Genomic DNA, 119,633 nt, shown 5'->3' on the forward strand with positions numbered 1-119,633 from the left:
AAAGTTAACATTGATTGATTCAAACAAACAAAGAAACAATTAAAAGTAGCAATAACAATAGTTTTGGTAACAATATTTGCTTTGTATTATGTTTTTATGGTTTATTTTATTGTGTGTTGTCCAGAATCAATTTGGAATCAGGCAACATCTACAATAAATTAAATAAGCAAACTTATAGCACCTTCTCTTACAGCACTTTATCCCTTTTCCAACCCCCTAAGGAACCAAAACAGCACTTTACGCTCATAGCATCTCTCCAAAATCAAGTCAGCCCTGAAATATAAAATGATTGCATCTATGTTTACAGATGCTCAGTTTTATTGTTCATATTTTAAATGTGTGATGTTCCTTTTTACAAAAAAAAGTACTTTTTTGCCAAATAAACTTTCCTAGAATCGAGACAAGAGAATTTCATACAATGGATGATGGTACCTGCAATGAGTCTGAAATGCAAAACCTGTCTGCTTAGATTTTCCCTTTTGCTGCTCTAGCACATCAAAACAGCTGAAGCTTTTGTATTGGATGGAACGTGAGGGGAAGATAAAGACAGACTTTAATTATGTAAAATAGTTTTCCCGATTCTCTCCCTCTCAACATGACTTCAGAAACAGGCTCTTAATTAAGACAGCTATACCAGTGGGCCTCCTCATCTCAGAGGATAAGAAGAAAGTGATTCAGATTCTTAGAACATGTCATGTGCAAATGATGGGATTTAGAAAGAAGCAGCCTGAAGAAAGTGGTCAGTTCTGCTTAGGCTGAATGAGATGGCTGCTTGAGGTGAAATATTGGGGATGAGAGGTCCTTGGTGCTCTCTGACCTTGGTTGTTTTCTTGCAGACATTTCATTTATCCCTCCGTGGAGCATAGTTTGGTAATGAAACGTCTGCAAGAAGCCAACCAAGCTCAGAGAGCACCAGGAGTGGGCTGTTCCAGGTTTGCCCGGGTTCGGTGATCCTCTAGAGAAGATTCTGTGCAGTTCAGTGAACCCCCAAATCCCACTCCTGGCTGGCCCCGCCTGCCCTACCCCAACTCTCCTGCCCCGCCGCTCCCAGGAGTCTCCATGCGGCCCATTTTGGATGCCAGGTAAGTGCAGGGCCCATGCAGAGGCTCAGGGAGGGCGAAAAACAGGCTTCCTGAAGGCTCTGGAAGACCAGAAATGAGCCTATTTCTGGCTTCCGGAGGGCCTCCGGAGCCCGGGGAAGGCCATTTTCACCATCCCAGAGGCTCGAGGAAAGCTTCTGGAGCCCGGGGAGAGTGAAAACACCCCCCCCCCCTATGGTGCAGGAGGCTGACTAGGCCACGCCCACCATGGCCACACCCACCCAGCAACTGGGCAGAGAACCAGTTACTAAAATTTTTGAAGCCTCTGGAATGCACCAAGGAGCCTTCATTTCAACCCTGAGTTACAAATATTCTCCTTTATTAATATTGAGGATGCCATCATAGTAAGCAAATTGCAACTTCTATAAATTGTTGCATTTTTACAACATGGAATATCTGTGTCAGGGACCCATAGTAACTTGGCTGATTTTGAGTGATAGCCTCCTTGACTTGAAGGGCATTGCCAGCGCTTCTCCGCTCAAAAATCAAGTTCCTTTGATTCAAAAAAGATTGAATAATGGGCTGAAGGGATTACAGTAAAAATAAGGAGGGAAGAAGGATAGTGAATGTATTTGTGATTATTGTAAAGAAAGGGGAAACTTCTTTAACTTCTTTAACTTCTTTCCTAAACTGTATTCTTTTCTGTAGTTTTTTTTTTCATTTTTTAAAATATATTTTAGTTATGATTTTTTTAAAAAAATATAACAATAATTAAAAAAAGAAAAAGAAATCACATCTCTTAGATTGGTCTGTAGTGAAAAATATCAAAGAAACAGCCTCTAGCCTTTGGAGGCCTCCAAGTCAAGAAAAGAGCAGGAGAGATAGTATTAAATTCCAGCATAAACTTTGTCCTAGCTTCCTTTTTTTTAGATACCAAGGACAAAAGTAGTTGAAAACTTGATTATAAAATCTGTAGTCTCTAGGAGCGCTTCATAGGAAAACCTGCTTTCCTTGCATGCTTTCCTATCTGGACTACAAAGGATTATTCCAACAAGGAAAACAAAAGATTATTCCAAAGCTGCATTCAGTCATTGTAAAATTGCCAATTTCCAAAAACTCCTAAGAGACACATTATTCAAATAAATCCTGTGAGTTGTGAGAGGCTTATCAAATTGTTTTTAGAACAGGTAAGACAATAGATACTCAAAAATCTTCACCTCCTCTCAGTCTCTGGAATTCAAAGGCATAAAGCAATACTGACATACGATTTGACAGAACTGCAGCATAGTCTCCTTTTAAAAGAAAAATCTAACATATTATTTGTTTCAAACCAATGTTTCTTTGGACTGGGCACCCTCTCAACTCCAGTATGAATAACAGGAATGAACATAAGATTAATTAAGCCCTATGATTCTAAAAGTCTTATTTATGACGACTGTTTCTTATAGTCCCAGGCAAATTAAAAATCACAGTTTACAATAAAGGATGCAGATTTATGCATTAAGAATACACTGCTAAGACATTTTCCTATAATCATTTTGCTTTGATTAAAATTATACTGTTTCTCCTTTGTGCAGTGCATCAGACTGCTGACAGCAACTTATGTTTTATAGGAATACAGATGAAATACGAACTAAGAGGAAGTTGAAAAATTAATCATTGCAGAATAGCTAAATGTCATTTAAAGGACATTTTCTCAATAATTCAGTTGAATGCTCTCTTCCTCAAATTTGCATTTTACACCTACATTAACACCTGCGTTGTTTAAAGCTACTCTACAAATAATGAGTTGAAAGAACAAATACTGTACATAACAACAAGCAAATACAAATCACAGATAAAGAATAGGGAAAGAGGCAATACTAAAAATTTAGGAGTATATGTAATGTCTATGGGGATTCTCAGTCATCCAGGTCATGGTTGTCCCAAAAGTGCTTTTTCAAGAGGCAACTGGACTTTCTGGGTTTGGGTTTGGGTTTTTTGGGAAAATGTTTTGCTTCTCATCCAAGAAGCTTCTGAGGCTTCTTGGATGAGAAGCGAAATATCTTCAAAAAAAACAGGAAGTCCAGTCGCCTCCCGAAAAAGCACCTTTGGGAATATATGTGATCTTAAGAAGAAACATAAACATTTTAAATATTGGGAATTCTATTCCGAATGACATTTGTATCAACAAAAATAACTCTTAGAAAAAATATTGTTAAGATAGCTAATAAATGCTGATGACATTTGAATAATGTTTTCTTCACTTCAGGGCATTTCAAAATCAATATTATATTAATTTTTCAATGAGAGCAATTTCCCACTGATTTAAAAATCAGTAATCCAGTAAAAGATATATTTTATTTTCCAATGTTTTTCAATACCCAAACTGTCCACTGAACAAGAACGGAGTCAAATTCTTATACTGCATCTATTTTTCATGGACTAAGGACAATAAATCAATAACATGATTTATTGGGAAAAATGGTCAGTGGGGGTTATGGTTTCTTCCAAAAATAAATATATTGTTATTAAACTAGGAAAGATAGTTGGGATAAGAGTAGTAAACTGTTGTGGCCCACCAGCGGCCTGCGTGGATTGTAGCTGATTTCGACGACGAGGAGGTTGGTGTGGTGCTGTGCCAGCAGCCTGTGCACCTGGCGCTCGAGTTGGACAGTGAGGAGGCTAGAAAAGATGTGGTGCCAGAGGCAGGGATTCAGCCAGGGTCTTCAGAACCTCCAGAAGCTCCTTTAAGTGAAGAGGATGAAGAAGAGGAGCCTCTTCTCAATGCACGGGTACGCAGAGCTGCCAAAAGGCAGGAGTGGTTCCTCAGGAGGAGGTCTCCTCAAGAGTAAGGCTTGGGGCTAATTGGCCACTCCCTTAGCCTATTTAAGAAAGAACACCTCTTGCAACAAGCTTTAGAGAACAACTTTAGTTCACTCTCTTTCGTGTCTGCAAAACTGCTTCTGGGCTTTCTGCCAACTCTAGTAAGACTGTGATTTACCTTATCTTAGAATTCTGGTAGGCTGTTAAGACAATTCATTAACAGCCTTTGAAATAATAAAGACTAAGTTATTTTGAGTAAATAAGCTTTGTAAAGAGTTTGTGTGTGCTGTGTTCTTTGGGGTCTGTAGTTGGGGCAGAACATAAACTAAGTAGTTGGAAAAAATGAAATATTGAAATGTTTTGCCATGTACACACACACAGGCATGCATTTTCCTAGAACATGGTTTTAAAAATTTAATACACTATTTTGGAAGCTTATTTGAAGAGATTTCCTTATTCTTTCGTCACTTGGGGAGCTTCAACCATTGGAGAATTTTTTTAAAAAAAATATAGATTTAGGTTTATACCTAATCTTCATTGTCGGTTAAAGTAGTAATTTTAGTTTTTTTGAAAATGTGCTCTTATGAGTTATTTTGAGATTGATATTGTTTATACCATTTCTAAATTGAACGGGTCTGGGATTCCAACTACTTTGAAAAATGCAGAATTCCCCTTCCTTTTATTTAGTACTAGGGAGGTGTGGAATGCAATACAGATAGTTCTTGACTTACAACAGTTCATTTAGTGACCATTCAAAATTACAACAGCACTGAATAAAGTGACTTATGACCATTTTTCACAGTTACAACCTTTGTAGCATTCCCATGATCATGTGATCAAAATTCAGACGCTTGGCAACTGGTTTATACTTATGACCACTGCTGTGTTCCAAGGTCATGGGATCACCTTTTGCAACCTTTTGACAAGCAAAGTCAATGGGGAAGCCCAATTCACTTAATAACTGGTTTACTAACTTATCAACTGCAGTGATTCACTTAACAACTGTGGCAAGAAGTGTCGTAAAATGGGGCCAAACTCAGGGCTAATCCTGTAAGGAAGGCAGGAAGGAAAAGTTCTAGTGTTGTTTCTAGCCTAATCTTTATTGCCCTGCTTACAGAAATTGCCTTTCTGGTTAACCCTTTTTACATTGTAACAGCTAAAGCAAAGCGCTCATCAATGTGAGTGACAACTCTTTATAGGCTTAATTTATTTTTCTAATTTGAGGAATTATATCACATATAACATTGGTCCAAAGTCCAAATTGGCAATACCTTCAGATAAAACATATTTTCAGATATAGGTAGGGACTGACAGTCCTCCAGAATACCTTCCAGTTCTAGAAGATTTGATACATTATTTACAAAATTATTAGCTAATTATTTTAAAATATTTTGTTTGAATATGCTAAATGAGATGTTCAGGTGTATAAGAAGCATATATAAAACAAAGAACTAGACAACAATACATGAATGTCACACATAATTCTGTACCTTATAGTGTTTTTATGATTAATTAGAATTAAAAGAGCTATGTATAGTCTTGGAAATTGGAAAGAAAGAACAACCAAGAAACAAATAAAGAATGAGTTAAATTTAGAAAGAGTGCAGAGAAGAGCAAAAAACCCAGTGGTGAAATCTAAAATTTGTTACTACTGGTTCTGTGGGCGTGGCTTAATTGGGGGGTAATGTGACTGGGTGGGCGTGGCCAATTTTTTTTTTACTTTTAAAACCATTTTTTACATGCAAAACCATGTTAAAAAAATGCTTTCAAAAGGCTCTGACGATCCCAACTGAGTTGCCTGATTGTCAGAGGGTTTTTAAAAAACCCTCTGCCAATCAGGCAACTCAGCTGGGATCGTCAGAGCTTGGATGGTCAGAGCCATTTAAAAGAAAAAAACTTTTTTTCTTTTAAATGGCTCTGACGATCCAAGCTGAGTTGCCTGATCAGCAGGCAACTCAGCTGAGATCGTCAGAGTTTGGATTGTCAGAGCATGGCTCGTCAGAGGCATTTAAAAGAAAAAAAGCCTCTGATGATCTCCCGGCTCAGCTGGGCATGGGGGATAGGGGCAGGGGTTTTTGCTACCGGTTTTCTGAACTGCCCGCCGCCATCGCTACCTACTTGCCCGAGCCGGTCCGAACCGGGAGCATTTCACCCCTGGATCAACCTATTTTCCAAAGCAACTGAGGCCATGTCAAATCATAAAAAAGAGATCCAACTTAGAACTACAGACAGATTTCCTGACAATGAAAACAGTCAGTAGAACAGCTTCCTTTCAGAAATTGTGGGTGCTCTGACACTGGAGGTTTCCAAGAAGGAACTGGACAGCCATATGTCCAGAAAGGTATGTTTTCTGCTTTAGCAGGCAGTTGGACTAGAAGACCTTCAAGGTCCCATCCATCTCTATGATCCTGTGGTCTATAGGCAACATTATCCACAATCTGAAAGGTCGCCCTCAATTGACATGCACAATATTTAGTTCATACATGCACTACAACTCTCTTTTCTTTCTGTGCTATTATTGATTGAACATTTTTTTTAATTCTTTGAAACTATGGATCAACTGTTCCAAAGATGCTTTTTCAAGAGGCAACTGGACTTTCTGTTTTTTCTTTAAAGACATTTCGCTTCTCATCCAAGAACCTTCTTCAGCTCTGAAGAAGTTTCTTGGGTGAGCTGAAGAAGCTTCTTGGATGAGAAGTGAAATATCTTCGAAGAAAAACCAGAAAGTCCAGTTGTATCTTGAAAAAGCACCTTTGGGACAACCCTGACCTGGATGACTGAGAATTTCTATAGACATTTATGGATCAACTGATTAACCACTAGTTGGCAGCAAAAAATTGCAGTGTTTATGCCTCTTAGCTACCATCTAGTGATCATTCAGATTGTGCAGCTATTAAATAAGTGATGCTGATGAGCTGGATTTTGAGAAAGAATCAAGCCATGGAAATAAATATGGAAGCTGCAAACTTACTTTCAGAACATAATATAAGAAAAGGAAATGGTGTGCTGACACTCCTGGGAGCCATGGTCATCAGGAAAAGAATTTGTCCAGACAGGCTACTAAAGTACAAGAGATGTGCCATTTTGAATACAGTTTCGATTATAAGTATTAACACTAGTCAATTTAGGGCTTCACACTCTGTGACAGATTTTACCAACCCATTTACAAAAGAAAATAAAGTGTGAAAATCAGGATTCCTGATCTCCTTTGGAGGAAAAAGAAGACTGAGAGGTAGAGAACAGCTCAAAGAATGGTTGAAAGGTAGGGTTCCTCATAAAGACCAGAGGAATCAATCTGAACCATCAGACTGAGGATAAAGAATTTGTTATTTCAGGCTGCACATCAATAAACCCTACATTCCCCACACAGCACTTTCAAAGCTATGTACCAAAACCTACCTTTACATCTCAGCTGTAGGTGGGTGATGAGATACATGCAGTGGCATACACATATTTCCTTTGGAAATAGTTAGCAGACCATCCTCATATCCAGGCAAAGGCAAATACAGATGTGCCTACAGAGTCAGAACTTGGATTTTATCTAATCCAGCCCTCTGCAGAGTATATAAAGCAGATTATATAATGCAGGGTATATAATGCAGACTTCAAATGCATCACTTCTGACATATTATTATGGAGTTAATGTTTAATAAACATCTAGTAACCGAAGAGAGTCCACTACCTCCCAAGATAGTTTGTCTCATTGTCAAAAAAAATCCCACGTTTAGAAAACATTGAAGTTGACATAAAATCTACTATGCATCAGTTTCCATTAATGATTTTATCCCTTTCTCCTGGAGCAAATTTATATGCCCGTCCATATTCTGCTTATATGTGTGAGAGAGCGTGATGGATTTCCAGGTGGGAGGATGTGCTTTCCAGAGAAGTAAGAGGCAACTCAGCCCAGATATTATGTGTGAAAGACAGACCTTCTCTAATAGTTTACAGAGTATATTGCAGATGCAGAAAGTAGAGTCTTCAGTTTGGCAAGATATCATCTATCATCATCATCTTCTTTTAACCACGCCATAATCAGTTGCAGGGTTGGAGTCAGGGCAACTGAATGAAGCTAGCAGAGTGTTTTAATGGCCGGATGCCCTTCTTGTCGCCAATCCGGAGTTTTGTTCAGCAGATATATGCTCATTGTGCCCAGAGAGAGAAATATCTGTTCCAACCTAGGATTGAACTCACAGCCTCCTGATTGTGAGGTGAGAGCTTCACCCCTAGGCCACTGCAACATTCCGCAAGATATCGTCTTTAGGTATGAAAAAAATAAAGAACTCAGCTTGGAAGAATCACCATGTGTCATTCTTGGTTTTGGGTCTGACACACACACACAGATTCCTCCTATTCTCATTGTTAATCTCTCTCTCTCTCTTTTTAAATGCAGTTCCTCTTTTGAAATGTTTATTCTACATTAAGTGTGAATGCCAGGCATTTGTGGGAAGCAAATGGAGGAGAAGGAATTCAGTTGTTGTGGGAAGAGGCAGCCAAGTCCATTACTGATTTGGTATATATTTTCCTGGGAATTTCTCTTCTCACTTTCAAGATTAATGTTTTTAAAACACTGATTAGTATTCAATATCCTTTCTGAAATATGTAGGATTTTCATTTCTTGGGTTTCTCAGCTCCATGGGGCTTGCCAACATTGGAGTATAAAGCTTAAGGAACAAATATCAATTTTTCCTTCCATGTGCCTCATGATACAAGGATTACAGATACTTCTCTCTGGACATCAACCATGCAGAAAAAAGAAAGTTATTGTGAGTTGATTTATTGGTCTCTTAACAACATTCCATACTACCTTCCTCTATCATTATGTTCTTACCTTCTATCATTTTTCAGCAGAGGATCTTGTTCCAAAGACTTGACCTGGAACAGTTCTTTGACCAGCTGTCTGAAGGGTTGTTGTTGTTGTTGTTTTTAATTTGATGAAACTTCACTGTCACCTTCAGGAAAACTCCACAAGAATAATCTGTCATTACCCCTTTTTTGTTTTTTTGTTTTGTTTTTGTTTTTTTGCTTATTTAGATTCTGTCCTAAAGCTGTAGGCTCAATTGAAATGCTAAATAGCATTGAAATGCTAAATAGATTACCTTCTATAATCCAGTATTCCCAATTTTAAACATACACTAGAAATGGCAGAGGGTGATGCAACAGGCATGAAATGCTCCCGGTTCGGACTGGATCGCCTGATCCGGTAGCAATGGCGGCAGGTAGTTCGGAGAACCAGTAGCAAACATCCCTGCCCCCCTCCCCATGCCCAGCTGAGCCACACAATCATCAGAAGCTCTTTTTTTATTTTTAAAAGCATTTTTTCTACAACCTCTTCCACTGAAAAAATGCTTTTAAAAGTAAAAAAAAAAAAGCCTTTGATGATTGCATGGCTCAGCTGGGATCGTCAGAGCCTTTTAAAAGAAAAAAAAGCCTCTGATGATCAGGCACTCAGCTGGGATCGTCAGAGGCTTTTAAAAGCATTTTTTTACAACCTCTTTGCCCGAAGAGGTTGTAGAAAAAATGGTTTTAAAAGTAAAAAAAAAAAAAATTGGCCACACCCACCCTGTCACATTACTCCCCCCACCAAGCCACGCCCACAGAACCGGTAGTAACAAATTTTACATTTCACCACTGTGATGCAAAGAGTATTCCAACATATCAGGAACTACCTAAATTGAAAAACTCTAGAAGAGACAAGCAACAAGCATTTAGTATCTGCAGTACTTAATGCTGATATTTGTGAGTTTAAATTATTCTTCTAATTATATTTTCCCTGTCACTATTGTTCTTTGGTTTTTAAGAATTAATATTCTGAGTGCAAGAACATGTTTGCATAATAATATTATTAATTATTCAATTCTAGATGAAGCAAGAACTCCAGAACCAGGACCTGAGCCTTCTAAAACTGAACAACCAATGGAATCAAAGGAACCAACTCAGAAGGAGGAGGCACAGCCAGACAAGGGGAAGGAAGGGACCGCAGTGTGAGTAGCAAAAATGCTGGCACTTCATTCATATTAAATTTCCTTACCTAAGCAGAGAATAAGAATGACCAAGGACAAAAAAGTAGTCAGAATGGAAGCCTCTTCCAACCTCCTGCTGACTTGACTATGGCTGATCAACCATGGCAGTCAATGGTGAGACTGCTCCACCAAGACTATAGAGGACTAGAATGGGATTGGTGTACTGAACCTCTGTGCAGCAGGTTAGCAACTCTGGAAAGATCACAACTTTACCAAATTTCAATCTTACAGGAGTTATGGGTCCCAGTTTTTGGATGCATTCTATAAGTTAGCCCATTTGAGGTACTTTGGTTCAAAAATTGTTGCCCTGTGATGCATTGTTTCACCCAGTTAAAGGTTACAGACATAAGAGTTTTAGTAGTATATAGATAGCATATACCAGAAGTGAAATCTAGCAGGTTCTGACAGGTTCTGGAGAACCAGTAGCAGAAATTTTGAGCAGTTCGGAGAACCAGCAAATACCACCTCTGGCTGGCCCCAGAGGTGGTAGCAATGGGGATTTTGCAATATCTTCCCCCCCCCCAGGAGTGGGGAGGCAATGGGGATTTTGCAGTATCCTTGCCCTGGAGTGGGGAGGAAATGGGGATTTTGCAGTATCCTTTCCCTGCCACGCCCACCAAGCCACACCATGCCCACCAAGCCACGCCCACAGAACCGGTAGTAAAAAAATTTGGATTTCACCACTGGAATATACTATCTATATATACTAACTGGTGCTTTTGTGTGTGTGTGTGTGTGTGTGTGTGTGTCTGTGTGTGTCTGTGTGTATTTAAGTATACATAAACATATATGTACAGGTACCCGTCAACTTACAACTTTTCATTTAGTGACCATTCAAAGTTACAACGGCACTGAAAAAAGTGACTCAAGACTGTTTTTAGCAGTTATGATCTTTGCAGTCACGTGATCAAAATTTGGATGCTTGGCAACTGACTCATAGTTATGATGGCTGCAGTGTCCCAGGGTCATGTGATCCCCTTTTGCGAACTTCTGACAAGCAAAGTCAATGGGGAACCCAGACTTACTTAACTGTGTTACTAACTTAACTACTACTGTGGTTCTCTTAAGAACTGTGGCAAACACCCTGTTATTAAGATCAGCTGTCTGCAATTACTGCAGGTTCGAATCTCGCCAGGCTCAAGGTTGACTCAGCCTTCCATCCTTTCTAAGGTAGGTAAATTGAGGACCCAGTTGTGGGGGCAATAAACTGACTTTGTATAAATATACAAAAGGATGAAGGCTATTGCTTAGCTCATTGTAAGCTGCCCTGAGTCTCTGGAGAAGGGCGGCATATAAATCAAATTAAAAAAGAGAGAGAGAGAGATCGTAAAATGGGGCAAAACTCACCCAACAAATGTCTCACTTAACAACAGAAATTTTGGGCTCCATTATGGTCATAAATCGAGAAGTATATGTATATGTATGTGTATACTAGCTGGTGCTACTAGGGGTATGGTAACTAGTACTTAAATATACAGTATTCCAGTTCTCAACCTCTGCGATGCATCACAAAGTCCAAAAAAAACACTGCCTTTTTTCATCATTATCATCATAGGATGGGGGGGAAATCAATTTGTTATCTTGTCAAATGACTCACTCAACTTGTGATAGACAGTGTGAGCACCTCAGAATAGCCTTGCACTCCATTAGTGAGAGAAAAAATGACCCCCTTTTGGCTTCCATCTCAGTACTTTCTTGTTTTAAATACAAAAAAAACACACTGTGTTAGGCATTGGCAAATAGCAGCGGACATAGCTGCAATTTGCCTGGTCACATCTGTCAGGTCTCAAAGTGGTTTGGCATACGTGAATGCCCTGTGTACTGAAAAAAATGTTGATTGAGCAAATGAAAGTCTTTTAAAGTCAATTTCCTAATAATTTAAATTAAGATTCACTTTGAGTCAGGCTTGTCTAGCAACCTATTTTTTCCCCTTCTATCCTCTAATAACAGTACAATCATATCCCTATTAATAGCTTTTCAGGATAGCTATATTTTGTCTCTGGTTTTGAGAGATGCATAGATGAATTTTCTTCAAAGTAAGAAGAGCAAATTTAGCAGATCATTTTGTCAGATCATGTTGTCAGTTCATATTAACAAGAATCTAATATCAGGAAATTAATCCAAAAAGGCACCTCTACTAGCACAAAAATAATTCTGACATGCATCAAGAGATTGTACAATGATAATAATATATGATAAGACAGCCATTGGAAAGAGAAATTGTGCAATACATTTTAACAGGAAGTGAATTACACTGAGAAAAATAATGTATATGATGTAATTTTAATGAAAAGTAAACTCTATTATACTTGTTTCCTTATTTTCTAATTTAATTTAGAAACAAATTAATAATGCATTCACTTACAGTCACTCTTCATAGCTATGAAAGAGTGGGAGAAACAAAACAGTCATGCAAACATTGATAGGTTACAATATTAACCTATAAAATTCAGATAAAATATTCTAATTCAACTGTTACTGGTTCAGGCTTATGCATATTGTGGATCTCCAAGCACTGTGTTTACAAATTGTAAATATAAGAGGGAAAAGCTTAAAGAATATTCACATTTCTACCCCGAGATTTCCTTTTAATTCATTCAGAAAGGTTGTGGCCTTTCGAAAGGCTTTTTATATAAAGCAATAAGTAAGAAATAAATGTAAACAACCATGAAAGAATGTATAGTATGCAAAAAATAGAGCATTTTTCACCCAGTACTAAAAAAAAAAATTCTCAGTACTAAAAAAAAGTTACTGAATGAAAACTTAGTAATATAAAATCCTAATAAAAATATTTCTACATGAAGAAAATAAGTACACTATGTTGCATACAACATACAGCAATGTGACAACCATCAAGATGTATAGCTTCAAAATGATTATACAGAACATACATGAACACCATACTATACATCATGGGTGTCAAACCCGTGACATTACATTGCCGTCACGTGATGTTTTGCGATGTTTACAGAGCTGGGGTGGGCATGGCCTGTGCATGACAGATCAAGCCCACGGGCTGCCAGTTTGATACCCCTGCTATATATGAACACCAATTAGCTGTCTGAAGACAAGATAAAACTTAATCTCACAACACATGGACAGGCATACCACAATTTCAGCTGGGAAACTATTCGTATCATAGACAAAAACAAAGCCAAAAATGCTAGAGAATTCCTGGAAGTTTGGCATTCAGACAAATCAGCCATCAATAGACACATGGAGATAAACCACATCCATACAGCATTCAAAAGAGGCAATAAAAAAATTTAGAAAGGAAACAAAAATATTGTAGCATATCAACAGTCCATATTCAGATAAGCAGGGATCAGCACCAAACTATCAGGCAGAAAACAATACTTTAATCAAGAAATCACCTGTCAGAATATTGCCTGCATATGATGTACCAGAGACTAGAAGAGATTAAGTCTTTACAGACATCACATGTGACTATATCAGCCAATGAACTCTTTCATTGGACTCTTACCCAGAAACCACTTGGACATCTTCCCTGTTTTTTCTCTCTCATCTCATCTATCTTTCAGCAAGACAACATGTGAACTTATCTCTCCTTTCAACATCTGAGTCATACAGTTAGGGTAAAAGGTGCAACAGGACACCTTGTTTATTATTGTATGCATGTATATATTTTGTAAATAATAAAACAACTTTTTGAACCTGAAGCTGTATTGACCAAATAACTTCCTCATAGAACCAAATGAGCACAACCATCAATATATATCTGACAAATGGTAGCAGAGGATGGTTCTGTTCTTTCGGTGTTCGGGTGAAGAGGAGAAAAAAAAATTGGGTCCTTTCATAAAGAGGTTTGTACTTGCTGCGTAGCTTCAGTAGTCTTTTGGATAATGATTGGTGCTGTTTTGTTAAGGATACGGTTAATGCATCAATCTCTTGTAAAAATAATTCATTCAGTTCAAGGATTCCATGTTAGGAAAAATTGTTCTATGATTTAAAAATTTACAAAAAAATTCATAGACCTGATCTGACATCACCAAGGAGAAAACTACACACCTACCAAAACTGGCAGGAGAAACATTTAGGCAACAAACCCACACTCATTCACACTGATTATGTTACCTGTTTAGCTAATGAAATTTATGCAAGCAAACAACCAAGAACTCCATAGCGAGATTACACATTAGTTCATAGAAATAAAATGATCAGTTATTCCTGCTCCAGGTAGGAAAGTGGATAAGTAATCATTATGTTTATGCATTCTCTGGTACTGGAAATGTTTCTAACTACCAGTTTTGGAGGAAAGTCTCATGTAGCTGTGTATGATGAAAAAGCAACCATGAGCAGCCACTCGCTGGAAGCAACCTGGAGTACAATAGAGGGTAGGTGATGGTACTTGCAGGAAATTGATGATAAGCTGCATTCAGTCTGCTACTAACTTCTTTATTTATTAATTTGCAATTCCCCCTCTCTTTGCTGATTAAGCAGAGCGCCTGCAGAAATAATATAACACATAAAACATACCACTAAAATCATTATTCAGGAAAATAATTCTGTTTCATAAATGAGCTCTTGTGATACTAACATTAAACTACTGATGTGGAATAATGGTTTGAATCATTTGTCTTCATTATTTTCTACTGTATTTATTTTTGTAAGTGTAGATGATTACTTGTTCATTTGGTCCCTTGCAGACATAGATCACCTTGAGCTCCTGAAGGGAAAGGGAATATTAATCTAATCACATAATAGTTTAAGGAACATTAAGGAAATGCCTTCTCTGTAATAAATTATACTTATCTTGCAACTGGAGGCATTAGTTTTGGGGCAGACTACCAAACAAAATATTGAAATCTGTAAAAAGAAAATATCGGTATCTGTTTCCAAATTCATAAACCTAAAACACAGGAGAAGAAACTCAAGACATTGTTGAGATCATTTAAAACTCCACCTACTACCTCAGCCAGGAACAGGTTGAAAGGTTCATACTGGCTAGCTTTATGTCCTGACCTATTTAGTCACAGGATTAAATTGTTAGAAGAATTTTCTTGGTCCATTTCCTGAGCTGGGTTACAAATAAACACAAGAGGCAGCTGTTAGAAGTAGAGTAGTTTATTCAGCCAACCACACACAATCGTTGAAGGTAGCCTACACCGTTAGAGACGGTGGGTCAGTGGCTAGGATGCTGAGCTTGTCAATAGAAAGGTTGGCAGTTCAGAGATTTGAATCCCTAGTGCCGCGTAATGGAGTGAGCTCCCGTTACTTGTCCCAGCTTCTGCCAGCCTAGCAGCATGTTAAAAATGCAAGTAGAAAAATAGGGACCACCTTTGATGGAGAGGTAACAGTGTTCCGTGTGCCTCTGATGTTTAGTCATGCCAGCCACATGACCACGGAGAGGTCTTTGGACAGCGCTGGCTCTTCGGCTTTGAAACGGAGATGAGCACCGCCCCCTAGAGTCAGGAATGACTAGCACATATATGCGAGGGGAACCTTTACCTTTACCTTTACCTTACTACAGATATATATTATGACAAGTGGGCTATGATGTTTAGATATGCAGATTGAGGTTCCTGCCCTAGGCTTTGACTGTGAGGTGTATGTTTAGATGTATTAGAATTGTTGCCCTGAGGATGTGTTAAACCCAGGAAGGAAGAACCTTCCTAGGTGTGGATTATTATGAGAGAGTCTGGCATCTTCCCTTTTATTCTAAGTGTTAGGACTGTATATTTATTCAAGGGACAGAAGTTACTAAAAGAGGAGGCGCAAATCGAAAGCCTTTAAATACCAGTGTTCTTTTCTATGTTCTTTTCTATTTAAATCCTTACAGTATATCATAAAAAGTTATGAAATAAGCACAAAAACTTTACATGTCACCTTACTCCCCTTTTCACTTACTATTAATTCATACAAGCACTGCTATCCGTCCCAAATTATGTATACAATATGCCTTTTTTCAGGATTTTTAAAAAAGAAAAATGTCCTTAGGGAATTAAACTCCTTAAAGATGAATATTCCTTAAAGCTTCAGAGTTATTTTCTGTATAACTGAGCCAAATGAAAATCACTTTTTCAAGCTAATCCGAACTTCAAAAGTTCACATATAGCAGGGTATAGTTGATACCTCCCAAATGTAAAAATGGGAAATTGGAACAGAATCTGTCTGTGAAAATCTTTGGCTTATCTGGCCCAATTTAGCATTATTCATTTGAGTTATTCTGGGCTCACTTATAGTATACTGGCTGGATGGTTGGTTGGTTGCTTGGTTGAAAAACCTGAAGCCATCATTTTAAATCAGTTACAAAAACTTGTTAATTTGCTACAAAACTTGCACTGATAATTTTTGAGTATCTATCATACACAGCTACCATTTTATATTGGAATTAGCAGTCAAAATTCTATGCATTTCAACTTAGAAATAACTTATAAACCCACAAAAAGTCTATGTTTATAATAACAGGAATAACTACATTGCATTTCTTTTTCATTATAATTTTTATATACAGAGAGAGAGACCACACTTGGAATACTGCATCCAGGTTTGGTCACACAATGTAAACAAAATGTTGGAATTCTTGAAAGAGTGTAGAGAAGAGCAACAAAGATGATTAAGGGACTGGAGGCTAAAACATATAAAGATTGGTTGCTAGAATTGGGTATCACTAGCTTAATGAAAAGAAGGACTAGAGGTGACATGATAGCAGTGTTCCAATATCTAAAAATGAGGTTGCCCCAAAGAAGAGGAGTCAACCCATTCTCCAAAACACCTGAAGGTAGGAGAAGAAGCAAGGGATGGAAACTAATCAAGGAGAGAAGCAATCTAGAACTAAGGAGAAATTTCCTGACAGTTAGAACAATTAATCAGTGGAACGACTTGCCTCCAGAAGTTGTGGATGCTCCATCACTGAATTTTTTTAAGAAGAGCTTGGACAACAATTTGTCTGAAATAGTATAGGGTTTCCTGTCTGAGCACGGGGTTGGACTAGAAGATCTCCAAGGTCCCTTCCAACTCTTATTCTGTTATAAGCTGCCTCGATCACCAAAGTAAGTTTAGGTAATACTCAATGAACTAATGAATACATTTTAAAAGAAAAAGAAAACCAATCAACCAGTAATAAAAGAAAAACTGCATTAAACTCCACATTGGGAAAAACAGCATAAATCAAATAAGGATTAAAATTCAGGGTCATAAATCACCCTGCAGACACCATTAACAGCAGATAAATAATTATGTTTTACTACACTTATTTCCACAATTAGGCCTTAATATAGACTCGCACATGTGTTTGGCTGTGTTTTGCATATGTGTTTAGCACCTTTTTAAAATGCTTTATCTTCCAAAATTCCCCAGACTGTGGGCCATGACTATTAGCACATGGGGAGAGGCAGCTCAGGAGCAATCCTGTCTCAGGCCACTCCCACTTCCAAAGGTCTCAGTCAAATTGCCCATCAGAGCCTGCTCCATGCCAAACAGTGCAAAAAGAGTGTTAAAGTTAAAAGTCTTTATTGCCATGTCATAAAATTCTTGAGAGTAATCAGAGATAGCTAGCCAGAGTTTTAAGGCATGCCTTGATATTTGAGGCAATAGTCTTCTGATAGCAGGAGAAAGGCTTAGACATTATCTGGAACAGCCCTATATTTTGGCAACAGGAAATTATATGAGCTGATCTGATTGTCAAGCAAGAGATTGGGTGTAGGTCCAAAAGTCAGAATGACAGGAACAGATGTTCAGAGTTCAAGAGTTGTGCGAGGGCTTGATGGCTCTTCTTACAGCTTAAGGGCTGGAGTAACTAAATTAGGGCCATTGATTTCTTTTCCTCTCAAGGATCCTCTCAAAGATAATGCTTTGATCAAGAGCTGATGATGTGCTCTTGAACTAGGCAACCAGACAATTTATAGAAAGGATAGGAACAACAGCCTGTCAGAACATGATAAAACAGACTGACAATTCACTTAACAGATGACTTAATGACTTAACTCATGACATCATCAAAATTTCAAGAGATGGCCCACTGTTCAAATACAATGATGGCTCAGTAGCTCCACAATTTTGCAGAGTTATTTGCAAAAATGAGTCCATCAAACGCATATTCATACATACAATAAATTCAATTGCCAAAACCAACATCAGCCATAACAAACTTTGCTCATGTCCAGACTTATCCATATTGCAAAGAATCCACTCCCGTGAACTCCGATTAGAATTTAAAAGACGTCAAGAACAAGGACATACTGACTTATACATCGACTACCATGCCAACTGTATCAAAAGAAAGTCCCACAACCCACATCCTAACACCCAATCCTCCTCCATCCAACTCCCAATCATCCAAAACTAGGCACGCACACCCCAAATTTCCTCTATAACAACTACTACCGACCTTAAATGCAAGCTACTTAATGCAAGAAGCCTTGTAAATAAAATACCTGAATTCCTCCTCTTACTAAATACGGCTATATTTGACATTATATTTGTCTGTGAAACTTGGCTGAATACATCCCTCCCTGACTCTATTACCAGAGTTAGAGACTATCATGTTTACAGGTCAGATCGTGAAATCCGTAGAGGAGGTGGTATTGTTATCTTCTACAAAAAGTCCCTACATCTAAAAAATATTCAAGTTACATGTGAACTTGCTCTTCCTGAGACCATCGTCTGCGACCTGTCCTTAAATACCACACTTCAATTCTTACTTTGTTACAGAGCCCCAGATTACGACATTAAACATGCGAACAAGTTAACTTCACTACTAACCAGCCTCCTGCCCACACCCAATAAGCTTTCTTGGTGACCTTAATTTACCACTTATTAATTGGACCCTAAATGAATGTACAACTGAACCTATACATGCAACCCTGTACAATACTGTAACTAATCTGGGACTTGATCAACTAGTAACTAACAACACTAGACTCAACAACTGCCTTGATCTCATCTTCTGCAACAGTTTAAACTCAATTTATGGAGTACAAATAAAAGAACCCTTTTCTAACAGCAACCACAGCATAATTGACTTTTGTCTCAACTTATGCCCTCACAAAAATCATCATAATGATGGGATTCCCAGTTATAACTTTAAAAAAGCCAACTATGATCTCATAAACAATGAACTCTCATCTCTTAATTGGCAAATTCTATAATCACTGGCTGTAATACTGCTGACGACCATTACAAAATTTTCTTGCGCGAAGTCAAAAGAATCATTAAACTTTATGTACCACTAATATCCCCCAAAACCAGAAAAAATAAACTACCAATAACAATAAGAAAACTACAATCCAGAAAAAAATCTCTTTGGCGAAAAAACAAAACTAACTATGCAGCTAACTTCAAAAACCACTACAAAAATTTATGCCAACAAATAAAGACTGAATGTACCAATTATCACATCAAGCAAGAAGAAAACCTTCTATGCACAAAATCCACCCATGCCTTCTATAATTTTGCAAACATCAAACTTAAAGACTTGAGATCCATCCCACCCCTAAAAGGACCAAACAATGAAGATTGTATTGACGAAACCATTAAAGCCAATCTCTTTAACACGTTCTTCAGCTCAGTCTTTGCAAACAGCAACAACACATACCCAATATTTCCGAGTCGTAATACAGACAATTACAATGATTACAGTGATCTTATACATATTGATTTTACAGAAGACAATGTTGAAAAGGCACTACGCAATCTAAAACCATCTCTATCTATTGGACCTGATGAACTATGTGCATACTTCTTAAAAAAGCTTTCCATTGCAATTGCAGAACCTCTAAGTATAATTTTTGAAAAATCTTTCAGTACCAGCACCTTGCCCTACCAATGGTCCCAAGCCAGGGTCATCCCTATCTTCAAAAAGGGAGACCCTAGCCTAGTTGAAAATTACAGACCAATCTCTTTATGTTGCATCATCTGCAAAGTCATGGAATCAATCATTAACCAATCTATTACCCTATACCTAAAGACAAACAACCTACTTTCTAACAAACAATTCGGTTTCAGAAAAAAATTATCTTGTAATCTACAACTACTACATTGCAAAAACATATGGACTACACCTCTCAATCAGGGCAAAGCAATAGACGCAGTTTACATAGACTTCTGTAAAGCTTTTGATTCAGTGGTACATGACAAATTATTTCTAAAACTAAAATCCTATGGCATTTCTGGACTCCTACATAAATGGATAGCTACCTTCCTGTCAAACAGACAACAACTGGTCAAAATAGGAAGCGCTCTATCAAATCCTGTACATGTTAATAGCGGTGTTCTCCAAGGCAGTGTCTTAGGTCCAACACTCTTCATACTTTACATAAATGACCTTTGTGATCATATTAAAAGCAACTGTGTTCTCTTCGCTGATGATGTTAAAGTATTCAACACCACCAACAATGCAACTACCCTTCAAAAAGACTTTAACTATGTGTCAGATTGGTCTAACAAGTGGCAACTTCAAATATCAACCAACAAATACTCTCTTTCATATTGGCAAAAAAAATCAAAACATAAATTACAAATTAGATGGACATGACCTTGTAGATGACCCTCACTCTGTCAAGGACCTTGGAGTACTCATTTCTAATGATCTAAGTGCCCGAGCCCACTGTAACAACATTGCCAAAAAGGCATTAAGAGTTGTTAACCTAATCTTGCGTAGCTTCTTCTCTGGTAATGTTGTACTACTAACTAGAGCATACAAAACATTTGCTAGACCAATCTTGAATACAGCTCATCTGTCTGGAACCCCCACTGCATATCAGACATAAATACAATCAAGAGAGTCCAAAGATATTTTACGAGAAGAGTGCTCCATTCCTCTAACCACAATAAAATACCTTATGCCACCAGACTTCAAATTTTGGGCTTAGACAACTTAGAACTACGCCGACTTCAGTATGACCTAAGCATAGTACATAAAATTATCTGCCACAATGTACTTCCTGTCAGTGACTATTTCAGCTTCAACCACAACAATACATGAGCAAATAATAGATACAAACTCAAGGTAAACTGCTCCAAACTCGATTGCAGAAAATATGACTTCAGTAATAGAGTGGTCAATGCCTGGAATGCATTACCTGACTCTGTAGTTTCTTCCCCAAACCCCCAAAACTTTAACCGTAAACTGTCTACTGTTGACCTCACCCCATTCCTAAGAGGTCTGTAAGGGGCGTGCATAAGTGCACCAGCGTGCCTACTGTCCCTGTCCTAATATTCCTTTTTACTTACTCTTTTCATGTATTCAAATTATGTTTATACTTTTACCTGTTATTTTATATATGCTTGACAAATAAACTTATGATTATGACTTATTATTATGATTAAAGCTAACAGATATGAAGCATCTTGGATAATCTTAAAGCAATCACTTTTAACTTATTGAGGCATGAACTTTGTGGATTGCAACTCCTTTTGTGAAATGCATGTAGCAAATAATACATATGCATTTTGTGAGTGGGATAAAAAAAATATTTTCTACTTACAAGAAATAAGTTCAAAAAGGTAAACAAGATGTGCAAAAGCAGATTACTATGCAAATCACATATTAATGTGAAAATCAATTAGAGGAATAAAAGATTGAATCAGCAGGGATGTAACCTACTATGGATTAATCAGCATAGAAAAATAAATAAATAAAGGTAAAGACAAATAACTTTCAAAGGAACAATTATTTTTTAAAATGAGATGGCTATTTCCAGTATTTACCGAGTCCAAGTTTCAGGGTCAGAACAGATAAGATGGCAATCTAAAATTTGCATTGATATGTTTTCCCCTATGGATTATACAGTGGGGTTAGGCACAGGCCGCAGTGAAGGATCATAAATTGTATAGGCCTGCATTAGACGATGCCTTTTGTTATGAAGCTTTAATGTGATGGATAGTTTGCATTAGCCTGCCCATAATTTAGTCTCACTCAAGAATAACTATGACATTGTTTAGGCACATAATCAGAGCTATTAAATGAGCAATTAATTATGCTATTAATCACTGTGCCTTCATTAATTATAACAAAGAGGAATCCCTAAGAGAATCACCTAATAAACTGAACATTGCATCCATCTAAATTCAGTTTATCTGTTGGAGCATGAAACAAGTTTTAAGTGGCTGTATTAAAATTGTGATGGTACAAAAGAAAAATGGGAAAAATGAGCACATGGTTCTAGTCAAGCATAATATGGCAAAGATTTGCTAGCACCCCTTTTATTGTGCAAATTTTATTTTTCAAAACTCAATTGTTTTTGTGAATCTATGTTAAAGAATTATTACCCTTTTCTTTTCTGCATTTAATATTTGGGGAGGGAGTTGAGGGCAACAGATAACAGGTTGGTGATTAAAATAGGAAAAACTCTGTTATGTGGATAAGGCAAATTTTAAGGAAGATTTTATAATTACATTGCATTAATCTTATTTTAGATTTATTTTAAATTACATGCTTCCTTCCACAAAATGGCAAGAAGCTAAGCTGGTGACTTCTCTAGATCATGGTTGAAGGGAACTTTCAGGTACTGTATAGAGAAATGTAACTTTGAAATAAAACAAAAAAAGTACCATGAGAATCTTCCATTAGAGCAGGGGTGTCAAACTGATGGCCCGCGAGCCGGATGTGTCACATTCAGGCCATGCCCACCCAGCCCTGCGAATGGGAAAAACATCGGGAAACATCACCAGCAATGTGATGTGGTGAATTTGACACCCATGTAAGGATGCTGTCCTAAAGACTGAAATCAAATAGGATTGAAAACTGCTGGAATCAAATGTATCTGGATAGGCCTCTTCCTCAGAAAAGATGGAGGAGGAATGGAGCAGGATGAAGAAAATACTTGTCTAGACAGAGACCCTTTTTCAGTAATAACTCTGAAAATAAATTTACTCAAGCCAGTTACTAATAAAATAGTATCTCCAATTAAAATGGGGGCATTTAGATACATAGGATGAAGAATTCAATCCCTTTTCATGCTATTTTTTATGGACTTCTCAAGAAGGAATGAAGAGAGAGTAATGTCAACCCTTCCCCATAAATTTTATTTAACCTTTTCTTTTATTATTTTGTCCTGAAAGTTTTTAAGGAATATTATACAAAAGGAATTGAAAATTCAGCACTTATGGGTATTTTAGCATATGTGCTCCATACAGTGTCCATGGAAATCAAAATTCAATAATTTAAATAATAATTTCAGGGAACATTGAATTGTTGTAGGATGATCACATGTCATGTGTTGTGATGGCCTCATTTGAAATTTTGTGAGATTTGGGGCAAGTATGACAACTTGCAATATTTTATGTTCTACTGGAATTTTGGTCATATTTGTCTTTAATTTTTCTCTTATTTTATTTTTGAACACTCCAAGATTTACTGATTAGTAATGGATGTTAGAACAGATGTTGGAAACCAAAAGATGGTGGAAACCAACTTACTAGAAAAACTGATCAGGGAGCAACAAATTCACCATTTTTTTATAAGAAAGATTTTAATTAACATTGTGTTCTGCCCGAGCTCCGGATTTCCAAGGATTGTAACACACACCAACGGTCCATATCAAAGTTATAACATACCAAGAATAAGCAAAGTCTGGCAAAGGTAGGCAACCAGCCCAGAAAGCAAGATACGATAAGACACTCACTCTCCAAAATGCTCTGTATTAATTACACGTTGTTTCCAGCAAGAAATTATTAACTGCGCATGACTTAAATAGGCTAAGGGAGTGGCCAATTATCCTCAAACCTTACTCTCGAGGAGACCTCCTCCTCCTGAGTAGCCACTCCTGCCTTTTGGCAACCCTGCGTGCTCGAGCATTGAGGAGAGGCTCCTCCACTTCGCTCTCTCCACTTGAAGGAGCCTCTGGAGGTTCTGAAGGCCCTGGCTGAGTCTCTGCCTCTGGCACCACATCTTCTTCAGCCTCCTTGCTGTCCGAAGCGAGCGCCAGCTGCGCAGGCTGCTGGCGCGACCCCACACCAGCCTCCTCGTCGTCGGGATCAGCCACGATCCATGCAGGCCGCTGGCGGGCCACAACACATTGTAGGAAATTTCTCTGAATGGAATTCATCCAAATATTAATGAAAATGCATGATTCTTGGAAATGGCATTATTAGATTACAGAATCTTATTAAATGCTTTTTGATGCTACCAACAGCTGATTATAAAAAGAAATGTCTCAGAAGTTCTACAAGTGTTTATATCTATTCTTATCTATATAAAAAAAAACAGGTAAAGGTTTCCCCTGTCCACTCATATCTGATGTGTGAGTGGTGCTCATCTTCATTTCTTAGCTGAGATGGTGCTCATCTCCATTTCTTAGCTGAGGGAGCCAGCATTTTCTGTAGTCATGCAGTTAGCATGACTATACGCTAAGGCACATAGAATGCTGTTATGTTCCCACTGAAGTGGTATCTATCTACTCACATTTGCATGCTTTTGAACTGCTAGGTGGACAGGAGTTGGGGCAAGTAATGGGAGCTCGCCCTGTCATGTGGCACTCGGGTCCCAAATTTGGGTTCCAGCTGACAAGCTCAGAGTCTTTAAATATTGAGCATTGCATCCCCTAATCTTATTGAGCGCCAAAGAATTGAGGCCTTTGAACTATGGTGCTGGAGAAGACTCCTGTGACTCCCTTGGACTGCAAAGCAATCAAACCAGTCAGTCCTAGAGGAGATCAACCGTGACTGCTCTTTAGAAGGCCAGATCCTGAAGATGAAACTCAAATATTTTGGCCACCTAATGAGAAGGAAGGACTCACTGGAGAAGAGCCTAATGCTGGGAAAGATTGAGGGCAAAAGAAGAAGGGGACGACAGAGAATGAGGTGGCTGGATGGAGTCCCTGAAGCAGTAGGCGTCAGCTGGACTCCAGAGGATGTTATAGGACAGGAAGACTGGAGGAACATTGTCCATGGGGTCGCAATAGGTTGGACACGACTTTGCAGCTAACAACAACAACATCCCCTAATCTGTATAAAAAGGAGAATACGAATAAATAGTTTATACTTTCCTCTCACAAGCATGCTGAATATTATTCACCTTGGTTGTTATGGGCAACCTCCTTCTTTAGAGAAGAACCTGGGGAAGTAGAAATCATAAACAAACCTCTTTACCAGCAACATGTGGAAAAAGTAAGCAAACAATAGGACCATGATTTTATAGAAATAGTTTTAACAGACATGAGGGTTTTGTGTCATCTATTATGATGAGATGTTTTTTTCTATTTTTCTTTTAAATGTCCAAAGATAGAGCAACATTTTTGCTTATTCCTTTTTGTGTTTAGGTTTGTAGGCCTTCAAGATTGTTTTAAAGCTCTAAGTATTTGGTAACTTATACCAGTTAGAGGCAATCTCTCATGTTCATGAACCATTTTTGTTTTAAGCGAATATGTTAGAAATATTTAAATTAAATGCAGACTCTCTTTTGCAGCTGCTTTTAGCAGTACTTCACTTACGTCCCAGCAGATTTCTTTTCATGTGAGGAGTGAATGAAGGTCAGGAGGCTGTACAGTTTTACTGCAGGCTCAGCACAATTTAATGTATTTTAGGCAACTGAAATTCATGTCATAAATCAAAAATCAGTTATTCAGGAAAAGAATTCATTTCTATTGAAGGGCTGTGCCTTACCTCATCTGAAGTGAATTATCAAGTATCAGGGCAGTATTAAAATTGAATAATGAAGCAGCACCCCTTGGCTGTTTTGAAGGGCTAGCTAATCTAGTTATGTTAGTGGGTGAAGAAATGAGTGTTCATTTCCAGAATATTTGACAAAACTCTATATAAGCCTTTCACACTGATCTCGCCAAGTGCTCACCTGGACATGTTTTGCAAGAGGATATCTTGCACTAACCAATTTAATAGGATGCAGAGTTTTCAGGGCAGTTAATAAACTGAATTCTGAGAGGGTCAGGATGCTTCCACAGATACAAGTTACTTCTGCAAAGGTTTTCAAAAAGGCACTGCACTTCCAGCAATTGGGACATGATCCTTTTTTCCTGGGTTGAGCTTCCTGAAGCCACCCATTACTCTCTTACACTTAGTTAGGGGGTTTCTGACTAGCATAACTACAGGAGCACCAGAGCAGTTCATAAGACCCTGTTCAGCAATCTAACACTGCAGAATTACCAGCCGAGATTGTTCTCCAGACATCTTCAATCAGATGAGATTGAATTAGAAAGGGAGGCTGGTTAGAGAGGAGTCTTCTTTCAGGTCTCCCAGGTAAACCAGACATGACTAGATGAATTAAAACTACTTTATTGTAAGGCTACATTAACAGAATATTGCAAGAGTGAAAGTATAAACTTCCTACCGTTACTTTTAATTGCTTGATTCATTGAGGCAGGTCCTCCCTAAGTTTATTTCTCTGACCATTAAACCACTGGGAACTTCTGTCTCTTTTGTCTGTTTGCTAAGTAGCATCTCTTCCCCTCATTGAAGCATTCCATTTACAACTTCAGACAGTACTGAAAAAGGTCTTTATAGGGATGTCTTTCTGTAAAGCAATCTCACACACACCGAATACCCAAGCTTCCTAATCTGTTCATTACATTAATTTGTGGTGACAAAAACTCACCTTAAGAAATAAGTCAATGCAACTAGATAGGTCCAAACTAGTTTCTCTAGTAAGTTAGCAAAAATACAGTGATCACTGGACTCCTACCCAGGACTAGACAAGAGCCACAAGACCAGGGGTGAAATCTAACATGTTCTGGAGAACCGGTAGCAGAAAATTTGAGCAGTTTGGAGAACCGTCAAATACCACCTCTGGCTGGCCCCCGAGTGGGTTGGGAATGAGGATTTTGTAGTATCCTTCCCCTGGAGTCAGGTGGGAATGGAGAGTTTGCAGCATCCTTCCCCTGCCACGCCCACCAAGCTACACCACGCCCACAGAACCAGTAGTAAAAAAAACTGGATTTCACCACTGCACAAGACTAATTAGCACAGATCTTATACATGTTCACAGAGAATTAAAGGGAATATAGAGTAAATGGATAATTAGTTTACAATTTAGGTAAGGATTGCTGATGGTATTGCTGAAGGAAGCAGATTATCCTCTTGTCTAGTTCCAGAATAGCTTATAACAGCAGTCTTTAAATTGTTTGGTGTCAGGAGCCCTTTACATTTTTAAAAAAATGATTGAGGATCCAAAAAAGGCTTTGGTTTATTTGGCTTGTATCTACTGATATTTACTGTATTAGAAATTAAAACTGAAATTGAAACATTTAAAAATAGTTGACTTCACAGATTTCCCGACAGTCCCCAGACCACATTTTGAGAACCAGTGGCTTATACTATATAGACATTAGCTCACCAGAGACACAGAAGCCATGCAAATTGTCTCCATTTCATTATGGTAATAGCAATATTGACATTATGAACTACCAGTAGGTAGTATAACCAAGGCAAAGCTAATGAATTTATTATCTGCATCCTTTTAGCTGATCAGAATTGTGAGAGTATCAGGTCTGCAGGTGAAAGTCCTTGTGGTCAGTCAGTCAGGATGTTATGCCAAAGAGAGAATAAATGAATTAGAGTGTATATTGAGATTTGCAATTCTTCAATTTCACTGCAGTTGACCTCATTTTATCTGTGGGGTGGTGGTGGAGCAGTGACTTATATGTTTACTCAAGTTAGTTCTTTCTAACTATTTGCTGCTATACTTAGCAAGGCAGGTCAAAGCACCTTTCTAAAAACCAGCATTTCTAATGTCACTTTAAATTTCAGTACAGTTCTACCTACTCCAGCAATGCGCACATTAATATATTTTTATCCCTCCTGTCCTTTAGGAGCTCAAGATGATGCATATAACATTCATCTTTTAATTTCATGCTCACAGCAACCTTATCAAGTATGTAAGAGTGAGATGTGGTGACTGGACTTCTTTTTTTTTTTTCTTTTTTTTTTTTGTGAATGAGAATAATAATGATCAGAGTACTGGAAGCTAAGTTTTATGAAAACTTGGTTTTATCGAAGTTTTATGGAAACTAATCAAGGAGAGATCCAACCTAGAACTAAGGACACATTTTCTAATAGTAAGAACAATCAACTAGTGGAACATCTTGTCTTCAGAAGTTGTGGGTGGTCCATCACTGAAGGGGTTTAAGAAGACAACCGTCTGTTATAAAAGGTATAAGGTCTTCTATGTGAGCAGGGAGTTGGGCTAGAAGACCTACCAGGTCCTTTCCAACTCTGTTATTCTATTCTGTTCTGTTCTGAATTAAATTTGAGAGAAGTAGAGCTTTCTCCGTGGGGGCTCCCACCCTTTGGAATCAACTCCCCCTGAGGCTCCGGTTGACCCCTGACCTTTGCACCTTCTGCCGCGAATTAAAAACATGGCTGTTCAAATTGCCCAGCCTGGACTGATGGGGTTTGGATTATTTTAATATGTTTAATATGTGTTTAATATGTATTTTAACATGTTTTATCTGGTTTGGTTTTAATTGTTGTGAGCCGCCCTGAGTCCTATGGAGATAGGGCGGCATACAAATCAAATAAATCATCATCATCATCATCATCATCTTTGGCTTTGGATAAGGATAACATAGTAGCATTTTTCATCAACTGGCATTAACATTTCTATGAACAAGACACATAAAAGATGACACTGCATTTATGTGTTATAAAAACATTGTAATAATAAAAATAATTTGATGTTGGAATCAGTAATTAAAAGATATGACCTTTTCCGGACATAGTTGTAACTGTTTTAGTTGTATTTTAATAGCTTTGTTTCCATGAAATGTGTGGAGCCAGATTTTAGGGCAGCATAAAAGATTCAAACTGTACTTCTGAAGATGAATTGAATAAAAAATAGAGGTACAATTCACTTTGTATTTCTTTTAAAAAAATCATCCAAATGTGCAAACATATAATTGCAGTCTTAATTTTCCAGTTTATGATTCATAAACTGGCAGTGAGAAACAATTAATGAGTTATGTTCCTAGCATACCAGCAGAAAGAAAAGACAAATGTAATAGTGATACCCTGGTACTTTTGAATGCAGTTGATGACAAATGTGCTTTCTTTGAATCAGTGGCCAATTATTTTTTTCATACAATGTTTAAATTGGCCTGTTTAGGCTTATTGGATGCAAAAGAAAAGCTGAAAGGTTGCACATTGAATAATGAGAAAGAATTTTGGCTGCTGCCGGTAACTATGTAAGAATGAGGAATGGTCCACATAATTTATGGTATAGAAAAATAGGTTCTTCAGCATAGCCAAAGGTACAAATCTATTGGCAGTGATGAGGCTATGCTGTCTCACTTGAGCATATGTTTCCTATAGAGAGTAGGCAAGATCTCTAACATTTTACTTATGTAATGTCTGCTCTTTTAATAATCAAATTATTTCATTCTCAAGATAAGGGACCTTCTGCGTTATTGCTAGATACTTTTAAGCTTATCTAAATACATGGATGTACTCATATTTTTTCAAAGATCTTAATCATTGTCCTACCCCATAAACAGCCCAGAAAATAAACCACCGGAAATCATTATCAATGAATATGCACAAATACAACTGCAAGACATGGTCCAAAAAATGCGACAAAGAACAGCTACTTATAAAGAAAAGGTGACTAATCCAATAATGTCTTCACCAGAAATCAGTCCAACCGCATGTAAGTTGTGGAAGCTGTACCTTTTTTACTTACCTTGTGTTACGAGTGGCTTGAAGGTAATGAATTGGGACTGTGAATCATGTTCTCCAGCTGGGTTAATTTTAGGGTATTACCATCCTGGTCAGATATGTACAATACTAACCCAGGAAGTTACCCTTTATCTACTAAGTCATTTTTATACTTTATCCAATGCTTGACAAGAGCCTTAATTATTCATCCTCAAAGAAATATCAGTACAGAAATATAGTGAGAGTATAGTGAACTGCCTGTGGGTCACAAGTATTTAGCTCTGTAAAATAGTATTCTTCTCAAGTTTCAGTATGCCCATGATCCCAACCTGAAACACAGAATTTATTTCCAAGAACACCCACAACATGGAAGTACATAGGGTGGAAGGATATTTTTGGGAGAAGATGCTTCCTTTATCATGAAGCTACCTGACACAATTGCAGGTAGTTTTTAATTTAATGACAACCTTGAACAGTGACCGTTCAATTATGACAGTGATAAAAAAGTAACTTTTGACACCAATCCTCACATTTATAACCATTGCAGGTCTGTAAAGCAAAGAAAAACTGAAGTAAGACCATAAGCTCAGTTGTAGTTTCACTTAGCATCTGCTTCATTTAACAACTGGGTTGTCAGTTCCAATTGTGGTCACTAAATATGGACCACCTGAACTTTAAAATTCAAATTCCACCTGGGATGCCTTTTCTAACCTTTATTTCTCTATTAGTTTACAAATATATTTCTGTTCATAATGGGATTAATCCTGCCCAGATCACTTTTCTAAAGCAATAATAAATGTTTTTGGGGAAGTTGTAAAAAGTGTACCACAAGGATAAAGGATCTAGAATAAAATTCTGTAGTTGCAGTGAATTTTGGTGCATTTGAGAAAGTGGTATTAACTTTTTGACTCTCTAAAATTTATTTAGCACCCCAAAAGAAGCCCCCGCCCCCTGCTGCCAAAGAAGAAAAGAAAGAGGAAAAGAAAGAAGAAAGCAAACCTGAAGAGAAGCCAAGTTCTACAGTCAAGAAACGATCCATGAAAGAATATATGAACAAACTGAAACTGCCAGAAACCATAGATGCATTCACAGGTATAAGTCCAATTCTCCAGAGCAAGGAAGTGCTGGAGATAGTGAAATTCTCAGTGATTATCTTTGGACATGTAAAGACCTTTGCAGACATCAGGAGCTATTGCACTATAGATAAGTCAGCATGTTTTCCCTTTTGTTAACCTAGACTGACTATTAACTCTGCCCCAAAATATGGAATCTATTAATTGTTTGAAGATAGTGACTGAAGTTGAGCCTTCTAAAAATAACTTTGGTATACAGGTTAACTAATAAACAATCTATGCATCATTTTCAGACTGCAATTAAACATAGCAGCAAGTTATGATACTTTCCTTAGGCACTTCATTTATTTTTTCTGGAGAAATGCATTCCCAAATCCCAATGACAGTAACTTAAGCAAGCATATTATTTTTCTTTTCCAGATCGTCGCTATATAATGTGGTTATTCTTAGTTACTGTTGCTTATAACTGGAACTGCTGGTTCATCCCACTGCGATTAGTATTCCCAGTTCAAACATCCAGCAACATAATATACTGGATTGCTACAGACATCTTAAGTGACATCTGCTACATCTGTGATCTCCTGTTATTTCAGCCTCGAGTACAATTTGTGAAAGGGGGAGATATAATAGTAAGTAAAAAAGAAAGAGAGAACTGAGAACCCTGAAGCCTATTGGGCTGAGTTGATGTTTCTTACCAGAAAACATTAGATTCAAAAGCCCACTCAGAGATGAAGTTCAATGTTATTTGGGGGGTTAGAACAGAGTACCTTTTGTGCTACAAGCAGAACCCAGAAGACCCAATTGGGTGGCATCTATTACTATTGGTACCATCTTTGCATTGTTGTGCCACAGTCATTGCATTTCAATTTGCAGGTCTTTCTATTTTGTGATTTTCTCCAGTTCATTCCCTTCAGTTCTGCTGTCTCTGGGTACCACTACATCCACTATCCAGACATTTTTGTCTTTCTTACTGACCAGTGCTATGTTTGTAGTGTCTGTTATATGGCAGGTGCTTATCTGTTTGAATTCCAAAGTCCAAGAGTGCTGGTATTTCTTGCAGATAGGCAAATTCTGACTTGTTAGTGAACCTGAGAATCTACTTTTCTAATATAAAGGGGAGGTTTTATATCAGTGGTGGTTTGCTCCCGGTTTGGACCGGTTTGCAAGAAGCAGTAGTAAAACCGGTGGGAGGCCCCGCCCACTGCCCTGGATGTCGTCATCGGTGATCTGCGCATGCACAGAAGCAAGGCACGCACATGATCCCATTGGGAACTGGTAGTAAAGGTAAGTAGAACCCATCCCTGGTTTATATGTGTTCAATAGGATCTAAATGGGCAAAAAAATTCCTCAAAGCCACAATGCAGAAGAAGATTCCTGCCTGTTAGCTCAAGAACTATCTTCATACATAACGCAGGCTGCCAGTGTTGTTATTGAGTACACCCAATCCAAACTCAAGAATGGTTTTCCATTTGTAAAAAAAAATCATAATAACAATATTAATAGTAACACTACATTATTAGTTGTGGTAACCGTTTTAGTTCAATAGTGTCAGATCCAAGCCTAAAGATGACACAGTAAAATCGAATCAGATTCAATCCTTTATTTGCTTAAACCTAATGGACAGAATCTTGCTAAACCTTCTAACCTGCTAGATACTAAATCTATACTCCTCTACCCTAATAGATATGTTCTGAGGGATTCTAAGATGAGGCTACCCTGAACTTTTTCCCCCTGCTTCAGTGGTGGGTTGCTACCAGTTCGCCCCAGATCGGGGAAACCGGTAGTGGCGGCGGCAAGCTACACCCACCCACTCAGATGCTTCTGCACATGCGCAGACGTGTTGCGCGTGACCACAAACGCACACGAGCAAACCGGTAGCAAACTAAATTGAAACCCACTACTGCCCTGCTTCCTCATCTAGCTTGGACTGCACAGTCTCTTAATTTGGTCTTCTCTCTGATGAAATGTACTGCCTCCTCACTGGGAGAGCTCTGTGCTGTCCAGACTCTGCTCCACTGTTTCACCAAGTACATGTTCCATCATGAACAGGAAGCATAGTTTGTTAATAACCTGGCTTGCGACTTTCTGTTGAATAGCAGCTTTTTTTTTTTAACAATGTTGTAATTATTACATTGTCATAATTGTTATTATGTAAATCAGAGTTTCTCAACCCCAGGAACTTTAACAAGTAAAGTTGTTAAGTTGTAAATTCTTAAAACTGGCTTGGGGAATTCTGGAATTTGAAGTCAACACCTCCAAATGTTGCTGAGGTTGAGAAATGCTAATGTAAATCACTTAGTCTGCCTTTCTTAGTAGTATCCTAACTTGGCTGGTAACTCCTGCTTACTTTCTTTTCTGATTTCTCTTTGCTAGAAAAGGTTTCAGCTCTTCCTCTTAGCTGCTGGCTAGAATCACATCTTCCTACAGCTCTTACATGCTAGGAACTAGGACTGCAGTGTAAAACCTTCAATTTGGCCACTGAGTCCTTTAAACCTCATCAGCTCAAGAACAATCCTGTTCATTTTCAGTCAAAAAGACAGTTCCAATCATGCAATCAATTCTTTTAAAATGCACATGGAAGGCTACAGTTATAAGCAGGCTGTTGCCAAGTGAGAGAAGGCTAGATTTATTTTTAGAGTTCTGTTAAACTTCTCTGATAAGAAGATAGCATCATTTCCCCATTGGAGAACAACTTAAAAATAAACAACTAATCATTCTTAATAGATGTAATGCTGACAGTTCTAATGCTAATGAGAGCACATCCATCCGGTTTCTAAATGAAATAATTTGTGTAGTAGTGTTACTTCTAATGGCTCATCCCTGCTATAATTGCTACCAATAGATTTCAGCAAAGATTGATTACAATAATCATTACATTTTTCCTTAAAAAAACATAACAAAGCCCAAAATAAAAAAGTGTGGATTTAAAATGAGGCTGAAAATTTCTCATCCAAAATCATAGATTTTATTCTCCCTAAAAAAATTATTTACCTACCCTTCTATTCTTCTTCTAGTCTGTTTTCCAAATATTGTTTTGAAAAAAGGCCCTCTTCTAACAGTATTTCAGCAGTGTGATCTTTTTTTCCTCTCTGTTCAGTATACTAGTTATCTACTGTAAGTATCATTAAGAAGATGTAGTCCATGTATTCTTAAGAACATCTCCAGTTTAATGCCCTGTATCTCCAGGGCTGAGAAAGACAGGCTTAAAACATTGAAAGACACCTAGCAACAGTATAGGCAATATTGAATTAGTTGTTTCCTACTTAGGTACCTGTGGAAGGAGGTTCTGATGTTTCCAAAGTCTAAGAACAAGTAATGCATCAAGGGAAAGCCTTAATAATAGTTGAAATCACACTATATTCCTAGGTATTTTAAATAATATGCTGATTTCTAAATGTTGTTATTTGAAGGAATCTATGCTGTAAATATAAAGGCTTAGTCTCAATATTTTCTCAGGATTACTGACAACTTAAGATGGCAGTTTGATAATTTCCAAGGTTTCCTTCAAATCTATAACCAGGTTTAGGAGTTCTAGACATGGTCAGTGCTGAGAGAAAAATTGAGACCGCATAAAGCAACCAAATGAACTCCCTGTGAATACAGGTAGTCCTCAACTTACAAACACAACTGAGCCCAAAATTTCTGTTGCTGAGTGAGACAATTTGTTAAGTGAGTTTTGCCCCATTTTACAATCTTTCCTGCCACCGTTGTTAAGTGAATCACTGCAGTTGTTAAGTTACTAACATGGTTTATGAGGTGAATCTGGCTTCCCCATTGACTTTGCTTGTCAGAAAGTGACAAAAGATGATCATATGACCCGGGACACTGCAACCGTCATAAATATGAGTCAATTGCCAAGAGTCTGAATTTTGATCACATGATCATGGGGATGCTGCAACGGTCATAAGTATGAAAAAGTCACTTTTTTCAGTGCCATTGTAACTTTGAATGGTCACTAAATGAACTCGACCTTCGAACCGCTACACCCCGCCGCAGGGAGGCGGAGCCGGTAAGATGGTTCCGCCCCAGGCGCCTGATGGAACCTGATAGGTTCCAGATGGAGCTTGGGCCATTCCCTGAGGCTCTGGCACACGCCTCGACTGGAGACCTAGTGGCCGCCTGGGATAGGGCGGCCGCTGGAGCTCTGGACCGAGTCGTGCCTTTGCGGCCTCTGACCCGGCGCCGATCTCATTTAGCTCCTTGGTTCACTGAGGAGCTGAGGGAGTTGAAGCGCCGGAAAAGATGCCTAGAGAGCAGTTGGAGGGCCAGTCTTTCTGAATCTGACCGGACACTGGTAAGATCTCATATTAGGAATTACCTAGTGGCAATAAAAGCAGCGAAATGTAACTATTTTGCTGCTCTTATTGCGTCATCAGATAATCGCCCGGCCGCCCTGTTTAGGGTGACCCGCTCCCTGCTCCACCAGGAAGCGCGGGAGGACCCCTTGGAGGGTAGAGCCGAGGATTTTGTTCAGTATCTGTATGACAAAATCACTCAGATTCGGGAAGATCTGGACTCCGACTGGGTAGTCTCAGGGGGAGGGACTGGGGCAGGTCTTGAGAATGTTATCTGGGATGAGTTTGATCCTGTGACCCCTGAGGACGTGGACAGGATTCTGGGTAGACTGAACGCGACCACCTGTTTATTGGACCCGTGTCCCTCCTGGTTAGTGCTGGCTTCTCGGGAGGTGACACGAGGCTGGTTCCAGGGGATTATAAATGCTTCGTTGGGTGAGGGTGTCTTTCCTGCCGCCTTGAAAGAGGCGGTGGTGAGGCCTCTCCTCAAGAAGCCTTCCCTGGACCCGGCAATGTTGGTAAATTATCGTCCGGTCTCCAACCTTCGTTTTGTGGCGAAGGTTGTTGAGAGTGTGGTTGCGCAACAGCTCCCCCAGCACCTGGATGAAACGACGTATCTGGATCCGTTCCAGTCGGGCTTCAGGCCCGGGTACAGCACGGAAACGGCATTGGTCGCGTTGGTTGATGATCTCTGGAGGGCTCGGGACAGGGGGTGCTCCTCTGTCCTGGTCCTGTTAGATCTCTCAGCGGCTTTTGATACCATCGACCATGGTATCATGCTGCACCGGTTGGAAGAGTTGGGGGTGGGAGGCACTGTGTTGCGGTGGTTCTCCTCCTTTCTCTCTGACCGGTCGCAGTCTGTGTTGACAGGGGGACAGAGGTCGACCCCGAGGCCCCTCATATGTGGGGTGCCGCAAGGGTCGGTCCTCTCGCCTCTCCTGTTCAACATTTATGTGAAGCCGCTGGGCGAGATCATCCGTGGTTTCGGGGTGGAGTACCATCAGTACGCTGACGACACCCAGCTGTACATCTCCACCCCGGATCACCCCAACGATGCCCTTGAAGTGATGTCCCGGTGCCTGGAGGCCGTACGGATCTGGATGGGGAGGAACAGGCTCAGGCTCAACCCATCCAAGACCGAGTGGCTGTGGTTTCCGACGTCCCGATATAGGCAGTTGACGCCATCACTGACTATTGGGGGCGAATCATTGGCCCCCACGGAGAGGGCTCGCAACTTGGGCGTCCTCCTGGATTCACGGCTGTCTTTAGAAGAGCACTTGACGGCCGTGACCGGGAGGATTTTTCATCAGGTTCGCCTGATTCGCCAGTTGCGTCCCTTTCTGGATCGGGACTCGTTACGCACGGTCACTCATGCCCTCGTCACCTCCCGCCTGGACTATTGCAATGCTCTCTACATGGGGCTCCCCTTGAGGAGCACCCGGAGGCTCCAACTGGCGCAGAGTGCGGCCGCGCGGGTGGTAATGGGAGCGACGTGGCGCTCCCATGTGACACCTCTCCTGCGCGAGCTGCACTGGCTCCCGGTGGTCTTCCGGGTGCGCTTCAAGGTTTTGGTTACCACCTTTAAAGCGCTCCATGGCTTAGGACCTGGTTATCTACGGGACCGCCTACTACCACCAATAGCCTCCCACCGGCCAGTTCGCTCTCATAGAGAGGGACTCCTCCGGGTGCCGTCAGCCAAACAGTGTCGGCTGGCGACCCCTAGGGGGAGAGCCTTCTCTGTGGGGGCACCTACCGTCTGGAATGAGCTCCCCCCGGAGATACGGAGGATCCCGGATCTGCGCACCTTCCGCCGCGCTGTGAAGACCTTTTTATTCCAACAGGCGGGCTTGGCCTAATCTCTTCCCTTTTAAATATGTAAATTTTAATCTGTTTTTAAATTATTGGGGTGTTTTAATCTGTCTGGGCCAAAATAATTTAATTTGATTTTATCTGGTTTTTAAATTTTTTATGTCTATGTTATTTTATTGTTTGGCTGTTCACCGCCCTGAGTCCTTCGGGAGTAGGGCGGTATACAAATCGAATAAATAATAAATAATAATAATAATAATAATGTTGTAAGTCAAGGACTACTTGTAATTTAAGATCCATTGTTTTCGACTGAGCTAAGATGTAGTTGATTGTTGGGCTGCAATATAGCAATAGCACTTAGACTTATATACCATTTTATAGTGTTTTACACCCCTCGCTAAGCAGTTTACAGAATCAACATATTGCTCCCAAACAATCTGGGTCCTCATTTTAACAACCTCAGAAGGATGGAAGGCTGAGTCAACCTTGAGCTGTTCAGAATCAAACTCCTGGAGTGAGTAGTGAGTTAGCCTGCAGTAATGCATTTTAACCACTGTGCTACCATAAACTTTTGAGAGTACCTCTAGTAAATTTCTATGCATGGGGTGCACTATATTCTTTAGATGAATAACTTTGGAGTTTTTAAATAATATAAATATATTTTGCAAGTGATTATGATGTGAACCTATACCACGTACTAATTCTCATATATTATTGAATTTTTTGAACTGTGACTGTCTCCTCTTTCTGTTTCTACTTTTAGACAGATAAAGTAGAAATAAAGAAATCCTACCGGAATTCATTAAAATTTCGGGTAAGTAAAATGAGTAAATTGGGTATGCTTGGGTATGGTATTGTTATTATTATATCTCTTTTTTTTTCAACATGGCAATCAATAATAATAGTTTTTCACAAATTTTGATAATCTGAATTTTTAAAAAGTCAGGAATCAGTGCCCTATATATGAATACACAGACTAAAACAAAAATATATAAATAAATAAAATACTTAAACCAACAGTTTACAAATAATGAAACAATTATTGGCTGGAAAAAGAATTCAAAATATTTTGAGAATCAACTGATTTCTATTTTGGCATTCTGGGAACCTACTTAATTTCCAAAGGAAAACAAAGGAAAGACATAGGAGTGGTGAGGAGGGAACAGTCCCTAAATGGAAAGGCAGTCACTGGGGAAACAGTCCATAGAGGAGACAGTCAGTGAGGCTTGTATTTCTTGCGTGAGTGAAAGTAAAGTTATGGCCAAGTAGTGGCCATAGTCTAGACTTGGTATCAGCCTGGGCCCAATGCCAGTTTGCAATACAGACTGAAATTTCTGAAACCAGTTTAAGAAATATCTGTGGGAAGCATGGGAGTTAAATATAATGCAGAAGTCCCTTATTCTGTCATGGATCTCTAGAAATGGAATAGATTAAAAACATCCAGAATACTTTGCCAAATTTTAACCATAGGCTGGAAAAATAACCTCACTCGGTGAAGGTGAGATGGGAAGTATCTAAACTTTACAAATGAATAAAATAAACCAGTAAATTAAAACATTATAAACATAGATTATCCCATGTTTCTGTCATCATCTTGCAAAGAGGAACACATCACAACATCATTATTGATGTGTTTGTTTTCTTAGCAACCATCTAGATTAGAGGTCAAAAACTAGAAGCCCCCATCTGTGTAAAATTATGAATTATTTTCAGTAGAAACAAGGAATAATGAGAATAATTTATTCTTCTTACTTTGCTTCTCAATTAGACACCTTTCTGACAAATATTCAGAACTCAATAAGCCAAATTAACTTTGAGTAACTTTTAATATAAGTATCAAATTAATATTAATTTAAGAAAGACTAACTGAATTGTTTGCTTCACCAGCTTGATTTATTTTCAGTAATTCCATTTGATGTTTTATACGTTATATTTGGAATCAATACAATATTTAGAGTAAACAGGATATTGAAGGTAAGAAGAGATTATCTATTATTACTCTTAATCCTGGGATAAAACTCATATTCCTTAGGGTTCATTGATCACACTGGGGATGAGATGGATTCAAAATAAAAACATGCCACACACTTTCTAACTATACATTTTAAATATTTTTCTTTGAGAAAAAAAAGTTCATTCATTTCTTTCAGTTCTAAATGAATTTTAAAAGTTTATACACTAAACTTTGGACACTAGGAGATATTTATTTTATGAATTAACATTAATGTAATTGTATACAAGTTTATCTAAAAATAGGTCTCACTGTGTTCAGTTAGATTTACACTTATACATTCTTTTTAAATTAGAGTTTTTCAACCCTGGCAGCTTTAAGAGGTGTGGACCAACTAGGGAATTCTGGGAGTTGAAGTCCATATATCTTACATTTGAAAAGGTTGAAAAACACTACTTTAGGCTAATTGGTACATTGGAATGCGGACCATATTTTATTCTCTTTAGGAACTGCCTATTTACAAAATTGCTGCTGAGAAATTTCTGTCCCAGAATGCTTTCTACAAATCTATTTATCTTTGATTTTCATTGTTTGCCTGATTGTGTTTTGAGGAGGGAATGAAGATGCATGTGGATATAACCACTTACTATTTTTACTTTCTTAGAATGCTTGTGGGTCCCAGCACTATTCCTGTAAAGTATAATAGCTGTGACTGCAATATATCGGTTTCCTTTAAAAATAAATGGATAAATAAATCTTTAAAAAGCAACAGGAAAGATAGGCATGGGCATCCACAGAAGAGGTCAAGGGCAAATTTATATATGTAAGATGATTTCATTATGTAAATGCTGCAAATTAAATACTTATTCATGATTTTTAGTCTCTTTGTACTTTTTGGGGTGAGAGGTGACCTGACTCATGATCTGTTTATCTAATTTAATTTCAAATTAATGGATTAAATTTGCCCTTTAATTTGCAAAGTTTAAAAAGAAGTTATCTAGACAATTATCTCTCTTTCAAAAAGCTAATTATATAGAAATCAAGTAATGAATAAATATAATCAGCAAAACTTTGTCAAGAAAGTTCGGTTAACTGAATACATTACACTGTCAAAAATACTGATTTGCTATTAGGAAAGAAAAATCATCACCTCCCCTATAAAAAAGGGAACAAGTAGGCAATTTATGACAAAAATGCATTATAGAGCTGGTTTTACTTTTTCTTGTTTTATATTCAGCATCTCACATTCTTTGAATTCAATGACAAGTTAGAGGCAATAATGGATAAAGCATACATCTACAGGTATGTATTACTGATGTTATAGTATCCCACGAAATATAGTCATCAGAAATATTTTAATATTTTGGAATGATGAGGACAAGGAGGAAGATGCAGTTTTCTATAGTTTTCTGCAACTTTATCTGCAATCCGTGATGGATAAATTCATGCAGTCACATGGAACATGTTATAAAGTCTAGAGTCTTGTGGGAAATCTACATTTTGACATTTAAATGAACAATATTTATCTTAGCAGAATTAAGTCCTGGTGTGATGTAATGGAATCTACAATACTTAGCAAAATCTATCAGGTTTCATACCTGGGCTTGGCTAGTCATAAGACTCTCAGACGAAACTTTGCTAGATAGAGACTGTTGTGTGTTACTTCACACAACAAAAGGATTTATTGTTCATTAGAGATGTGTCTGTATGTATTAATTATTGAATTTTTCTTCCCACATATCTGTGCCAAAAGATCCTTGTTAGAATTTTGCTTGCTGTGATAGACTACTCCAGATATTGTAAAAACAGTCAAGGTAGTTTTGACTGAAAAGCAGCAACACAGGTTAGCTTTAGGAGTATGGGAAGAAAGTGTTTCAAAGAGACTCTGCCTTAATTGACTTACTGTAAATCTGTCTGGGTAGGTAATTCTTTCAGTCTTCAAGATTATGTTTTTGCTCTGACTAGGACATTAAATATGCCTTTTTGAAATCAGTGTTTCTGCTTGAATTTGCCAACCACGTGGGGCTTGATAATTTATCTAATGTATTTATTTGTATCCCACCTTTATTATTTTTACAAATAGCAAAAAGCAGAAACCACCTCAGTCTTCTCCTATTTTCCCCACAAGCCTGTGAATTGTGTTGGGTGGAGACAGAATGACTGGCCCAAAGACATCCAGCTTTCATGGCTAAGGCAGGATTTGAACTCATCAGTTTCCCACTTTCTAGCCCGGTGCCTTAACCATCTGACCAGACTGCCTTTCAAGAAACAATGTTCTTGGGAGGCAGCTAGAGTATGTTGTATTTCAATTCTCTCTAGTCTGGGTATTTCTGATTTTAACATCACCAGTTTCCACTAAATAAATGTTTATTTCCAAATATCCAATGTAAATTTAATTAGTCAGCTGTGTTATCCTTCGGAAAACATAATTCACTGGTGTCCCTGGACCAGTTAAATAAGGATTGAATTTCAAAAGAGTAAAATAGATTAGCAGCTTTTTTTTTTTGTCCTGTTAATATTGGGTGGGTATCAGTGTTGGTATTGACCAAAATCAAAATTTCCTAAGAAAAAGCAAACCCAGAAAAAAAATACATATCAGAACTTACATAAACGTTGGGTCTTTCTTTCTTTCACAGGGTCATTCGAACTATTGGATACCTGTTGTTTATCTTGCATATTAATGCATGCTTATATTACTGGGTTTCAACCTATCAAGGACTTGGTAGCACCAAATGGGTATATGATGGCGAAGGAAACATGCAAGTGGTTTTGTGTTACATTTCCCCTGTAATCTTAATTAAATGCTTAACATTCATAAGTGTTTCCACTGGTAACCTTTAGCTCCAGTTTTAATAGCAGTAAAATGTGCTTATTATATGGAAGACTGGTATAGTGAATGTTACCATGCGGTTCATTTTATCAGTGAATGTTAATTATTTCTTTAATGGTTTCATCTTTTTCCTCAATCATTTAGCCATCATGTGACTTCATAAATTAAACTGACTCATTGTGTACAGAAATCTTGAGCGATAAGAAAATTACCACTTGGAAAAGATCTAAGAAGTCCAACTGCAATAAATAATGCATCATTCAGATCATAAGAGACAATATCTTTCCTTTTAAGAGGCTACATAAGATCTAATTCCACCATTTCTTTACTTACGGTGAAGGTCATACAGTATGCAAACATTTTCTTTTAAAAAAGATAATCTCCTGTGGAAGATAGTATTTATTTACAGTATTTATTGTAATTGACTGCTTGAAGTGACTAGGGAAGAGGTGCCATATCATACATAAATTCACAGAAGGAAAACAAATGGGTGTGTGGGATGAAGTGAGGATAACGTGCTCTGAAGTATATACAGTATTTCTAAGAAAGTGAATAGTTACTATGTCCAAAGACAGCTTAAATCTCAAGCCCTGTGTCCTACTGTCTACGAATGTCAGACATCTGCAGCAGATCAAACTATTCTGAAAATTCAGTAAAAGCACGCAAAATGCAGAGCCCACAAGTGAAGAATTGGAGAGCTTAGAAATCATGCTGGTACAACACCCTGTGGGAACACTCAAGTAATATAAGCATACAGGGTGCCATTTTGTAGAGCATAAAGGAGATGACTTTGAGAGAGATAAGCAAGATCCATTCTCAAAGCTACACAGTGAGCAGCATGACTCAAGCCCAAAACAATCTGAGGAAGGGAGCAAATAGCTCAGATAAACACTTCCTTAGTTTCAGGAAACTCATTTCACAGGAATGTAAGGGTGGGCTTCAAAAATTTTAGCAAGGGGGATTCTCTGCCCAGTTGCTGGGTAGGCGTGGACATGGTGGGCATGGCCTAGTCGGCTTTCTGCACCACAGTGGGGGGGGAGGCGTTTTTGCCCTCCCTCGGCTCCGGAGGCCCTCTGGAGGCCGGAAACGGGCCTGTTTCCAGCCTTCCCAAACTTCCGGTAGCCCCGGTTTTTGCCCTCCCCAAGCCTCCACGCGCGCCCTACACTTACCTGCATCCAAAACAGGCTGTGTGGGGACTCCTGGGGGGGCAGGGGGGGCGGGGCAGGGCCAGCCAGGAGTGGGATTTGGGGGTTCTCCGAACTGCACAGAATCTTAGCTAGAGGTTCTCCCGAACCCCTGTGAACCCCCAGCAGCCCACCCCTAATGTAAGGGAGAATGGGGAAGTGAGAAGTAAAGCACAATTAGAAATGCAAGATTGCAACCTGGGGAAGTCTATAACTACTGGATCCAGAGAAAGTATCCAGAGTATAATTCTGAAGTCCCTGGATTCAGAGATTTGCTATTTTTATCTCTGAATTGGGTAGTAACTCCTCAAACACACAGGTATATAATTTGGGGGGTCTTTCTGCATTCACATCTGCTTCTAATTTATCAGGTAATAGATATGACTAGAGAACTTTTCTACAAACTATTTATTATTTATTTATTTATTATTTAAATTTTTATACCATTTTTATACCGCCCTTCTCCCGAGGGACTCAGGGCGGTGCACAGCCACAATAAAACACAATAAAACAAACTAGATTGGCAGGTCCTATTGACTAAGGAGTGTCATCTGACAGGGCTTGGAAGAGAACATTTCTGCCATTATGCCTACCTTATGGAACACCATGCCACTTGAGATTAGACTAGCCCTGATCCAGGGGTGGGTTCTAAATATTTTTACTACTGGTTCTGTGGGCGTGGCTTATTTTGTGGGCGTGGCTTGTGGGGGTAATGTGACTAGGTAGGTGTGGCCAACTTTTTTTTTTTAACTTTTAAAAGCATTTTTTCTACAACCTTAAGAGGTTGCAGAAAAAAATGCTTTTAGAAGCCTCTGACGATCAGGCAACTCAGCTGGGATCTCCAGAGGCTTTTAAAGGCATTTTTTTTCTACAACCTCTTCAGCTGAAGACGTTGTAGAAAAAATGCTTTTAAAAGCCTCTGACGATCCCAGCTGAGCCGCGCAATCATTAGAGGCTTTTTCTTTTTACTTTTAAAAGCATTTTTTTGGCCGAAGAGGTTGTAGAAAAAATGCTTTTAAAAGTTAAAAAAAAAAGCCTCTGATGAGGTGGGCGGGGTAAGTGAGCGGTGACTGGGCTGGGGACCAGTTCAGGGGCGTGGCCAGCCAATGTTATTACTGGTTCTCCGAACTACTACAAATTTTTATTACCGCTTCTTGCGAACCGATGCGTACCAGGAGCAACCCACCACTGCCCTGATCCTATTGGCTTGTTACAAGGCCCCCAAACCTAGGCTTTATATCCAGGCCTGGAGCCTGAGTGTGCAATGTAGCCTGTCTCTTATCTTTGTCGGCAGTTGTTTTTGTGATGCTCAGATGGTATGTATTTTTATTTTTATATTGTGTATTTTACACATTGTGGAATGTGTAAAATACACAATATAAACTCATATAGTCACATTTGTGAGATGAGTGGAATTAAATTAAATTAAATTAAATTATTAAATTAAATTAAATTCTGTTTCTTTATTGGGAGGCCCTACTCCCAATAACTCATGTATTAGTCACTAGCTGACTTGATCACTATGGTTGCTCTTTAAGCTTCAATTAGTCCAGAATGCAGCAGGGTAGGAAGCAGGGGTGAAATCCATTTTTTTCCCTACTGGTTCTGTGGGCATGGCTTGGTAGGTGTGGCAGGGGAAGGATACTGCAAAATCTCCATTCCCTCCCCTCTTGGGGGAAGGATATTGTAAAATCTCCATTCCACCCCACTCTGGAGCCAGCCAGAGGTGGTATTTGCTGGTTCTCCAAACTACTCAAAATTTCCGCTATCGGTTCTCCAGAACCTGTTAGAACCTGCTGGATTTCACCCCTAGTAGGAAGTTTGGGCACTTTGCTACACACCCACATGGTACCTCTGACCCTTGAGCTACAGTGGTTACCAGTGAGCGTCTGGGTGCAATTCAAGATGCTGGCTATAACATACATGTAACATATAAAGCTCCACACAGCAGAGGGTTCAGGTATTTGCAGGACCACCTGCCTCATAGTTTTTGTTCATCCTATCACATCTAGCAGGGATAACATGGTCTAGGTCCCTTCTATTAGAAAATTATCTTGTGGGAAGCAGGAGTTGTGTCTTCTCTGACAAAGCACCTGCCCTATTGGCTAGTTTATCACACAGACAGGACCACTGTATTTCGTGCTACACAAACAGGGCGTTTTTTCTATTGTTTATTGTTTTGTCTCATTCTTTCCATCTGCTTTTCCAGGAACAAAAACATTAAATTCAGTCAACCAATACTGTAAGCAGAGTGTGATATACATTTTCTGTTACATACACATTGCTCCATTGTTTACTTGGCTATTCTGCAGGTATTTAAAGATGGCAATCGCATTGGCTACATTCACACAGCACACAAACCAATAACATAGTTTCTTTGATAATGTGAACTCAGTATGATTTGTAAACTTAAAGTTTATGGTTTAGCATGTTGCAGTATTGATTTAACAAGCTATGATTAAAACAAACTTTGTATGTGTGTGAGCTCAGTCACAGTGTGACTTGGGCAATTTCCTAAGATCTTATCCAGAAGAACGCAGGTTGATTTGGAAACAAATCTGGAAGCACAGCTTAGAAGCCAATTTGAAAGCATGGCTTAGTTTGATTTATAAATCTTCCTAGCATATTTCTGCAGCTTTAGGATCATTGAGCGCCACTTTGCACGGTCAGCTGTGTCTCCAGGGCACAGGCCCATGGCTTACATATCTTTGTTGATGGTGTCTTGCCATCTCTGTTTTCGATGCCTGCCAGGTCACCGGCCATTGACTTCTAGTTGGTAGGCAGTCTTGGCCAAGGTGGAAGGTGCTGCTCTCTGGACATGTCCATACCAGTGGAGTCGGCCTTCTCTCATCTTCTCTATCATTGGCGCTATACCAAAATGTTCTCAAATGGTGTCATTTGTGATGTGGTCAAGAAGGGAGTTGCCCGATATCCAATGGAGCATTCACATTTCCATGGCATGGAGATAGCTTTCGGTCCCTCTTGTTGCTGCCCAGCATTCAGTGACATACAGTACAACAGGGCAGTTAATTGTCTTGTAAATCTTAGATTTAAGATGGGTTGGCATTTGTCAGTCACATAACACATTGGTGAGTTCTCGCCAACGCATCCAGGCTGCATTCATTCTTGCTCACATCTCACCATTGATGTCGCCACTGATGCCTTGGAGATGATAGTTTGATTAATAAATCTAGTCATAATATCTTAGTCCTTTCTTGTCTTGGTCTATTTAGATTCTGATCTACAAAAAATCCTTGATCCATGTAACTGACTAGAACATATCTACACTATTGGTTGTATACTATACAACTAGACAGCTACTCTTATAGGGCACACAATTTCTTATTTACTCTTTAGCTAGACAAAATAGTGGTGAAAATCTCTGTGCTTCATTACCTAATTATTATTCCCATGTTTAACTGCTTTAGAAAAAAGGAATTATTCCTTATTCTGAACATTAATAATCAGTACAACCATCTGTAGAAAAATAATGATATCAGTAATTGTTTTATATCTACAGGTATCTAAGATGTTACTACTGGGCTGTTTGCACTTTGATTACAATTGGTGGACTACCAGAACCAGTCACTTTGTTTGAAATAACTTTTCATCTTACAAATTATTTCTCAGGTGTCTTTGTATTTTCCAGTTTGATTGGCCAGGTAAACAAAAACATTATTGAGTTACTGTGTTTGCCATATTTCTATAGATATTCCATCAATTCCTGTAGCCTGCCAACTTGGTAATGACCACAGTGCAGACTGAACATCTTCTAGTGGTTGGACTAGAAGACCTCCAAGGTCCCTTCCAACTCTGTTATTCTGTTCTAGGGCTGTCAAACTCCGAGCCCGCAGGCTGGATGTGTCACTCACTGGTCATGCTCAGTTTAACGAAGGGGAGGGAAGTCCTGATACGTCATGTGATGTCACTGTGACAACATGAGTTTGATACCCCTGATATTTTTATTTATTTATTTATTTATTTATTTATTTATTTATTTATTTATTTATTTATTTATTTATTTTTATTTTATTTTATTTTATTTTATTTTATTTTACTTTATTTTATTTATTTTATTTTATTTTATTTTATTTTATCAAGCATGTATTTTATGACAGATACAAGTGTAAACATAATTATAAATACATGAAAAGGATACAAATAAAAGAAAACATTAGGACAGGGACTGTAGGCACGCTGGTGCGCTTATGGACGCCCCTTATAGACCTCTTAGGAATGGGGTGAGGTCTACAGTAGACAGTCTAAGGTTAAAGTTTTGGGGATTTGGGGAAGAAACCAGAGATAGCGCATTCCAGGCGTTGACAACTCTGTTACTGAAATAACAGGATATAGATTATCCTCCAAATTTTCTTGGATGTTGGATTCTCTACAATAGTACATTCCTTCCATTCTCATTGATCTTCTTTAAAATACTTATTGTCATTCCTTAGCATATCAAATTGAGATTTGAACATCCTTGTCAGTCCCAAGATCTTTGTTTTCCCAGGTCTGTTTCCATCTTCAATATCTTTACAAAAGTTGTGTAGTACTGCTTCTTGTCTCTTCTAAAAGCAGTTGAAATACTTTTAAGTTCCTTCCTAAGATCCTTGCCTTTCTTGGATGATGTCTTGTGGACAATAAATAAAAACAGCACAATTGGCTGATACCATGCCTGTGGCAGGATAAGGATTTTAAAGAATATGGTTATTCCTTATTATCATAAGAGATAAAGAATTTTAGGCCAGTATAGTTTTCTGCTAGTTCAAAGTGTGGTGAACAAGATTTTAGTTTGGTTATGAAAAAGAGCTCTTACTTGCAGTGCATATGCTTCGAGTGCAGATTTCAGGTTAAAATCCAAAAAGAAAAGGGGAAAGTGGTGGAAATAAATACTGCCAAAATAGAAAATCCTAACTTAAAATAGAAAATAATTTATTATATCACAGATCTCTCTATTCCATTTATTAAATGACCTTCTTTTCAATTAGTGAATTAATAAACTGTTAAAATATATTCCAATATAAAATAATACTGTAACTTGGAAAAGCCAATACAAACTACATAGACAGCAATTTGTATTGCAACTAAAAATTTAAGTTAGCAAAAACCTATGATAACATGTAATGATAATGGCTGATATTTGCAGATGCGTGATATTATTGGAGCAGCAACAGCAGGGCAAAACTATTATCGTGCCTGTATGGACGACACAGTTGCTTACATGAATACTTATACAATTCCATGGCTTGTTCAGAATCGTGTTCGAACATGGTATGAGTATACGTGGGATTCACAAGGAATGCTAGGTAAAATTCAGAATGTTTCATATTCCCAAGTCTGCTGTTTTGGGAATACCCGTTTCATTTGGTTTGATTGAAAAGGAATAGAAAGTGGGCACTAACATTCACTGAATAATATCACTTAAACAATCCAGTTCAGATGATATGATGAATCATCATTTTACAAATCATTGGGGGTGTGTGTGTGTGTGATTTTTCAGTATACACCAATAGCATAAACCAACTTTTATCATTTTGTCTTGCAGATGAATCAGAATTATTGGAGCAGATGCCTGGAAAAATGCAGCTAGACATTGCAACTGATGTCAATTTTGCTATTGTCCGGAAAGTCGATTTGTTCAAAGTCAGTAGAACTTTGGGTAGTATAACAATTAATATTGGCAAGATTATTATTATTATTATTATTGTAAAGCAAGCAATTGTAACAAGCATGTTCAATTTGTAGGACAACAGATATAATCAAATTATAGCAATTACCACAGGCTTGATGAGAATCATCAAGTTCTTACCAGTGGCTTAGTAAGAAAAATCCATAAAGGTTCTACAAACACATTTGATCATCAGAGTGAGATATTGCAGTTATTGGAGTCATGGAGTCATCACCCTGATGGTACTAGAGTCATGTAAGATGTTGGTCCATCCAGAAGACTCAGTAAAGCAGGGGTCCCTAAACCCCAGTCTGTGGACCAGCACTGGTCCATGGCATATCAGAAACTGGGTCACACAAACAAGCAAAGCCCCATTCACGGGATGCAGGCAGCACACAAAACCACACCCCCTCCAGTCTATGGAAAAACCTCTCTCCATGGATCTGGTCCCTGGTCCCCAAAAGGTTGGAGGCCATTGCAGTAAAGAAAGACCTGCCTAACTCGTACCACATAGCAAGCAGTTATTCCTTGAACTCTTCCCATTCCAGTCTGTGCTTCCAACAGTTAGATAAATAGACATCTGTTTCTTTATGTTGCCTTAGATTAAGATAGGAAAGACACAAGGAAGTAGTGACTGAACTTGATCTAATAGCGGCAAACACCTGGAATTACAGGACAACAATGCTTCTATGTGTCCTAGCTGTTCTCCATCATTTAGTCTGATTCTCACAAAAAACAACTGCAAGAGTAAAATTTTTGTCAATGTTTTATACTTTACTTGCTTGTGGGTCTCATAAAATAGTTACCACATACATAATCACATTAAAAAAAAATTATATTTTTCTACACAGAGAAAATGAGAGCCAAAGTTTTATAAGCCAAATATTTTGCATTTCCCCCCCTGATATTAGTTGCCTATGAACAAATTATCTAGTTTTAAATTTTTCAATTATATTTTTCTTCTTTTGAGGAGCTTTTGCTCCATTTATATTCCATGTTAAACTTTTGTAATCCATAATTAGGCCAAACATTTGAAAAGATCAATATCCACATGGCACCAATTTCATTATCATCTTTTGTCCAATTCCTATTGCATCTGTTGTGATTTTTTGTGCAGTTTCTTCTGAGCACTCCATTTGCATCTCCTCCAATTCTCCTTTAAATCTTTTTTTAAAACTGTGAGCATAGATGAAATTCCAGCATTGCCAGAAGCTCAGCTCCCTGACTGCAAGAACTTTCTGTTTCTGCTGTTTATCCATGAGGAACAGCTGTCCAGGATGCACATGGAGATCTCACAATCTCTGTTTGATCCAGGGAGATTATTCCAGTCAGAATCCAATTTCCAACAGGTGCTGGATTCAACTATGAATCCATCTCTTTCATGAATCCATTTTCTATTAATTCAATTTCAACTATGATGCCTCTTTGCTTCTTCAGAAATATTAGCCCACCAAAATTTTCCACCAGAAGCTGCCCACTGTTTAGTATTGCTGATAAGGTTTCACTTAAATATATTACTGAAATTGGTTTGTCTTTCCTTTTAAACAGGAATGTGAATCCCAAATGATATGCGATATGTTGCTGAGATTGAAATCTATTGTGTATTTACCTGGTGACTTTGTGTGCAAAAAGGTGATGTAACCTGTTTGTTCTGCTGTAGATCAAAAATGAATTTTGAATAAAATTAATATTAAAATTACATACCATATATACTGTATATAATACAGTGCATGATCATCACCATATGTTCTCAGATTTCTTACTTGGTCCAGAAAATATAGATTTTTTTTTACTTACAGGATAATTAAAAAAAGAATATGAATGTATAGTATTTAAATATGAATTATATATTGGCACATGACATTGGAAGTGAAATATTGAAGGGACAATTTGCACATAAATACTCTATAACAGCGGTCATCAATTGGTGGTCCGCAGAAAAATTATTTGCATTTTTAATATTGCACTAAATCAGGGATCCTCAAACAAAAGGCCTAGGTCAGATACGTGCAGTGAATGTTTGTGTTGCTGCAGAGTGTCTCCCCCTTTGAGGTCTTTTTGTGTGGGTCGGAGGGGGGCAGAAATTCTGACTTGGGATCTGCTTCAGCCTCCTGGTGTGGGGCTTTGGGCGAAAGCTGGAGGGAAGTGGCACTGGTGGCGAAGAGCCGGATGACCTTGTTCCAGTGGGACTGCCTCATGGCCTGGAACTGGCTGACCATCTCAGCCTGCTGAGCTTCCATGCGCCAGTACTTGCCTTGCACTCCTGCAAGTCTTTTCTCTACTTGGAAAGCCTATGCTTGTAGTCCTGTGAGGTGCTTCTGCTGAGCTCCTTCTCAGTCAGATCCAATGTGAACTGAGATGTTTTGCCAACTCTTTCTTGTGGTGGCTGCTTAGCTCCAACAACTGCTTCTTGTTTGGGCCTTAAGGAGCCCAGACGGGGAGGCGGTGAGTTGGCCAGGACCACCCAGTCACATGACCACCTAGCCACGCCCACCCAGCCAGTGATTAGGCAGATCATATTAGTGATCCACAGGATTTAAAATTATGAACTTAGTGGTCCCTGAGGTCCAAAAGGTTGGTGACCCCTGCTCATAATACCCAGGAGAACATATGAGGCTGCGTTATAAAACTTTGTCACTTGCCATCTGAAAAAAAATTGAGATACAGATATGCTGTGTTCTGCCAAGAATAATCAGTGCTGATATTCATGCATTCAGTAGTTCAATGTCAGTAGTTTCCTAACTCTGGCTCTGGTTCCATGAAAAATTACTCTTCACCTGCTTGGCACAGAAAAGAAGCTTCAACAGATGCCAATGGAAGCATATTTCCAAGAGCAAATAGCAGCTTTGGGAAGATAATTTTTACTGGGATGCTAGCATATTAGGAAAAAAATATAATTTCTAAGCCAGCGTGGTAGAGTCCCAATTCACAGGTATTCCATAGCTGCTATTTATAAAGCATAACACATATGTTAAACATATAAATCCATTGGGCACTAAAGGAATATTCAAGGCACTGGACCATCCTAACTATATATATGATAGATATGTCCCAGTTGTATGCTATTTTTCTTTTATAGCACACTCAATTACTTTGATTGGAATATATATATATATATATATATATATCACAAGCTTAGAATTTTCAGTTCTATTTGTCCAGGTATAATTGGCTTCATTTGAATGCTAATCAGCTCACAAATGAGCTGGTAAATATGCAAGAAACAGCAGATGCTTTGGTTGGTTGATTATTCTTGATTTCCCCTTTGAAAATTATGCAAATGATCATTAAGAAAATACTTAAAATGCTGATTTACTTTTGAGTGTGCATTGTTTCATTTGTTTGTTTTGTTATTCCTGTTCTTGCTTTGAAGATTGAAAAAAGGTGAATTTAAATGGATATTTATTGCAGACTTCCATCTATTAGGAAAAAGTTGATTCACTCAGAATAAGCTCCATGAAGGTTAATCTTCCCAGTTAACAAGAAATTCCAAAAGGGGGATATCAAATTAATTCATATTTCTTAAGACAGAGAATTTCTTTAGACAATGCATGTTTAGACTTGAAGCCAAGGTACAAATCTTAAGCTTCAGAACCACCAATTTTTCCATACGGCATAAAAAGTTAGTGCTGAAAAGAATGAAATGTACCCCCTACCCAGCTTCACATCTCTTTCTACAGTGTAAGCATTAGCTTCGTTTTGTTTAGGTTATCCTAACTGACCTGCAAAAGTCCATATTAGATACCAGTAAAGAGTGAGTTTTCCACATCTCTAACAGCCTTCCGTGTTTTTGCAACCCAGACATAATAGCCCTAATACTGCATTTGTAAACAATTCTTCATTCCCTACTATAATTAAATTAAAAATTTTTTTAAAAAAAAAATCTCAGATACATGCATCTTCAGGAAAGCAAGTTATAACATTAAATGTGTAACACAGGCTAGCAGAAGAAAAAAATAAAGACCAACCCACCAAAAGCATGCTCAAAATGGGTTACAAAGTAATACTAACTAAACCAGGTACCTATTACAGTAGAAGAATAAATCTATCTGCTTCCTATAGAAAAAAAGTTTAGGTCCATTGCAGTACAATGTCTTCTAGGTTCAACAGTTCTAAATTGGTCAAAGATGCTGAAAGTTGCTTGGCTGTCCAAGAAAATTAATGTGGTACTGTACTCCTATAGTTTACCATAGATAATTTATTGTACTTGTTTCTTAACTTGTGTTCGCCGCCCTGAGTCCTTCGGGAGAATGGCGGCATATAAATACATGTAATAAATAAATAAATAAATAAATAAATAAATAAATAAATAAATAAATAAATAAATAAATAAATAAATAAATAAATAAATAAATAAATAAATAAATAAATAATCCAATTTAGAAGTTCAGAACACTCTCAGTCCTCACCTAAAATTATAATGAATAATAATACATCTCATATAAACTTTGGAAAAAGATGAATTGCCTTACCACATAGAAGGAAGTTGTTTCATTAGCCAATTCTGTAGAGCAGTTTCTCAACCTTGGGAATTTTAGGACATGTGGACTTCAACTCCCAAAATTCCCCAGCCAGCATGATTCTGGAAGTTGAATCCCTCATATCAGAGTGTGAGTGTGAGTAGCCTTCCCCTGGAGTGGGGAGGGAATGGAGATTTTACAGTATCCTTCACCTGCCATGCCCACTAAGCCATGCCACGCCCACCAAGCTACACCCACAGAACTGGTAGTAAAAAATTTTGAATCCCACCATTGCCTCACATCTTAAAGTTCCCAAGCTTGAAAAACATTGCTGTGGAGAGAAGGAATTCAATTTGTGGGAAGTTCACCAAGTTGAAAATGAGATTTTATGTTTAACTCTGATTCTTCTTCAGATAGCATCCAACATAATTGGATATGATGCATGATATGTTTTTTTTGCCCCATCGTGTGCATTTAGGGAGAAATTGGTAGAGAAATGTATATCATTAAACAAGGTGAAGTTCAAGTACTTGGAGGTCCTGATGGCACTAAAGTCCTGGTCACCTTGAGAGCAGGAGCTGTATTTGGAGAAATCAGGTATTCTTCTTTGTTCATCTTGTGATTTTTTTCAGAGAGCTAAACAAATACTTATTTTAACAAATTGTTATAAGAATATGTATGACTTTAACCTTGTTGCTGGTATCCTTAAGATTTATACTAACTGTTTCCCTATGACTATCATCAAGTGTTGTACCTTATGATTCTTGATGAATGTATCTTTTCTTTTATGTACTCCGAGAGTGTATGCACCAAGACAAATTCCTTGTGTGTCCAATCACACTGGGGCAATAAAGAATTCTATTCTATTCTATTCTATTCTATTCTATTCTATTCTATTCTATTCTATTCTATTCTATTCTATTCTCACTTCCAGAGAGGAAATGTGTCTGCCATCACAGATCAGTGCACGCAAAGGTTTCTCCCTACTGTCTGATGGTAACCAAGATATAAAGTTCTTGACTGAATTCTTTCTGTCTTTAATCTATAAGCAACATCTTCCACCATCTTTTTCCATTTTGCCCTGGCTAATTTGGTCTGTGTGTTCATTAGCCTATGGGATGGAGTTATTGGAGAAACTGAGGGTCCTAGCCTCTGTCAAGCTAACCAGCCAAATATTATGGTACTTGAAACACTGCAGAAATGTTCTGAGAAGCAACTGATATGTTGAGAAGACGATGAAACCTGAAAATCTATGCACTAATTCTGTGAAGTATGGCACACTTCATCCACTTGTAATCATCGCACTATCCTTATTAACCTGAAAAGTTATCATAACTTTAAGAACGGAGATTATAAAGGAGTATTATGCAAGAGCTCCTATATTGATTTCTGTGAAAGTAAATTAACTTAATCCTTGCACATGTTTTTACTTTTCTGAACATTTCATCTCATTCTAATCAAATAAAAAAAAATATTAGGACCATTTGGCATTTATATTTCTCCTGAGTCAGTTAATGGAATGGTGAAGCTTTGGGGTTGTTGTTTTTTCTAATACGGTAACACTCAGCATTATGAATGAGTCAGAAAAGATTTTTAATATTACCAGTAGAAATCAGATCAGGCTATAAATTGTCCCTGTACAGTTATAGTATTTGTAAAAGACTATAAAAGAATGCCCTGTGTCTTATTTGAAGTAACATTTCATCAGTATATAGCTTCAGTAAACATATCCCTTTTTATTTTGTATAGGAATATATACATTTGCATGGACTCTGACTTGTTTGCACTAGTTCTAGTGTTATACAGAACAATTGGAATCTAATAAGATTTTTCTTCTCTATTTATTTTTATGTATTTAAATTTAACAGATCTACCCAATTCTGATGGACTCTGGGTGGCATACATAACCATAAAAACCCTTTTCAATGGCTATTGCATTTGACATAATAATAGGGGGGGGTTACAAATCAGATTATTTATCTCTTTTGTCTGGTATTGACTCCCCAATTCTTCTAAAGAGTTAGCATGCAGGTAACAGATTCCAAGCATTTATTTATTTTTCATATTTTTGAACTACCCATCTCCCTCAGAGCATATTGTCTATCACTGGCTATGGCCAGGGGTGGGTTCCACTTACCTTTACTACCAGTTCGCAGCTTCTGCGCATGCACAGATTACCCATGATGACATCGTGGCGGGTGGGCGGAGCCTCCCACTGGTTTTACTATCGGTTCTATAGAACCGGATAGAACCGGGAGCAACCAACCACTGGCTATGGCCCTTCCTATAAATAGAATAACAGAGCTGAAAGGGATCTTTGAGGTCTTCTAGTCCAACCCCCTGCTTAGGCAGAAAACCCTACACAACTTCAGACAGATGGTTATCTAATCTCTTCTTTAAAACTTCCAGTGTTGGAGCATTTACAACTTCTGGAAGCAAGTTGTTCCACTGGTTAATTGTTCTAACTGTCAAGAAATTTCTCCTTAGTTCTAAGTTGCTTCTCTCCTTGATTAGTTTCTACCCACTGCTCCTTGTTCTATTCTCAGAATAGAATAGTTTGACTCCCTCTTCTTTGTGGCAGCCCCTGAGATGTAGGAACACTGCTATTCTCGTCCTTCTTTTCATAAGACTAGACATATCCAGGTCCAGCAACCCGTTCTTTATATGTTTTATACTCGAGTCCCCTAATCATATTTGTTGCTCTTCTCTGCACTCTTTCTAGAGTCTCAACATCTTTTTTACATCGTGGCAACCAAAATTGAATGCAGTATTCTAAGTGTGGCCTTACCAAGGCCTTATAAAGTGGTATTAATACTTCACGTGATCTTGATTCTATCCCTCTGTTTATGCAGCCTAGAACTGTGTTGGCTTTTTACATTTTAACTTAAAGATGGTGCTTCCAATTATGTTGAGATCATTCCCAGCCAAAAATTCCCAGGCCATCTTATTGAGAATTCCAGTGTATCTGACAGCATTTAAGGTGGATAAATTTGGACCTATTTTATTTTGCAATAAAATAAAAAAACAAAACAAATGGAAGTGGCATATGAATTAGAACAATATACCAAGAAGGTAATTAGAGACCAGTAATAGGTTCTTATTCGCAACGATATACTTTAATTCCAATTATCTTACCCCTTTTACCTTCTTTCAAATGTCTTATCTTAATGAGACCAGATTGTGATGCCTTCCCAATAGGCCAAACGTAAATTGCCTTTCAGGTAAAGTGGTTTCACATGCAAGAATAAAAAACTACTGGGATTAATTTAGATTTGTGATCACAAATAATTCAAGCTTGATCTAATACTTTCAAAAATGATTTTTTTTCACTCTAATATTCTACTAACAAAAGTGAACTTTCAATAGCCCTGATTTATATGAATAACTCACAGATTAAGGAAAGGGGACATTTGTAACTCTTGGATTTTCTGGATGCAGTTACCTTTTCCTTCTTGCTATGCATGTCTCATACGGTGCTTTGCTGGAATGATGGATAATTTATAATGTATTAATTTCATTTCATTCAAGCAAAAGAGACAGAAAGTGGTTTCCTACCAACTACTGGTTGTTGCTGATAGTGGTAGCTCGCATCCAAAAAAGATTGTTTACACCAAAGAATGCTTCTGCTTCCTGCCATTCAATGCTAAATTCAAAGGTAGAAATAGCTCAAATTAAACCCTGATGAATTGCTCATGTGAAGAACATCAAAAAGAATTGGAACAGAGAAGATCTCATTGGAGGATATAGCATTTTTTTTTCACAATTTTTTAATTTTTATTTTATTCAAAACAATAAACTACGAACTCAAAAAAAAATACAAAAATAAGCAAGACTATACAAAGAGTGCATAAAATAATAAATAAATAAAAATTATAAATAAATAAATAAAAACCAAAACAGACATAAATTGTCCCCCTGGCCTAGTCAAATACTGATAAATATACTTCAAAGATAATAATTCCTCCCCCCTTGCAAAGCAGATACACACTTTATAAATTTCTAGAATTGTCTTTAGCCAACCCAGCCTGATCCACTATATGGAAACATAGTTAATAAGTGAAACCAACAGCAAAATTAAACTTTAAAACCGTCTATTAAGTCTATTTATTGTTTTCACATGCAGAAGTTCCACAACGGCTTCTGGTCTACTGTAAGTCACCACAATCATTGTCTCTGGTCTGTCCAGGATCAAATATTCTCAATTAATTCTTAACTAATGAGGCTTTTCTTTAAGACATTAATCAAGATCTTTCCTAACAATTGGATTTTATTTCCCCAAATCATAAGCTCTTGTTTTCTATATCTCCACAGAATTTGTTGTACAAAAAAAGTTTCCTGTAACATTTCTTAACATTTGTTTTCCGATTGGGTATGATAAATCCATTCCCCAATTCTCCTCAATCTTCTTAAAAAAGTCAAGTCTATCAATTTTGGTCAAGTCTATCTGCTCAAGTCTATCACAACTGGTCAAGTCTATCAACTTTAAGTCTTTAACATACAAACCTTTCTCAGAGCTCTCTAGCTAACTTGCATATTCAAGTCCAGCTCATCTTTCAGGTCTGCTGAAGAAAATTACATTCCAATCCATCAGATTGTAAATCTTGTCCTGCTGTTACTTGCATCTGGTTACCATCTTCCGAGTTGGTTTAAAACTTTATCAAGCTTTTTATCCAAATGTTCAAGTTGGACTTGTAAGTTAAAAAGTATTCTGTTTCTCAATAAGTCTATCTTGATATATGCGGATGTAGCAATTTCAAACATTAAAAGTATCAGAGGTTCAGAGAACAGATGTTCTTCATGTCCACAAAGCACAGACTAAAGAGTGAGGCATTTGACCAGTGGTGGGTTTCTATCGATTCGCCCTGGATTGGGCAAACTGGTAGCGGCAGCGGCGGGAGACTCCGCCCACCTGCCTGGACGTCATCACGGATGCTCTGGGCATGCGCAGAAGGTTCTGTGCATGTGAAGCAGCATCACACATGAGCGAAACGAGAGTGCATACACACACGCTCACAGTTCCAAACCGGTAGCAAAGGTAAGTGAAACCCACTGTTGCATTTGACCTGCTAAATAGTTCATTCAAATTAAAGATCAACAATATATTCAAAGTGTAGGAGAAGTTGTTTATAGGATGGCTAACTAAAAACAGAAGCATGCCTGTTTCTTTTGTCCTTTCAGCCTATTAGCAGCCAGTGGAGGAAATCGGCGAACTGCAAATGTGATTGCTCATGGATTTGCCAATCTTTTTATTCTTGACAAGAAGACACTGAATGAAATCCTTGTGCACTATCCTGAATCTGAAAGGCACTTGAGAAAGAAGGGAAAGTATGTATTTTTTGTGTCTATGTGTAGAAAAATTGTTGCTGTGCTAAGTGCTATGATACATTATTATATCTTAGCCAGAGGTTAGTATTATAGTTGCAGTATTTTAAAGGAAAACCATGATTAGTGCTGGAAGAGAGACAATTCAAGATTAATATGCTAAAAACTATAGTTCTAAACCTAGTTCTTCAAAGTTAATAAAGACATGTAGACTTCAACTCCCAAAATTCCACAGCCAAAACACTGGCTGGGAAATTTTGAGAGTTGAGACCTAGTTCTTCAAAGTTACTAAAGACATGTAGACTTCAACTCCCAAAATTCCACAGCCAAAACGCTGGCTGGGAAATTTTGAGAGTTGAAGTCCATCTATCTTAATGTTGCCAACTTAAAAAACATCATTCTAAACAAAATTTTTTAAAGATACTGTTTTATGCAAACACTACATGGGGCTACTTTGAGATTCTTACTCCGAAATAGCATCATATTCTGAGTAATATTAAGAAATTCACTTTTTGACACATATCACCGCAAAATATAGTTGTAGAACAAGAGAGATTATACATCTTGCTAGATATTTCAGGTTTTCTTTTATTACTTCTAGTCTGTTTCAAATATGCTAATTTTATTTATTTATTGCAGTTATTGCAACTGCCACCAATAGCCTCCCACCGGCCAGTTCGCTCCCACAGAGAGGGCCTCCTCAGGGTGCCGTCGGCCAGACAATGTCGGCTGGCGACCCCCAGGAGGAGAGCCTTCTCTGTGGTGGCACCTACCCTTTGGAACAATCTACCCCCAGAGATACGAGTGATCTCCGACCTCCGGACTTTTCGTCGGGCCCTAAAAACTTATTTTTTTCAGTTAGCAAGTCTGTCCTGATTTTATGGTTGGTTTTAAAATTTGATACGGATTTTTAAATTGATAAATTTTAAATTACGGGCCAAATTTATTTAATTATTTTAAATCTATTTTTAACTTTATGTATAAATGTTTTTTTATCTTGGCTGTTCACCGCCCTGAGTCCGAAAGGAGAAGGGCAGTATAAAAGTTTGAATAAATAAATAATAAATAAACTGCATTTTTCTGGATGGTATAGGTTTTTTTAAAATGATATAAATTTAAGTATCCATCTTTCAAACTAAATGGATTATTTCCAGCTCCAGTAATAATGCACAAATTGTCTACCTACCATGAACATATGAATCCATGCAAAATACTTTTACTGAAATATAAAATGATTAGGTTTATTTATTTATTTATTTAGCGTATGGCATACGTCACAAAATCGACGCATATTAGATACATAATATACTCCTGACAGCCTAGAATTCTAGTTCATTCTGTTCAGAACTTATATGCCTATCCTTGGTGCACCATGTGGGGGTGGGGGGCACGAACTAGTTTTACACCAGCTAATTAGTGGTGCTTGGATTGCTGGCTGTTCCAGGCTCCCGCTGGCCTTGCCTTGCCTCCCTTTGTATTGTATTGTCCACATCCAACCAGGTCGAGCACCAGCTTTTGCTCACCGCACACACAAATGCAGCTAGGTTTTTCCCACTGAAGTGGTATCCATTTATCTACTCCAGTATTGCATGCTTTCAAACTTCTGGGTGGGCAGGAGTAGGGATGAAGCCAGGCTCAAACCTCTGGAGTGCAGAACATTTCTGATTGGCAATTCCAGCCTCATTAAGCCTCTCAACAATATGTACCATGTCAAAATACAATTGGGTATTTGAATATGTATTTTTTTGTCAAACAAGATGGAAAGTAAATTACTGGGTTGACTGATCACTATGATGAATACCATATTTTCCGGAGTATAAAACACACTGGAGTATAAAACGCAGCTTAGTTTTTGGTGAGGAAAATAGGGGGGGAAAATATGCCTACCAGGTATTCATCTGGCTAGTGTCCTTAGTCTGGTCAGCTTCAGCACATTAGTTTGTTGGTTTTGAGCACACACACATGCTTTTCATCCCCTACTTGGAGATAAAAAAGCATCTTCTAAAGCACAACTGATCTTTGGAGAGAGAAGCAATGAGAAAAGCAGGCAAAGCCTGGAAGATCGCTTCACTTGCTAGGGCCTCATTAGGGCTGAAAGAAAAGCTTCAAAAAAGCTACATTGGGAGTATAAAATGCACCCAAATTTTCAGCCTCTTTGGGGGGGGGAGTGTGCCTTATACTCCGAAAAATACGGTATATACAAGACACAGGGTACTGAAATAAATGGATCTCTGAGATGATTTAGCTAATCTTTTCTTTGGTTTTATATAGATTCTACAAGTCATCTACCCTAAGCTATTTCTGTACTGATTTAGGAGGAGACAATTATACATTTAATTGTCCATGGAATTTTATTAAGATTAATACTTTTAAAGGGGATAAAGACAACCAAGAAATCAATTCTTTCCATTATCCCTACAGTAAACTAGGTGCTATATGATTCATCCATCCATGATATGCATTAAAGTTCTTGCAAGGAATTTCCTGCTTTTTTATGAACTAAAAAAGTCAGTGGAAAGTGCTTATAAGTTATACGAAAAGGGGAAAAAATACAATTGGGTACAGAATATGTATTTTATTTTATTTTTATTTTTTTTGTCAACTGAGATGGAAATTACCCATCCACAGACAAAGCAGAATTGTTTATTTAAATAATAACAATAATAAAAACAATGGTGCATTCATTGGAAGATCTACAAGAAATCCCGTTTGCCTATAAGCAAAAACTGGGTGGAACCACAAAACAGAGAAAGTATTAGAAAATGAAGATGATAAAAAGCTCTGGGATTTAAGATTTTAAACAAAGAAGCACCTGCCACATCCCATACTTAACAATTGTCAATAATAAAGACAAAAAAGTCTGGATAATGAATGTACTAGTACCTGGCAACAGCAGAGTAGAATAGAAAGAACTGGAAAAGATAACAAAATATAAAGACCCACAAATATAAACAGAATGACAATGGGACAAGAAAGCAAAGATAATAATAGTAATAGGTGCCTTGGCTACAATTCCAAAATGTCTGGAACACCACTTGAATATGATCGGCATTGACAAAATCTCCATTGATCAATCGCAAAAAGCAGCTTAATCTGGAATAGTTTGACATCCTGTGATACTTTGAACACTATGAAAGAGAAATACCGTATTTTTCGGAGTATAAGACACACCTTAGTTTTTGGGGAGGAAAATAAGAAAAAATGGTTGGTGGGTGAATCAGTCTCCCGGAATACCTTCAATCAGCTGCTTCCAGAGGTGAATTTTAGCAACAGGTTTGTTGGCTGTGAGCTCTGTGCCTTGCTTTTTTTTTTGCCTCTGAAACTTCTGAAACAAGAGTTTCAGAAAAAACTTTTTTTTCTGCCTTTGAAAGCCTCTGAAACAGAGCTTCAGAACAAAAAAATGCTTTTATTTTGAAGCTTCTTTCAGAGGCTTTTATTCTGAAGGACTATCTGTACTCTGTTCAATCTCCTTTCTTTGGTATTGGTATGTAGATTAACCTCTTCTGATCTGTTGGTTATTGTGTCATTCTCCAGATTTGTTAATATAGTTTGGTTAGAACCTTTACTGATTCTTCTTTTGTTGCTTGCTATATTATTTTAGATGAAAGCCTTTCAGAGGCTTTTTTTCTGAAGCTTCTTTCAGAGACTTCTTTCAGCCTCTGAAATCTCCATTTGAGAGGCTGGGCGAGGCTACATTCGGAGTATAAGACACGCCCAGATTTTCACCCTCTTTTTGGGGGGTAAAAGGTGCGTCTTGTACTCTGAAAAATATGGTACCTCTCTATCCCTGGTCCTTTGAAAGGACTTGATAAGCAAACATGCCCAATCCAGTCTAAACCATCTAGCTAACTGTGCAATGAACTGTCTTGATAACAACTGACAATTGAAAAAGGAGAAGACAACCATATAAGGCACTTTTTACTTGGAAACAAGGAAGGGAGAGATAAAATAAAATTTTAAATGTTAAAAATAATGGAAACAAAGATAAGGGCATCAGATGAGGTCCAAGTGTCCAGCAGAAGTTGCTGTATTTCATTGACTAATTAGGAAAATAGGATTGGAAGACTTAACGGAGATTAGAATCATAATCATTAAGAAGCATTTGACGCTATATTTGATGACTTTTCCCACCCTCTTCTTTTTCTACAATTTAGAGCACTTATGAAGAAAGCAGGAAAACCTACTGGACCACCACCACCATCTGTAAAGGGCCTAGCTCTGCTTATGGCTAAAGCGGAAGCACCTAAGATGCTCAAAGCATTAACTGGTGGGAAAGGAGGTATTTTAGCCGTAATTAACAGGGTGAAGAAAGAGAATGAGGCACTGGTATGTATCTTTTGTGGTGCTAACCCAGTGTAAAACAAGAAAGGCAGAAAATGGGTCAAATTAAAGAACTAGCTAAAATTCAGGACACTAGCAATTAGTAAAAATGATTTCAGAAATGAATTTTGCAACTATCTTTATGACAGGGGTGTCAAGCTCAAGGCCCGGGGCCGGATCCGGCCCACAGGGTGCTTAGATCTGGCCCATGGGGTCACCCTGGAAACAGCAAAGGACTGGCCCGCAGTGCCTCTGCTAGCAAAAACGGAGCTTGGGAGGGCTATGTGTAGTCCTCCCAAGCTCCATTTTCACTGACAGAGGGTTGCAGGAGGCCATCACAGCCAAAAATGGAGTTTGGGAGGGCCATGGGTGGCACTCCCCCACTTCCTTTTCACTGGCAAAGGGTTGCAGAATGCCATCACAGCCGAAAAGGAGCTTGGGAGCCCATTTTTGCTAGCAAAGTGCTTCGGCCACCATAAGCGCCCCCGACACAAGTGATGTTGAGCTGGCCACACACACACCCGGCCCCCTAAGGTCAAACACAACCCTGATGCGGCCCTCAATGAAATAGAGTTTGACACCCCTGCTTTACGGGTTAACTTGCTTTGAATATAAAACGTAACGTGTAGTCTGTAAGACAAGATTTTGAAAAAGGTTGATTTAAGTGTAAAACTATATTTAGATAGTATACCTTACTGATGCAATACAATCTTTTAGTTACTATATACTAGTGAAAAATATTTGAATAGACAGATATCAGGTATTCCCACAAGAATTGGAGATATTGGGAAATGCACAAATTGTTATATAAATAATTTTAAAAAGTTAAAATTATTCTGATAGAAATAAATGATATATTAGAGATGTTTATGGTCAAACTCACTTCTGGGAAATTCTAAGACTGTTTATGTAGCAGCCTCTTGTCTTAGTAGTTTGCAGAACTTGTGAAGGATTCCAGGTGCTACATCAATCAGTCAATCATTTACTGTACTCTATGACCAGAAAACCACTTTGAAGTGAGAATGGGTTTTCTACCAACTGTGCTTGGAAGACAACATTCCTCTGGTCACTATGGACAAAGCTGTGAGGTTGCACAATTAAGTGTTCTTATTTAATATATTTAGTCTATGTTTAGAGGGAAAATATGGAGGAGGAATAAGCAGGCAAAAGGAACAAAAAACATGGAAAGATGGTAGAAAAAGATAAAAGTCAATATTTAATCTTTTTTTTTAGAAAGAAAAGGAAGCCCAGGAAGAACAGGCAAAGAAAGAGAAGGAAGAAAAAGAAAAGGCAGAAAAAAAGAAGAGAGAAAATGTCAAGCCAAATCCACAGGGAAAAAAACCAGCTGAAGAGCCCAAGACTAAAGTCCAAGAAACCAAAGCTGAGGCAAGTGCTCCTAAAGAAGAGGCAGTCACAAAACCTTCACCCCAACCATTGGTGCTCTCAGGCATCAATAAAGAGTCCCTTGTTATTAGCATGACTCCTTCTCCTATAGCAGGGGAAGGAGAAATCCTTACTGTGGAAGTCAAAGAGAAAAAGGAAGAATAACCAGTGGATGTTTCTATACATTCAGTATGTGACATCTCAAGCACTGCTTGAGCTCTCAGATTATCTCATTTTCTGGTTCAAAAGTGTAGCCCATCTCAGATTTCTTTGTATGTTCCAAAAACATAAATATAAAAGCTAGTAGAATGTTAGTGGTACTGCATTCATTGTAAATTATAAGGCGAATATCAACTATAAATCCTCAACAATAATTTCAAAATAGAAAATTTGATCATTGTCCTGCTGATTGCTAGACAAATAATTCACAGTCTTTTCACCTCATTTTCTTGTCCAGGCTAGCTGACTGGCTGGCTTAAAATATAACCCAATATTAATTTATATTTATTGAGGGTTGTTCAGACTCAGTCCCGAGGCAGAAATGACCATGGTTCTGGGATTTTTGTGACATGCTGTTTTTTCAATGACTCGGTTAAGTGCATGCTGCCCTTTGCACTTTGTAAGTATATGCTGCAAATCTACCCATTTATTTTTTTAAAAAAAAAATCTGATTAAAAAAATAAAAGTATAGGGTTTTTTAGGTCAAGGATGAGCTTCCAGAATTACCCATCATATTTTTCACTTCACCTCAATAACAGCCACGTAAATCTCACTCATCCTGCTGCTGTTGTTGCTGCTGCTGCTGGGTACATCATTCCTTTTTCCCAAATCTCAAATCAAGTGTTCAAATGAAATGTCTTAAATGTTATTCTTGTCATTGGAAGACTTGAGACCTTGAAGCAAGCTTAAGAATTTTTTTCCCCAGGGTCCACTTTATTAGGAGAGGGAAAAGTTTCATATCTGACCAAAAAGCCTAGATTGTACTATGATAAGCAAACATTATCTAGAAGGGACAACTAAAAATAAGTTGTGGTGGATTGTGTTTAAGACTGCGCTATTACTTATTCAGAAATAAATGCCACTGATACACTAAAGACACTTTCAGATGACAACATAGAGCAATGGTTCTTAACCTGTGGTCTGCAGACCCCTGGGGGAAGCCACAATGTTGTCACAGTGTCACCGCAAAGGCATGATGCAATCTAGTGCTTTAAATCTTGAATTGAAAGATCGTGGTGGTCCGTGGCCATGATCCATGGCCACAAACGGTATTTGAAGGGGATCTGTGGCAAAGAAAAAGTTGAGAACTACTGACATAGAGGGTTCCAAGCTAATAATATGTCAGTATGTGTCTTACTGTATCTATTTTTAATTTAGTATTTAAAAATATCTAGATTTTCCAAGATTTACCGAAACAGTAGCTATGAACACAACAAATATAGGAACACTGGGCTTAGTGGTCCCTGTTTACTGTTAATTTCACATAAAATTGTACTTGCGTTTCTACAAATCTTTTACTTACATAGAATACTAAACAAAAATAACATTTTTTGAACTCCAAGGAGAACACATACCACTAGTGAATCCATGCAATTAGAAACCTTGGGAAAAAGGAGAGATTTCTAAAGATTCTTTGTCTGTATCTTCTTATGATTGCCACAGGTTTGAAAATTATGCAGCGTATGCTGGCTTGCAAATATAACATGAAATATAACATGCCAAACAATGTCCAGAAGCAGGAGATTGACAAGGCATTTCCCAAGGATCAGGGTAGGATTCTGTGCTTTTCACAAGTAGTATAATTAAAATATGCAATGTAAGATTTGCACAGTCAATTATCCAAAATAGTTTAATTGATGCAAACTGTTTACTAGCCTATTTGGACATGAAAATTTAGCTTTCTGGCTAATTTTAAATAAAAAAAGCCTCCTTGAAATATTCAGAAAAGATATAAGAGGAGTTAGATTTTCCTATGCATGACCGATAAAATTTTTGCTCCTCCTTATCCTGGAACCAGGAAAATGACATTTGTACTCAAGGATTTTGGCTTTGAATATTTTAGATTATAAACTGCCACATTATTGTGTACTTTTCCTTGTCTAACTCCATGAGGACATTGACAGTAATTTATAAATAGCAACAATAAGGATCAATGTGTTGGTTTGTAACAACAAACACTGTAAAAGATATCTGGAAACTGATAAGAAAAATGGTTCTTTCTAATGGTACAAATGTAAATTCTTTAGAAGGCAGTAAAACATAGTGCTATCATTTAAATATTTGTTGGCTTCCATGATTATAATTTATTTTACTTTAAAAAGTGCTGCATAATTGGGTTAACACTGTTCTGTGTATTATTAAATAAAACGCTTTCTTTTCAGAATTATTTTGTTAACTTGGACATTGTAACAGTGGCTATCTGTTGATCTTTGCTTCAGAATCATTGGAGAAGCTAGCAGTAAATTCGCAAACGATATCTCACTTAATGACCATGGTAGAAGTGAAGTTCTAAGTCCATAATGGTCATGTGATATCTTGCTTAATGACTACATCACTTAGTGAGGGAACTGCTAGCCACAATTGCGGGTTGTTAAGCAAGGACTAGTTGTATATATGATTCCTCATAGTTCGAGAGAAACATCTCTTTCAAAATTTCAGCATTCACTAAAGACATTTGTTCTACTTGTACAGGACAGAGTTTTAAACTTATAGGGTTTGAACAGACACACACACACACACACACACACACACACACACACACACACACACACGGAAGTTGACTTAGTACATAAAAATATAACAATGTTCAGTATATTCAATAATCTTTTCCCTTCCTCTTCAGTCCACTGGAATAGGAATAAGCACTCTTAAAACAGTAGGGTAGTCCTTGACTTACAGTCACAACTGAGCCCAAAATTTCTGTTGCTAAGTGAGACATTTGTTAAGCAAATTTTACCCCATTTTATGATCTTGTTTCCCACAGTTGTTAAGTGAATCACTGGAGTTGTTAAGTTGGTAACACGGTTCTTAATTGAATCTGGCTTTCCCGTTGACTTTGCTTGTCTCAAGGTTACAAAAGGTGATCATGTGACCCCAGAACACTGCAACCATCATAAGTGAGTCAGTTGCCAAGCATTTGAATTTTGGTCACATGACCATGGGAGATGCTGTAATGGTCCTAAGTGTGAAAAATAGTCATAAATCACTTTTTTCTTGCTGTTATTTAGCTATTAACTGTCACTAAATGAACTATTGTAAATCGAGGATTACCTGTATAGGCTATGTTGGAAACAAAAGACAACCTGGTCACAATTTATTGGGCAAGCAACTGCAGAACTCACAATTCTTAATACTTAAAATAATGTCATTCAAATTGTTTTGTTCTGACAATCAATTCAAAACAATCTCCAGACAAAAAATATTTTCTCAGCTTCTGAATATTTTCCACACTCCTCTTATAAAAAAATTCACTGATAAAAACTATGAGCATACCAACAAAGAATAAAGTTGCATAAAATTATAGGATTGGAAGACTGAAATCCATTCTGTTTTATTGATGCTACTAACCATACACACCATATTTTTCGGAGTATAAAACACACCTTTTTCCCTCCTAAAAGGGGGTGAAAATTTAGGTGCATCTTATACACCGAATGTAGCCCCGCCCACCCACTGGCCCCCAACCTTTGGCCTCTGCCTCACAGCAGTTACCTCCTTGCAAGAAAACAGCAAGAAAAAACAGCTCCTTTCAGTTTCAGCACAGCCTAATTAGCACAAGTTGATTGGATCGGCCTCCCGACTCTCAGCTGATTTGTTCTCAGCTGTTTTGCACAGGGCTCTGCTGCTTGCTGTAAAGAAGTAAATTGCTGGAGCAGTTTTTTTTTTCCTTATGCTAATCAAGCTATGTTGAAAACGAAAATGAAAGTAAAGCAGGCTGTTTGCTGCAACGAGGCAAAATTGCTCAGAGGCAGAGGCAGAGGGAGATTTCTTTTTCTTCTTTTCCTCACCAAAAAAGGTAGGTGTGTCTTATACTCCTGTGCGTCTTATACTCCAAAAATATGGTAAATCATTCTGGAGCCTTTCAGCAACAGAGAATGGTAGTGGAATAGGGGTGGCAAGAGTAGTGCGGCTCATTTTAAACATAGACCTGTTAAACATTCTGTAACACAATTGACCTTTGCTTCCAAATAATTCCTCTGAAGGTTGTTCCTTACCTCACAACATGAAATTGAAAACCAACAGGAGAAGCCATCCATAAAATTAACAAAATTAAGGTGCTTTTTTTAAATATTAAAATAATGAGAGCAATCCTACTGTTTTTATTAACCTATCAAGAGAACAGAAATACCAGTACTTTTAAAGCCGTATCTCTGTGAGATTAAAAATATAACTTCTGATTTTTTTTCCCACTGGGAACTACTAGTGTTAGGAATAAAGTGAAGTACAATGGCTAATACTTGAAAAAATATTTGACTGGGAGCTGTTATTGAACAATGCAATATATGAGGCAACAGCAGCTCTTCACTTCCTTGAAATTTTTCCTACTTGCCAGAAAAATGGCTTTGGATGTCTGCATAATCCTTGAAGAAGAATAATTTATGAATGAGAAATAATAATAGATTTCTCCACCGGACTTCCTCTGTTGTGGCCATCCATCATGTTCCACTGTTTCATTCATAACAATAAGCTTTTCCAGGGAAATACTCCATTTTGGTTAAAAAAGCACCACTGGCAAAAAGGTCAGCTGTACTGAACTATTCTAAAGCCATTCTGATGTTTTATGACCCTTTTTTGTTCTAATGTTATCAGATTACGGAGAGGATTGTAGGAGACTTCCGTAGCCTTGAGACTTTGCATTCTTTATATAGTGCCTCTAAGGATTAAAAGGTCTGCAGCAGGTCTTAAACACAAAGGTGGTTGCTCCAGGGCCATTAGCAGAATAAACAATGATGGAATTGAGCTGAGAATAAAGAATGAAATTGTACATGGATGCTCTTACTCCCAATAAAATACCTATATGAATCTTGAGAAGTTGCCTCCACCAAATGTCTTCTTTGTAGAATACTTAAAGCAAGGGTCTTCAAACTTGGCAAGTTTAAGACTTGTGGACTTCAACTCCCAGAATTCCTGAGCTAACATAACTGGAGGAAGAATTTTGGAAGTTGAAGTCCACAAGTCTTAAAGCTGTCAAGTTTGAAGACCCCTGACTTAAAGAAACTAAAACAAAGACAGGGGTTTCTCAGCTCTGAAACTGATGTGATGTGAATTGCTTACCTTAGACTTTAGGTTACTATATGAACTCAACAATTGTGAAGAGGTTGGAAAATCATTTGTCTGAAATGGTATAGGTAAAGCAGGGGGAGCGCGGGGGAGGGGAGGTCACACGCATGCGCGCGCCCACACCCATCTTTCTTGGAGCCTGGGGAGGGTGAAAACGCCCCCCCCCGAGGCCAGAAACAACTTGTTTCCCAACTTCCAGTGAGATTCCAGTGTTTTTTCGCCCTCCCCAGGCTCCAGAGGCTTTCTAGGAGCCTGGGAAGGGCAAAAATGGCCTTCCCCCCACCCCGGAGGCCGGAAACAGCCTGTCTCCCGACTTCCAGTGGGCCCAGAAGGCCTGAAAATTAGCTGGCTGGTGCGCACATGCGTGCTGGAGCTAAGATAGGTCAATGCTTGCGTGCCCACTGATATGGCTCTGGGTGCCACCTGTGGCACGCGTGCCATAGGTTCTCCATCACGGGTTTAGGGTTTCCTGCTTGAGCAGGGGGTTGGATTAAAAGATCTCTAAGGTCCCTTCCAATGTTGTTATTCTGTTAAATTATTTTTTTCCCCCAGCACAGTATTAATTCTTCCCATTACTAAGTCTCCTGGAAAGCTATTCTCGGTCTGGTAACTTGACGTAAGATGGGCAGCCTATACATTTTATATTAATATGATGAACAATTATTTTGGTCAAAGAATAAATTTGAGAATGTAAGCTAAGTTTTGAAAAACATATGGGCAAAAACATTTCTTCTCTTCTGCTACAATATGACCACTAGGTCAGCAAACACATTTTCCTGGAGGAAAAAGTTAAAAGACAAGAACACTACTGAGATATAACAAATTTGGTTTATATGTCACTAAAATATGCCACGTCACATTCAAAGTCAGCTTCAACATCACATACAAAAACAGCTTTATTCAGAAAAGATGATAGCGCAAGCCATATATATATGATATTGTATTTTCAAAGCAAAATACAAATTTATGATGAAAGTATCAAGTAGGAAAAATTAAAAAAAAACATTGGTACAAATAAGCCAATATCAAATTCTATCACAAGGTGGTGCTAGCAACTGGCTAGAAAAAGTATGCTGAAAACATACATAAGAAAAAGTATTACTTAAATAAAGTATTAAAAAGTATTAATAAGCAAATACTATATTCATATTTTTATGGTTGCAGTTCTAATCATACTATTTTTTTTAAGAAATGCAATGCTCCTATGGATTTACTTGCATAGCTGTAGGCTATGCTGTCATTTTTCAAGATAGGAACAGTTCAACACAGTAATTTTCAGAATACCGAGAACCTGTTGAATTTTGTGAGCAATGGCTGACACAGTGGACAAGGCAATCACAAAATATCATGGTCCAAAAGGCAAACTTTTTTTCAATTAAAAAAAATCCATTTAAAAAGTTGCATAGCTTTGGCATATGCCATGGACTTAAGATAATATGTTGAAGGGAGTGAAAAACATGCAGGAAGTGGCCCCTGTTTGAGATATTGCCATTTCCCTTTTGTTTTAAGTCAGAAAATACAGTATAAGGTAGTAACAAAGTGCAAAAATAAAATTTCAGTCTTTCTTACAAGAGCTCATAGCAAATATCTCAGAGTTTACAAAATATAGCTTTTGAATTCTAATTTTTTGATCCTGAAATACTTGGACTCCAACATGATAAACCTTTGATGCAAACTGGTCGCAATACAGTAAGTAATATTCACAAAGCATACCATTACACAATACATTTTTACACATTCCGGACATCTAGTTTTTTTCACCGAACCACTAGCAACAAATCCCTGATCTAAATAAATAGTCACCTATACATATGCACGAAACAAAGAAAAAAAAGTTTCCCAGTAGGATGCTAGAAGAAACCCGCTAAAGATTTTCTTATCGCAGAATATTCCTAATAAAAATACCTTTATTTAAATGAATAGATGATATTCTACATACGCATCTACTTTTAAACATGGCATTAGTTATGTTATAAGCTGCAGGCATTTTCCACTTTAATATGATCTTAATGCAAAGCTTCAGGGCAGAAGGCTGTTACTTTCACTTTCCCAGAAAAAATGCATACCTATCAGCTTCTTTGCTATTAACACTGATTTCTCATTTTTGCCTTTTGATACAGGCCTACATAATTAATGCTGTACAATTAAACAATCCTTTTCAGACAGCTCAGTCCAATTTCATTTCACTTGGAGTATACATACAGAAGAACAGAACTGTTATGTGCGCTTCTTTTTACCTGACCAAACGACAAAAAAATACATCAGGATTATTGATCAGCAATGTAGTTGGGATTTAGAAAAAAAAAAAATGCTGAAAGCAGCTAAAAGACAATCACAAACTGTCACTAATGTAAAAATCCCCCAAACACCAGAGGACCTAAAAGAACATGAAGAATAAGATCATCTAATACATGGGCATTGTGATAAAAAGAAAATTTACACTCTTTAGCTTCTCTAAATCAGCTGTGGGGAGCACTTCAGTTTATACTACTGAATGAAAGTGATAAGGCATCCTGGAACTAGCAACAGCCATAGAGAAACCTATTATGAAATATTTAAAATAATACAGATTCTCTAGCACATAGAGATCTCTATATATACAGCTATAAAACAGGTAAGCTTCCCCAGGCACACACACATATTTAGCTTCTATGTCGATGTTATTTTACACAATTATATTTCTCAAAAATAAAATTGATTTGTGATTAAAATAAGCAAGAAAAGCAATCCTAATCCTATTTATATCCTTTATGTGGACACAAAGACGGACACAAACTGTTGGCAACTATGTATCACAGTCTGATGCTACCTTGATTTAATGCTACAAAGCAAGCTGTAAATTGTAATATAATTCCGTTCCAGTCTCCAGATAATACTCAAACGTTTTCAAATGTTTACTCTGTTTCATCAAATTGCAAATATTCAGAAATAGAAGGGCAGACACCATGGAGGAGGGATGAAGAAAGATACTTAAATATCCTGAATTTAGCACCCTGGTATTAATGGTTCTGAAGTTTGGGGAAAAAAAAAAAAGACTGAAAATTTGACATAGGGCCTATGCAAAAATTAAGCACCCAAGGCAAGTTACGCTATCATTTCAAAGTAACCAAAATGTTTCTACTGCTCTGGGATGTGTTGTATATGTTGCTGGAGACCTTGTATGCTAGACTACTTTTCCAATCTCACTTGCAATGGGGTTAAACACAGAGCATCTTTGGCAACTCAGAACGAAAAAGGGAAAGGCTATCTTAGCATGGCATCTTTTCTGTAAAACGTATGAAAAAAAAGCTTTTATTGTGCATCACAATCAAGGGACACCACAGATAGGCAGCACAGAAACATCCCACCGAGCGATTCATGCTTGCTTCTGCTGTTCTTGCTTGGCTGACGGTTTGTTTGGCGGCTGCAACTTGTACATGCTGAAGTAGCTCACCACTTGCTGTGGCACCTCTGCCAGGACACTTTGAGCAAGAGCTTCCTTGGGGGCCTAATTCAAAGGACAGAGAGAGAAGTAAAGCCAATTGATTCAATTCCTGCTCATCTAGGAAGATCTCAGGAGCGCTTTTTTTAAAGGAAAGACCGCTACCACAAACTGACTTGTCCGTTAAGGTTGTTTTTATGAGCTGTCGTGTCACGGTGGAGGAGTTCTTCCTTTTACACTAGCTTCATAAAGCCAAAACTAGCAGCAGAGCATTTTGGATATGAAAACTAAATGAAAACATTATGTAAGATCTATAAAAATAACCACCATGCATTGTTGCAAGACATAACCAAACATTGAGCAATGTTAAGTTGCTTAATTAGTGGAAGTTCTGTAAGATTGATAAAGCCAAACTTTTCCTGTAGCCACAAATAGAAGGCATCCAACATATCCTGGCTCCCTGCCACGTAGCGGCAGCCCTGCCCGAGCTGCTCAACGTTATAGCCACAGTGGCAGTTGATACCCCCAGGCTTATGGTCATGAACCACCCGCTGCCATCGCTACCGGATTGGGTGATCCGGTCTGAACCGGGAGCATTTCATCCCTGCTTCAATGAAGTGGTATAAGTCAGAGAGATGACATATAATAACTATAAATATTTTAGACATGTATCTACTTTCCTCTCCCTCACAGGGATATTCCTTTAACATGTTGCTCACATAAACCTACTACTTCAAAAGTTTCCATTATGGATGAAAATTCATAACAAAGATTCATAGATTTCATTCAGAACTGATCTTTGATGGTTTAATTGGCTGTATGTTTCAAGCAGAGTTCAATAAGAATGCCTGGAGTGTACAAGAGCACCAACATAGCATCAATCTACCCCAAACAGACCCTGTGCGTAATCTGGGGGTTGTCCTAGACTCACGACTCCTGCTCGAAGAGCAGGTGGCATTCATGGCTAGGAGGGCCTTTGCGCAACTGTGGGTTGTGCGCCAGTTATGCCCTTTCCTGGACCAACAATCCCTACTCAGTCACTCATGCCCTAGTCACTTCCTGTCTTGACTATTGCAACACACTCTACATGGGGCTGCCCTTGAAGAGCATCCAGAAGCTCCGGTTGGTACAAAATGCAATGGCCCACATGGTTTGGGGCAGATCCTGGTGTGCACATGTATCACCTCTCCTGCAGAAGCTGCATTGGCTGCCAATTTGCTTCCGAGTGCAATTCAATGTGTTGGTTGTCACCTTTAAAGCCCTTCATGGCTTGGGACCAGGTTATCTGAGGGACCGTCTCTTGCCGGACACATCTACCAGAACCATCAGAGTGGGGAGGCAGGGAATGTTGTGGAGATACACCTGGTGGGACCCAGAAGAAGGGCCTTCTCCGTGGTGGCCCCCTCTCTCTGGAACATCATGCCCACAGAGATTAGCATGGCCCCCACTCTAGCACTCTTCCAGAAGGTGCTGGTTCTGCCAGCGGGCCTGGGGAACCCAGAGTGGGATAGAAACCATTAAATGGCTCATGTGAGGTGCTGTTAATGGGGGAGGGGTGATTTTAGTATATTCATTTATTATATAACTTTTCTTTTATTAGTTTTATTGTTTTTATATGGGGTTTTATAATTCTGTAAGCCGTCTTGAGTCGCCATGTGTGAAAAGGCGGCAATATAAATTCTCTAAATAAATAAATAAATAAATAAAATCTACAACTTTTAAATAGCCATAATTTTCCTAGCTGGGAAAAGATGCAGCTGCTTTAAAGAGCTACAGAAAGTTGCTATTACATTCATCTCGTCACATGTTCTAAACACACCTTCCTAGGACTGAACTGGAAGCAATGCACATCTTTAAGAAATAAGACTTACATTGTGGAACTGTCTAAATGGCACAAACTGGACAATGTCTCGAAGAGCAGCCTCTCCTGAACGTGATCTCAAAGCTCCGCTGTCACTGTCCAGAAATTCCATGGCACTGAAATCAGCACCTCCAACACCAACAATAATGATGGACATGGGAAGCTTAGATGCATTGACAATAGAAGATCTGGTCTCATCAAGGTCTGTTATCACCCCATCCGTGATTATCAGGAGTATAAAATATTGCTGTTGAACAAAAGGACTTTGTTAAAACTGAGGAAAATATATTACAAAGGTATATTTGGGATACCAATTGGGACTGGGATACCAATTCATAAGAATGACAGAAAGGAAAAGTTCCAAAACAATACACTAAAAAAGATTAATGCAATTTGATGTGTGTCTTAGGTTGTTATCTGGAGAACAGTCCTTATACAAAGGCACTATTATTATCTCCAGATAAATTTCCAGAATAGTATTCTTTACTCTCCCACTGTACCTAACAATGATACTTAAGTTACAGGTCATCCTCAACTTACAACTTACAATTGAAATGTTAAAAAAATGATTTAAGTGTTATACCTGCAAAAAGTAAAGAAGAAAAAACATATTGTTAAAAGTAAAGAAGATAAATGATTGGAAGATTGTTTGGGTAAAAATTTAAAGGGAAAAATGGAATAAAATAAAATATACTGTTTATAATTAAAAAGATAAGAGGAATTTTGTGAAATATACTTGATAAATGAAAGATCAGGGTTGCCTGGACTCCGTAGTGGAAAATATTAAATTGAAGATAAATACAGCAATAGAGAGAGATGAAGGAGGAGAAGAGAGGTGGAAGAGAAGAGGAAGGAGAGAGGGAAGGAAGAGTAGGGAGGAAGGAAGGGAAGGGAAATTAAAGTAGGAGAAAGGGGAAGAGAGGGGGGAAGAGAGGAGGAGAAGGAGAAAGGGAGGGGAAGTACATAAGAGAAGAAGAGGGGAAGAGAAAGTAAGAAGGAAAGAAGAGAGGGAGATGACAGGATTGAGAAGAAAGACTGCTGTACAACAAAAAAGATGAAATGGAAGAAACTTGTATAAACTTATATAAATATACTAAGATAAAGAATGAATGGTTAAAAAATAAAACATGGCTTAGGCCCGGGGTATCTGCAGGATCATCTCCTGCCTTCCTCCCACCGTCCGGTGCGCTCACACAGAGCGGGCCTCCTCAGGGTGCCGTCAGCCAGACAATGTCAGCTGGTGGCCCCAGGGCAAGAGCGTTCTCTGTGGGAGCGCTGACCCTCTGGAATGGGTTGCCCACCGGCATCAGGACAGCCCCGGACCTCCTCTCCTTCCGCCACGAATTGAAGACGTGGCTTTTTTACCAAATGGGCTGAATCTGTAGAGGTGATTCCAAATAATTTTAATAATTTTTAATTGATTTTAATTTAATTTTAAACTGATTTTAATTGTTTATGTAATTCTTTGTTTTGTTTTTGTAAGCCACCCGGAGTCCTGCGGGAGAAGGGCGGCATATAAATTACATAAATAAATAAATAAAATAAATAAATAAATAAAAGAGAATAAATATGAATAAGCAGGAAAATTAGAATTTGAGGGCGAATGAAGAGGTTGTTATATAAGTAAGCAAAGAAATATTGAGATATGATTAAAAAAAGGAAAAAAAAGAAAATTGGGGCAAAAATTGTAATTGAGTAAAATGTATTTGAATTTGATAAATTGTATAAGATAAGATATGGCCAATACTCTGTTCAAAAAAGATGTGGGGGAATGTGGGGGAACTTACAACAGTTCATTTAGTGACCATTCTAAGTTACAACGCACTGAAAAAAGTGACTTATAACTATTTCTCAGACTTACAGCTGTTGCAACATCCCCCTGGTCACGTGATTAAAATTCGGATGCTTGGCAACTGGTTCATATTTATGATGATTGCAGTGTCCCAGGGTCATGTGGCCACCTTTTGCAACCTTCCGACAAACAAAATTAATGGGGAAACCAGACTCACTTAACAACCATGTTACTAACTTAATAGCTGCAGCGATTCACTTAGCTGTGACAAGCAAGGTTGTAAAATGGGGCACAACTCACTTAACAGCTCACCTAGCAATAGAAATTTTGGACTCAATTTTGGGTTGTAAGTTGAGGGCTATCTGTACTTTAACAGTAAAACATTCCATTAAGTTTTCTCCATCAAATCTTAAATCAGCTTTTTACCCAACTAAATTGACTTCAATTTACTTTTATGTTTCTCACGGCAAACACCAATACTCACTTCTATTTAATTAATTTCATTTTAGACGCATTTTTATACAGAACCATTTTTGCTTCTTTAGACATTCATTTCCTCCCATCCATCCCAGGGGTGGGTTCTAAAATTTTTTACTACTGGTTCTGTGGGTGTGGCTTATTTTGTGGGCGTGGCTTGATGGTCATGTGACAATTCTTTAGGATTTAGCAGAAGTACTGATCTACCAGGCTTTTAACTGCTTGCAGAGACACCGGTCTACCCATTCGTTTCTGGAGGCACCGATCTACCACCACACACTGCCTTTTAACACTGATCAGCTGTAGGGCGGCCCTTTGAAGCCCCGCAACAAGAATTTAAACAGTTTTTTTCCTTCTAGTCGATCAGCTGGGATCGGCAGCCAGCAATAGATTGGGGGTGGGGCCAATTAAAAGGTAAGAATAACGCGGGGGGCAGGAGGCCCAGCTCCCGAACAAAGAGAACTGGTTCGGTGACATCATATCGTCACTGCTACCGGCTCGGCCAAACCGGGCAGAACCCACCACTGATCCATCCTCTCATGTAAGACTCCAGATACAGGCGCTTCTTGTTAATACCATGTTGAGGTTTAGAGCATTTTAAAGATATCACCCCATCTAAAAAAATATAGGATCCACTAAGGCCAACTCACAATTCAGAAAAATGGCAAATATGAGGGTTCCCAAAACTTGCAGGGAGATAACTGCTATGTTCTATCACAAGGAAAGGAAACCTGGTTATATTTTTGTTTCTTAGTTTCTTAGCCTGACAAATGGTAATAAACTCTTTCTACTTTTTTTTTTCATTCATGCATTGCTGCAATGAATTATTGTTGAAGTTATATATACCTGCTTCAAGAATCTTATAAAAAGTCATAATTCATGTTCTGAGCTTAATATTACCGTTTTCTAAATAAGTAATGATAGAATTATTAGCAGGAAGCAATAAATGTAGGATAATTAGAATCCGGCTGATATCTCAATTATGACTTCCAAGTAGGATAATTATTCAAATCAACAGTTACCAGCATTCACCCCAACGTGTAACAGATGTAAATTTGCTTTATGAAAACCAAAGTGCTTTTAAGAGCATCTCAGGGAAAAGAAATGGACAGGTACAGATATTTATGTTCTACACAAATAGCAGTTAGTACTACTCTTCATGCCTTATCATAAATAATTAATCTCCGTTTTGCAACATTTCACTTTTGGTACAAAGTACTAAAAGGATTCTAACATGGTAGAGAGGCTTGCCAAATGTAGTTGCTTATATGTATTAAAAAAAATTCAACTTGTTTGTTTATATGTCATTACCACAAACTTTCGCTAATTCAGAAATTCAGTCCACTACTCATTCCCTCATCAGTATCTTTTCACAACACCTAAGCATAGCAAAAAGATACTTACTGAGGCTGTTCTCTGCTGTGAAGCTGCAGCAGCAAATCTAGCTACATGATTGATGATTGGAGAGAAATTGGTGGGCCCATACAATCTTATTTGAGGAAGGCAGACCCGGTATGCATCAACAATACCCTGGACACCTGCAGGGAATAAAAACATAATGAAGAAAATGTATCCACCATGGTCACCCTCGACTCTAGTTTATGAAGGTCTATATCAGGGGTGTCAAACTGGCGGCCCACAGGCCAGATGCATCAAGTGCAGGCCACGCCCACCCCAGCTACACAAAGGGGGGGAAACTTTGTGATACGTCATGTGATGTCACGAGTTTGACATCCATGGTCTATATGCTGAATGCCTCAATAAGCATTTCTATTGTAAATGGTCTATATTTAAGGCAGAAGATCTACAAAGTTGCTTATCTCAAGCCTTAAAGTAAGCAGACTAGCTAGTCAAACAGTGAATGAAACTTAAATCCCAAGGACTTTTGAAGGCCACATGACTTTGGAGAAGAGCTGTCAGTATTTCTTGCAAAGATGATTCTTTTCATATTATTAAATCCTGAAAGTACAGCAGCACGCAGAGAATTTCATCATGACCCAACATCAAAAGTCTTGTAGCAACACAGCTTCTTGTTCCAAAGAGAATTTCCTGCAGTAAAATTTTAACAGTTCCACAAATGGCAACTCCTTTATGGAAAGAAATCATAAGACACTCATATACTTTAGCAGTCCCTTTGTGGCACTTCATTAGAATTATATTTGTAAAGGTTTTTAAAAAACAAATAATTCCTTCGCATATTTTCAGAAGTGTCTAACCTGTTGCTAATCTCTCTGCAGGCAGGGAATTTTGATCAGAAATCTTTATTTTTACAATTCTCTCTGAATAATTATGCAAAATTAACCGGGTTAATTTTAGAATGCGCTCTACTATTACATTCAGCATACCTGGAAATGTCAGGACATAGTATATTATATTTTGTAGTTGTAGTTTTGTATTTTGTAGTATTTTAAAACTTACCATTGCAGAAGGGGTTTGATGGGTTGAAGTTCAACGGGAATTCATGAGACACCTGAAAATACATAAAGGTACCCATTTCTTTTCCCCACGGGTTCACTTATCTTTCTACTTTCAAAATAGCTTTCCTCTAAATCGAACTTTCACAACGTTAGCCATTTTTAAGATTGATGGATGTCAACTCCCAGAATTTCCCAACCAGTAGAATTCTGGGAATTGAGCAATGGTGGGTTGCCCCCCAGTTTGGACCGGTTTGCAAGAACCAGTATTAAAACCAGCAGGAGGCTCCACCCACTGACCCGGACATCATCATAGGTGATCTGTGCATTGCTCTAAATCTACACCATGTCACTATTTTTAAATTTAATTAATGAAGTTTAACAATGTTCTAGAGTGTAAATTATCTTCCCAAAGCATACTGCTTACCTGCCATGAAGGGGGGATCTGAGCACCAAACCCAAAAGCTGGAAACATCTTATCTCTGTGTAAGCAATTTAGAGAAACAATGATAAGTAAATCCATAGTTGTGCATTCATTAGAATATATGTTCATGAACAGTACAGGCAGCCCTCAACTTACAACCATTGATTTTGTGACCTTTTGAAATAATAACAGCACTAAAAAATATGATTTATAACAAATTTTCACATTCATGACTGTGACAGCATCCTCAGGGTTACGTGATCAAAATTTGATCACTTGATAATTGGTGTGTATTAGGAGTGGTGCGGTGGCCTAGAGGTGGAGCTCTTGCCTTACAATCAGGAGGCTGCAAGTTCGATCCCAGGTAGGAGCAGATATTTCCGTCTCTGGGCACACTGAGAATATATCTGCTGAACAAAACTCCGCATTGGCAACAGGAAGGGCATCCGGCCATTAAAACATTCTGCTAGCTCCATTCAGTTGCCCAGACTCCCACCTCGCAAGGGATTATGGGGTCATTAAATGAAGATGATAACTGGTTTTTATTAATGATAGTTGCACTGTCCCAGGGTCATGCAATCATCATTCGTGACCTTCCCAGCCAGCTTCCAACAAGCAAAGTCAACTAGAAAAGCTTGAGTTGCTTAACAGCTGAATGATTCACTTAACAAACTGGGGCAAAAAAGATAATAAAATGAGGCAAAACTCATTTAACAACTGCCTGGCTTAGCAAAGGAAATTTTGGACTTGTGGTCGTAAACCGAGGAGTACAGTCCTTCCGCAGTTCCTGCTTACCTGAGAATATGTAGTTTGGGCACACTATCAAATTATCTGAGAGTAAGTTTAATTGAATCAGTGCGTGTTTATTCTATGTGCAAAATGATACAGAATAAAAAAAAAGGAAGTCCATGGAAAGACAACTCTTCCCCCACCAATGCAAGTCATTCTCCAAACAGACTGTTCAGGATTGCCCCCGATTGAAGATTTTAGGAGGTTCCAAGTGAACAAAGAAGCAATATAAAAGGATGAGAAAAGCCTTTCTTATTTACTCTTTTATGTTAGTTTATCTTAGGAACCAAGTGTTTTTTTTTTTTCAGTTGAATGCCACTCCAGTCATCTGATTTACCTGAAAAAAGTGTAGCCAAAGTGGAGCCGAAAATTAATCATACTTTTAATCCATCCAATAACTGAAGTTGAATCATTGTTGCAATAAAGGAAAAAGATCCAACATGATCTTCAGAGTGACGCCGACCAGTGTTTCCTCCAATTGCTCAATGCTAACAAAGTGGTTTACCCAACTTTGGAAGGACGGAAAGCTTGCATCTGTGACTCATATCTCCTTTCAAATATCTGCTAAATTATTCTGCGTGGATGGCAAAGCTAGGATTCTAATGTCCTCATACCACTGAGTTATTGCATATTGTTTGTAGCATCAATTCCAGCACAGGGTGGAGAATAAATAACCTAGTGGCACCAATATATACGTATTGTACTGAATACTGCAGTCCTCTAACTAATGTTTCTCAACTTCAGCAACTTGAAGATGAATGGACTGGGGAATTCTGGAAGTTGGAGTTCAGATATTTTAAAGTTACTGAAGTTGAGAGACACTGAACTAAAACATTCAGATTTCACAACAGTACTATGATTTATATATGAAGAAATGAAAAATCTATGAAATCCTAGTGGCATTGCTTATCTGCAGATGAAGGATCTCTGGTGAAACTGTAACTATTGCCAAGTGACACAGTGGTTAGAATGCAGTATTGCAGGCTAATTCTACTGACTGCCAGTTCGATCCCGACTGGCTCAAGGTTGACTCAGCCTGCCATTCTTCCGAGGTCGGTAAAATGATGACCCAGATTGCTGGGAGCAATATGCTGACTCTTTAAATTGCTTAGAGAGTGCTCTAAAGCAGCGGTATATAAATCTAAGTGCTATTTCTTCAATATCCCTGCCCTAACATGCCTCCCTCATGTGACATTGCATAGAAGATATACACTTTTCAAAGGTTAAATACAATTAGGCAAAACTGGAGACTTAAGCCTTCTGAAATCTCTTATTTCTTTGGGAGAAAGGAAGTTGAGTTGGAGTTCTGGTTCTGATTTCCAAATACTCAAACTATGGGATATTTAAAAAAAAACAAAAAACTTTTGTTTCATCAGAACCATGGATACAGCATGGAGTTGCACATTTGGTTCTGCAAGTGAACAGGAAGTATATATCTGCAGCAGGAATTAAGCAGGGGAGGAAAAAGGCAGAAGATACTGAAAAAAAATAGAAAAGCCAACTAAGTAGAAAGACAAGAAGATGGGATAGGTGGTTAATACTTCACAGAAGAAAGATGATTTGATAATAACTAGATGGCCTGATGAGTACACTGAAATAAATAGAATGCATTTGAATATGAGAATCTATTTTCAGAGTATTAGTGCAAGAATACAAGGAAGGAAACAATGAAAGTTTTAGAGGGAAGGCCGCTAAAGATTGGACAAAACTTCCCGGAATAAATTGCAGAACTTTTACAAGGGGGACATTCATAATACAAAAGCTCAATTACCTCAGCAACTGTTGGAAAACCCATCTCCCCCCCACACACTTTTTTATATACTTTTTTTCACTGAGAAGATACAACAGTGAGAATGTTTAGTTTTAGCTTAGCCCAGGGGTCTGCAACCTTAAATATTCAAAGAGCCATTTGGACCCGTTTCCCACAAAAAAGAAAACACCAGGAGCCACAAAACCTGGGTGGGCGTGGCCAACTCAGTGTCACTCACTTCCACCAGTCACATGAACCCCCCCGCCCCCGCCAGCCATGCCTATTCAGCAGGTCATTAGGGCAGAGAACCAGTTGTTAAAAAACATCAGGAACCACAAAATCCTTTTGACATATCTCTCTCTCCCTTCCCTCCCTCTCTTTCTGTCTCTCTCCCCCTCTCTCTGTATCTCTCTGTATGTATGTCTCTGCCCTGGCCGCTTCTCTATCCCCCGCCATCACCCTTACTTTCTCAGGCCAAGTGAGGAGTGACTGGGAGGGGAGGGCCAGCCAGTGGTGGGATCACCTGACAGGGAGCCACAGCAGAGGGCCCAAAGAGCTGCATGCAGCTCTGGAGCCGCAGGTTGCTGACCTCTGGCTTACACTTACACTTAATGTAAGTGTATGTTGAAAACCCACTCTTATTGATATTACCAAGGTTGGGAAATTTTAAAAATATGCAAATAATGAATTAAAATATTTAAAATAAGCTTTGGAGTATTGAAGAATCCAAGTACACTCATCATATTCAACAGTTTAAGAACAATTCAATAAAAACACATACGCATCATAATCCTGAATGACCGTTCCTACAGACCAAATGGCTGTCAAGTATTCATTCACTCCGTTGGGGCTGATGTAATGTAAGGAGTCTGAAGAACGAGGATCTCCATTAGACCCAGTAAAATCAATGCCAACCTATAATAACAACAATAATAATAATGTACAGACTTTACTTTGTTCCATATTACCTATTGTAATACCAATCAACAGGGCAAGCTACGTTTGTATGGGAAAATGTGAACGGTTTCCACCCCCCGCCCCATGGAATTAACAATTAGGGAAATGTTCCCAAATCCAGGAAGAAAAAAAACAACCTTCTTTGTGAACTCAATTTCCAGTCGCAATTAATTCAAAAGAGGCTGTACTTCCTTGAGCTTCTTTAAAGACAATTTTGATAAATACACTATACAATTTAGGAAGTTATAGAAACTGAATCCCAAAGCAATGCTGCAGGGAGCAATGTTTAAAAGCACAGAGTAGCATTGAACATCAGCCTCCTGTCCCCCAGCAGGAAAGCAGAACATCATGTCTCCTGTATCCTCTTCTGTAATGCCAGCGCTTTAGTACTAATGGAATAGTTCTGGCATGTATCCACCTTTCTCAAATGAACAGAGGTTATTGCCAATACTTAAAGACAGGGGAATTATAGTTTACTTACAGTAAAATTCAGCTGGCATCCCCCCATGACGTAGTCAAGGAAAGTACATTCTGTGATGACCTATAGAAAAGTCACATAGTGATACATAAACCAAGGAATCAACTTTTTTTTTTCACAATCTAGTTTTGTCCCAACAGGACCACGGCAGGATTTTCTACATCTAAATTGGGGATGGGGATGGACTGTGAGATGGGAACAGCAGTGTCCTAGTTGCAGAAATTTAAGGATTGACTAAATGCAAAATCCAAGTAAGATATTTGATGCTCGGTGCTGTATGGTACTGTTGCAGTAGGAATCACTAAGGCACTGCAGAGTCTCAGTTTTTAAGGCCAAAGGCTGATCTCAGAGCATGTGAGGGCGCAAACGTAACATCTGCTGCCAACCATTTTAAACAGCTCTTTGCGATAGCACAACTGTACTCTATGATCCCTCAAAAAAGACATTTGGTCCAAGGGGCTGCAGAGCACTTTTTACCCCTTTGAAACAGAAGAGCATTTTACAGTTATTGCACAACTTTCACTAGCTTCAACTACCCTTTTTCTTTTTCAAAAAAAAAAAAAAAAAAAGGAAAGCTGTGCAGTGGTTGAAGCAATGCTGTATTTGCAATCTTTCCTCTCTGCTAAACAAGGAAGAGCCAGTACAATGGATCAGATTAGTGCCAAAGGCTGCGTTCTGCATCAGCGAAACAACTTTTTCAGCCTAACTGATGTCAGAGAAGTTGTACCTAAAGAAACAGGAGGAAAGACACTATGTGCTCTTTTAATAAAAGCAGGATAAAAATCTAATACATGAATAAAATACTGCAAATTGTTAACCTTATAAAATTACAGAAGCTGCATCAAAATCTTGGATTTAGTCACAGTGCAAGGAACAATGTTTTCTTCCAGTACAATCATTAGATCAAATACTATTGTTATATTTCCCTTACCGCAGTGGATATGTCCACATAAATATGGACACAGTATTTTGAAAGCACTGACCTCACAGTGTTTAAAGCTCACAACCCCTGAGTTCTTGTAGCTTTTCTTTTTCTGCCTCTTCTTTTCATTGATGCATTCAAATTCAATCTACAGAAAAGAGTAAAAATGGCACATAGTTAGACTGTGATCCCAAATCTGTTTACTCAGAAACGTGCTCTCACCATACATGACTTTTGGCAACCTTTGTCCAAGTCCTATTCAGATCTGGGTCTAATAAAATCTACTTCTGAACTTTATATCATAAGTCATGGATAGCATAGTTGTCAATTACTTATGCCAGATTGTGTGAGAAAACTACTTTTTGAACTTGAGGAAGAAAAGAAGCAAATCTCTGCAACATTTTGTATTTACTGATTTTTAGACTGCTATTAAAATATTGCTGCTATTAATATTTTAGCATTCTGACCATACCACAAGACTATTAGAAGTAATAATAAACTTTTGGGAACTAGCAGTCTAGGGCTAAATGCCATAATTGCTCACAAACCTATGAGAAAAGGGAAGAAAAAGCAAGCAGATACTATCATGCTGCACAGCAGTTTTCATTTTGTCCAATAAGACATTTTGGATATCTCCCATTTATAGGCTCCCCTTTTGAATCAATCTCTTTATTTTAGCAAAGCCCCAAGGACCATCAGTGTTTGCTTCCACATTCATTTCAATTAACATGATAAAGATGTATAAATACACTAACTGGTGAATGTCGAGAGGCTTCCTTCAATTTAGACATTGTAGCTTGAAACGTCCCTATGAGATCATGCGAGCCATCATTGTCGTAGTCATAGCACTCAACCTAAAATGAAGCATACAGCATGAGCCTAGAATATTGTACATGGTATCATGATATCTAAGAATATCAAACTACGTTGCTGCTCAAACATAGTTACAAATTCAATAACTGTGATAGCGTCAACTTTGTTTTTAAAAACAGTCCATCAAAACCTGAATGCAGCAGTAGTAGTAATGCACTACTACTTAATATGCCATTACACATCTCATGTATTTGCACTTCTGCTTTAAAAATTAAGTTTTAAGGAAATTCAGTTGCTTGCATTTATCATTTTTGACGAGTTCACTGTTACACTGCAATCCAGCACATATCCAAAAATATATTTTTTAATGTTCTTAAGATACATGCACAGACATTCCCTTTAATGAAAACATGCAGAGATTCCTATTACCAATGATGATTTTTGGAAACAGATTTTGACATAATGAAAGCACACAGAATAAAGCTGAAGTCAGGGGTGGAACGCACTACAAGTACCCATGTTTCAACATGTATTTTATGGACATTCCTGAATTTAATGATTAACATAGTAATATGCAAATCATTAAGAGATATTAACCCAAAGTGATGTTTAATATAGGTTTTATAATATACAGAGTTACATTTCCCACCCATAATAGAAAAAAAGAATTCATGCTTGCTGCTTCAACACACAGAGACACACTTTGAAGATAGCTAATGAGGTATTCAAGTGAGATGCTTCTGCATTATGATTGCATAGAGAAACAAACCATTTGAACACATAAAATGACAGTACTGTCAGGAAGAAATAGAAAAGTTATTTTACTTACTACAACGAAATAGGCAGCTATGTAAGACAACGTGTGCATAAAGTATGAAAGCATTGTTCAGTTATTATAAGATCATACTTCCCTGTCTTGTTCATTATAATAGATTTTTAATTCCTGAAACAATAAAAGTTTTTCCATTTTCTCAGATGTACTTAATAAGGAAGTTTAGACTGCAAGCCTGATCACACATCAGATCAAACATTCACTACATTTGATTTTGCTCCATCAAAATGAGACGCACATTAAATAGCTTATTGAAGAATAGTGTTATTAATTATTCAAGAATGAAATTGGAAAGTAATTTTCCTAAAGTGTTAAAATACCAGTTGCAATCATGGCAGATAGGAAGGAAACTATAAAAATATGGCTTTTACTATTTTCATTATTTTTCCTTTCCTATGGAAATCCTTACGTCAAAATAGGGAGAGAGTGGAACATCAACATATGGATAAACAAAGAAGTATCGAAGTTGACAAGGTAAGACGAAACCATATTAATAAGATGAAAAACTCCTTCCAGGATTGCTATGTGATTCAGCATTGCTTCACACTTCCTCTTTTAAAAAAAAAAAAAAAAAAAAGCGCTGTGAGGCATAAGAAGATGGAGAGAACTTCTGGGAAGCAAACTATGTACATGTCACATTAAGCAACTCTGGTGATAAGTTCACATGAAATACATTTTTGCAAACACTTTTAGAGAATGCAAGGTGTCTTTGCTTGTGGTTATCAGGGTAGTGTTTAAATTCCAACACAGTATTAAAGGGAAAAGAAGGTTTAAATTAATTATCCAATTAAAGAAATAAGGCCTAAAGACATTAGGGAGCAGAGCTATAAGCATAGAAGTTTTGATGTAATATATGCAAAACTAGTTTTAAAAACAGTTTGTAAAACCCAGCCAGCTACTACTGATTTATCACATTTTAGAAAAATGGATGGGTGAGGAACATGGTCTTACATGGGTGAGGAACATGGTCTTACATAAACTCAATTACAGATGCATCACTAAAGAACTAGATCATCTTTCCCCACCTTCCATATGTTGCTTTTTCACCAGCTGAAGACTGGCCGACAGGCCTGCTGGTTGGATGCTGGTAGGAGTTGTAGTCTAATATAGTTTAATACAAAAAGATGCCGCTAAACTAGGGAAATTCTTGAATAGGCAGCTTCTGTGTCAACTGAGGCACATTCTCCTTATCAATCTATGATATTTTGGTAATTGATTAGAATGAAAGTTTGCTTGTTTTGACAATCAAATCATTCACTACCCACCAGTGTATTTTGCTGCCATATTTATGAATCTCTTTAATTTTCAGAATAACATAAGCAAATCCTATTTAATGTACAATTCATTCATACCTCAAAAAAGCTACAGAACAGAAATTTATGTTAAGGTTCTAAATTAAAACACCTTTGTTCAAAACACTTTCAAATTATAATACTTCTGCTTTCCTTCAATATTACCTTGATTGCTTTGTCCATGTCACCATAACACAAAGAGTTGAGAGAGATTTTGAATGGCCTCCAGACAGGATTCAAATTATTTTTAATAACCTATAAAAGTATGTATTTGATATATTAGCATGACTTCTGAATAAATCATTTTGGATAATACCTGCTGTTCAATTATTCCAACAACTAGCACAAATTTATCCAAGAATATAACAAATGTATCGCTGTATAAGAAAGTAGGCCTTTATTTCAATATTGACATTGTTCTATTAAGAAAAAATATATAATAAAAAAAAACCCTTCTTAAAACTTACAGCTGATTTTTTTAAAGTGCTATCCATTCAGAATTCAGCTGCAAAGTTTCAGAACTAAAGATGCTGAAATAAGATGTGATATGAAATAACCAAATGACACTTACTTCCGTCCTATGCACCATCACCCATTTTCCTTCAGATGTTTGCTTGTGAAATTCCAAATAAGGATCCGATTTTCCAAACAAATCCTGGAATTAGAAATAAGCTATGTGAATTATATTCCAAATAATCCTTTGTATTCTTTTGTAGTAATAGTCCTGTTGTCCAAAGCAATTCTGTTTATTCCCTCTCACTGATAGCTTTGCAAAGGGCTATGTATAATTTCTTTGATAATAGATTTTCTTCCTCGGAAAAAGTCAGGAAATGCATAACAATAAAACATTGTTCTCTAAAAGGGAACAATGGCAACAAACTAGGAAGGCAACCACCAAAAAATCAGGTTAAACAAGGAATGAAAAATCAGGATAATACCAAGATGGTTTTTTCTTTGCTTTAATTTATATGCCGCCCTTCTCCGGAGACTCAGGGCGGCTTACAATGCGTTAAGCAATAGCCTTCATACTTTTGTATATTTATACAGTCAGCTTATTGCCCCCACAATCTGGGTCCTCATTTCACCTACCTTTGAAAGGATGGAAGGCTGAGTCAACTTTGAGCCTGGTGAGATTTGAACTTGCAGTAATTGCAAGCAGCAGATGTTAATAACAGTGCTTTAGTCCACTGTACTACAGGCTCTGTACTTTAGATGTCAAAAGGGTTTTGTGGCTCCCGGTGTTTTCTTTTCTGTGGGAAACGGGTCCAAATGGCTGAGTGTTTAAGGTTGTCAACCCGTTCTAAACCAAGAAATTATGATAATCCAAAACTTGATCTTATGCCATCAGAACCAGGTTTACAATTTTGGGTAAAACTTTCCATAGCGTGACAGTCTGAGTATAGCGATTTACAAAACAGCAAGTTGTGCAGGAACATGTCAAGAGAAATACTGCTGTGGAGGGCCCATACCAGTGGTGGGTTGCCCCCGGTTCGCACTGGTTCTATAAACCGGTAGTAAAACCAACGGGAGGCCCCGCCCACTGACCCTGATGTCATGAAAACGCTTCTACGCATGCGCAGCCCTGTTTCGAACCGGTAGTAAAGGTAAGTAGAACCCACCCCTGGCCTATACATTTCAATATATAGGCCTAACAATCACCTTTTTGATATCTAACCCTGGAAACAAATTTTAGGAATTAAGGTGGGAAAGTTTTCCAGTTATCTCACCTTATTGTCTAGTTTCCTTGCTTCAACTTCAAGTAGGACTACACGATTGTCTTTTATTTCTTCTGCACTAATCTGAATAAACACAGACCAATTAAGATACTCCATTCTAATAAATTATGGCTATGTTTTATTTTATGAATCAAACAACGAAACACAAACGGAAGATTCTATGAGAAGTACATGTGACATTTCTATCAGTTTCAGAAGCAACAATAATAATATATCATGCAGTTGCAGGTAACTTTTTAAATTTTTGACCCTGGCTTTATTCAATGAGATTCTGCCTTGCTTTCATCGGAATAAGAGACATATATGCCATCCTGTTTGGAACTATTTTTATAAATGTTTTTAATTTTCAAAAGAATTTAGAAAATAATAAGATTACTATTTTAAAATATAAACTCAAATCTGATATGCAGCAGATTTGTCTTTGGATTAAAAATACAGTTTCCTATTTTTCAGACCACAAAAATGAAGAAGAAAATGTTGAACAAATGAGGAAAACATAAACAATAAATAGTTTTTAAGTTTATGAAAAACACTTTACAAAACTTCAAACGCATATTTGCAGAAAAGTAAATCGCGCTCTGCTGAATGACAGACCATTCATTTCTCTTGCTTATATTTATATACCGGAAGGAGGTGGAAAAGAGAAACTAAAAAATAATCAATCAGAAAATTTCTGCTTTGTTTTCATACCGTAATTGCACCTTTTCCTGCAGGTTTGCCATTCCTTAACAGTAAAGGTCTGGTAAGTGTCTTGCTAGAAACAATCTGTAAAATACAGAAAATTCAGGAAAAGAAAGCAATTTATTACAATTATCACCTCTAGTAACTGAAGGTTGTTTCAGATGCAATTAATGTTTTATGAAGTCAAAAACTATAATCAAATCCATAATCGCCACCACTGCCCTTTTGCTCATAAGCCCCATATACCTTAGTTTTTGCTATACTTCAATTCTTACATTTAATTTAAATTAAAACTTAGTTTCCTAGTTTAGATGAAATAGAAAATACTGCACTAAGGAAGATATGAGAGAAGCTACAGTATACTCTAGGATAAAAAAAGAAAATTGTATCTGCCATACAGATCTTCCTGTTTTAATAAATATTAGTATAAAAAGCCATGATTATTATGGCTCAACCAAAGTAGTCAAATGTCCCAATGGTATCTTCACCCATAGTTGTCACTCTTCTTCAGCCCTAGGAAAGAGGCATGTCAAGCCATTTCTGAAATCTTGTCAAGCAAACTGCAAGGATATCTTCAGGCAGTTGCTGGGAATCAAAACTGATTTGAAGGCCTACACATATGCACTCACACACATTAAATTAGAAAGCTTTTTAAATAGTCTACTAGTTTCCCATTCTGTTTTGATTTTAAAAATGGTTTAGAATCTGCAAATTGCTTTTAAAGACTATAGTTCTTTTATTGAAAAGGAGATGGACAATAAGTAACAATTTCTTCCATTTTCAATGTGTGTGCAAGGAACATTAATTAATTTTAGCATAAATGGAATTTCAAGTCCTGCCACTTGCTGGATCAAATTCAAGGTAAATGAACCAATTACAATTTCTAGAATGAAACCAATGGAAAGCACAAATTAATTGAAATTATACAAAAATCTGTTGATCAGGCAAGCTGGTTATTGCAACAGAACGTCCCTTGTAAAATAAAGATATCTTATCAATGTATTTTGGTCTTTCCCCCCCCATGGCCAATGCTATTATAATTTAAGAAATGTCCAGAACCTGTTTGCACATACCTGTCCCAGTGTGCATTCAAATTCTCCTAAGAAGTCATCATCGTTCAGCTGAACAGTTGTATTGTCAATGTCAAAAACCCCAAATTTGAGTTTCTGAACTAGTTCAAAATAGTAATCAATCTGGAATTTCTTGGAAAATTTAGGATTCAAACTGTTTTTGATCCTTTCTGTGCGATCAACCTGCAAAACAGTACAGTGGCTCACCACAATTTCTTTTTAACTTCTGTTTGAGCATTCTGAAAAATGCACTCCCCCAGAAAATTAAAGAAAATAGGAGTAAATATGCAATCCCATACTTATTTATATTAGTATGGAGGAAGGAGTAATAAATATATTTGCCTCCTTGAATTATTTATAAAGTAATAAAGCAGGGATCAAATAATGAATAAAATGATATGCATAAATCTCAATTAAGTATAAATAGATTTGCACAGGGTTATGCTGAAACTTTTGTAAAGTATAAACAGTACATTTTAGGCATGAAGAAATCTTTTTAAAAATCTTTACAATGATAGAATGCTGACAGATTTTCCTTCACAGATTGCTAAAAAATGTATAGTTGATTTTAAAAAAACTTTATTAATTGAATAAATGAAAGATAATATAGTAACACAGTAATACAAATATAATTTTAGATTACATCAATAATTAAATGCCAGTTCTGTTTATTTTGACTGAACTTACTTTCAAATAAATATGAAAGAAATGTTATTTTACTACTGTTTTTTCCTATTTTTCAGAAGCATTTGAAATATTATGCAAAATATTTTAACCCAACATGCAATTTTAACAAAACCAGAAAATATGTACTTTTAAACTGGCATTATTTTATTAATTCTTTGCCCAAGACAGTGCAAAGCTATCAAGGAACACCTATTCAATTACAAGAAGTCCTCAATTTATAACCATTCATTCAGCAGCGGTTTGAAGTTATGGCAGTCATTTTGACCCACTGTATGTTGTGCTTTATGACCACATAGCTTCCCAGTTGAAGTCATAGGTCAAGGACTATTTGTAATGGGATTTCCTTCATACTTCTTTAATTATGTGTCATGCACATTCCATCTCCCGAAAAGACACTCAATCTTCCGGAAAAGATTTTCAAGACATCTGGCATAAGATCTACTATTCTGTTTTTGTGTCAGATTGGCAAAGAAACAGAGCTCTTACACTGCTTGAATGTGTTGAAATTGCCATTTCAAATGGTTAATGGTGCATTTTTGTTTAAAAATAAAGTAGTCCTGATACCTAAGGGCAAAGTCAAAAGAGGACTTCCTGAACTTGCTATTTCCCAATAACAAAGCAGTCAGACTGTATTAATAACATAACAATAGCACTTAGACTTATATACCGCTACACAGTACTTTCCAGCCTTCTCTAAGCCGTTTACAGAGTCAGCATATTGCCCCCAACAATCTGGGTCCTCATTTCACCGACCTCCCAACGGCCATTATAACATACCTCGTACCACTGCTGTCCACTTGTGTATTGAAGTAGCACACAAAGTGGGTCTGACTTGGAGCTAATATCTCTATCCAGGAGATTGTTACAAGAAACAGTCAACTCCACCTTAGTTACACACTGTGCCGCCATCTGCAACAAGATGAGAAAATCAATTATCATGTGTACTCTGCATATATCAATAATTTGTTAGTTTATTTAGCAAGTTGTACCCACATGTAACTTTTGAAACTATATCCCTCCAGCTGCTACTGTTCTTAATGTCACTTAATTTACCATGTATTTAGACTTTTAATATATCATCCCATGTTATCCACTGCTTTCTTATATTGTCTATTTACTCTTGCTTTCAATCAAGCACCTTGTGCAAATATTAAGACAAATATGGATAATACATGAGTTTTATATTTTCAGAAACCAGGGATCAACTGATATACATATATTTACTTGAGATGTAACTTGAAAATCACACACTTTATGCAATGTAATCTAATCTTAGGAAAAAAGATTATAGAAAAAATGTAAGCTTTGTAATTGAGAGCCAATTTGGTGCAATGGTTATGGTGCTGGCCTGGAAACTAGACTTAGTCCAGGCCTAGGCATGAAAGCTATGAGAGTGATAGTTTGGGCCAGTCATCCTCTCCCAGCCCAATTCACTTTGCAAGGTTGTTGTAAAATAGAAGGAGGAAGGACTATTATAGGTCTGCTACTTTGAGTTACTTCTAGAGCAGGGCTGTCAAACTCTCGGCCCAAGGACTGGATGCGTCACATGCTGGCCATGCCCACGCCCAGTTTAGCAAAGGGGAAAAAAAGTCCCGATATGTCACATGACACTGCCGTGACACTGTGAGTTTAACACACCTGTTCTAGAGCAATAAAGACAAGAACATCTGTATAAAGTACTGTAATAGGTAAATTTATATTTTTCACTTATAACTGCTATAAAGAAAATTGAAACCTCCTTCTGTCTATATTTTTTTTTCCTTCTTGCACTTGTGTCTTTTTCTATTAGTTCTTGCTAGTTTTTTATTTTTAAAAACTTTATTAAAGTTACACACACACACACATCACACAAACAGTAAACTAGTTAACGAAACTGTAGGAAGTTAGTGCCCACATCTCTCCTAGAAAAATGAAATATTCTAGGAAATATTAAAAGGCAGAATATTTCCTCTAAAAGAGAAATAGAAATCTTAAGACAGACATTCAGCCCCCACACTCTCAATAGCCCATAGCAAATGTCAGCACTTAAGAGAGAAAGAGATAGCTAAGGCTATTCATAAGCAAATGCCCTCACCCAAGTTTCAACAAAGATAGGATTAGCCCTCTACCCATCTAGCAATAGAACTCACCACATGGCACCTGGGGAGATTACATCACCCAGCAAGATTCAACCAAGCTTGGGACTCAAAAGACAACTTACAAAGTTACCCCTGCATGGCCCCATGGGAGTCTGACAACCAATCAGAATACAAGCTCAAATCCAAAGCCCAACAGAGGGTATAAACACATGTGCTTTTTTGCCTAGGACTTCAAAACCATGTGGTCCTGTCCACCATTAAACCATCTTTTCAAGCAGTCTCCATGTTTCCAGTGTCTTTCTCCCCACTTGAAACTGAACCCAGATTGACATTTCTTCCAACAAAACCCAGCTTCAGAGGCTGCAGAGTCATGGAAGAGTCATTCTGGAAGGGCCTTCCAGAAGAGTTCATTCTTCAAAATCTAATGGACAACAATTATGGAAGAGTGCAACATAGCTTCCAGAGAAAGGGAGTGTGATGAAAAAACAACACCTTTCTTTGTAACCCCCTGGGATACCATAAGCAATCTTTCACAAGGAAGAAAACGTAGAAAATCTTTGGGTTGTTTTGTGATTATAGTTAGTCCTACCAGATGTAAGACTAAGGAAAAAATACAATACTGCACTAGCACATAAGTGCAAAGATAACACTGGGTCGCATAATGTCATGTGATGATCTAAACCAGAGGTTCTCAATTGGTGATAAAGAGAGGACTCAGCAGCAGCATAGCTAGGACCCATGAAAAACATTTTAAAATAATAAATTACAAATATAAGATAATATCTGTAAGCATAATATCCTTTTCAAAAAATAAAAGCAACCTTGTACTTCTGAGGGAGCCAGTTTGGCATAGTGGTTAAGCCATTAAGGCACCAAGCTAGAAACCCAGAGCTTTAGTCTTGCCCTAGGCAGCAAGCCAGCTGGATGACTTTGGACCAGCCACTCCCACTCAGCCCTAGGAAGTAGACAATGGCAAACCACTTCCCAAATCTTGCTAAGAAAATTGCAGACTCTTGTCCAGGCAGTCACCAGGAGTCAACACTGACTTGAAGGCACACGTGCACCCACAAACCTCTGAACGAAAGAGAAGAGTAAATAGCCAAATAGGTTTTTGTTTCTAACAGTGGGGTCAGTGGTGGGTTTCAAAAATTTGTACTACTAGTTCTGTGGGTGTGGCTTAGTGGGTGTGACATGGCTTGGTGGGCATGGCGTGGCTTGGTGGGCGTGGCAGGGGAAGGATTCTGTAAAATCTTCAGCCCTATGTGACCGCCCTGTGCGGTCACATAGGGCTGCCCTCCTCCGGTTACCATCGGCCAGACAATGTCGGCTGGTGGACGCCAGGATGAGGGCATTCTCCGTGGCCACACCGACCCTCTGGAATGAGTTATCCATCGGGCTCCGGACGGCCCCTGACCTCCGCACCAACCTGAAGACATGGCTGTTCCAGCATTTTCCCTGATCTGCTATGTGATTTTATTTGTCTGGGATTTTAATTGGTTGTTTTTAGGTTTTTAGGGTTTTTTTTACTGTTATATGTTTTAACTCTGTACGCCGTCCCGAGTCCTACGGGAGAAGGACGGCATATAAATTTAATTAAATAATAATAATAATAATAATAATAATAATAATAATAATAATAATAATTCCCTCCTCACTCCAGGGGAAGGTTACTGCAAAATCCCCATTTCCTCCCCATCAGCTGGGACTTGGGAGGCAGAGAATAGATGGGGGCGGTGCCAGTCAGAATTTTTACTACTGGTTCTCTGAACTACTCAAAATTTCCACTACCGGTTCTCCAGAACTGGTCAGAACCTGCTGAAACCCACCTCTGAGTGGGGTCCAACTTCTTAAAAAGAAATCAGCAGGGTCCTAAACCTTCTCGCCCTTTCTCTTGTCACAGTCCGCACAGGTAAGGCACTAAGTGGACCTAGCATATCATTCATTGCCTTTGATTTCTCAACACACCCAATATGTCCCAGGAGCCACACCTATTGGCAGCAGCTTCTTTTTCCCAAAATTATCTACAACACAGATACGAGTTCGCCCAAAAAGTTGTCTCCCGGCCTGTAATTCTACCACCCATGTATGACTGATATTAAGGATCAATAACAATCAACCTATTTATATAAACTTTCTTTCTCTGCGGTTATTCTCCCACTCACCTAAACGAACCTTTTCTGTCTTTTTAATCCCTCTGCCCCCCGACACCCCCGCACCCTTCCGGCTCCACTTTCTTCTACCTCGGCTAGTGTTGCTCAAACTGATGCCCTTCAAGGTCCCACCATCCCCCGGCCAGCCCGACCAAAAAGGATGCAATTAGTCGACCCCATCTGGAAGGAAGACTCGCCGCTGTACCGACCTCGAGAGATCACACCAGCAGCGATCCGTAAGCAGTGATCCTTCTCCTCCGGCCTCGCCCAGTTTCTGTTCCACGAAGCAAGGCAATAATAATGCAACGCAACGCAAGCTTGCAGCGGTAAGGCCGCTCAGGTATTTAAAGGGGCGGCGCTTCTACCGTCTCCCCCCCCCCCCCTTTTCCTCGCTGCCAATTGTGTAATCCAAGCAATTTTCCCCAACGTGGAAAGCCAGCCAGTTGTTGGCACCCAAAGGCGCATGCGCTCTGCTTTGAGTCTGTAAAGGTGATTGGTTGGTGTTTGTTTTTTTTTTTAAAGATTCCTAGACCAACCTTGGCATCTTTAAGCCTGGCGGACCTCAACTCCTAGAATTCCCCAGGCAGCAAAGGGAATTCTGGAAGTTGAAGTCCGCCAGGGTTAAAGTTGCCAAGGTTAGAGAGCCCTGTCCTAGACTAACCAAAATTTTGTGGGATGCTCCTCTTCTGAAAATGATAGGGATCACGTGATAGAACTCTGGCAACTGGGCTTCTCCGCGCGTGGGAAGTCAATGCCATGAAGTCTTTTTTTCAAACTGGGTAAGATGTCTAGACTTCAACTCCCAGAATTCCCCGTTAAGTCCTCAGGGAAAAGCCAAGAGGGCGGTGGGATGCTTTGAGTAATCACGGTTGCCAAGGAAGAGCGGAATGAATGCAACTCGGATCTTGTTCCCTCCGGATTTTTTTAAAGAAGGGGACATGAGGCTTTTCCGGTGTGGATCACAGCCATGCGAAAAGGCTGTGGAGGAGTTGAACAGGCAGTTCCTGTTTCCGGCATATGCGAGGAGACAGGGTGATTTCGGGGGTGCGGGGAAAAAAAATAGCAAGGAAAGGTTTTTGTCATGGCGCTGGGGAAGGTGTCGGTGCGACGTTGGCTTCGAAGTTGCTCTTTCCTGGAGACCCGTTTCTTTCGCGAGGCTCCAAGAATAAAACCCGGCTGCAGCCGTCAACTTTCTTCAGGCCATGGAGGAAAAAGGGGAGTCGAGGTATGACTGGGTTATAGGCGCATCCTTTCTTATCCTCTCCTGTGCAGGGCCCGAGTTCGTTCCGGGAGAGGAGAAAATAATGCTCTCGGTTTGATTGAAAAACATGGCTCTCCTAAATGTTTATTTAATCTGACTTCGTCTTCTCTCCAGTATGAATTATTCCTTCATCTGTATACTGCACGAGTCAGAAAGAGGGCTGTGAAAATACTTACAGACCCCTCACATCCTGGACATAAACTGTTTCAACTCCTACCCTCAAAACGACGCTGTAGAGCACTGCACATCAGAACAACTAAACACAAAAACAGTTTTTTCCCCAAATGTCGTATTCTGCTAAACAAATAATTCCCTCAACACTGTCAAACTATTTACTAAGTCTTCACTACTATTAATCTTCTCATCGTTCCCACCACCCATCTCCTTCCACTTATGACTGTAACTTTGTTTCTTGTATCCTTACGATTTATACTGATATTGTTCCTGATTGCTTGTTTGTGCCCTATGGCTATCATTAAGTGTTGCACCTTATGATTCTTGATGAACGTATCTTTTCTTTTATGTACACTGAGAAGGATATGCACCAAGACAAATTCCTTGTGTGTCCAATCACACTTGGCCAATAAAAAATTCTATTCTATTCTATTCTATTCTATTCTATTCTATTCTATTCTATTCTATTCTATTCTATTCTATTCTTTAACCCTATGATGATAAGATGTAATACTCTTCTTCGAGCTTCCTAATTTGCTAAGTAGAAAAATCAGAAAAATTAGGATAATAGACTATAAATAAGCGGAAGCAGTATGCTCCGTCCCATATTTGGGTAGACCAGGTTGCCCTGAGAAAAAACACTTAGAATAATAGACCTTTTCTTTTTTTTTTCTTTGAGAAAAATATATAGCGTTTTGGAAATGTCTGTGGGTATTCTCAGTCATCCAAGGTCATGGTTATCACAAAGGTGCTTTTTCAAGAGACAATTGGACTTCCTGGTTTTTCTTTGAAGATATGTAACTGTAACAGAGTTGGAAGGGACCTTGGAGGTCATCTAGTCCAACCCCCTGCTCACACAGGAGAGCTGTACTAGGGATTTGAACCGCTGAACTGCTGACCTTTCTGATCAACAAGCTCAGTGTCTTAACCACTGAGCCACCTAGTCAGGTGTTTGAGAGCTGAAGAAGCTTCTTGGATGAGAAGCGAAAAGCCAGAAAGTCCAGTTGCTTCTTGAAAAAGTAGCTTCAGACATTTGGGGAATGTTTGCTTTACTGACGAAACAAATTATAAAGAGACATAGAAATAATTCTTGGTGCTTCCAAGTTGTTTTTAACGTCTGTGTTTTATTCTTGTAGTATTTTGTTCTTGGACAAATATTCCCTTCTCCTGAGGGAGAGAGGGAGAATAGTTGTCCAAACAACATGGAGGGTTTCATGGTTTTATTGTTGTTTTATGCCTTCAAGTCAGCTTTGACTCCTTCAAATCAGTTTTGACTCCTGCCAGGCTATTCCTGCAGTTTTCTTGACAAGATTTCCAGAAGTGATTTCCCATTGCCTCCTTCCTTGGGTTGAGGGAGAGATTAAGAGGGAATGACTTGAAGTCAGTTGGCTTTGTGCGTAAAGTAGAACTAAACTAGTAAATTCAGGTCACACTTTGACTAGCTTATGTGTGTGTCTTGTACTTATACATATGTTCTCCAAGATGAGTGTAATAGAATTGGAATCCATATTCTAGGATATCTTAGTGAGAAAACCTTAAACATTTTAAAGTATGTAATTAGAATGCCTGCTTAGTTTTAAATTCCTATTTTTCATGCATGTTAACAGGAGGGAAAGGTACATTGAGGCTTGAGGTTTTTAAGCTTACAATATTTTGTTTCATTGTAAACAAGATGCCCTGATAAAATGGTCACAGCTGAAAAAGAACCAAAGGTAGCACTGAATTATTTGGGGGACAGAAATATAGAGTTTATCGATAGAATGAACTAAAGATTTGTGACATACAATAGATAGCTTTTAACACACTGAAATATGTGAAGCTACATATTACCATAAAAAAGCAATGATCCTAATTCCATATTATAGTAAGCCACAATATGTCTTAGCATAGTGCTTGGTACTAATGCTCAAATTCCACCTTTATCCACTTTGTGAACATATATGCTTAGATTTAAAAAAAATGGTATCAGATTTGTAAATAGCTATATTGATTTTTTTTATTAGGTGTTTGAAAAATCCAGAATTTTCAAAAGAGGATTTATATTCTCAGCAGTGTCCTACCTGGGATACAACACTTATCTAGTAATCTCTCGGTCTGCTATGGTTCGTGCTGATGTGAAAGGTAAGAATTTTTTTTTCTAAAAATGTAGAGTTGTCAAATCCAATCCCCCATCCTTAAAATATAATCTGATTTTTTTATTAGAGGAAGGACTAAGTATGGCTGCTTATAAGAGATACAGTTTGTTTTCTCTCTCAGTTATTTATAAATCAAATTTATAAAGCCACACAACTCACTAAAACTCTAATGGCATACAGATTATATAATACAATATAGTATAAAACAAATAATGTGATAACCAGGGAAACCCCAGTAAAAAACACACACTCAGGTGACGCCTACTCTACCTTATCTATGGCCTGGAGGGAAAGCCAGGTCTTCAGTATCCAATAAAAGGATAGCAAGTTCAAAGTAATGTGATCCTATAGGGAATATCAAGTGGAAGAGGATATTTGATGATTCTGAGGCCTAGCACTAAGGTGACTCAGCGAAGAAAAATCCATATGTTCAGCCTTGGAACTATTTAAATATTGATTTTGTTCTCTAAAATGGAAAAGGGGACTATCAGTCTGATATTTCATTCTTTCAATCAGTATTTTAAAACCCTGAAGGTTTAAGGAATCCCTTTCACCCCTCATACCCAATACAAAAGAGGACAGTCTGAAAATATTGGACCCATGTTCTGGAGATCTTGGAAACTGCAAATAATGTTGCAGACTATAATTTTGTATGCTTTCTATCAGAGCTCTTATACAACCTTGAAGCCCAGGAATTAGTTATGTATTTAAAGTAATCAAATAGAAGGATTTTACTTAGAAAAATATTGATGAGATGGAAGCTCAGCCTTAAATGATTATTGAAATGGAGATCGGCACAGGTATCTGTATTGATACAGGATTTGCTGCTGAGGGATGGTTTAAAATATATATAAAGTGGATTTTGCATATTTTGTTTCTTTACAAAGTTTATATTTTTCTAAATACATATATAAAATATCATATTAACATATTCCTTCTCTGTCTAATTTTGTCCTTTTATATACAGTCATGGCCATAAATGTTGGCACCCCTGAAATTTTTCCAGAAAATGAAGTATTTCTCACAGAAAAGTATTGCAGTAACAGATGTTTTGCTATACACATATTTATTCCCTTTGTGTGTATTGGAACAAAACCAAAAAAGGAAAAAAAGAGGAAAAAAAGCAAATTGGACATAATGTCACACAAAACTCCAAAAGCGGGCTGGACAAAATCATTGGCACCCTTTACTTAATATTTGGTTGCACACCCTTTGGAATAAATAACTGAAATCAGTTGCTTCCGATAACCATCAATAAGCTTCTTACACCTCTCACCCAGAATTTTGGACCACTCTTCCTTTGCAAACTGCTCCAGGTCTCTCTTATTGGAAGGGCGCCCCTTCCCAAAAGCAATTTTAAGATCTCTCCACAGGTGTTCAATGGGATTGAGATCTGGACTCATTGCTGGCCACTTCAGAACTCTCCAGCGCTGTTGCCATCCATTTCTGGATGCTTTTTGACGTATGTTTGGGGTCATTGTCCTGCTGGAAGACCCAAGATCTTCGACGCAAATCCAGCTTTCTGACACTGGGCTCTACAGTGCGACCCAAAATCCGTTGGTAATCCTCAGATTTCATGATGCCTTGCACACATTCAAGGCACCCAGTGTCAGAAGCAGCAAAACAACCCCAAAATATCAGTGAACCTCCACCATATTTCACTGTAGGTACTGTGTTCTTTTCTTTGTAGGCCTCATTCCGTTTGCGGTAAACAGTAGAATGATGTGCTTTACCAAAAAGCTCTAACTTGGTCTCATCTGTCCACAAGATGTTTTCCCAGAAGGATTTTGGCTTACTCAAGTACATGTTGGCAAACTGTAGTCTTGCTTTTTTATGTCTCTGTGTCAGCAGTGGGGTCCTCCTGGGTCTCCTGCTATAGCGTTTCATTTCATTTAAATGTCGACGGATAGTTCGCGCTGACACTGATGCTCCCTGAGCCTGCAGGACAGCTTGAATTGCTTTGGAACTTGTTTGGAGCTGCTTATCCACCATCCGGACTATCCTGCGTTGGCACCTTTCATCAATTTTTCTCTTCCGTCCACGCCCAGGGAGATTAGCTACAGTGCCATGGGTTGCAAACTTCTTGATAATGTTGTGGACAAAGGCAAATCTAGATCTCTAGAGATGGACTTGTAACCTTGAGATTGGTGATATTTTTCCACAATTTTGGTTCTCAAGTTCTCAGACAGTTCTCTTCTCTTTCTGTTGTCCATGCTTAGTGTGGCACACACAGACACACACAGACACACAATGCAAAGACTAAGTGAACTTCTCTCCTTTTTATCTGCTTTCAGGTGTGAGTTTTATATTGCCCACACCTGTTACTTGCTCCAGGTGAGTTTAAAGGAGCATCACATGCTTGAAACAATCTTATTTATCCACAATTTTGAAAGGGTGCCAATGATTTTGTCCAGCCCATTTTTGGAGTTTTGTGTGACATTATGTCCAATTTGCTTTTTTTCCTCCCTTTTTTGGTTTTGTTCCAATACACACAAAGGGAATAAACGTGTATAGCAAAACATGTGTTACTGCAATACTTTTCTGTGAGAAATACTTCATTTTCTGGAAAAATTTCAGGGGTGCCAACATTTACGGCCATGACTGTATCACCTAATACTTATATCACCTATTTTCTTTGTTTGTGCCAATAATACTGTTGACTCATGACTTGTCTAACTTATCTGAGAGGAGGTAAATTGGGAAAGATTAGACTAGATCAGTGTTTTATCTTGTAATCTTATATAACTTTGACACTGACTCAAAAAGAGGGGTACTTGTTGGAAACACTTCCTGTTAATAGACAAATCTAACAGTACCATATAAAGCTGTTGATAGATGTTTTGACTATCATGATGCTATTATCTGATGCTTGTAATATTAGTATGTCTGTATGCAATTACATCAATTATTTTTCTATAAAGTAAAGCCTGTTTCACAGATGGGCAGATTCACTGAATTCCTGTTTTATTATATCATAAGTTGGTGAAATCCTAGATCAAGCAGACTATCTCTATGGAAGTGGAGAAACCGAAAAGCTTTATCAGTTGCTGAGTGAACACAAAAACAGGTACAATATGCTTTTTCAGCGTGCTCTGATTGGATGAGGTTGGCATAAAGCGCACAGCAATGGTACAAAATTACTAGATACATGGAAGGGTTGAAATCAGAATTTTAGAATACTTTATAATGGATCTTTTAAGTCCTTTTACTCTCTTTAAAAAACAACTTTTTCTTCTAATTGCTTTCAGTGGAAAACACTCAAAATGAAATAACACATCAGTGCACGACACTATAATAATTAAAATGAGCAATAAAACAGTTTGAAGTTCTAAGAAGATCAGGGTTTTTTTAATGCATTTAGAAGATTGGGAATGTACGGTTCATAAAAACTTTCTTTTTGGGTAAATTTGAATATACCCAGACTTTAATTTCTGGAGCTGATTATACTGGTAGAGTACCTCTACTTTCTAGATATAGTTCACTAGATATAGTTTGCTGCAAAATACTCAGTTAAAATTATTATAGTGTCATGCAGTGATGTGTTATTATTAAGCTGCCTTTATATTGTTTTATATAAAATTGTCCCACAGAACTATTGTTTAGTAGTTAAAAGTATAATAAATATGTCTTTACATTGATACCTTACTATGGTACATTATAATCAATATATCCTATTATATATGTTAATATGTAGTGAAAATGCACAAGTGTTATGGCGTCTGGCACGAGCTTTACGAGACCTTGCTCAGCTTAGTCAAACTTCAGCAGAAAAAAAGAAGCAGCTGGCTTATGAAGCCCTTGATTATGCAAAGAAGGCACTTGAGAAAGACAACACTTGTTATAGTGTACACAAGGTCAGATAAACAATTTACATTTTGTAGTGGCTCATTTCTGAGTTTAGGAATTTGAAAGGAAAATTGCAACAATTCCTTCATATCTTAAATGACAAACTCGTATTCGATTCATTTAATTATACAGCAATTATAATCTCAGGGTTCCCAGGCAAAACGCAGCAAAACACAGAAACCACCAAGTTCAGCTCTTTGGATAATGCTGGTTTAATGCGCGCTGGCTCCAGGTGCACGCTGCAATCAAATTGATCTGAATTCGGCGCTATACCCATCCGGCTTGTGACAAATAGCCCTCCCTTTAGTCATCACGCCCATTAGCACGCCCATCAGTGAAACCTGCATTACCAGTGCCGGTGCTTATTGTCCATCAGAGGAACGCTGGTAGCGTGTCGGCAGTTTCTCCCCTCGGTGCCAGCATTCATCATTCTCCACAACCAGCAGCAAACACACTAGCATCCTTCCTAGCTCCGTCGTACACACCTTCCCACACCCCGCACACAGCCGCCTAACACCCAGTGCCACCACCACCATCCCCATGTGTATGCAGGTCTGTTCCTGTCTTCCTTTTCATTCCACGTCAGTGTTGTCGAGCGCGAGGCTAGGCTCGACATATAATTTCAAACCAGCCTACCAAATGAAGTGAGATCAGAGAGTTCCAGAAACCCTAGCTGCTGTAATATTTCTACTGACTTGATTGCTTTAAAGTAGATACCAATATTGAAAATATTGCAACTATTGATACATACCAAGGCATACTTAAAGGGAAAACAATGCAGATGTTGCTATATGATCCCAAGTAAAGATTCAGTTGATTTAAAAGATGAAGATACATATAACTTAGATGTCCCTGGATGCTCCAGAGCACCCTTTTGCTTTTAAAACACAAGTATTGCATAGTGTAAGATAATAATTGTATACAATTGTACAATAATAATTGTAATTGAACTAAGTTATTGCCAGTTATTTCTGAGTTCAAATTTTAACTTTAAAAACCTAGAATGGCTTAGACAGTTATAGCTAGTCATTTTCTGTTTGAGTATGAACCTGTCTAGACATTAACATAGAATTTCTTTTAAATGTCTATTTTTTCAGAGCCCTGTCTCAATGTAGGATGTGGGAAAGTTTCTTCTTCACTCTTCCAAAATTATTCTCTCAGGACTTTTATGTAATCTCAATTTAATTTAAAACCTCCTTCAGCTTGGCCTTGTAAGAAATTTTATGCCATTTATTTAGTTTTAACTATAGTTCATTTTAGACAGTTAACTACCTAGCATTCCCTGTTGACTGAAGCTTAAAATAAATCTTTGTGTAGTATGGTTAGAAATATATTTATGATAATAATTTAATCCCTAAATATTTCATATTGCTAAATAATCTATTTCATTCTTTTTATTAGTGGTATGCAATATGCCTCAGTGATGTGGGAGATTATGAAGGAATAAAGAAAAAAATCTCCAGTGCTTTTGTTATTAAGGAACATTTTCAGGTATTTAAAAGTATTAATTTTTGTATTAACCTTAACTTGTGTTCTCTGCCACACAACCTGAACATGAGGGAAGAGCAATTTATGAAGAATAAATTAGAAACTAAGTGTTTTTAATTGTTGGATTATATATGAATCATTGAACTCTCATTGTCTTCATTAATAATAGGGAATGCTTAAAAATATTTTAATGAGTTTTGTCTAACATATACAAAAATACATTTTTGTAAGAAAAATATTACAAAAAAAGTAACATTTTTGAAGCCTACATTAGATACATTTAAGTAATAAGGAACCAAAGAAGGATAATTTGTTGTCACTGAAAAGTCATGGTCAGCATGAATTTAGAATGATAGTCCTTCATGTTTCAGAAGTCTTGCCATTCTTTTTTCAGAGGCGGTAATTTATGTTTGCTGCATGCTTGCTGAGGGACACAGTTCTAGTCCCAGGAACTTGAAGACTTCTGTACTTTTTTGCATTTTTATCCTTTTCAGTGTAGTTAAACTTTTGTTTAAGGGGGTGTTGAAATAACAAACATAAAGAGCAGTTTAAACTTTTCAATGTGTCATTATATGAAGTAGGAAATTAACATTTATTTAATTAACTTCTAAAATATAAAGCAGAAAAGGTAAACTAACTCATCTCAATTTATTTCAATTTATTTGGCCATTTTTTCCTTTAATCCATGCTTAATCCATTGTTCACTGTAGCTCGGCCATATTATATGTTTTAAGAATTCACTATTTCTAATGGTCTTGATCTTTTCCTGCATTGTTAGAAATCTTTTGTGGTCCATTTCTCTTAAAGTACATAATAGTTAAAATAAACTCCATGAAATAGGAAATTACCTGCGTCCTTGTTAATAAGCTCTTTCAAAATGGATAAGTAAGTTAGGTACAAAATGGAACAGTTTGTCTCAATTTTCATCCTGGAGGTGAAAAGGTTTTCATCCTTTTTGGTGTTTTACTGGTATCAATATAATATACCATATTCTCTTTTAGAAAATGTACTTCTGAGAATACATAAACCACCCTGAAATACTTGAATTAGGTTGTTGGAGGGTCAGATATAAATCCTAGTGAGCACCTATTGAATGTTGCACATTCCTGATTATAATTTCTTAAGTGTTTCATTTTTCCTTCAGCTACATGTTTCAGGATATTTGTGTTTTTAAATATAGTTTTGTGATCTTGAACAGAGAAAGTTGGATACTAGCAGGCTTAACTTAATGTTAGTTTTCAACCATCAGGATGTAAATCTGATCTATACAAGCCATAGACATGTGTACTAAATATTAAGGATATTTCTCCCTAAATCATATGAAATTCATTACTTTTTTCAGACAAAAATATGCAATGATGTAATTTCATTGTTGCTAGGGATTAGGTAAGCAGGAAGGTAGGAGCTATGGAGGTAAATATTAAACAATGATAAAGAAATGCTTTTGCTTTTTTTTTTTTTTAAACAGAAAGCAATTGATCTGAATCCAAAGGATGCTACTTCACTTCATCTTATGGGCATTTGGTAAGACGATCATTCTAAACAAAATTATATTTGAAATGCCAACATTTTTGCCTGATATGTGGAATGTGAAGTAATTGCACAATGCTTTTAGTATTTAGCAGTACGTCTCTGAACAAATGAACTACTCTATCAGCATTGTCTTACATAACAGTATATATAAATTTCAGCAATATGTCTCCACTAGTTGTGTTTTTAAAACATTGTATTTGCATTTGATCCATCCTCATTTCCTTCTAATTAAACACCAAACTTACCTCTCCCCACTCTACTCTGTTAAGCATATCGATTTAATTTTAGTGGTTTCTCAGTCATTATTTAGAAGATATGTCAAGGAGAAATTTACTTTTTGTATATATGTTCCCTGAATAATTTAAGTCAAGGATAAGCAACATATGGCTCTTTTGATATTTATTATGTGCCCTCAAGTTAGTGACAACTCTTAACAGCCACATAGATAACATTTAGATTTTCTCCAAGACAATGTCCCTCACTTGGTCCTTCAGGTCTTTAATAGTACATTCATTCCCACTGTAACTCGGTCCATTGATCTTGCCTTCAGTGATTACTAAATTTCAACTTTAGTTAGCTCTAACTAACATGACAATCATAAGAGATCAGAGACTTGTATATGATAGTATTCGAAGGATCACATATTTTCCCATTCCAGTTTTTACCTATTGGTTAGAGATTGCATTTATTATTCATTAATATTTACTTTCCTGATCAACTATCATAAGTTTTGTCTCTCGTGGTAAGTTATTGACTGATTTATATCCTAGGTGGCAACATTTTGCTCAAACCTTATTTTAAAAAAGGCCTTCTTTTCTTCCATAATGTTGAGAACCTCCAAACTACATAACGCATCTTAAAAGATCTGCAAACACAGTGATGAATATTTTTGTCTTAAACAAAGGGCCAAATAATGCATAATGAAAGAGATACAAGCTTTGACTTGTTAGTCATATTATTAGCAGTTTGAGTATTGGTCAAGCCTTATCTGAATAAATTAAGACTTTTACATTTCAGTTTTAACATTCTTTCATAAATGAATTTTCCTCAACTTCTCTAAGCATACTTCAGGTATTTTCCCCTAGACTTGGCATTTGTTCTTAAAGCATTCTTAGTAAGCATATCTTTATTTATTTATTCAATTTTTATAGCTGCCCATCTCAATTCAGTTGACTCCGGGAGGCAAATTATATCACAATAATTAAAACCATTAAAACAAAAATAGTTACAAATCGTATATTTGTTCCTCTTTGGCACTTTTCTTCAGCAATTCTTGAATGCTTTGGTGAGTCTTATCCTGATCTCACCCAGCATCCCATAAATCTTAATTAACTGTTCAATCCATCTACCAGCCACTTTTAATTTGGACAGAATAATGATTCTGTCTTCAACAATTATTCAAATGGCTAGTCTGTTTTAGCTGCTGTTCTATGTTAACTGTCAGCCTGATTTTCATTGATCAGTTTCTTCTAATCTTGACATGTTGTCCATGGAAGTTTCTAACATTTTATGCCACCTTTGAAGCTGCCATTCCTCCTCCAATGAGCAGCTGAACTAAGTCCTATTCTTATAACTTACCAACTGAGCATAGCATAGACCGAGAAGAGAATGTGTTTGGCTTACTCTCTCTATTCTCAAAATCTCTTCAGAGTAAATATATATTTATCTGACTAGCCAAGTCATAATATGTCTGGGAATCAAAAACTAGTGTTCATACAGAAAAAACTAACGAGTGAGGCCTTTCTACACTTAAGTGGCATTTAACTTACAGCCTTCTCTCGTTCTTCTTTGGCAATGATTTGGAAGTATAATAGTCAGTTAAGCATACACCATTCTAGAGTTGGGTTAAAGTTAGAATTCACTGGCCTCCTCTAGTTATGTGGCTTTAAATATTGTGATCTTAGGAGACATACTTAATAAATACATTTTTCCCTACTTTATAGGTGTTACACATTTGCTGATATGCCATGGTATCAGAGGAACATAGCTGCTATTTTATTCTCAACACCACCCAGCTCTACCTATGAAGAAGTATGTGTCCCATTAGTATTTTCTATAGCTTTTTTGGGTGTATTATCCTTTAAAACATTGGGGGGGGGGATGGAGATTGAAAGGTCAGTTCTTTATAAGCTATAATGTCAGGCAGTGTATTTTTGAATAAAACTTAGATTCTGAAAAATAAATATACCATCTACTAAATGACTAACTACTTATTGATATTATCGATAATATACCAGCTATTTCACAAAATACATAACATTACATTTGTAAATAAATATATCGTTTGAATATAAACTATAAAGCATATAGCATTGCCTTTTGTGTTTTTCCTTAGAAAGCACGTTACATTGCAGTTATTGAAGTATTTTAATTTTTACTGGAAGGATTTGGATTACTTTAATAGTATTCTTCTAATCTTAATGCTAATGTCTTCTAGGCATTACAGTACTTTCAAAAGGCTGAAAATGGTAAGTTATGTAAGAAAGTACATTGCATGACAACTTTGAAATCAAAATTAAAATGTGTTAGATATTATATGAAAGTATAAATTATTTATAGCAAAGTCTCCCAGCATTTCCGGCTTTGTGGGGGGAAGGGGATGGTTCACACAAGTGGTTGGCAAGCATGCGTGAACGCAACTCCATTTCTGTGAGCGGCATGCATGCGCACTGCCATTCACACAAATGGAGCACCACGCTCACGCGAGTATGGTCTGGGTGCCTTCGCTCGCCATTTCCATGGCCCAGTTGCAAACACAGCCCACTAGTGGGGCACAGCCCACAGGTTGGGTACCCCTGATTTATAGTATTACATGAAAGAAGGATATAGATAAATGAAAGTTCTTCAAATTCCCTTCAGTTATATCTAATATATCTACTTTGGTATCTATGTAGAATGAAAAAAATAGCATCTCTAGTCATTAGATACCCAAATTATAAATTGGAAAATCCATAGTGTTTCAGTACTGAAACAGTACTGAATATGCAACTTTTTAATTACACTATTTAATACACTTTCAAAAAGGATGCTAAAGGAACTATCTTGAAAGCATGTTATGAGTTTGTTTGTTAGAACAAGCGTTTCTTCTTTGTTTATTAAAATGTTTCTATTGATTATGGGAAGATTAAAATTAACACCACTAATTTATACATTGTGTTTCTCAGAAGAGGAATGTGAAATGTTTTAGTCATAAATAAAGCTCAGCTTAGTCTGAGTTGCAGGGGGATTTGAGCTGACCACAACCAAGCCCCCACCCAAACAGAACACACCCCCAGCCAATCAGAGCACAACCAACCCCCCACCCAATCAGAACACAGCCAAGTTCCCACCCAATCAGCTCACACCCCCACTAGCAGTTAAAAGGAAGAGACAGCTGCGATCTCACATTGCTCCTGGAAGCACGAAGCCGAGAACACCAGCCTGAAGATGACGAATGAGACTTCGTCGAAACGTCGCCAAGACACTTCCAATTTTACGTGGGAGAAGACCCGAATAACCAAAGACCTACATACAAACACCCGCGAAAACCTGAGAAAACATATATATATATGTCTTTTTCTTTTTCGTAGGCTTTTATGTGCATATTCTTTCTAGCCAGGTTTTGTAGAACCAGGGCTGTAGAACAACTTAGTTTACGTAGGTAAAACCTGGCTAGAAAGAATATGCATATATATATATGCATATATATATATATATATTACAGAATGTCAATCTAGTGATAAAACATTACAGTGTAGATAGAACCAAATATCCTTTACCATTCCCATTCAGCAAAATGTATCATATTATCTCTTTTCTGTATATGTACTGAGATTATGCTTAACTTTTTAAAATATTAGAAGCAAATCAGCTTTACATTATAAATTAAAAACCAGAAGTTTTTTGTTTGTTTTCATTTTTGTGTAGTTGAACCAAATTTCTATAGTAAAAACTTGTTGTTCTTGGGAAAGACTTACATGAAATTAAATAATAAAAAGATGGCCCTTCTTTGGTTAACAAAAGCTAGAGATCGACTACCACATACAGAAGAAGATAAGCAGGTAAGTTACTTTCACAGCCAGATATGTATATAGATATAGAAAATACATGTTCAAATATTCTTGTGCTAGAACACATACTGAACGCACATGGGTGCTTTAATTAGCATTATACTGTAGCCTAAAGCCTTGTTTCCCGATCTTGGAAATATATTGTTCCACTTTCAGAACTAACCAGCCAACATGATCTTTGCTGAGAGTAATCATCTGTGAACTGGACAGCATCTAAATTTAATAAATTATTAATCTAAAAAAATCTTGGAAATGTATATTGAAATAAATCATAATTATGTTATGAAACGTTAGATGTTAACAGACTATCAAATGATTATAGAAATGTTAGATCTAGCGTAATATGAATATTGTTATAAAGTTTTTCATCGAAACTAAGTTTAAAAATGGACAGTTGGAATAGAGGAATTTCCTGTAGATTTCTTTCTGTCCCTTTTTCAGGGGAAAAGGATTGAAAAGATTTCATAATTTTTTTTTTTTTTTTTTTTATTGAAAAAGTTTTCAAATACAAATTTTTCCCCTTTTTTCCTTCCCCCCCCCTCCCTAACCCCCCCTCGCCACCCATCCCCCCGTGACTTCTTCACACCAAAAACCTAATTCATAACAGATTACATAATATTTTACCATCGCCTTACTCTCTCCTCTATATACTGACCCTTACTTACTAAAAATATTATTAATATTATTACTTTCCCCTTTTACCATACATTTCAAAAAAAAAAAAAAAAAGCAGTCTGCTATAACATTGTATGATAACTTCTAGTTTAGCATAATATTATTATAACCCCCAATTTAGCAATAATCTACCCTTTTTGTCCTCCCCAAAACTTATATCTATGTATTGTTACAACATTTCAAAACAACCTTCCACTTTAAGACTGTATAATAAATCCTACTTTAACATTTATTCTTTGTGTATATTAATATAACATTTCAAAGCAGCCTTCCACATAAGTCCTAATTTAACATTTATTCAACTCTGTCCATTTCCTCCACTACCCTAAATATATCACTTAAACATCCCTTTTCTTAAACTAATCCATCAGTAGACTAACATATTTCCACCCACTTTCCTACAAAATTACCATACACAACAATTCAATTCTTAATATCTGCCCACTCTACTAATATATATATATATATACATATATTCCGTTATTTAAAAAAAAAAAAGACAATAACTTTAAATTTATAATCCATATAATATCTTCTTTGATGTCTTTCCACTAGATTGTTGAGTCCCCCATCCATAATTGGGTAACATAGCATCCTGGTGCAACAGTTTGTTCAAAGTCTTCAGTCTTCATCTGCCCCCATCAGTAATGAATATCCTCATATATATATAAAAATAAAAACAACCACCCGAGTGACATTATAATTGTATTCCATATAGTTGTAATTGTGGCTTTCATCAGGATTATTAATTCCCATCATCGTAATGGGTAACAACCAGATCTTCTGCATGCCCCAACGTAACTCTCTTGCCTTGTAGCTCAGAATAATTATAATATATTTATCAGTACAAGAAAAGAAATCCAAAATAGATAATTCAAATCCAACAGATTAAGGCTCTTTTCACATCCCAAAATTACGGCATTGCAGAGGTCTGTCACTGTCCTCAGGATGATATTAACCAATACTTCGCCTCCACTATCTTTTCACATATTCATTCATTTTTTTTAAAATCACTGGCTTCACCGTTGCTTAGTTTAGAAATTTCTGTTTTTATGAGACCTATTTCTTTTTTTCTTTTCTTTTTGTGGGTTTGATTTCCATCCTGTTTTCCTTTCTACAAGTTGCATATCAACTGATCGGTTTTCATTCTGCTTTATAAACTGATCTTGTTGGATCATCACGTTGAAATCAGATGCCGCTTCTCTCATATTTGTAGATAATCCAGCTGTAGTATCAAGAGAATCCAAAGACAGTTTGTCTACCACAACCTCTGTAATTCGATGTTTTCCCTTTATTTCCAACTCCTTCTGCTTATCCTGTATTGTGCCTATAGATGTTAAGTTTATTTTCAAAATTTTTTGATAAAATTCTTCCGCTTTTTCAACAGTATCTAATTGGTATCTTTCTCCTTGATATCTCAATATTATGCCAACTGGGGCATTCCACCTAAATGGAATATTTCTGTATTTTAACTCAGTCACCAGAAAACCAAATTTCTTCCTTTCCATTAACATCTTGGGGGGAAGCTCTTTGTAGATCCATATCTTCCTTCCATACAATTGCAAAGTAGAATTAAAGGAATTTTGCACAATTTTATTCCTAATTTCCTTGTCTGTAAAATAAATCACCACATCTCTAGGCAATTGCCTTTGCTTTGCAATCCAGGAGTTTATTCTGTACACTCTATCAATCCTACAAAACACTTCCCCAGGTTGAACCTTTAAAATCCCAGCCAGAATTTCAGAAGATATTTTCCTTAAATCATCTCTGTTATTTTCCTGTAAACCTCTGAGTCTGATCGCATATTCTGTAAAATTATAATGCATCATTAAGACCTCTCTTTCAATCCGTTGTTGTAAATTTTCTACATTACAAGACTTTTGTTCAACCTCCATTTTAGATTTTTCTTCTGAGCTATTGTCTTGAGTATTTGTCAAATCATTTTCAATTTTTTGTATTTTATTATCCAAATTGTCCTCAATTTCTTCCACTTTAGACTCTAATAAGTTAGTATTTTCATCCAACTTAGTCATAAATCCTACAAGATCATTAGCCATTTTAATAATCTTTCGATTCAAAATATCAAACTTTAATTGCACTAATTCTTTAATTTCCTGCTTAAATTTTTCAAAGTTCTGATTCACAATCTCATCCCTTCTTACAATCTCCTCCAAAAGAAATTCAATTATATTAAAACCGGTTTTCTGAGACTGGAGCTTTAAAACTTGGTCACGTAGTTTGTTAATGGGGGAATCCCCCCCCATTGCTTGTTTATCCAACTTTAATGCCATGTTTCAACACAGACAAACTATTTTTCTTAAAAAGAAAAGAGAGGCAGCAGAGAAAAAAAAAAAAACCTCTTTCCAACCAAGATGAATATCAAATCTCCAGGAAAAGAAAAAACACAAAAGTAGAGCTTTATTTTAAAGTGTAGCCAAAAATATTTATTCAGCTACTTTGTATCTCAATAAGAAACGGAAGGACTCTCCCTTTCAGCCCCTTCTCAAGCCTCGGCAGTCGCCCTTTTTAAAGATTCTTTTTTCCTTTTCCTTTTCCTTCTTCAATAATTGTTATAAAATAAGTGAAATACTTGCAATTCGAGGTCACAGATCCAGCTCAAATCCCTTCAAATGTAACCAGGAGCATTTATTCTGCTATTTTGTAACTTAATAAGAAACGGAAGGACTTTCTCTTTTCAGCTTCCCTGCTCCAGTTTCGGCAATCGCCATTTTAAAAGGTCTTTTTTACTTTGTTGAATATCCTTTGTAAAATAAGTATTAATACTTGCAATTTAGGGTCACAGATCCAAATCCAAATCTCATCATCTTTAGTTAATCTGTTAAATATCTTAAAAGGCTTGTCTTCGTAGCCTTGTTCTGCAAAAAGGCAGAAGTCTCCCAACGCCCGGAGCGGGCGGCGAGTGCTATAGGGAGCATTCCTCCGCCCGCCCCCAAGAGTAAAAAAAAAAACCCCTGGGGGCTACGGAGAGCTCTACCTGCACTCACCTGCTCTATCCCACATTTCCTCCTGGAAATGGGGTTTTTCGAGCCGCCTTTGCGCTGTACAGGCGGCTCTTTACAGGCGAAGGGGCTGGCGGTCCCAAGAGACCGTCTGGTGGCTACGAAGAGCAAACCGGAAGTCCCAGATTTCATAAATTTTGATACGATACTCTGGTTGGGTTCCACTGTACTTCTTTGTGAGAATTTTACCTGGAGCTTGGCTTGTCAGTTTTAATTTATAGCAGCCCTGAGGTAAATTGGTTTAAGTGATTATTATTATATAGTAACTAAGCAGAAACTTGAAACCAACTCTCTCAGTGGATGTTCAGAGCCCAATGTTTGTTTATTTAATATCTTTGTATACTCTTGCTGCTCACATTAAAAAAGAAATGTAGCACAAAATCCCATATAAAAATAAAAACGTTGTTTTTATTGTTTTTTTAAAAAAGAGAGATGGTACTATTAAATCAAACTGGGGAAGGCTCAGCAAAAAAGCCTGGCTTTTAAGATCTGGTGTAAAAGCAGTAAAGAGAGAGGCACTCTGATCTCCAGAGGGAGGCCGCTTCACACTGCATCAGTTTCTACCCGATCTAATCCTGGAAATAAATGTCTGCGTAGATTTTCTATTTTCTTAAAAAATATTCAAAGGCAAATTAGCAGACCAGTGCATTAACACAACTATTTTTTACATGATTTGCATACTGTGTCAAATGATAATTTTTTCACTTCTATTGTTCCAGGTACAAAAAGAAGCTTTGGAAATACTAAATTCCATATGACATGTTTACTCAAAATATATGAACTGATGAACTAAGAAACTAAACAGAAAACTAAACAGTTATATTGTGGTTTAAATTGGTATATGGAGAAAATAATAAATTCCAGATTTTACTGACATTTCCATCTACATCTATTAATCCATCTATATACATATATACAAACAATGGAGAGAGAGAAATCAGGAAACAGTTATGAAATTGACAAGTATTCAGAAATAATAGCTTTTAATTTTAATATCTACTTTTCTTGTTTAAACTGTTATTTCGGTCATCTTCTAGCATATGGAAACATGGTTTTAGATACTTCATTTGGATAAGTACACTGTTTTTGTTTTGGAGAATTTAGCAGGATAGAATATGCTTGCTTTTATATGTCAAAGGATAATTTGTTAAGATGTTGTTATAAGAGGTGTGGTGGCACAGTGTATGCAGCCAGCAGTTCAATCCTGATGGGCTCAAGATTGACTCAGCCTTCCATCCTTTCAAGGTTGGTAAAATGAGGACCCAGATTGTTTGGTCCAATATGCTGGCTCTCTAAATCATCTAGAGAGGTCTGTAAAGGCCTATGAAGCGTACCTAAGTATGAGTGCTGTTGCTAATGCAATTGTTTATCCTTAACATGTAAAGATATTTTTAAACAGTGTAGTGCTTATTTACATTTTGGCTTGCAACCAATATATGAATAGTTTTTTGAGCTTTTTGGTTTCTTGCAAGGTGTAGTTAGAGATTCCTTGTTGCCTTTCACATCTTAATCATATAGTTCCATAGGGGTATAATCTGTTTGCTGCTTTTAAACAATACCCTTCATTTGCAACAAGGTCCTTTTAAAATAAAAAGTACTTATATATATATATAAAACAACAAAAAAACCCCATAAACAAATATAAATGTGAGAAAGAAAAATTCAAAAACAATATAGCTCTTGACTAATAGTCTTGAAATGCAACATTAAACTATATAGATTGGTATCTCTTTTTGTTAGGTAAAGTCATAAGCAGAGAACAAATCAACTCAAGGATTTAAAACTAGGATTACATATCCTTTTACTATAAAAGTAAGATCATGTTTATACTTCAATATGAAGAATTCTAAATCATGCAAATAACTAATATCTACCTTGTTTCCCTCAAAATAAGACATTCCCTGATAATAAGCCCAATCGAGCTTTGAGCACATGGCAATAAGGCCAAGCGCTTATTTCAGGGTTCAAAAAAAATATAAAACAGGGTCTTATTTTTGGGGAAACATAGTACCTAAATAGTTACCTTTAATTTTTTTCTATGAAAAACCCTTTGTAGATTTGAAATCGCCTAGTCCTGAGAGTAAGTCAAAAAATTTGGGTGCTGTTAATGTATCTGCATCAAATAGTGAAAAGTTTTTCTAAAAAATTGAATATATTTTTATAGAAGAGCTGACCCTATATGTTAAAAAGCTGAAGATTTCAATCCCCTATCCCCAAAGCCTCTGTGCCTATATACATAGCTATGCTTTTTATATTGAGGTTTGATAGTTACCACCTAACTCCCATGGGCAATCTTCTCTTACACCCTTCTTAATGGTGTAATATGTGATTAATACACACATTAATCCCAATGTGTGTATGAGAAAGGGAACTTTTAAGCATCTGTTGCTTTTCTGGCAAATTCTAAGGGAAAAAAAGGAGGACAGCATGGCCATATAGCGATTAGGAAAATAGCCTCTCTCTACCTTCTCCTTTGTGGGAAGGTAAATCAGCTAAGGCAAATCAGCGTCATAATTTATATAGAAATTGCCTTTGTTGAAAGAATTGGAAAAATTTTCACAACAATTTTAGCAAATAGATTAAAAGGCTTCCTGAATGAATTTATACATATTGACCAAAATGGGTTTTTACCATCACGCCAATTACGGGATAATTTGAGAGTCATGCTAAACATACTGGAATATTACGAAGATCCCGGTAAACAGGTCGCACTAGTTTTTATAGACGCCCAGAAGGCATTTGACAGGGTCAACTGGGAGTTTATATTATTACAGCTAGAACATATGGGTTTTGAACACAGATTTATAAATGCAATCAAAGCTATTTACTCCAAACAAATGGCCAGATTATTGATAAATGGGGATTTGACAGAAGAATTTTCTATCAGCAAAGGCACAAGACAGGGCTGTCCCCTCTCCCCCTTAACTATTCATTCTATCACTAGAAACTCTACTGCGAAAAATAAGGAATGAGGAAAGAATAAAAGGCCTTAGAATTGGACAACAGGTATATAAAACCCAGGCCTTTGCAGATGATATGGTTTTCATTCTAGAAGAACCTATAAAATCCTGCCCATACTTATTAGAGTTGATTGAGGAATTTGGGGCAGTAGCAGGATTATTGATTAATAAAAAAAACAAATTTATTAACGAATATCTCAGAGGAAGATAAGAGAAGCTTACAGGAAGTAATTGGATTGAAAATAGTTAACAAAATTAAATACTTGGGAATTTGATTATCTGGTAGATGCTCGAGCATACAAGAAGACAATTATAATAAACTATTAATCCAAACAAGGAAAGATTTAGATAAATGGGGTAAAATACAACTTTCACTTCTGGGACGAGTAACAACAGTTAAATCTTACATTTTACCGAAATTTAATTTCTTATTTCAAACTGCACCAGCGAACCTATCCAAAAAATTCTTTATGGAATTAAACCAAACAATAACTAAATTTATTTGGCAGGGGGAAAAGCCATGAATTAAAAAAAAGATGATGCAGGAGATAAAAGAAAGAGGAGGCCTGGGATTACCATGTTGGGAGAACTACTACTCAGCAGCTCTGTTAGTGTGGGTAAAAGAATGGATTACCTTGGGTAACAATCGTCCTCTTAAAATAGAAGGTTATGACCTACAACAGGGCTGGCATATGGCACTCTGGCGAGTTAGTATCCCACAAAACAAATGGTTCACCAGACATTACATAAGAAATATTCTAATTCGAAACTGGGAAAAGGTCAGCAAAAAATATTATATTAAAACACCGTGCTGGATATTACCTGCGGAAGCACTGACATACCCCAAGCTTTATAATCCGACAAAGAAATTAATATACAAGGATTTACTGAATGCACAGAGAAAATTAAAATCTAAACAGGGATTGAATTCTTTAGGATTACAAGTGGATTGGTGGACCTACTTACAGATTCAATCCAAATTTAAGAAAGATAGAGATGGGAAAGGCATACACGTGGACCTACAAGAATTAGATAAAATCTTGATGGGCCAAGAAAAAGGCATGATTTTGAAAAGTTATAAACTGTTAATGAGATTAGAGATAGGTGATGAGATAATCAAAGATATAACGATCACCTGGGGAAAAAACTTCGGTTACCCAATCCACTTAGATAAATGGCAAGGGATTTGGTGGGAGAATATGAAGTCAGTGGTTTCCACGGCATCCAAAGAGAACATTTATAAGATGATATATAGGTGGCACCTTCCCCGATAGATTGGCTAAAATGTTCACTGGACAATCTGCTGAATGTTGGAAGTGTGGGCTGGAACGAGGCACCTACTACCATCAATGGTGGACATGCCCGGAAGCAGCCAAGTTTTGGGGAAAAATAAAAAAATGGCTTAATGGGATTTTAAATCAAAAGATTGATTGGGCACCAGAGACATGCTTGCTCGGCTCCAAACCGGATAATATTAAAAAAGACTCCAAATACAAATGTGTATTTGGCCCTACACATTATCACAGCGGCGAGATTGACATACACGCAACTTTGGAAAAACAAAAATATCCCATCAGAGGAAGCAATTATAAAAAAGATTTTGGACTATGCGGAAGCAGATAAATTGACTAAAAAATTAAAAGATAGAGATCAAACACAAACATGTTTATCCTGGGAAAAACTATATACTTGGCTAGTGAAGAGAAAATCATAACCCAATCGAAAAGAGGAAAGGTATTTATTGAGAAACCTATATTATACAAATAAAGTGAGGTCGGATAGACCTAATTGATATATAAAGAGAGATAAGTTGTTCTGTCTCCCTCGGAATGTAATGTAGATATATCGTACCGAATATTTAGTTGTTAAGATATTACTTGCAGATATGTTTGTTATTTGTTATATTGTCTTGTATGTTATTTATATGGTGTGTTGTTGTTTTCTGTTTTTTAATGAAAAATGTAAATAAAGATTATTTAAAAAAAAAGAAAAATGCTTTTTACTTTTAAGCACCTACTTGTAAACTCTGCTAAAGAAATAAAAATATAGAACTCTTCAAATCACTAACAGCATTTTAGAAGACATTCCAGTAGAAAAATATATACAAAAAAGGCTCAGCAGTTCTTATTTAGAAGCAACTTTTTATCATAAGCAAAAGAAATTAAACACTGATTAACTTTTCCCTATTCTAGAAAATACTTTGGTACAGTATTACCTGTATGCTGATTTATTAGCTGAGAAATCCTTCCTGCAAATTCTAAATTTAAGCTTGGAGGAGCATCTGATTTCTCTGTTTCCTCTTCCCCTCCCCATTTTAGCACACAGGTTCTTGTCTGTCTCTCTCCTACCAGAGAAATGGGTGCAGTTATGGAAGGAAGGAAGGAATGCTTTTCCACACAGAGAATGAAGGGTCAGAAAATTATGTGTTCTTTTGAATTGCTATAGATTGCTGTAGGGGGGGGGAGGGGTTTGGTATCGTTTGTATATTGGTTTTTTATTTTTGTAAGCTGCCCAGAGTCATTGAGAATGAGTGGATAGCCATTTAGTTTTTAAAAAATAAATTAAATTTTTAGTCAAATTTCAAAGACTTCCAATGAATATTTGGAAGATACTGGTACATAGTTTGTTATTCATAAGAAGTCTTATTTTTTAGACTATTGCAAAGGGTTTCATGAATGCAATACAGCAGCAAAACCACTGAAATATTTGCTCATTAAAACCAGCAAGGTGCACTTTGGTTATCCCATTTAATTTTAGTAACATCTTTCTCAGGCATCAGTTACTTTTTTTTCTTCTTATAAAACTGCTTGGGGAAGCCAAGGCATCTTTTTGAGCCTTTTTGTATTAGAGAGATGGACATAGAGATTG

The 119,633-nt window shown here is 37.5% G+C and overlaps 3 protein-coding genes across 4 annotated transcripts; 2 read left to right on the forward strand and 1 right to left on the reverse strand.

Annotated features, from left to right (window-relative positions):
• Positions 1–9,713: 9,713 nt before the first annotated feature.
• On the forward strand, positions 9,714–63,885 carry CNGB3 (cyclic nucleotide gated channel subunit beta 3). Its single transcript, XM_070942150.1, has 17 exons — positions 9,714–9,826; positions 14,806–14,811; positions 29,269–29,420; positions 30,356–30,520; positions 30,922–31,130; positions 37,369–37,419; positions 38,493–38,579; positions 39,794–39,858; positions 41,193–41,315; positions 46,091–46,232; positions 47,714–47,873; positions 48,113–48,210; positions 49,784–49,867; positions 53,174–53,292; positions 57,874–58,020; positions 62,172–62,343; positions 63,571–63,885. Exons 1-17 carry the CDS (start codon positions 9,759–9,761, stop codon positions 63,883–63,885), a joined length of 2,163 nt encoding a protein of 720 aa, XP_070798251.1. The 5' UTR covers positions 9,714–9,758.
• Positions 63,886–69,878: 5,993 nt separating this feature from the next.
• On the reverse strand, positions 69,879–96,239 carry CPNE3 (copine 3). Of its 2 annotated transcripts, XM_070940463.1 has the most exons (17): positions 95,834–96,239; positions 92,174–92,305; positions 90,713–90,892; positions 89,649–89,723; positions 88,950–89,021; positions 87,794–87,877; positions 87,388–87,477; positions 85,041–85,139; positions 84,347–84,433; positions 83,367–83,426; positions 82,710–82,843; positions 79,393–79,447; positions 78,970–79,021; positions 77,956–78,089; positions 74,293–74,529; positions 72,348–72,487; positions 69,879–71,237 (listed from the first exon to the last, which is right to left on the reverse strand). In XM_070940463.1, exons 2-16 carry the CDS (start codon positions 92,303–92,305, stop codon positions 72,356–72,358), a joined length of 1,623 nt encoding a protein of 540 aa, XP_070796564.1. In that variant the 5' UTR covers positions 95,834–96,239; the 3' UTR covers positions 69,879–71,237; positions 72,348–72,355. The 2 variants fall into 2 exon arrangements, with proteins under 2 accessions (XP_070796564.1, XP_070796562.1); XM_070940461.1 differs by having other exon boundaries at positions 69,879–72,487.
• Positions 96,240–96,607: 368 nt separating this feature from the next.
• Positions 96,608–115,240, forward strand: RMDN1 (regulator of microtubule dynamics 1). Its single transcript, XM_070942151.1, has 10 exons — positions 96,608–96,849; positions 99,063–99,180; positions 102,174–102,261; positions 102,889–103,048; positions 104,442–104,531; positions 105,997–106,052; positions 108,005–108,092; positions 108,499–108,529; positions 109,968–110,101; positions 114,525–115,240. Exons 1-10 carry the CDS (start codon positions 96,706–96,708, stop codon positions 114,561–114,563), a joined length of 948 nt encoding a protein of 315 aa, XP_070798252.1. The 5' UTR covers positions 96,608–96,705; the 3' UTR covers positions 114,564–115,240.
• The last annotated feature ends 4,393 nt before the right edge of the window (positions 115,241–119,633 follow it).

Source organism: Pituophis catenifer, unplaced genomic scaffold (assembly GCF_029215685.1).
Source record: "Pituophis catenifer annectens isolate HBS135680 unplaced genomic scaffold, rPitCat1.0.hap2 SCAF_3, whole genome shotgun sequence".
Classification (NCBI taxonomy): Eukaryota; Metazoa; Chordata; class Lepidosauria; order Squamata; family Colubridae; genus Pituophis; species Pituophis catenifer.

What these genes read in the sequence shown, in the direction of transcription:
- CNGB3 (XM_070942150.1), top strand. Translation starts at nt 9,759, where the DNA reads ATGGAATCAAAGGAACCAACTCAGAAGGAGGAGGCACAGCCAGACAAG. An exon ending in GGAATTCATTAAAATTTCGG is followed by an intron (nt 37,420 to 38,492) that starts GTAAGTAAAATG and finishes TTGCTTCACCAG; the next exon opens with CTTGATTTATTTTCAGTAAT. An exon ending in AGAAAGAGAATGAGGCACTG is followed by an intron (nt 62,344 to 63,570) that starts GTATGTATCTTT and finishes CTTTTTTTTTAG; the next exon opens with AAAGAAAAGGAAGCCCAGGA.
- CPNE3 (XM_070940463.1), bottom strand. Translation starts at nt 92,305, where the DNA reads ATGGCGGCACAGTGTGTAACTAAGGTGGAGTTGACTGTTTCTTGTAAC. An exon ending in CAAGGAAACTAGACAATAAG is followed by an intron (nt 87,878 to 88,949) that starts GTGAGATAACTG and finishes TTCTAATTCCAG; the next exon opens with GATTTGTTTGGAAAATCGGA. An exon ending in GATGCCAGCTGAATTTTACT is followed by an intron (nt 82,844 to 83,366) that starts GTAAGTAAACTA and finishes TTGTTATTATAG; the next exon opens with GTTGGCATTGATTTTACTGG.
- RMDN1 (XM_070942151.1), top strand. Translation starts at nt 96,706, where the DNA reads ATGGCGCTGGGGAAGGTGTCGGTGCGACGTTGGCTTCGAAGTTGCTCT. An exon ending in GGTTCGTGCTGATGTGAAAG is followed by an intron (nt 99,181 to 102,173) that starts GTAAGAATTTTT and finishes TTATATCATAAG; the next exon opens with TTGGTGAAATCCTAGATCAA. An exon ending in TTATTAAGGAACATTTTCAG is followed by an intron (nt 104,532 to 105,996) that starts GTATTTAAAAGT and finishes TTTTTTAAACAG; the next exon opens with AAAGCAATTGATCTGAATCC.